This window comes from Poromitra crassiceps (genome assembly GCF_964638095.1).
Source record: "Poromitra crassiceps genome assembly, chromosome: 29".
NCBI lineage: Eukaryota > Metazoa > Chordata > Actinopteri > Beryciformes > Melamphaidae > Poromitra > Poromitra crassiceps.
This window is the reverse complement of record NC_139641.1, coordinates 13,993,360-14,137,538: the sequence shown is the minus strand read 5'-3', so window position 1 is coordinate 14,137,538 and position 144,179 is coordinate 13,993,360. Positions and strand designations below refer to the sequence as shown.

Below are 144,179 nucleotides of genomic sequence, written 5' to 3'. Positions count from 1 at the left end.
CAAAAGGGGCTTTGGGTGAGTAAAAACCAAGTAAATACAGACTTGAAAAAAACAAAACTCATTTTAAACGTACTTTTAAAAATAGACTAAAGACTTTTATGTTTACCGTTGCTTTTAACTGCTGACAGCTGTTTCTCAATCACTATTATACAATTGGTTTTAAAACATAGACGACTGTAATTACTGCTAAAAGCTGCAGGTCGGGGGGATGGTTTCCCGTAATACGGATATACTCACAAGAGGGTGAGGTGATGCGTCAGGAGGGACGCACGCGTAAGGGGAGCTTACTAGAGCCGTACTCGTTTTAAGCAAGGTTTAGATAAAAAAAAACGGCCTGTTTGTCGACGGGCAACAGATGACGCAAGGTACAAGCGGGGGTATGCTTGGCATCCAAACTGCAGTATAGAGGAAAAGAGGACCCCGTACCCAGACCTGAGTTTTATGTGTGTGTCGTCATGTTTATAGTCATGATGTCGGGGGACTCAATATAGATACATTGATTTATTCTATTATGCAAACCCAATGAGTCCTCTATAAGTTTTTAGCTCTTTTTGCAACTGCTGCGCCTGTTGCTTAATGCACTTTTTATACTCTTTTTTTTTTAAAGTTTTGTGGTGATGCTTTTAAATTTCCATTTTATTCTCTTCTTTTATTTTCCTGTCATCCATTTTATGTGAAGCACTTTGAATTGCCTCTGTGTATGAAATGTGCTATACAAATAAACTTTCATGATGCTAATGAGCATTCCTGTGTTTTTGTGCAGGTATCATGGAGAGAAGTTGAACTCCGGCCCTGTAAAGAAGGCCAGACCAGGCTTTCATATAACCACAGTGTTCGATCAACCCAAAGACATAGATCGAGGCGATACCTTACTGAGACGCCAACCAAACACCAGTATGAAGTACAGAGGCTGGCAGCCAGGTGGCACCATTGGACCACGAAGATGACTTTTTGTAAACCTTTTTTAGTGTTTTATTTTAGTTATTTATACACCACTCTGCTCTATTAAAAACATGGTTGTCAAACGTTTCGTTCCAGTTGTCTTGACTTTGGCATTTTATGTTTTTACTGTTCTCCTTCATTTTATGCTCACTCACTTTATAACTCACTTTATTATAACAACTTATTATGCAATTGCAATAGATAGATTTATTGTAATAAGAATGTAATCACTACATAGTCATGTGTTGCTAGATTAAAGAAACATCAAGTACCTTGATAGAGATGTATCTTCACGTTATAACACTTCCATTCAACAAATGACATTCAACAAAAATGGGAAAAGGAGTCAAACATACAAATAACAGAAGAAGACTGGAATGAAATGTGTTTGTTGCAGGCTACTACAACAAATTCAAGAGCCTGGAGGGAGTTTGGTTGGAATTTGGTTTAGTCCGTTTCTTTATTACTCCTAAATTAACAGCACGGCAAACAGGCACACAGAAGAAAATACATTCATACTGGGGGAAGAGGTGGCAGCTGAGACCAAAAAGATAATGGGAGTTGAATTAGAACACTCATTCGTTACACTATGCCTGGGAAAAATGCCAGATGTTGTCCTACATAAAGATAAATATTGAATGAAGATCCTCTTAACAAGTAGTAGGAAAGCTATAACCCGTAAATGGTTACAAGCTGACCCTCCAACAAGGCACCAGTGGCTGGGAATTATAGGGGAAATATATAAGATGGAGTTACTCACCTTTAAAGTAAGGCTTAAGCCTGACAAATGTTTTGAATATTGGGGGAAATGGATCATGTATGCATGCATGCCCTTGACAAATGTGTGATGATGTGTATGAAAATGTACCAAATACCATGTAAAAAACAACAACTGTGATATGATATTGTAACGCCCATGACGAACCGTTAATATTCAATAAAAGAGTATAAAAAGAAGCCATCTGGCTGCCTTGACCGCCCCCCCCCCCCCCCCCCCAATTATAAACCCAAAAGTAACATCCCAACAAACTTACCACACACTAACAGGGTTTGTGTCTTAAGAATCAGATTTTGAATTCTAATTTTTCATTTGTATCCTCTGAGTCCCAAAAATGCTCAACAACACAACTGAATCTCAAAATGCTCGATGCTCTTAATCATAGACTAGGCCTACATATCCTTCCACGGGTCATGACAGGTTATGATTAATGCATAAAATGTGTTGAACAATGAGTGTGTAGTAAAGTGAGTGATGACAGGATCCAGAAGCCAGAAGTAATTGTGGCTGCACTCCTTCAGTTGTTCAATATGTGCAAAACCCTGGTAAAATCCACGTCTTAAGCAATGAGTCTGACACAAATGAATCTCCAGAGACCATAACTCCATTTAGAACGTTTAGTGAAAAAGCACAAAAAACATACAGGCTGAGATCCATCTATCATTTGTGTGCGGTCAAAAACTGTGTTGCTCCGTGGACTTTCTGAATCCAACTGAATCTAAAGACTATTCTAATGACGTGACGTCACTTAAAGGAGCATTTCACCACTTATTAATTGGTTAATTCTACATAAATTATAACAAATCCAAAGTTCCATATTAATCACCAAATATTATTATTATTAGTATAGTATTATTATAGCCATATAGTATTATAGTATTATTAGCCATTAACATTTCAAATAAACAAATTACAAACATCAAAATATATTTTCTCCTAGAATGGCTCTTACAGTAATTTTACTGCCTACTATCAAAACACGTTTTTTTTTTTTTTTTTTTTTCCCCCGGTTTTTTATCCCATTTTATCCCCCGTTAGTGCTCATTTGATTTCTCAATCCTGGTTGCTACTCCATCCTCTGCCGATCTGGGGAGAGCCGAAACTGATTCCATGCTTCCTCCGAGACATGGGCAGTTAGCCAGCCGCTTCTTTTCACCTGACAGAGGAACCTTCACCGGTAGGACATAGCACGTGGGAGGTTCACGCTATTCCAACCAGTTCCCCTCCCTCTGAACAGGCGCCCTTAACAACCAGAGGAGGAACCACACTAGCCTAGGTAAACCCAGCCACCACGTGACCTGCTCTCTCAGTTCCCAGTCACTATCTGAGAACAGGTCTGAGAGCAGGTCACGTGGGGGATGGGTTTACCCAGGCTAGAACCACACTAGCAACCAGGATATTGCATGTATCCTGGTTGCTGCCCGGGAGGCACGGGGAGAACATGCAAACCCCACACAGAAAGGCCCTTTTTGCCGACCCCACCCGGGCGGTGGGCACTCGAGGACATGCGGACGCCGGGCACGCATTCCTTCAGCGTTCACCTCGTCCCCAGGTGGGAATCGAAATCACGACCTTCGAGCTGTGAGGCGATAGTGCTTACCACTGCACCACCGTACCTCCCTGACTTCAACTTTTATTATACTAGGAATCTTGTGCGCCCGATTCCTAGGGTAGAGACTCTGGAGATGATGCGCCACTTGTCCTCATCTCCCTATTTATACTCCCACCATTGTTGTTCCTGTAGTGTAGCCAAATGCAAAAACCTAACCTAACTATGAAGAAGACATCAAAGTCCAGTAGGTGGCGGTAATGCACCATTTAAGGATGCCAACTGACAATCAAATCCGTAGAAGAAGAAGGAGAGAGAGAGAGAGAGAGAGAGAGAGAGAGACCAAATCATGTGCTGTGCGACCAACTGAAAGAGTTGTTTTTCTTTTATTGAAGAAAGACTATAAAAATACATTACAACCTATTAGTGAGGCATATTGTCACAAAGCACTTTGCAGAAATGATTGTATAATAAAAATTGAGTTTTCACAAATGACTGATGATGCCAAAAGAAAAGAATCAGCTGTTAACTGTTTACTTATTGATGCATATTTAAACATAGCCTCCCCTGAAAAGGATAGGGGGGGAGTCAAATGCTCCAGAAAAAGTCAAGAAGCCTGTAGGCCTTTGTTCAATGATACTGGTTATTACATTTGTTGATGATAATTATGGTATTTATTTAAATTATTATCTGTATGAGAATCGAAGCTTATTTTACCATTTTAATGTGTTGAATCAAGGTTGCAAGAGATGTGAGCCAATAAAGCATGAATACAATGAAATGGTTTGGTGTTGGTTGTTCTTGCTGGTTTTGGTTAGGCTATGTTACTGTGGTAGACTCTGCTGTAACAAAGGAGGAGGTGGTAGGGAAAAAAGTAGATTTAATTTATTTTGTCGAAAAATCAGCCTCCTCAGTGCTCCTGAACCCGACTACAGGCTGTATGACGCAAGTACAACACATCCAGGATGGTAGTAACTCTTCACTTTTGGCATGTTGATAGTGTCTGACAGACACTATCCTTTAGTTAGGACCTAAAGGATCCCCCCTCCCCCCCTTTCCTCTGCTCCACCTGTCTGCATTAGTGCACTCCCCAGCAGAGCCTGTATCAGGCTAGATGAGATTCTGGAGCATGGGATGTAGGGCTGTCAAAATAGCCCCAAAATCATATTCGAATATTCCCTCTAAACAAAACATATTCGCTTGAATATATTAAAATACTAAAATAAATAAAAATTGCATGCGTGGCAAATCATTACAACCAGAGAGCTTATATAACTACTTGGTATATTTATTTGAACATAAACTTTTTTTTTTTTCAACATAAACATTGTCCCCCCCCCCCATATTTATTGAGCCAGTAATACAGTAGTAGCCTACACTTTTGTACTGTTTTTAAATACCAGAAATGATTATTATAGACAAATAGACACAGCTTCTCCTTATATTGGTTTTTAGTGCGTTTACTGCATCATGGAAGCTATTGAACTAAAACAGGAATTTTCCACAAAAATATTAATATAAAATACAAGAAGCACTAAAATCGACAAACAAGTTAGAGCTACGTTACGTCAACAGCTACAGAGAATCAATTTGCCATTACCGTTATGTTACATTACATGGAAGGTTATACATGGGAAGATTACTGGAACAATTGCATTACACACAACAAAATGTCACAACTTTTCATAAACTTTCATGGGTTTGAACAATTCCATGAGTTTTACAGGCCTGGAAAACAAGATTTTGAAATCCCATGACTTTTCCAGGTTTTCCATGGCCGTAGGAAACCTGAGTTAAATGTTTCCCTCTTCAAGTCTCCTTTACAACCAAAACCTTTACCACAGACTGAGCAATTAAATTGTTTACTCTCCTGTGTGGACTATCATGTGTCTCTTCAAGGATTCTTTACGACCAAAACCTTTACCACAGACTGAGCAATTAAATTGTTTATCTCCTGTGTGGACTATCATGTGTGTCTTCAAGTTTCCTTTCTGACTAAAACTTTTACCACAGAGTGAACAATGAAATTGTTTATCTTCTGTGTGGACTACCATGTGTGTCTTCAAGGATCCTTTACAACCAAAACCTTTACCACAGACTGAGCAAATACATTGTTTATCTCCTGTGTGGACTACCATGTGTGTCTTCAAGGATCCTTTGTGACTAAAACCTTTACCACAGAGTGAGCAATTAAATTGTTTATCTCCTGTGTGGACTATCATGTGTCTCTTCAAGACCCATTTATGGCCAAAACCTTTACCACAGACTGAGCAATTATATTGTTTATCTCCTGTGTGGACTATCATGTGTCTCTTCAAGTGTGCTTCATTAGCAAATATTTTACCACAAACTAAGCAGCTGAAGTGTTTCTTCTTTGGAACGTCACTGTTTTTCTGTGAGCCTAAACCTGACTGAAGTTCACTAGTTTCCACCCATTCACCATCATTGTCTTCAGTCTCAGAAGAGTCTGAAGTCTTGTCATCACTAGTTGGTTGTGAATTACTAGCTAGATGTAAGTATATAAAGTTCCTGGCTGGTTCTGATACTCCACAGTCCTCTTCATCAGCTTCTGTTTTCATCTGTTCAGTTGAGCAGGTGGCTACAGGCTCTGCCTCTCTGTTCTCTTCAGTTTGGCTTTGATGAAGCTGTGAGGACTGAGGTTTCTCTTCCTCCTCTTCACTCTTCACAGGGACAACAGAGAATGGGAACATGGTGATATCAGCCTCCTCCAGCTGTTGAAGCTGCTCTCCCTCCCTCCTGATCCAGAGTTCCTCCTGTTCCTCTTTAAGGTCTGGGGGCTCTGGTCCCTCCTGAAGCTGCTCTCCCTCCCTCCTGATCCAGAGTTCCTCCTGTTCCTCATTAATGTCTAGGGGCTCTGGTCCCTCCTGAAGCTGCTCTCCCTCACCCCTGATCCAGAGTCCCTCCTGTTCCTCTTTAATGTCTGGGGGCTCTGGTCCCTCCTGAAGCTGCTCTCCCTCCCCCCTGATCCAGAGTTCCTCCTGTTCCTCTTTAAGGTGTGGGGGCTCTGGTCCCTCCTGAAGCTGCTCTCCCTCCCGCCTGATCCACAGTTCCTCCTGTTCCTCTTTAATATTTGGGGGCTCTGGTCCCTCCTGAAGCTGCTCTCCCTCCCTCCTGATCCAGAGTTCCTCCTGTTCCTCTTTAATGTCTGGGGGCTCTGGTCCCTCCTGAAGCTGCTCTCCCTCCCTCCTGATCCAGAGTTCCTCCTGTTCCTCTTTAATGTCTGGGGGCTCTGGTCCCTCCTGAAGCTGCTCCCCCTCCCTCCTGATCCAGAGTTCCTCCTGTTCCTCTTTAATGTCTGGGGGCTCTGGTCCCTCCTGAAGCTGCTCTCCCTCCTGACTGATCCAGAGTTCCTCCTGTACCTCTTTAATGTCTGGTGGCTCTGGTCCCTCCTGAAGCTGCTCCCCCTCCCTCCTGATCCAGAGTTCCTCCTGTTCCTCTTTAATGTCTGGGGGCTCTGGTCCCTCCTGAAGCTGCTCTCCCTCCTGACTGATCCAGAGTTCCTCCTGTTCCTCTTTAATGTCTGGGGGCTCTGGTCCCTCCTGAAGCTGCTCTCCCTCCTGACTGATCCAGAGTTCCTCCTGTTCCTCTTTAATGTCTGGGGGCTCTGGTCCCTCCTGAAGCTGCTCTCCCTCCTGACTCGTCCGGGGTTCCTCTTTAATGTGTGGGGGCTCTGGGTCCTCCTGGTCGGGACTGGGGCTCCACTCCTGCTGCTCAGCAGGAACTAACAGCTGCTGGAGGTCTGGAGGCAAGGCTTCTCTGTGTAACCGCACAGCGTCCAGCAGTTTATCTTCATCAGCCGCAGTTAGGTGCTGCTTCACCACAGCTCTCAGCTTCTGGACTTTAGACATTTTAATTTTCACACAGTGACAGGAACTTTTCCTCCTGAACTTTACTGACAAACTTCCTTCAAAGCTCCAATAGCTTCGCAGCTAACGTTAGCTTCACAGCTAAACCATTCATCTGAGTCCAGTGAGTCTTCTTCCTCTGATCAACGGAGCCCTGGTTCCACTTCATATATTCGTGATAATATCGTCCGCACATACGAGTCTTCTGTTTGTAAATTAAACTTCTTAAAGTATTATAAATGGGAAATAGGCTAGTATGCTACTGCTAGTGCTAACGTTACTCTTGGACATAACATACACACACTTCCTGGTTGCTGCTGGGACGTACCATTACAACATGACTCTAGAGGGGGGTTTAACTGGACCTGGATGAGAGCACGTTGGACAGCTCGATCTCCTCCTCGAAGGAGACCACAAAACAAGACTATTCCTCCTCCACTTTCCCTAGAAAAGTTCATAAAATGAACAGGGGAGTGTATATAAAAAGAACAGTCTGGTTTAATCCTGAATGTAGATTTAAAAGGCAGATGTACCTCAAAGCAAAGAAGAGACACAACAAACTTAAAAATGCTGAAAGCTGGGAAAACCTAAAAACTAGAAGTAAAGAATACAAAAAAGAAATGGCCAGGGCACGGAGAGCGCATAGCAAGCGTTTCAATAAGGAACTCAGGGAAATGAAGGATAAAAACCCCAAGCAATACTGGAAATTACTGGCAGATGGAAATAAGGATAGAGGTGTTCAGTCAGTCCAGCTGTCAGATTTCTATGAGCACTTTAAAAGTCTGGCAGATAGCGAATTCAAAAACAGACCAGCCAGTGCCATCAGTGGTTATTAGTGTCCCTGCCCAAGATACTGGTACTTTAAACTCTGATTTCACAGAAGGAGAAATCGCAGAAGGTATCGCTAGTCTCAAAAGCAGCAAGGCTGCTGGTGTAGACCGGGTGTTAAATGAGTATATTGTAGCGAATCAGTGTTACACATACAGTGGTGAGCAATGGTAGTGTCTCGACTACAGATAGGAACTGATGTGTGGGAGTGTTACTGGGGGGAACACTATGCTTGTGGGAGACTTCCGGGGGAGACTGGGCATGCGCGGGCAGTCTCCGGATACCGCCTAGAGAGAAGCTGCTAGCTTTGAGCGTGACAACCGCCAAGAGTTGTAAATATGACTGACTGAGAATAAAGAACCCTGTACCAGCAAGAAGCCTCTGCCTCTTCAATACCAGGAACGCTACATTGGCGTCAGAAGTTTAAACGGTGAATATTGCCTCCAGAATCGGCGAGATGATGAAAAAGTTCCTGAAGAAAGAGCGGAGAAGAATCAAACGGGAGGCGGGAAAAGAGAGAGCCGGGGCAGACAGCCAGGCGTCCGAAGAGGAGGATGACTGGGTGGATGCAGCCGCTACTACAGAGACTCAAGCGGGGCAGACAGTAGGAAGCCGGGTGCTGGTGAGGATGAAATCCGAGCTAGACGGCGCTGTCACCGTAGCCACGGAAGCTATCCCACGGCCCAGGGAAGCTAGCCCGCGGGTCAGCGAAGCGGGAGAGGGAGCGGAAAACCTGGGGCTGGTGAGAGTGAAGACCGAGCCTGTTGACGTTGCCGCCGTAGCCATGGAGGCTGTGCCACAGCCCTGCGAGGCTAGCCTGCGAGCCAGTGACAAAGACGGGGCATGAATCGAGGCGACAAAGGACGGCGGGCGCCGGGGAAAGAAGGAAGTGACGCCGCCAAAATACAACGGTAAAGGCGAGTGGGAGCCATATTGCACGATGTTTAACGTAGCAGCTGACATGAATGGCTGGTCGAGAGAGGAGAGAGCCAGTCACCTGGTGATGTCCCTCGAAGGCGAAGCTATAACGTGTGTGGCGGCAATGGCAGATACAAAAGACTTAGACGTGGTGATGGCGGCCCTGAGGAGGCGTTTCGGACAGTGCAAAGAAGAAGGCATCGTGGTTGCGGAACTGTGTAACAGGCGTAGACGACCAGGGGAGTCGCTGCGGGCGCTGGCAACAGACATTGAGATCCTCAGCCGGCGCGTATACAGCCGGCTGCCGCCAGAATCACTGGATGAGTTAGCTCGAAATTACTTCATCCAGGCTATCGCGCCGCGAGGCCTAAGAGATCAAGTAATGCTGCAACGACCAAAGACACTAGGAGTAGCGCTGGAGCTGGCGTTTGAAAGAGAGACAGTGGAGGGCTGGGCCATGGACAGCGACGCGGGGAGAGCTGTCCCCGTGGCGAGAATGGCAGCGGAGAGCCCGTTACAAGAAGAGCCAGCGTGGAAGATGGCGTTGGCAGAGCAAGGCAACATGGTGAAAGAACTGTCCGAGTCAGTACGGCAGCTAAAAGAACAACTGCTCCGCAGAGCGACCCTGCAGCCCAACCCCGCTCGGCAGCCCACCCCGCGGAACAACAGCTGGGCCAGAGGGAGCATGATCTGCTGGGGATGTGGGCGCCCCGGACATCGGGAAGCAGAGTGCCGCCGGAGAACGTGAAACCAGGGAAACGGCACAGGGCCCGTCCAGATGGGGCGAGACGGGTCTACGATGTCACAGTCCCCGTAGCCACGTCGTCGCAGGAGGGAGCCCACCGACATCAACGGGGAGGTGGGGCTCCGTCTTCCCCTGAAGTATACAACATCGCTGGAGCTGTCAGCATGCAGAGGGGAGCTACTGTGTCGCCCTGGTGGACACAGGGTGTACGGCAATGCTGGTGAACGTCAACATGATGCCCGAGGGGACGCGTCTGGAGCAGCCAGCAGCACAGCTGCTGAGGACAGTATCCGGTGAGTTGATGCCAATGAGGGGGAGGGGGCACGTAATGATAACAGTGGGGGGACAGACAGTGAACTTTCCCGTGTGGGTGGTAGAAATGGCGGGGCCCTGCATCCTGGGGGAGGACTACTTGACGCTAAACCAATGCACAGTAGACCTAGGGAAGAGCACATTGACATTTGCAGGGGGGCCAGTAGTCCAGATGGGCCACCCTCCCACCGTTCCAGGGGAGCGGCCTAACGTTAACAACATCACTGTATACCGCGTCACCGTAGAGCACGAGCCCCACCCAGCAACCCAAGCCCCTCCCCCAACCCAGACCCCTGTCCTGCACCAAGCCCCGCCCCAAAACCACGCCCCTAGCCCACCTCCGAACACTTGCCCTCAGCCAGCGCAACAGGCAGAGGGAGAGACCGAGAGGTTAGAGATGCTCAGGGGATTGCACCAACGCCAGAGTGAAGGGTTAGAACCCCAGCAGAGCGATGAACTGTGGCGAGTACTAGAGGAATATAAGGACATTTTCGCGATGTCGGACGATGAGCTAGGCTGTACCCACCTGGTGCAACACCAAATAGACACTGAGGGGGCGCAGCCCATCAGGTCGTATCCCCGTCGAGTCCCAGCAGCAAGGAGGGATATAGCGAACAAAGCTGTAGAGAACATGCTGCGGGCAGGGATCATCGAGCCGTCAGAGAGCCCATGGGCGTCGGGGGTAGTGTTGGTGAAGAAGAAAAATAGCGCGAAGATGCGGTTTTGTGTAGACTATAGGGGGCTGAACAAAGTGACAAAAAAGGACGCGTACCCGCTGCCCATCATCGAGGAGCTGTTAGACGTGGTGGGGGAGTCATCCTGGTTCTCATCCCTAGACCTCCGCAGCGGGTACTGGCAGGTGCCCCTCTGCGACGATGCCAAACCTAAGACCGCCTTCCGCACCGAGAGAGGGCTGTGGCAGTTTCGAGTACTCAGTTTCGGCCTGTGCAACGCACCCGCAACGTTCGAGAGGTTAATGGAGAAACTGCTGGGAGACATTCCCCAAACCGAATGCGTTGTATACTTAGATGACATCTTGACACACGGGGGCTCGTTTCAGGCAGCGGTGGGGGCGTTACGAAAGGTCCTACAGAAGATAGCAGAGGCGGGTCTGAAGTTACACCCAGATAAGTGCCACTTCCTGAAGAGGAGGGTGGAGTTCTTAGGGCATGGCATCGGCGCGGGGGGCATTCGCACCCTGGAAGAAAAGACACGGGCACTCGTAGAGTGGCCCACCCCCAGAGACAAAAGAGAACTCGAGAGCTTCGTAGGGTTAGCATCCTACTATAGGAAATTCGTAAAAGGATTTTCTAACATTGCAGAGCCACTGTTCCGGCTAAAAGAAAAGAACACAGACTTCAACTGGACGACAGAATGCCACCTAGCTTTCGAAGCCCTCAAGAAAGCGCTGACCGAGTCTCCGGTGCTTAGAGCACCAGACCCCACACTGCCGTTTCTACTGGACACTGACGCAAGCAATGGGGGTATGGGGGCCGTGCTGTCCCAGGCGGGGCCAGAAGGGGAGCGGGTGGTGGCGTACTTCACATTTGATAAGACAGAACGAAACTACTGCGTCACACGCCGGGAGCTCCTCGCCGTCGTAGAAGCACTAAGACACTTTAGATACTACCTCCTGGGACAGCCTCGGTTCACCATACGGACCGATCACTCGGCGCTGCAGTGGCTGTGGTCCTTCCGAGAGCCGGAGGGGCAGGTGTGCCGCTGGTTAGAGAGAATGGCAGACTACAACTTCACCATAGAGCACAGAGCAGGGGCACACCACGTCAACGCAGACGCCCTGTCACGACGACCCTGCGCAGAAAGGGGGTGTGTGTACTGCGAGAAGAGAGAGGGGAGAGAGAGAGAGCTCCAGGAAGAAACAAGGATATGCCCTAACCATACGGGGGATGGACCAGTGTGCAAGGCGCTGCGGATGGCAGAAGCAGCAGATTGGAGGGCCCATCAAGAAAACGACAGGGAGCTGTCGCCAGTACTGCAATGGGTAGAAGAGGGCCAGAAGCCGCCATGGGAAGAGGTGGCAGGGGCCACCGACACAACCAAAGGGCTGTGGTCAGGGTTCGACACCCTGAGATTGAGCAGCGGGGTGCTGATGAAGTCCTGGAAGGAGCCAGCGACGGGAGAGAGCAAGTGGCGGAAAGTAGTGCCGACGACGCTGAGAGAGGAGGTGTGCAGGAGCTGCCATGCAACTGTAGGGGCCGGGCACTTTGGGGTAAGCAAAACCCTCCGTCGCATTAGGCAGGGTTTTTATTGGGGGAGGATGAGGAGAGACGTGCAGGATTTTTGTCGACGCTGCGACCTCTGCGCAGCGTACAAGCGTCGGTTAGACCAGTCTCGCGCCCCGCTCCAACAGCTAGCAGCAGGAGCTCCCATGGAGAGGGTGGCAGTGGACGTGATGGGACCGTTCCCGCGCACAGACAGCGGAAATCGATACGTCCTGGCCGCCATGGACTATTTCACAAAATGGCCAGAGGCATACGCACTGCCCGACCAGGAGGCGGGAACGGTGGTCGACGCACTGGTGACAGGCATGTTCAGTAGGTTCGGAGCACCAGAGACCCTACACAGTGACCAAGGGAGAAACCTTGAGTCACGAGTGTTCGCCACCATGTGCGAGAAACTGAACATCAAAAAAACACGGACCACGGCATTGCACCCCCAGAGCGATGGCCTGGTGGAGAGATTCAATCGGACGCTGAAAAAGCAGTTGGCCATCCTCACCGAGGAGCACCAGAAAGACTGGGACACGCACCTGCCTCTCATCCTCATGGCCTACAGATCTGCCACCCAAGAGTCCACCTCCTGCACACCCGCCCTGCTCATGCTGGGCCGAGAACTGCTGATGCCAGCAGAAATGGCGTTCGGCAAACCACCAGATGCACTGGATGCGCCCCCGGGGCGAGAGTACGCCAGGAGGCTGCAAGATCGATTAGAGTCCGCTCACAACTTCGCTCGGGAGCAGCTGGAGAAAGCGAGCATGAGACAGAAAAGGAACTATGACGTGAGGGCAAAGGGAAACCATTTCCAGGGGGGGGAGTTGGTCTGGGTGTACACACCCCGGAGAAAGAAAGGGCGTAGCCCTAAACTGGACTGTCACTGGACAGGCCCATGCAGGGTCATGGAGAGAATGGGGGAGGTGGTATACCGAGTGCAGATGCCACTTGGTGGCAAGAAGGTACTCCACCGAGACAGGTTGGCCCCGTACCGGGGGGGTGCACCCTTCCCCCAGATCTCGGCCGCCCAGCGGTTTCACCTAGACATGCTGGGAGAAGGAATCTGTTTCCACAGAGAGGGGCGTCCGGCCATGACCGGACGGCCACCACCCAGGGACTTGAAGTCTCAGAGACACTGCAGGTGGGATCAGCCCCACAGGCAGATTCACAGAGACTAACACGGCCACGGAGAGAGCCACGGGCTCCAGGACACTTGGAGAACTTTGAACTGTATTAAAAAAAAAAAAAAAAAGGAGGAGATGGTGGTTGGAAATGTTGTAACAGAAAAGAAAATGATGTACATGGCATGAGATATTGTGGGGGAGGAAAGATGTGGGAGAAGCTAGAGATCGAAACTTAAAATGTGGTTAAAAAACAAAGAAGTGCTAAAAAGAAAGAAAAGATGTTGGGTGTGTTTTGGTACAGGGGGATGTGTGGGTGTGGTATCAACGTGGGCGTTGACCTTATTGTTGGGCGGGGAGTATGTAGCGAATCAGTGTTACACATACAGTGGTGAGCAATGGTAGTGTCTCGACTACAGATAGGAACTGATGTGTGGGAGTGTTACTGGGGGGAACACTATGCTTGTGGGAGACTTCCGGGGGAGACTGAGCATGCGCGGGCAGTCTCCGGATACCGCCTAGAGAGAAGCTGCTAGCTTTGAGCGTGACAACCGCCAAGAGTTGTAAATATGACTGACTGAGAATAAAGAACCCTGTACCAGCAAGAAGCCTCTGCCTCTTCAATACCAGGAACGCTACAATATTAAGAGCACTGCCGGAATTTTTCTACCTGTCTATGTGAGGTTGTTTAACCAAATACTGTGCACAGGGATTATCCCTAAAAGCTGGATTGTTGGCCTCATTGTCCCAATCTACAAGGGGAAAGGTGGGAAAGAGGACTGTAATAACTATAGGGGTATTACTCTTCTGAGCTGTTTAGGCAAACTCTTTACTAACGTATTGAATGTTAGGTTACACAAATTTTGTGAAGACAATACCATATTGAATGAAAACCAGGCTGGTTTCCGAAATGGGTATTCTACAACTGACCATATTTTTGTACTTAAACATTTTATAGACCTGTTTATTTTCAAGAAAAAAAGATTGTTCTGTGCCTTTATAGATTATAGTAAAGCTTTTGACCTAGTATGGAGAGATGCACTTTGGTTTAAACTACAAAAAGTTGGCATTTCGGGGAGATTACATAATGTGATCGTGAACATGTATAATCATATTAAGTCCTGTGTCTTCCTTGATGGAGTTAAATCAGATTTTTTTGCCAGCCTGTCTGGAGTGAGACAAGGAGAAAATCTCTCCCCAGTATTATTTGCACTGTTTATAAATGACCTAGAAGAATACCTGGTCCGAAACCAATGTGAGCCAGCTAGGTGTGACGACGAAGTGATTGATAGTTACATTAAATTATTGGTTCTAATGTACGCGGATGATACCATAGTCATGGCTAGTTCAAAAAGAGGTCTGCAAAAAGCCATCGACCAAATGTGTCTTTTTTTGTAAGAAATGGAAATTGAAAATTAATAGTGATAAAACAAAGGTCACAATATTTGGCCATCATAAAATTGATGTTAAAAAATATATTTTTCACTGTGATGGACAGGAATTAGAAGCCATCCATAGCTTCAAATATCTTGGTGTCGTGTTCAATCACAACGGTTCTTTTAAAAAAGCCATTGAAGATCTTTATAAAAGGGCGTCCAAAGCTATGTTTGCCCTAATGTGCAAATGTAGAAAGTTTGACCTGTCAATAGACATTAGACTAGAACTCTTTGACAGACTTGTCACACCGGTCATGTTGTATGCCTGTGAAGTGTGGGGTTCTGACAAAGTAGCTGTTTTGGAAAAGCTACACTTGAAATTCCTCAAGTACACTCTGAAGGTCAAAATGTCAACCTGCTCTAACATGGTCTACGGTGAATTGGGAAGATACCCACTGTACATTGACATTAAAAAAAGAATGATTGGTTATTGGGGGAGCCTCCAAATGGTAAAGAAACCAAACTTAGTAGGAGTATGTACAATTGTGTATTTAATCTGTCTGTTTCGGGCAAGTATAGTGCACCATGGATAACATCTGTGCAACAAACACTACATGATTGCGGTCTCTCCTACATCTGGTTGGAACAGAAGTGTGATAATATTAAATGGCTTAAGACGCTTGTCGAGCAACTTGTCGACGGGCAACAGATGACGCAAGGTACAAGCGGGGGTATGCTTGGCGTCCAAACTGCAGTATAGAGGAAAAGAGGACACCGTACCCAGACCTGAGTTTTATGTGTGTGTAGTCATGGTTATAGTCATGATGTCGGGGGACTCAATATAGATAAATTGATTTATTCTATTATGCAAACCCAATGAGTCCTCTATAAGTGTTTAGCTCTTTTTGCAACTGCTGCGCCTGTTGCTTAATGCACTTTTTATGAGCGCTGAGAGGACATGGTCATTTCAGAATGCGTTCATGATGCTAATGAGCATTCCTGTGTTTTTGTGCAGGTATCATGGAGAGAAGTTGAACTCCGGCCCTGTAAAGAAGGCCAGACCAGGCTTTCATATAACCACAGTGTTCGATCAACCCAAAGACATAGATCGAGGCGATACCTTACTGAGACGCCAACCAAACACCAGTATGAAGTACAGAGGCTGGCAGCCAGGTGGCACCATTGGACCACGAAGATGACTTTTTGTAAACCTTTTTTAGTGTTTTATTTGAGTTATTTATACACAACTCTGCTCTATTAAAAACATGGTTGTCAAACGTTTCGTTCCAGTTGTCTTGACTTTGTCATTTTACGTTTTTACTGTTCTCCTTAATTTTATGCTCACTCACTTTATAACTCACTTTATTATAACAACTTATTATGCAATTGCAATAGATAGATGTATTGTAATAAGAATGTAATCACTACATATGTAGTCATGCGTTGCTAGATTAAAGAACATCAAGTACCTTGATAGAGATGTATCTTCACGTTATAAGCTTTATTTGTATAGCACCTTTCATACATCAAATGCAGCTCAAAGTGCTGGACATGCAAGAAAAAGACATTTAAAACGGGAGCAATCAAACCATAGCAAAAGAGAATACATTAAAACCAATTTGTAGACATGGAAATAAGTAAACACAATAAGAATGATAACGTAATTAAAATAGAAGTAAAAAAAATAAAAGATAAAATAAAATAGACAATTTATAGACATGAAAATAAGTTAACACAATAAAAATGATAAAATAGAGGTAAAAAAAATAAAGAAATAAAAAATAGTTATAAGACTTCACAAAGGTTTATTTTATTTTGATACTTCGGTGACGTAACCCGGAAGTACTTCAGAGTGAACCTGAGCCTTTCAGCAGTTAGTAGCAACAACAACGCGTGTGCACACGAATGTAAAGGCGGCATATATGTTCAGGTCAGTACGTAGTCCACTTGGGGGTTCCTTTGCCTTTCCGACATGCTGCCACTCCGAACGTTAACTTCCATCATTCGGACTGGCGGTCGTTCACCTTAGAAGCCGCAATGCCGACCTTAGGTTTAGGCGTGGGGGTGGGAGAGGTTAGGTTTTGGGTTAGGGTCTGGGGGAGGTTAGGTTTGGCGTGGGGGTTGGGAGAGGTTAGTGAAAAACGGGGAATATAGACCCCCTTTCGGAGTGCCGATATTTCGGAGTGGCAGAACGTCGGAGTGGCAGCACGTCGGAGTGGCAGCATGTAACCGTCTACTTGCATTGTATTGTCGGGTACCGTTAACTTTGCTGAGCTAAGTCCACAACGGTAAGATTGACATATGACTGGTTACTTTTGTCACAATACCCTTAGCTAACTAGTTAGCTAACTAGCTGAGTTAGCACAGGGTGACCATTCCAAGACAGTTGCCTTGTTTAGCGTAGTCTCTTTCTGGCCAGCGTTAACTTATCAGTTTTAATACGTTTCAGTAGCTTTGGGGAGTGTATCAGTTTAGTAGTTTTTTTTATTCCATAGTGAACAAAGTAAACGCTGAACTTTCTTACTGTGATGTAATGGGCTTTTGTACCTCATGAGTATCCGTAGTTGTACAAAACACGGAAGCAAACAGAACGTTGTAGTGTGATACTGAGCGGAAACTGCATGAGCTGTATACTGCACGAGTAGCTACTAAAGTTATGCTGATATATAAAGTCGTTGTCGAGCCTCATTAATATTACACTTACAGCTCCTTAAATGCGTTCATCTGACTCTGCCAGGTAACCAGCTGGAGTCTGTTGTTGTCCTACCCCAACCATGTCCGCTGGCCAGCCTACAGCAACACCCCCGTCACTATGCTTCGGCCAGGTGGTTATCGGCCCCCCCGGGTCGGGCAAAACCACCTACTGCCAAGGAATGCACGACTTCCTGGGTCAGCTGGGACGCAAGGCGGTGGTGGTGAACATGGACCCTGCCAACGAGGGGCTGCCCTATCCTTGTGCTGTGGATATCGCAGAGCTCGTCACCCTGGACGACGTGATGGACGGCCTGAAGCTCGGACCCAACGGCGGGCTGCTGTACTGTATGGAGTATCTCGAGAAGAATCTGGACTGGTTGGAAAACAAACTGAAACAGCACAGCGACTGTTACTTTCTGTTTGACTGTCCTGGACAGACGGAACTTTACACCCACCAGAGCTCAGTGAAGAACATCTTCTCACAACTCGCCAAGTGGAATTTCAGGGTGAGCTCCAAGGTTTAGAGTAGCCCCATAACGTGACGCCGCTCACTGTACTTACTGTACAGCAGTCGGCGCCACACAGCGTTAGAATCCTCAATAGGTGGGCAAGGCTGTTCAAAAAGCTCTCCTACCCGTATCCCACCTCTGATTGCAGACCCGAAGATATGATCGCCAGCCTAGTGAAGCCAGTAATTTGACCGGCGCTGTTAAAATGATACTGCTGCGTGAAACAACCGTTTAGAAGCAGTCTTTCCACAGCCTGCACTGAATTTACAGCAGGGTGTGTTTGATCTCACTATCACGGTGCACCGCTTGCACGCGGCGAGCAAAACAACACATGCGGCTGTCAGTGATCAACGCAAATCCAGCGCACCTGGGAAGCAAAACATGTCATGACATGCTCAAACTCCCAAGGTTCCTGTCGGCACTAGGAAGCTTCTCCTGTCCTCAATATGGCACAGGCTGTGCAAAGACTGCTTCTAAACGGTTGTTTCACGCAGCAGTATCATTTAACCGCCCCGGCGAACTTACTGGCTTCACTAGGCTGGCGATCATATCTTCGGATCTGCAATCGGAGGTCGGATACGGGTAGGAGAGCTTTTTGAACGGCCTTGTCCACCTATTGAGGATTCTAACGCTGTGTGGCGCCGACTGCTGTACAGTAAGCACAGTAAGTGGCGTCACGTTATGGGGCTAGGTTTAGAGATGAAATGGACATTGTCCTCCCGAGTATTGAACTGATGCTCAGTATGCACCGCCTCATTCATATCTTATATCGCACAGCTAAGCATTCTTGCTGTGTTGATTCATGTGCAGTGTATGCTCTCCCCTCCCCCCCGTTTCGATCTCAAGGATCTCTGAAAGCACAAGCAGAACCTGATAGAATATGGCCATTTGGTGAAAAAGAAAAAAGAGTTAAGCTATGTAAAATGAGTTAATTGAAAAAATATTTTCGCCACTCTACGTTCACACCGCAAACCTTAGTGCTTGAATCTGATTTGTTGCTCACATCTGATTTTTTGTGTGGCTGACTGTTCAGACAGACTTTTTAAAAGTGGCCCACATCAGACTCCAGTGTGAACAGGTCACGGCCCTGAAGTGACCCGCATGCACAGAAGAACAACAATAACGTCACACGCAGCACACTGCTGTTCTACATAAACCCAGAAGAAGACAGCAGTAAACATGGTGGTAGCTGACGATGTTGTTTCATCTGTTGTTTACGGTTTAATTTACAAGTTACTGTGCAGTGGAAGCCAGCGAATACGGGAGCAGATGATAGCGAGGAGGAGGAGAAAGAGAGCCAAAATTTTAATGATGGCTTTCTGTGGAGCAATAGCTGCTACTTCTTGCTAATACTTATAAGGTCTAAAACCTCACTAACTGGGTTTCCATCCACCTCTGGATATTCGCATTTACCCAAAATGCGAATATAAACTTGAATGGAAACACCAGAAATTCGAATAAAGGTCGAAATATCGCATAAATGTTTTTACGCTTGGAGGGGGTGGATTTATCAGCGTATCGACAGTAGGAAGATGCAAACTTTTGCAATAGAAACAGATTTTGCGAATTAACGATGACGTACCAGATGTGACTTCACTTCCGCTTTATGCTACTCCAGGGGGAAATGGTGGCGATTAGCGCCAGGCAGTCTGAATGAAATTGAATGTAACGTTCCCAATTCTATGTATTAAATTCTAAAAAACGACCCTCAACATTTGGGAAGGCTAAGCCACACAACTACGGTAGTTCGTTATAATCTAACATCATGCTTTGAAGGCGACTTTACGACGATGACGGTGACGGTGATGACTCAATCAAAGCAGGTCTCCGCTGATAGAGATCTCTTACAGGCACACAGGCACGTTACGCCTCCTCCTGACGAGAAGCGCCACCGACTGCTCAACCTGCCGACTCCCAAAACTCGCTAAACAAAACTGAATGGAAACATGCATAAATTCGCATTTTATTTTGCGGATTTTCACAAAATTTGCTTGAATTATGCGATACATTTGGATGGAAACCCAGTTAGTGTCCCTCCACTGATTAGCTCCCTCACAGCTGTCCTCCATGTTTGTAATCACAATCTGCCTGCTTGGTCCTCCCTCCTCCCGCCAGCCCAGAATAGTGATGAATGTCGCTCTGGAATGACGTAAAAGTCACATTGAAGCATTAAGTCAGATATGGGCCAGATGTCTCTTCACACCGGAGTCACATTCCAAAACATCAGATTTCGAATCTGATGTTTTTCCACATTTGAAAGTAGCCCAGGTCATCTTTAAAAAAAGTCACTTTCAATGTGACTTGTACTGTTCACACAGTCATGAAAAAGACTGACCTGATTCACTTAGGGGGGGAAAAGATTAGATTCAAGCACTAAGGATGGCTGTGTGAACGTAGCCTCTGGGGCTCTTTGCTGGTTCCTCCCTGGTGCTGGCAGCAGCAGGTGTCATCTACACTACAGGATCGGGGATTCAAAAGCAGGTACGTAGACGTCTGTTCAGATGTGACGTTCACTGCGGGGGTTGAATCCCCGATCCTGTCTGCCGGGGCTGGGCTAGCAGCTTAAATGCTAACTCTGCTGCGTTGGAAGAACGGGAGGATTTACCCCACGCTGATGATCCATTGAACAGGCGTCTATGATGAGACACTGACTGAATCTTATTGCTCGACAAAGATCCTTGAGCTCGAAACGTTGCAAATCAAGAACCACTGATGGACCTTCTCTCTTTGTTATACCGTAGTTACCTTTTGTCCTCCAGCAGAACGTACCATCATAAAGAAAACAAATGGTACTGTTCCGATGAAATGCAATGTGTTTGTTGTTGGTTCTGATCGTTCACCCGCTCTTCCTTCTGTCAGCTGACTGCAGTGCACCTGGTGGACTCTCATTACTGCGCGGACCCAGCCAAGTTCATCTCTGTGCTGTGCACCTCCCTGTCCACCATGCTGCACGTGGAGCTTCCCCACGTCAACGTCCTCTCCAAGATGGACCTGATCGAGCAATACGGCAAACTGGGTGAGACGTGATGAGGTGTTGTTGGATGGATTGAATAAAAACAAGATGTTACAAATGAAGGCTGAGAATTCTTACCTGTATTTTTCAGGTATACACTAGTCTCGGTTTCCAGACGTTTGGTGAGCGGCGCCACCTAACCACCAAACGTCTGGGAATTTCATTGTCAAAATCTGTCTCTTCGAGCCCGGCGAGAACGCCCGGCAGCAGACACGCCTACATTTATTATTAGAAATTTATTTGGTAGCGACAATGCAATGTTTCATAGTTCCAATATAGAGCAAGACACTGATGTGCTGCAAAGAGAGTTTATACCTGTTGTTTATTTTACAATAATTTTTCCTCCCCGGAAGTGGTCCGCTTGCTACTGTGAAGTCATCAGCAGGCTCTGTAACGTTTAGCCTCGGGAGTCGGGCTTATCGCTGGGGAAAAGACCTCTAGCCGCCGGGGCCGGATGAAACACGTCCTATTAACAGGTTATATTTGTTTCTAAGTGATTCATATGTTTCTCCGCAAACGCGACAGCACCGGTTCTGCATGAGCGTCACTGCTCCCAGAAAGCAGGCCCGCCCACAACACTCATGATCGGTTCGCCGATGCAAGGCTTCCAACAGCACCACCTAACGTTATGAAAAGATTTAAATAATAATATTCTCAGTCTTAAGGTAGTGAAACGGATTAAGGCTGAGTCTAGGTAGACACTAGTAATTTCACAACTAACATCTGTACAAAGTATTGAGGCATTTTTATTTTTCCCCCCGTCTCTTCTGCGACAGCCTTCAACCTGGACTTCTACACAGAGGTGATGGACCTGACCTATCTCGTGGATCACCTGGCTGCTGACCCCTTCTTTAAGAAGTTCCACCGTCTAAATGAGAAACTGGCTGAGGTCATACAAGATTACAGCCTTGTCTCCTTTGTGCCTCTCAACGTACAGGTATCACTGCAACTTTGCTGTCTTTCAACCATTTATTGTTGTACATCACAATACCTATGGTGGCCCACAGTGTTATATACTCAGTGATTATAGTGTATTCCAGCCATGAGGACTATACGCCGAAGCAACGCTCAACCTAAGCTCAACCTACGCTAAACCCACAAGTTTCATTTAGGCATCCTTTTTAACAGGCGAAGCCGTACACACCACCCGCGTGCGTGTCACGCTGAAGCCACGCTCACGCCTTGCTCAAGCGATCGTTCAGGATTCACGTCTATTTTTCAAGCGTGACGCGTGAAGCTTGAAGCTGCCAGGCATGAAGTCAATGGGAGTTGTGGGCGGGTTCAAGGCGTGCCGAGGAGGCGCTGAGAGGAAAAGAGAAGGCTTCTTGTGTGAACGGTTAGGCGTCAGCTCAGCTTGTGCCTGCTTCAAGCTTCAGTTCTACTTACGGTCGGCGTCCTGTGTGAACAAGGGCTAAGTATTCTATATTATAGAAGTTTGTCCGTTCAACTACAATCTGTTTCAGTTGATAAAGCGGTTGCGGTGGATTTCCTGATCCAGAAAAGGGTTTAGGTGCTACAGACTGCATCTTAAGCACTTGTGAACTGACGCCTAACCGTTCACACAAGAAGCCTTCTCTTTTCCTCTCGGCGCGCCTTGAACCCGTCCAGAACAACTCCTATTGACTTCATGCCTGGCAGCTTCAAGCTTCACGCGTCACGCCTGGAAAATAGGAGTGAATCCTGAACGATCGCTCCGGCGTGGCTTCAGCGTGGCGTGGCCCGGGGCTGGTGTGAACGGTCTCACCTGCTAACAAGGACGCCGAAATGAAACTGCGTGGCTCCGGCATGGCTTTGGCGTTGCTTCGGCGTATATTGTGAATGGCCACTTAGAATGTCTTAAGGCCAGTTGTACACCGCTATCATCAACCTTGTTATGAACTTAAATTAATGTACCCTACTTGAATTAATGCAGGCCGGTATACTATCATAGTTGTAATTGATATGTCTCGACTAGGGATGTTCATCAATTGTCAAAAATCGATAATTGATCGTTAAGGAATGGAATCGATCCTGTGGAATTTGGATCGATTTTTTTTTTTTTTTTTTTTTTTATCAAATCAAATGGCTGAAACTATCAAATTTGATTTTCACTACGTGGTTGCAACCAGGAGAGGGTGCAATTGGACAGACAGAGAACAATGAACAGAACACCTCTGTGGGTGGGGCTATGGGTGTGGTCTAATTGAGCTGCAGCCGAGAACTGAAGTGAGACGAACACAGCAGACAGAGGAAATGAAGCGTGCGAGGCAAAGTTTTGTGTGGGACCATTTCGAGTTAAAAGACGACGTCGTATATTGCAAGAACTGTGATGCAGTTTATAAGTACAACACGACTACGACGCCAATGATTCACCACTTGAACAGCGTACAGCCGAGCCTGGTTAACCAGGGAGATGACGCCGCCGCCTCAGCCCACCATCACTGCGGCATAAACTGGCTATCTGTTCCGTGCTTTGCGCATACGCTGCAGTTGGCCATTAACGATGGATTTGCGCTATACCTGCACCGTGTCATCTTGGCTGCTGGCAAACTCGTTAGCCACTTCAATCACAGCGCTGTAGCAAGCAACGCGCTGCTGGCCAAATAGCAACAGATGAACCCGAATAAAAAGGAGCATCACAAGCTTGTTCAATCATGTAAAACCAGGTGGAACTCCGTCTGCGCCATGTTCAACCGGCTGGTGATCGAGCGGTGGGCGGTTGTCGCTGTCTTGTCGGATCGGACGGTGACCAAGATGCCAGGGTGCTGGAGCTCATTTTGTAAAAAAAATAAAATAAAAAATATATAAGTATTAACTCATTGAGTGCCAGCCACTTTTGGAAGACGGATGCTCCCAGTGCCAGCCCTTTCAGAGCGTTTTCAGTGATTTCTCGAGGCCCACAGAATATTGTGTGATATTACTATGTAAACACCGAACACGCCCAAAGAACGATGATACTCTATTGTATCATCAGCAAAAAAAAGTTTATTGATATCATTTTCCGTTCTTTAGTTATCAGCCGGAGAAGATAGGTTGTTTTCACCAAAAACAGACGTTTCAAATTAGAAGCTGAGATAATCAGCCTTTTGTGAAATGAAGCATTTCAAGCACATCACTGACTCTGAAGCTAATATTTTCTGATGTAGTGACACCTCAAAAATAATTTCCTTCAATAAAACAGCGAAAACAAAGGAATTTTGTTTGACAAAATAATATTTTTTAGCTGCAACCAGCAGCGCTGGCCCCTGCGTGCGCAGACCCTACACTTTCTTGCTGGTCTTGATTTACTGCTGGTGGGCATCAGATATTCTAGCTTGCCAATCTGTCCATCGAGCCTGCTGTCTGGGTCTGTCTGGGTCGGTGTGGAATGCTGCCCTGCGTGCCCCACCCCCCCCCTCAACTGCAAACCCCTCCTCCGTGGGTGTGTCTCTGGTGGCTCTCTGCTGCGTTTGCTCTGCACTGAAAACCCAGCTTTTTCACAGCGTTCCGCGTGTATTTGTCACCGGCTCCCAGCGCTTCCAACTGAGAATAATAACAACTCCACAACTAATCATGTGGAGGGGCTATCGCAGCGGACACGGGGGGGCTCAATTGTGGGAGCAGATTGGCTGCTGCAGGCACAGCTAACGTTATGCTTCATGCATATCGATGCATACCGATGCGGTTTCCGTTTCATCACGGGGCTTGTTCTTCTGCTGTTTTTCCTCACCTTTCTCTAATCTGGAGAGCACTGTCGCCACCTAATGGGTCCGTAAAATAGGTTATACACATTCAACATGCCCCAAATTTTTACAGGAGATGTATCAGGCTTTGATCCACGTCCCACCGTCAAAAAACGCAATTGACGACAATCGTCGTCATTGGCACTCTACGTTACTATTTGAATTGACGACGATTGACATATTAACTCAATGAGTTAATATGATCGATAATCGATAATTGATCGTTAATTTTCACCGATTATCGATTATGGAAAATTTTCAAAATGAACATCCCTAGTCTCGACAGCTCTGTTCAATCATCCTAAAGCTTAATTTATGCTTCGTTGCCCAACACTTTTGAAACTGTGTCTCAAGACTTTTTTTCTGTCTCTTTCTGAAGTCATATCTGTCGAGACTTAACTCTCCTGTCTCCAAAAGAATTACATTTCTTCATTATAGATCACCAGATACAGTAATAATAATAATAATAATAATACATTAGATTTATATAGCGCTTTTCTAAATACTCAAAGTCGCTGTACACCCAATAAAATAATTTAATAGATACAAAACATAAAAGAACATAGCGATAGTAATAACAATAAAACAGAGTACCGTATGTGATTTAAAGATGGATGAGTTGTGATGATGGAGGGGAGGATGATTTAGCAGGTGATGGGGAGTTTGAAGAGGTGGATCTTGAGGGCCTGTTGGAAGGATGGTAGTAGAGTGGTTGCCTGACGGATGTGGATGGGGAGGGTGTTCCAGAGGGAGGGTGCAGCAACTGAAAAGGCCCTGTCGCCCCAGGTGATTGGTCCTCGGGGTTATCAAGCTGTTAGTGTCAGCGGACCTGGCGGTAGGGGTGTGGCGGAGGAGGAGGTAGGGAGGGGGCGGGGCCAGGTTGTTGAGGGCTTTGTAGGTGGTGAGTAGTATTTTGAAGTCTATCCGGTGTTTGACATTGGGACAGTAAGAAGTAAGAACTCCCAGTTGAGCGTGTATAGGCGCGTACAGACAATTCTGTGCTTTAATACATTCATAGGGTTTCAGGTAACATTATTTCTCGTTCCTGTGTTTTGACCCGGTGTTTTAATGTAACTCGATAATGTCTAAATCAGGAAGAAAAGTAAGGACGCTACAGCAGATGGCCGTATGGCCATGTAGTGGCACTCGATACGGATTTTCAGTTAGATCAAGTTTATTTTGACAATAACAGTCCAGTGGAGAGCGAGACGAGCAACCGCCATGTTCTGTGAGATGTTAACAGCGTTTTATTGCAGCACTGGGACACACTACAAGGCTGTCGTTTTAGACTAGGTTACAGCTCACTGACTACAAAATGTGAGTTCTGCTCAATCTGGTTATTGGATCTGCTAAATCCCCAAAATCTCCAAAAACCTCTCTCTCATATGGGGAACTGGAGGTTTGTACGCCCAGTTGTTGGGTATAAGCAGCAGGATGAAAAGATGTAAATGTCCCAGCGTCATAGTTTTTGTCCCAATGATAACACACTTATTGACTGAAAACAAACGTGCCCAATAGAGAGCCGCAGGGATGACATATTTTTGTAGTCAGAACGCGGAAGTCCCGGACTTCCTGGTTCTTCACTGTTTCTGTCTATGGGATTTTTGAATGGGTTTTTGCCGCAATGCTTCAAATACGGTCTCTGGGCAACGCAAGATTAATCAAACGTGAACCAGAGTTCAGTCGGATAATCTTCACACATGAAGGACCACTTTCATGAGTTTTGTAGCGTAAATGCAAGCCCTAGAAGTAAAAAGCTCGAGCTAAGCTAATCCAGAACTACACACTGTCGCATAGGCTTCCCCCGTCACGTCACCACTCAACCTGGACTGTTGTTGATGTGTGCACTGATTACCCCGGGCTGAACGGGCTGAACCAGGTGAGGGAAAGAGAATTTCCGTGTTCGTCCTTTGAAGTGATGACGTTATTGACGTATATATCCCCATCGACTCAACAGTGTAGTCTCATTTAGCCGTTTGCTAGCTAGCCGCCCTTTTAACGGCACGTAAAAGCTTCAAAACTCGTAAAAGTGGTCCTCATGTGTGAAGATGATGTTACTAAACACTGGTTCGCGTTTGATTAAGCCAGCGTTGCCCAGAGAGATTATTAGAAGCATCGCGCCAAAAACCCATTCAAAACTCCCATAGGCGAAAACAGTGAAGAACCAGGACTGTTAGCATCGATGATTTCCGGACTCGTTTCTGCAGCTCTCGATTGTAGGCTCACTAAAATTACTGTCTGGTGTGTTTTTTTTCTGTTTTTTATATAAAATATGCTGCTACTGTCGTGTAAATCTATCTATTACTGTCATGTCATCACAGCAAAGTGGAATCTTGATGTCAGCATTCACTTCCTACTAGACAATGGAGCTGGATTCAACATCACTGGACAATACAATGTCAATCTTAGCAATTTATCCAATCACAACCAATTTGGTTGAATACATTAATTGATTGGTAGTGATTGGTGAGGGCTGTTGAGGCTTCACTGTTCCCTGTGAATTGCATGTGTTTTTCAGCCAATCGGAAATGAACTGTACAAAGGGGTAATGTTATTGTAGTGTACCCCTGAGGGCATGACCGACAGACCCACTGCACTGGCACAGACTCTGTCTGCATGCCGCTCCATCAGTGCCCTACAGGTGTCTTTGTTCAACCATTTTAAGAATATCGTGACAGATGTGACACGACGTGCGCAGACACACACACGCACAAACGCACACACATACTCTCACTCTATAGCCTAGTTCCTCATTGCACGGCTCGCGAGACGCTGGCGGCTCTCAAAGCTTTAGTTGGCGGCTTTAAGAAATTGCAATTTTTTTTAATTTCCCCCCCCCCCCCTGCTCTCCCCAAAATTTCAATAAACCTTTATGGCATATTATTACAATACAACAATACTGGTGTCGACAGTAATAGAAGGTGCCAAATCATTCAAAACAATAAGCATTTTGCTTTTAGGAGTATTGTGCTAGCGCTGTTCCAAAACGTGTCAACGTGTTCAAGATTCAAGATTTTTTATTGTCACTCCGTAGTACAAGTATCACATGTGAAATTCTTGTGCTGTGTGCTCCGTTACAACATAGTGTTCAGGTGAGAGCCAGGTTTCAGTCAAACACAGAACGTTACAGCTCGCTATGTCCGTTTGGAATTGTGCCCGTGCTCTCAGTTCGCACATTTTATTTTCTAGTGCCTGAACATTGGCCAGCAGAACGCTGGGCAGAGGTGGCTTGTTTGCGCGTCTTCTCAGGCGGGCGATTAATCCTCCTCGCGTCCCTCTTTTCCGTTGCTGTTGTTTAAGTTCAGGAAATTCAGAGAGGACGGGAGCCAACCAGTCCTGGTTGGGTTGATTTCGTGCAATCCTGATGTTTATTAGCGTGTCCCTGCTGTATCTGTGCGTGGTGGCGTTGGCGAAGCCGGTGCCGCTGTTGCTGTGGCTACGGCCACTGCTGCTGTTGTTGTGGCTGGCGGTGTCCTCCATGTTGTGCATGTTGCGTCGAGAACAACGGTCCACTAATCCGCGCTACTGTGCACTTTCTTTCTTGCAAAAGTGCAAATACGCTACTATGTACACTATATAGACAATAGGTGTTTACAAAGCGAATAGAAGCAATGAAATGATAAACAAAACTAAATTACTCTTAAGAAAAGCCTATATCTTACGGAGCTCTGCAGCTGGTCGCCCTCTCTCTCCCGGCGCCCTCTCGTGTGTCGCTGCCTGCGAAACGCACATCCCATAATACAACTGTTTGCATCGCATCCCATAATAGTATGATGATACTTGGGATGCCATTGCGAACATAGATGTGAACAGGTTAGCTAAAACTTTAGCGTCGCCAGCGACGGCCCCCACCGACGGCCCCCACCGTTGCGGTCGGGGTACGTTTCAAAATCCCTCCAGGCCTGAAAGATTTTCTAGGGGAACACTGGTATATATATATATATATATATATATATATATATATATATATATACACATGTATATACAGTATATATGTGTTTGTGTGTGTGTGTGTGGAAAACAATAAAACACAAAAAAATGGTAGGCAGATGTGCTTGGTTGGGGTGGCTTTTGGTGTTTTGCGGTAAAAGTGGCTCTCCTATTGGCTTTGTCCTGCCAGTGCGGCTCTCATCGAGGAAATAGTGAGGATCACTGCTATATAGTGTATAACTGAGACTTGCGTTACCGACAAACGCGCTCTCTCTTTCTCTCTCAGAGCACTTCTCATTATCATTATTATTATTACTTCTCATTATCATTATCATCCCATCCTTTGCTCAATGGACACCCAACCCCCCCCCCCCCCCCCCCCCCCCCCAACTGCATAACCAGAGCACTCAGCCTAGCTGCACTCATAACACAGCTACTTTAGCATCATCATACTATAAATCAAGGAATATCTGTCTGCATCATAGACATAAATAATATGGGTGTATATATATCCCATTAAATGTTGTTTTCCTGGCCGAGTTCAAACGGTGGGTGTCACCATCTTGATTTTTCGTCAGCAGAGTGGGAGGGAATGGGTTGAGGCCTTCCACACCTGCCGCAGCTCCACCTGCTATTGGTCCGTGATCGGCAAGCTGCACGATCACTGGACACGCGACCTGTCAATCACCCCCTTTTCTATCATGTATTTTACTCCAAACCAGCGATTATAATATTAATAAAATATTAATAAAAAATGACCCCCCTACAGTTGTTATGAAAAGGTGAAATTAGCTATATAGACCAAATCCGTGTTTTGCCCCTCACTGGAAAGATGTTTAATCCCGTTACAAAGTCAGGTATTTTAACATGGGGGGGGGGGGTGCCTACTGCCCCGAGACCTAGTGGCCATTTGAGGAACTACAGCTTTTCACTTCCGCATCATCAGAGGGAAGGGGGTGGGCTTGCCGATCACATGTGGCGGGCGTGTTGCCGGGGAGGGGTACCTGAAGACGTCGGATGTGGTGCCATTCGGACACGCGACACGTTCAATAGCCTATTAATAAACGTTGACTAAACAAGCAAGCAACACTTTGTGCAGCAGTGGGGGGGCGAACGGGCATAGAAACAAACAAGTTGAATTCACGTGAACGCGTACGCCACAGGATCGGAAAATAGAAAGAATTTTTTCGTTTCTTCTTTCTCGACATTTTCACAACACAACCTGGCAGCTCCGCGACTCAGAGTAGCCTACCGTCTGTGTGCTTGGCGTTTGAATGTGTATTTGTTTAAAGGCAGCCGGCGCCCCGATTGAGCAATTTGGCTCGTGATGCCCTCGGCTGCGCCGCGCCGTGGGAAAAAAGCCTGTCCTGCAGCTTTGCTCCGTTTTCTCTGCCTCTTAACTTCAGCAACCCTGGTTACCATGGCAGTTAACCCAGCAAATTTAAAGGCAGGAACACACAAACACACCCGTGACCTTGAGCAAGAAAGGACACTAAACTGAGCAGCGGAGGTCAGTTAAAGTTGGGGCTTTTCTAGTTAAAGGTTAGTTTGCACGCATGCATTATGCATACTGTAGCTGATCTCAGAACAACAACATGTTAATGAACGGAACTTGTGACCTAGGCTCAAGGCTGCAGTACTACAAATGTGCAGTGTTGGGCAAGTTACTTTCAAAATGTAATATACTACATATTACTAGTTACTTTCATTTGAAAGTAATAAGTTACTTTACAATATTACTTTCTGTGTAGAGTAACTCATTACTTATTACACTACTTTTGCATTGCTTTTACCAAAACAACAGCAGCAGCAGAATGACATTGCTACCCCGGAACCATCCCAAAGTTTTTTTTCAACCACCTTGAAGTCAGTGTAAACAATCCAAAATTCTAAATGTTATTATTTTCCTTTGTTATTGTCATCTATAGTGGTTATTTGCATAAAACACACAGTTTGATTAGTTAATGATTGTATCTATTTGATATGTGCTTTGATTTAATCAAATGTAACTCAATTTGTAACTTGAGTTACTTGACAAAGTAACTGGTATAATATTACTGAAATCCTATAAGTAATAAGTTATATTACTGAGTTACTGCTAAAAGTAATATATTCCATGTAATATGTTACTTTTGTAATGAGTTACCCCCAACCAGTGTTGGGCAAGTTACTTTCAAAATGTAATATACTACATATTACTAGTTACTTTCATTTGAAAGTAATAAGTTACTTTACAATATTACTTTGTGTAGTAACTCATTACTTATTACACTACTTTTGCATTATTTTCACCAAAATAACAGCAACAGCAGAATGACATTGCCGCCCCGGAACCATCCCGAAAAATAATTTCAACCACCTTGAAATCAGTGTAAACAGTCCAAAATTCTAAATGTTATTATTTTCCTTTCTTATTGTCATCTATAGTGGTTATTTGCATAAAAACACACAGTTTGATTAGGAAATGATTGTATCTGTTTGAAATATGTGCTTTGATTTAATCAAATGTAACTCAATTTGTAACTTGAGTTACTTGACAAAGTAACTGGTATAATATTACTGAAATCCTATAAGTAATAAGTTATATTACGGAGTTACTGCTAAAAGTAATATATTACATGCAGTGTTGGGCAAGTTACTTTCAAAATGTAATATACTACATATTACTAGTTACTTTCATTTGAAAGTAATAAGTTACTTTACAATATTACACTCTGTGTAGTGTAACTCATCACTTATTACACTACTTTTGCATTACTTTCACCAAAATAACAGCAGTAGCAGAATGACATCACCGCCCCAGAACCATCCCGAAAAATAATTTCAACCGTCTTGATATCAGTGTAACCCGTCCAAAATTCTAAATGGTATCCTTTTCCTTTGTTATTGTCATCTACAGTTGTTATTTGCATAAAAACACACAATTTGAATAGGAAATGATTGTATCTTTGTGCTTTGATAAAAATAAAAATAAACTAAATGTGTAACTTGTGTTACTTGACAAAGTAACTGGTATAATATTACTGAAATCCTATTGGTAATAAGTTATATTACTGAGTTACTGCTAAAAGTAATATATTACATGTAATATGTTACTTTTGTAATGAGTTACTCCCAACACTGCAAATGTGCCTGTATGTTGCTATCAGTAGTGCGAACTGAGAGGCAGGCAAAGCTGCAGAACAGCGGAAGATTGGCATCATCTCTCATGACGCAAAAAGGAATATCAGTGACCAGAACAGAGTTTGTATCTAATGTTTCTATATAGAAAAACATCTAATCCTGCACTACTGCTTTCTACCTCTAGGACAAAGAGAGCATGACTCAGGTCTTACGCACAGTGGACAAGGCCAACGGCTACTGCTTTGGCGACCTGGAGGAGAGGAATCTGCAGGCCATGATGTCAGCTGCTGTGGGGGCAGACTTCCAGTTCAACTTGTATCCTTTCCCATTCTTTCTAGTGACTCATTTGTGACTCATCTGGCTTAAAATCAAAACCTGGAGATTTGACAGGAGGTGAACGAAAAACTGAAACGCTCTCCTGTATTTTTAGAATGACAACACTAATACACTATAGGCCAGGGATACTCAACTTGCTTTGCCCGGGAGCCACTTTCGTGAAATGATAGAAGGCCAGGGGCCAGTTAATAAACAATCAATATACATTTTTCTGGAGCGGATTGTAGGTTTTTGGGGTGTCAGCCGGAGTTTAGTCTGACAATGTTGTGCACACCGGATAGTTTGTTAGGTTAAGTTAGTTAGGTTAAGTACATACTGTACATAAGTGCCTGGGTAGCGAGCAGACAGCAGTATTTGACAATGTAGCAGCTAAATCATAGATTATTGAAAGATATTCCATATTCCAGACTGAAATGCTATAACAGAAGTGGAGTATTGGTCAGAATGACATGAACATTTGCACACTTATTCAGCAGGTATCTTGCATGTTGTGTTCAGGTGCACTGCATATATATATATATATATATATATATATATATATATATTGCAATTCCATCGCGGGCCACACAGCAGGCCGCATGTTGAGTATCACTGCACTATGCCATCTGAAACTTGGGTCTGACAATATTATTGTTCGATTGTTGTATTTTCTTTAACCTTTGACCCCTCCAGAGCTCACGGAGTGCAAGAGAGGTATGTCGAGAGCAGTGAAAAGACTGTGGAAGAGGCCATGATGGACCTGTAAATGGCAAAACCCCAAATAAAAGGACACAAGCGACGGCCCTTTTAGCACAAGTTTACCAGCGGAGTCGTGGCAACGTCCATCTCACTCGGCTTGAATTCTAAAAGCCTTTCCACAAAAAAAAAGCATCGGGGAGACGAGAACCAAATTCCGGCACTGTAGATCAGGGGTGCCCAACCAGTCGATCGCGGTCTACTGGTCGACCGCGGACTGACCCCAGGTCGATCGCGAGGGGTGTCAAAAATCGATTATATATATATATTTTTTTTTATATATAATCAAATAAAATATAATGGAACTACATGCAGTTGTTTATTTTAATTATGGATCATAATACAATGCAATTCCAAATGCACTTTTATTTTAAAAGTAGCCACACAGTGAGAAAAAAGAAAGTGAGAAAAAATAAATCATGTATTGGGGGAAAAAAGTGATGCATCGATTTGAGATGCATCGAGATGCATCGATAATCGTAATCGAATCGTAGCCCTCTGAATCGTAATCGAATCGTGAGGCCAGTGAAGATTCACAGCCCTAATGTCAAGTGGTTGTGGGACAACGAGAAAGTGTTGTGAGCTGTTAGTTACTGCAGGCTGGAAACGATGTGTGTGCGTTTGGCGATGTTGAAACTGGACTGGTAGATCCTCGGGAGGCTGGCTACTTGAAAAGTAGATCTTGGGTCAAAAAAGGTTGGGCACCCCTGCTGTAGATCCTTCAAGGTTACACCACAACCTCGTGAAAATCACACCCACGGAAGACTGAAGGGAAAGTCAATGCTCTTCTTTTCTTCTGACCAAATAGTCCAAACAGTGAAAGTGTTTACAAATGAGAACCGAAATGCTCCATAAATGTCAATACCTTATTCTGAAATGAGTTTATGGTTGATAACGTTTTGCTTTTTTTGTTTTAATCTATTACATTGTTTAGTCAGGGCTCCTATTTTCAAGCGTTTCCATGGCAAACAACCAAGATAAAAGTTCTATATAATCATATTCATTCTGAAAAATAAAGTGGGGTGATATCCTCTGTGAAAATAGATTCCGGTACTGTTGTTTGTCATGTCTGGCTCATGTTTACACAAATTAACCAGCTGAAAATACAATATTTATTTTTAAGACACCGATGGCACACTACCCCCCCCCCCCCCCCCCCCTTCAGTTTGTATGTCTACTCGTACGGTTTGCTATACTATTGAAATGTTTACATCATTTGCATACTTCCCTTCAAATCTGCATGGGGCCACTAGATCCTGAATATTATAGAACAAACTAGGACAGATCGAAAAGTAGGGCTGGGCAATATAAGCGATACGGCAATATATATATATATATTTTATTTCCCGATACTGTATCGATACTTGGACGCCAAGTATCGATATAAAAAAATAAATAATTGCAGGCCATGCCAGGCCTCTGCATCTGGTGATTCCCACCCCTAATCGATACTGTATCGATATTTCCTATATCGATGTGTTCAGTAACACTCAACACTCAGTAGTTTTGACTAAATCTGTCCACTAACTTATCAGTATAAAGTGATGTACATATTATTACACTACCTGGGTGGTACACAGTGTGTTGTATCTTTAGCTCTATTATTTAATTTTGAGTAAATTGTCTATAATAATATGCAATATATCGCAATATGTATTGTATCGCAATGTATCGTGATACAATCGTATCGCGACCCATGTATCGTGATACGTATCGTATCGGGAGGTCCTTGCCAATACCCAGCCCTATCGAATAGCAATCCATTTAATTTACAAAACCAACAAATCTACTGAAAAGTTTTTTCACTGTCAAAACCCTCGTGAAATATGTCTGACGAAAAAGTGCCATACATACTGTGCTGCCATACATGCTATACGTGCTATACCAGTTATTTCATTAAAAGGGAACCACAAATTTGCAGCAACCTACAACACATTAGTGTTCACTCTCTTAATTAAAGGATGTCTATTTACAGCACGAATGGAAACAAAAATATTTGCTCTATGATTTTTTTTACTGTCTACATGTGCAACTAGCAAAAGATGTGCGATCCAATTATCCCAATACAATCACAGGCTACTTTGTAAAAAAAATATATAATTGCATAGTTGTGTTGACGGAGCGGTTTATCACGTGGGCGCAAAATGAATACATTGTTAACACCAAACACATCAACAACAGCACTTCAGAAGAAGTAACGACTTTGGCAAAAATACAGAGTCCTCATGTCTTATTTTTTCTATCCAGCAGATGGCACATGCGCCTCCAAATCCGGCCTCGCGGATCCGTTGAAACTCCACCCCGGCTTTTCTCGGCAACCGGGGCAGAAAAATTAAGTCAGGCGGGGAGAGGAAGCCACATTAAATCTGTGTTTCTGCACAACTGGCCCTGTGTCTGGTCTCTCTATGGAAGAGCCGTCTCTCGCAACTCAAACTCTTGTTTTTTGGAGAATAGAGATTATTCTTTTTGCTCTCACTCCGTCTTGTTTTCTCTATCGTCGAACCCCAGATTAGAGATTTGAATCCTAACATAGTCACATTATAAAATACAAAGTCTAGACATCCCCCTCATTCACAGACATTGAACATGAGCCTTCATAGCCGTGCTGCATTGTTACAGACTAAATGTGTGGTACACCATAAGCTCTCACTGCTGTGGGAAATCATGACTAGCCCTGCCTCAGTGTGCATTAACATGGCTGTGAAGCGTTGAGAAACGTGGACAGCTTTGCCTCCTGCCTGCAAACCTCTCTGTGTGCATCGGGGGGGTGTGTCAGGCAGAATGTTAAATTGTGTTCCGATGTTTGTACATGTGATCAAGTATGCCTCCTCACTGGCACTTCCTGCCTTTTTTCTTCCTTTAAAGCCCCCTAGAGGTGTGTGTGTGTGTGTGTGTGTGTGTGTATGTGTGTGAGAGAGAGGGAGAGAGTGAGTAAGAGCCTCAAAATTCAACTACTCATTTGTTTCACTAAATCAGTCTCACACGAGGACCCCGTGTTTTCACTGCGGGCTCCATTTGCAAATAGGCCCTACTCTTTCATACATGTAGCAATCACAATAAAACTGTACTCGGGCAGGGGCGGACTGGGATCATAATTCAGGCCAGGAATCAGAATCGGAATCAGAATCACTTTTATTGCCACAGTATGCAAGTTACATACGAGGAATTTGTCTTAGTGTCTGTATGCAGCGTAGCGGTCACATCAATATACAGAGATAAGAAGTAGGAAGATAACTAAAGACAATCACAAAGTTGCAAGTGCAATCAAATCCGAGTAAATATATACAATATGTACATGAGTGGTGAAGTGTTCTGTGGATGATAAATATGAATTTACGTTGCATTAGATAACATGCAGGCCAGGCCAACACACGTGGAAAACAAAAGGTCGCCCGGGAAAAATTTGGACCGCTTGAAGCGAGATTTGGTGAATCTAATGCTAACGTGATGTTACATGTTACCTATTTGTTCACTAATAGAATTCAACATTGCCTAGATAACTGCAAGTATAATATGAAGATGTAAAAACAAAAACATGCCTCTGTACAAAAGCTTCACAGCAAACTTAATTTAAGGAAGAGTGCAGTGTCCTGTCTTGTCTTGTTTGAGGTTAAATGCAAATACAAAAAAATCTAACTGCTTCATCTCCACTTTAAACTGTATTGTGCAGTCCTACTGATAATCCCATAAAGCACATTAATGTAAGCATATAGCCTACATGTTTCACTTTATGCTCTGAAATTGTAGTCTATGAAGGTTCCTGATTCTGATCAGTTCAACACCACCTCCAGCTCTGCAGGAGCACCTGCTGCAGTGCTAGTGCTGCTTCTGCCTCCTTCTCCACTTTTGTGAAGAAAACCCCAAAAGCAATCCAACCCATACTCTCAGTTTAGCCACTAGTGTTTACATTTGACCAATGGGATTTTTATATAGCCTAATATATATAAATAAATACAGTCTTAATTTAATTTCTCTCGAATATTCTAGAGGCAATAGACAATTGTCTATGACTGATATTGTAGTTTAGGCCAAGACACAACATAGGCTCCTTGCTTTCCACCTCTCTCTTCTCCATTTTGGCACCATTGAACAGCAAGCCCCGCCCACCCGTGCTGGGGTCTCAGCAGCTTCTGACTGAAAAGTTAACTCATTCCTCCCTGCCTGGCTGCCTGCAGCCTGCCTGCCTGCAATCTGCCCAACTAGGAACACTTGGCCTGGCCTGCAATTTTTTTTTTTTTTTTTCAGGCCAGGCCACCGGGCATCTGCCCGAAGCGCCCGATTAGCCAGTCCACCCCTGGTACTCGCCTTTAAACAAAAGGTTGTTATCTGCTTAACCGGACTATTTGTTTTCTTAAAGGTCCCACATCAAGCTATTTTTAACTGTATAAAACGTGGGTCTTTAAAACAAGGTTATGAATTCTGTTGCAAAAAGACAAACTCAAATCCAGCCTCTGTGGGACTTCTCTATGTGCTCTGTCTCTCCCCTCATTAACTCATTGAGTGCCAGCCACTTTTGGAAAACGGATGCTCCCAGTGCCAGCCCTTTCAGAGCGTTTTCAGTGATATCTCGAGGCCCACAGAATATTGTGTGATATTACTATGTAAACACTGAACACGCACAAAGAACGAGGAGACTCTATTGTATCATCATCAGCAAAAAAAAGTTTATTGATACCATTTTCCGTTCTTTAGTTATCAGCCGGAGAAGATAGGTTGTTTTCAGCAAAAACAGACGTTTCAAATTAGAAGCTGAGATAATCAGCCTTTTGTGAAATGAAGCATTTCAAGCACATTCACTATTTTCTGATGTAGTGACGTGGTGTAGTTGTGTGGCGCCCTGCGTGCCCCACCCGCCTCTCCCCCCCCTCAGCTGCAAACTCCTCCCCACACTAACACACAGCCTCACGCACCCAGTCTATTTTCGGAGCGCTCCGTTTTTGTGCGCCGGCTCCCAGCGCGACACCGAAAAGCCAAACCGGACTGCTGAGAATGGTTTGGCCCTTCGGCGTCGGGTGCTGCTTTTCTGGCGGCTAATCGTGTGGAGAAACTATGCAGCAGAGACAGAGGGGCTCAGTTGTGGGAGCGGATTGACTGCTGTTCGCAGCTAACGTTAGCTCCAGCCAGAGCAATCTATACGGCTCTGGCTCCAGCATCGGTTTCCGTTTCATCACAGGGCTTCTTCTGCTTCTTCCTCGCCTTTCTCTAATCTGGAGAGCACTGTCGCCACCTAATGGGTCCGTAAAATAGGTTATACACCTTCAATAGCTACAATATTTTTACAGGAGATGCATGAGGCTTTGATCCACGTCCCACCGTCAAAAAACGCATTTGACACCGATCGACGTCATTGGCACTCTACGTTACTATTTGATTTGACGCCGATCGACGTCATTGGCACTCAATGAGTTAACTATGCGCTGTTTCGATAAGATAAGATCTGTTGGGATAGACCTGTCTTTAGGGCAGTTGATTGTTTTCTGTAAATTCTTCCAATCTACACAACTATGCAACAGAGTCAGACAACAAGGTTTGGTCTTCCACATTCAGTTGGTGGCCGGGGTAGCGCTGTAAAGCTGTGTTCACACCGAGATATTTATTTTTCTCTTTGTCGCTCGATTCAACCCTTTGGAATCGCTCTGTTTAAATCACTCGTCAACAGGCACACGAATTGACGGACATCTGGGTGCTATACATAACGTTATGCAATGTCATGATGTTTGTCCACTACGAGCCACCGTAGTTGTTTACAAGCTAAGCCTATCAGGCTGTCAATGAGCTGTCAATGCGGTTTGTTGCCACACAATAAACCAGCGGTTTGTTCCAAGCCAGTGTGATCCTTGACTCACTCTCACACGGCAGCCAATCAGCGTTGAACAGCGAGCGACTGATGCCAGCGTAATTTCGCTCGAGTTGGGATATTTCATCTCGGGCGACGAGCGTATTTTCGCCCTATCGCTGTCTCTGTCGCTCAGATACCCAGCGATTTTTCTCCTGGGCGAATATACGCTCAATCGCTCGTTTGCATTGACTTTGTATGTAAACTCAATGCCAGCGAAAAACTTTAATAGGTCGGGGTGAACGCAGCCTAAGCGGGCAAATTAAATGAGTGTTACTTTGTGATGTCACAAAATAAGTCAAAATGGCTCGTTTGGAGGCACTTTGTCCTTGCATGGCTGGTGTGGCTTCATCTGAGGACCTTGTGTTTTGAGACTTCCACGATGTTTCTATAGCTCGCCCAAGTCCTTTATAATCAAAGAAGCAAGGAAATAGTGTGGGATCTTTAAATATTGCGTAGTTTTCCAATTCCACAATTCCAAATCGTTTTTTTGTCATGCCAGAACCTGTCTTGGCCCATCTTTTCCATTGAAAATGACCAATGTTGTTCTTCTGCTTCCCAGCGGGGAAACAGCGCCCTCTCTGGCGTGGCTATGGGTGGAAACCTGTAATTACACCTCCAGAAGAACAGAAATGACAGGCTCTGGCATGACAAAAACAGCTTGGAATTAGAAACGACACAATATTTAAGACCACGAATAGCCCGGTTCGACAGACAACAACCTTGTGTTTATCAATATAATATCATCACTTTATTAACAGACACAAGGTCCAGTATAAAAACAGACAATACATAAAATCATAACATATACATACCCCAATACATTACATTAAAGAGTTGTACCAATGTGCCCAAATGCTGGACTGGTACTTAATAGTACTCAGTGGCGCTGGAAGTAGGTAGGGGGTGCTATAAGGAAGGGACTCTCGCTGAAGAAAATTTGACGTTTTTTGGACTTTTAGCCATATTTAGAGGAATATTTAATTTTAAATTAACATTAGGATTATACTGTTATATGTCATTATTCAGTATCTTCCCCTTTTCTCACTGTAACCACCTGCTGTCCCTTTAGTTGTTTTACACTACAACAGACAGCAACACAGGCATAAACACTGAACTTATTATTATTATTATGATGGAAAACCAGATTATGATGAAAATCAAACACTTTTGAAGAGAGCGCGGATGAAATAAGATTAGAGCTGGGAAGCACAAACTGTTTTTAATGCATTTTGTTGGTGGTATAAACACACAAGACAGCCAAATCCAACAATTTCGAAAATCCCATCTCTTGCCACCAGGGGGTGCTGCAGCACCCTCAGCACCCACCTTCCCGCTCCCTTAATAGCACTGAGACCAGGTTGAGTGTTTATTAAGGAAAGTCGTGTTTGATTGTGATTGCTATACTACATGTATGAAAAAGTGGGCCCTTTGCAACCATAGCCCCGCAGTAAAAATACAGGCTCCTTGTGTGAGACTGTGATTGAGTGAAACGAAATAGTCGAATTCTGAGGCTACCAAAACCCGGAATCCACTCTTAATCTCAATCAATACCCTTGGCAAATACCTACCCAATAAGCGTTAAACTCCTCATAAACAGAGCCATCTATTTGCATGTCCCTTTTTATAGCTACAGTCCCCTCAGCCTGCTGCAAACACTTTCTCATTACCATTTGCTTCTGAATGCTGTGTTCTCTCTCTGTGTTTTGTGGATGAACAAAATCAAATATATATATCTGCTTCTTCTCGGGTGGTAGTGGTGGGAAAGCAGGGGAAAAACTAACATTTCCCCAATTTGTTTGAGACTTTGAGGCTGTCTGTGCATCCTCCTATCGACCAGATAAGGTTTGCTTTGCAGGGTGTAGTTCAATGTTATAGCGGTTGTGGAGAGAGAGAGCTGAGTCTGTGCCTGCCCATCCCCCCACACTCAGTAGAGGAGTGTTTCTGCTGCCGGAGTGAGAGACAGACAGAGAGGGGGTGGGTAGGAGAGAGGAGGCAGGCAGGCTAGGCAGGCAGGCAGGGGAGGGAATTATAGAGGGAATGTACATTGGTAGTCTCGTTTGCTGCAAGGCTTCCTAGTGCTCTGGAAAAACCTGTGTTTCCTTGCTTGCCTTCTTCCACTATACAGGATCTGGGTAGAAACAAAAAATAAACACACATTTAGGTGGCTTTTAATTAGGGCTTGTTATTTCATTTATAGGGGTTTTGGTTTGTTTCTCAATTTTTTTTTAATTTCCCCAGTGAGAACAATGCGTACTAATAAGCAGGGATCATAACTGTGTTATAACTGCAAGCCAGGTTTAATGAAGATATACAGCAAATACTTTCCACTATTACTTGTATTTCCACACTGCAGTGAGAAATACATCATGTTTAATCTGATGCACACACCACAGCATCTAAGCACACAAATAGCCTCACTAAGACATAATGAAAATGTATATTATATTTTATTGAATCATTCTTTCCCACAGTATAATCACTCACAAATTGTACCAGCAGTCAGTGCTATAATTCAGAATTTTTCCTATTACACACCGATTCATGGGGTGGTGTATTTAAACCCGTATGTATTTTCCATGTTAGTATGCTATAAGTATACAACATAAATGAGTTATGTGAACGTTAGACTCCTTCATGCTGCTGGAGAAAATATTCAACCAAGGGGGAAAGAAGACAATGTGTGAGAGAGAGGGGGGAAGAATCCACTCCGCTAACTCCGCTGATCCGATCTCCGTGTTTTGCAGCCGTCCGTGCGGCTCGGTAAAATGGCTGTATCTCTGCGAGCCTCGTGTTGGTTGGGCTCGCTCCCTGCCTCTGCCCGGGCTCAGTAACACAACTCCCACAACAATTTTCTGTCGCTTTTTTACGCATTGTATGGAGCCTCCGCATCATTTCTCTCACCCATTTACGGCAACGGAATCGGGGGAATGGCGGCCGGATTCGGTCCGGTGTGAGGGGCGGCAATGAATCGGCACAAGGATAAATGGTTCTAAACGATTATTTATATTCAATGCTAGCTTTTGATTGTGACTGACTTCGCCGAGAGAGGAGGGAGAGAGAGAGAGGTGGAGGGGGGTATCATGGCCGCTCAGGTCGCCAGCGCCGCCACTACTCTCAACACTAGCCCGCCTTCCGAACTCAAGAAGCCGGATCGAGACCCCAAGGAAGAGTCGGCGGCACCGGGGGAGAAGAAGCAGCCGGAGAAAAGCAGCAAGCCCGGGCTGGAGAGCGGCTCGCCGGGCCGGGGGGAGCCGCAGCAGGACGGGGCCGAAGGAGGTGGAAATGCAGGGGGAGGAGGGGAACCCGAGATGAAGAACGGGAACGGGAACCCGCCCAGGGCTAATAATAATAACAACCAGAATGACTCGGTGGTCGGACCGGAGGGAAACAACAACCACCCGGGTATGGTACACCACCACGGGCCCGCGTTCCCTCCACCCTCGTACGGATACAGTCAGCACTACGGTCGGGCCCCTTTTCATCAACATGGCGGACAACAAAGCCCTGGCATGGCAGCTGCTGCGGCGGGTCCGGTGATGGACCCGTATCAGCCCAACTCACACAACGACCATGGCTTCTCCAACCACCAGTTTAATAACAACTACAACCCGTTCCCGAACAGGACTCCCTATAATCCCGGTGTCCAAGGGTACGCCATGAGCTCCCCTCGCAGTACCCAGGCAGCGCCGACAGCTGGGGGACAGCCAGCTAAGCAGCAGCAGCAGCAGCAGCAACCAGCAGGAGGACCCACAGCAGCGATCATGGCTGGATCGTACAATAATCAGAGATATAGCATGGGCAACCCTCAGCCCACGTCCACCCCAACACTCAACAAGCTCCTAACGTCCCCCAGCTCCACACGGGGGTACCCGAACTACCCGGCTAGCGGCGACTATAGTAGCCAAGAAGGCGCTAGTAAGGGACCAGCAGACATGGGCAGTAGCGGTCAGTATGGAGGCAGCAATCCGGGTGGTTGGCAGCCACAACGAGGCCATCACCCGTCGCCTATGAGCCCGGGAAGTGCAGGGCAGCCGCTAGGTAGAAACCAGGTAAAAAGCACATTATTATAGGGGACATTGTGTGGGTTATGATATCATCTCTCCTCGTTAGCTAGTTCACAACGTAGCAGGCCAGCCATTGTCTGTTACTACTAGTTCTCGCAAAGACTCTAAAATGGCTGCCTCTCGTGTTTTTTTCCCCTGACACCAGACCGTTAAATAATTGCTATTTTAATGTGTTTGTAAAGGCGCACGGCGATACGAGAAGTGCCGCTCGAAGAAGATCGTAAGCTGGTAAAATTGATCTAAGAAGGACATTCAGGGGTAGACAACACAAGGCCCCGACTTTGAAAAGGGGCGAAAATACAGTGTAGGGCAATGGGCTCGTTTGCCCCTCTCCGATCGCTCTCGTCTGCACGTCGCACAACATGTTGAATTTATCTTATTCTTATTGTACGCGTGATTATAATAAGCAAATGTGTCAAAATCAACTTATATTTCTCGATTGAAGTCTGCTATACATTTCACGTTTGGTGTTGTTTTCCTGTCTTATCTTAGCTTTTAATTATGAAGGGGGGGAATGAATCAGCCTTTCATGGTTAGTAAAATAGCGGTGCCGTTTAAATGGCTTACATGTCCTAATAGGATATCCCCCAAATTATGTATAATATTGCACTTTTAACATAATATATTGATCTAATGATATTTCCCTGAGCTGAAACTGCTTGGCTCTCCATGCATGCTGCCTGTAAACAGTGGGCCACACCGGCCCATATGAGTGAGTGAGTGAGTGACTGCAGCCTGCTGCAGATTAGCTTTGCTCTGGGATTTGAATTGTGGAGGTAAAAAATCGTGCTGTCAAAGCCAGGAGATCGTTGGTCTTGGGTTGACATGCTAGCAGAGATCTGATTGGCTCCTCATCCGGCTGCTGCTCATGGCCATTTATAATTACATGTGATACAAGGCAACAGTTGCTGATAAGAACACGGCGTTAACTCATCACAGGGTCCCTCAGCGGTATTAACTGATTCAGCCCTGTTTCTGAAGTCTGCTACTACACCTCTCCCTGCAAAACACAGCATGCAGTAAAGGGAGAAACTGAGATATGGCTTTTCCTTTGGCAAGTTTTTCCCTATATGTAGTGTAGAATATAACTGATCCTCAATTGCCTGTTCACACATTGATGCAATATGGTTAAACATGGCCTTACTTGAACTGAATTAGTTCCAGTACATAGTTTGTAACCTTACAAGAATAAACTCCCGCACACTTGTCTCCACATGCAATCAAAAGTTTAATAAGAAAAATAACGTTTCGGTCGCGAGACCTTCATCAAGATTCTTCTAGTTTGTCACCTGAAATGTCCTAAAATTGCAGCATAATGGCAACAGTCTGCATCAGTGTATTATGACCATTGACCACTATGTAATATATGACGACACTATGGTGTATATTTGCAGCCACAAAATCAGAACGTGTTATGAGCACAGCGTTACAACAGTAATTACACTTCTATAACAATAGTTTATTACAAGGACTACGGTTATATTACTAGTATCTTCTCTTTGTATTCATGATTTACATAATTAGCCCTCTTGTCCTTGATGGTTCTTCATAGATAAACAAATTATGGATTGGTGTGTCCTATTGTCCGTTTCATGTTCTGACAGCTTGATTTGTATGGTGGGCTCTGCACAGTAACCCAAGGAGAGCTCTGTGTGTGTGTGTGTTGCTGCTGTGTCTGGCATGCCACAAGTTTCACTGTGACTGCAAAGAATTCCCCCTACCCTCCCCCCAAGCCAATCAGAAGGCAGTCCACCATCTCTCACCCACCAAGGGAGTTTCCTCTCTGTCTTATGCAGATTAGCCATGTGCTGTTTCTTATTTGTTTCATTTCATTACATCTGCGGAAATGTCACGCAAAGGCATTTTGCATACAGTTTGTAAGGGCCGTCGTTAACGCCAAGAAGCCTCTTCTCATGTGCCTGCACACGTGGGAATTAAATTGATGCTAGGCAAGAGGTTGATTTTTGTTTTTCAGGTCTTGTTTGTTGAAATGAGTTTACATTGTTTATACATACACACATACATACACACACACACACATACATACACACATACATACACACACACACACACACACACACACACATTCAATCAGGAAATTCCTGGCCAATTAGAGCTAAACTGGCTTGGTGGAGGTGATGGAATAATTGGGTCCTTATTTTAAGCCACTAGCCTAGTGCCCCAGGTTAGTTGAAGAAGTGACTGATATAGAGATAGAGCCCAGTTTTTATCTGAGGTCAAGGTATGTGTATAACCAACCATGTTATGGTTGGTGGATAGGTAAGGTCAAGGTATGTGTTTAACCATGTTATGGATGTTTGATGGGTAAGGTCAAGGTATGTTTATAACCATGTTATGGACGTTTGATAGGTAAGGTCAAGGTATGTTTATAACCATGTTATGGACATTTGATGGGTAAGGTCAAGGTATGTTTATAACCATGTTATGGTTGATAGGTAAGGTCAAGGTATGTGCTTAACCATGTTATGGATGTTTGATGGGTAAGGTCAAGGTATGTTTATAAACATGTTATGGTTGATAGGTACGGTCAAGGTATGTTTATAACCATGTTATGGTTGATAGGTAAGGTCAAGGTATGTGCTTAACCATGTTATGGATGTTTGATGGGTAAGGTCAAGGTATGTTTATAAACATGTTATGGACGTTTGATAGGTAAGGACAAGGTATGTGTATAACCATGTTATGGTTGTTTGATAGGTACGGTCAAGGTATGTGTATAACCATGTTATGGTTGATAGGTAAGGTCAAGGTATGTGTATAACCAACCATGTTATGGTTGATAGCTGAGGTCAAGGTATGTGTATAACCATGTTATGGACGTTTGATAGGTAAGGTAAAGGTAAGTGTATAACCAACCATGTTATGGTTGTTTGATAGGTAAGGTGAAGGTATGTGTATAACCATGTTATGGTTGTTTGATAGGTAAGGTGAAGGTATGTGTATAACCATTAGGGCTGTGGCGATTCACTTATCTCCCGATTCGATACTATCACGATTCTTGGGTGCCGATTCGATTTATATTGCGATTCTTAAGTATTGCGATTCTACGATTATTGCGATTCGATATTACGATTTATTGCGATTTTTGTTTATTTTTTTCTTTTATATTTTCAGTTTGTTTGCTTTTTTACACTAGATTAGAACATGGGAAAAGTTGAATCATACACTAGAGACTGTATATTATATATCATGAGTAGGGCTGGGCGATATAGTTAAAAACAGGGGCGGACTGGGATCATAATTCAGGCCGGGCATTAGATACCAAGCAGGCCAGGCCGATATGGGCCAACGCGCGTGAAATTTGGGCCGTTTGAAGCCAGATTTGGGCCGTTTGAAGTCCAATTTTACAATGAGATGCACCCACTTTAACCCTGAAGTGTAATTATTACTTCAGACTAACTAATAAAGTAATAAAACCACTAGTAAACCAGTAGGCGGCGCCTAGCCTGCTGTTCAGTGAGTGGCCTGACTGCAAGCACCAAATTTTTTTTTTTTTTTTTTAAATTTGCGATTATCGATTCTGGAATAAAAGATCGATCCAAAAAATCGTGACATTAAAAATCGCGATACTTAGGTGAATCGATTTTTTCCCCCACCCCTAATAACCATGTTATGGCTGTTTGATAGGTAAGGTCAAGGTATGTGTTTAACCATGTTATGGATGTTTGATGGGTAAGGTCAAGGTATGTTTATAACCATGTTATGGACGTTTGATAGGTAAGGTCAAGGTATGTGTATAACCATGTTATGGTTGTTTGATAGGTATGGTCAAGGTATGTGTATAACCATGTTATGGTTGATAGGTAAGGTCAAGGTATGTGTATAACCAACCATGTTATGGTTGATATCTGAGGTCAAGGTATGTATAACCATGTTATGGACGTTTGATAGGTAAGGTCAAGGTATGTGTATAACCATGTTATGGACGTTTGATAGGTAAGGTCAAGGTATGTGTATAACCATGTTATGGACGTTTGATAGGTAAGGTCAAGGTATGTGTATAACCATGTTATGGACATTTGATAGGTAAGGTAAAGGTATGTGTATAACCAACCATGTTATGGTTGTTTGATAGGTAAGGTCAAGGTATGTGTATAACCATGTTATGGGTGTTTGATAGGTAAGGTGAAGGTATGTGTATAACCATGTTATGGCTGTTTGATAGGTAAGGTCAAGGTATGTGTTTAACCATGTTATGGCTGTTTGATAGGTAAGGTCAAGGTATGTGTTTAACCATGATATGGTTGATGGGTAAGGTCAAGGTATGTTTATAACATGTTATGGACGTTTGATAGGTAAGGTCAAGGTATGTGTATAACCATGTTATGGTTGTTTGATAGGTAAACTCAAGGTATGTGTATAACCATGTTATGGATGTTTCATAGGTAAGGTCAAGGTATGTGTATAACCATGTTATGGCTGTTTGATAGGTAAAGTCAAGGTATGTGTATAACCATGTTATGGATGATAGGTAAGGTCAAGGTATGTGTATAACCATGATATGGATGTTTTGATAGGTCAGGTCAAGGTATGTGTATAACCATGTTATGGTTGTTTGATAGGTAAGGTCAAGGTATGTTTAACATGTTATGGACGTTTGATAGGTAAGGTCAAGGTATGTGTATAACCATGTTATGGTGGATAAGTAAGGTCAAGGTATGTGTATAACCATGATATGGATGTTTGATAGGTAAGGTCAAGGTATGTGTATAACCATGTTATGGTTGATAGGTAAGGTCAAGGTATGTGTATAACCATGATATGCATGTTTGATAGGTAAGGTCAAGGTATGTTTAACATGTTATGGACGTTTGATAGGTAAGGTCAAGGTATGTTTATAACCATGTTATGGTTGATAGGTAAGGTCAAGGTATGTGTATAACCATGCTACGCATGTTTGATAGGTAAGGTCAAGGTATGTTTAACATGTTATGGACGTTTGATAGGTAAGGTCAAGGTATGTGTATAACCATGTTATGGTGGATAAGTAAGGTCAAGGTATGTGTATAACCATGATATGGATGTTTGATAGGTAAGGTCAAGGTATGTGTATAACCATGTTATGCATGTTTGATAGGTAAGGTCAAGGTATGTGTATAACCATGTTATGGTTGATAGGTAAGGTCAAGGTATGTGTATAACCATGTTATGGTTGATAGGTAAGGTCAAGGTATGTGTATAACCATGTTATGGTTGATAGGTAAGGTCAAGGTATGTGTATAACCATGTTATGGTTGATAGGTAAGGTCAAGGTATGTGTATAACCATGTTATGGTTGATAGGTAAGGTCAAGTTATGTGTATAACCATGTTATGGTTGATAGGTAAGGTCAAGTTATGTGTATAACCATGTTATGCATGTTTGATGGGTAAGGTCAAGGTATGTGTATAACCATGTTATGGTTGTTCGATAGGTAAGGTCAAGGTATGTGTATAACCATGTTATGGTTGATAGGTAAGGTCAAGGTATGTGTATAACCATGTTATGCATGTTTGATAGGTAAGGTCAAGGTATGTGTATAACCATGTTATGGTTGTTCGATAGGTAAGGTCAAGGTATGTGTATAACCATGTTATGGTTGATAGGTAAGGTCAAGGTATGTGTATAACCATGTTATGGTTGATAGGTAAGGTCAAGGTATGTGTATAACCATGTTATGGTTGATAGGTAAGGTCAAGTTATGTGTATAACCATGTTATGGTTGATAGGTAAGGTCAAGGTATGTGTATAACCATGTTATGGTTGTTTGATAGGTCAGGTCAAGGTATGTGTATAACCATGTTATGGATGTTTGATAGGTAAGGTCAAGTTATGTGTATAACCATGTTATGCATGTTTGATGGGTAAGGTCAAGGTATGTGTATAACCATGTTATGGTTGTTCGATAGGTAAGGTCAAGGTATGTGTATAACCATGTTATGGTTGTTCGATAGGTAAGGTCAAGGTATGTGTATAACCAACCATGTTATGGTTGATAGGTAAGGTCAAGGTATGTGTATAACCATGTTATGGTTGATAGGTAAGGTCAAGGTATGTGTATAACCATGTTATGGTTGATAGGTAAGGTCAAGGTATGTGTATAACCATGTTATGGTTGTTCGATAGGTTGAGGATGCTTTTTTGCTTCTCGCACTCTCTCAGGCCGTTGTGGAGGTACTTCCTACATTTCTGGTGTCATTCATTCCGAGCCAAAACTGCCTTCTCGGGGGGGGGGGGGGGGGGGGCGAGGAGGGAAAGCAAACTTGGACCAGACTCAAAACAGGAGCACAGCTGGGATATGTTTAAGATTGGGCAGACTGCCCTCCATTCGAAAGTAGATATATATAGCTCTGTTGACTTCCCAAACTATGGGTAAAGTGAGGTGGGGGGAAAAAATCAGGTTAATGGCCGTGGGAAATATGGGAAAAGGAGAAAAAAAAACTTCCTCATTCCTTGAGCTTTGCTTAGGCTGTTTTAGTTCTATGAAAGTGCAACACTGCAAGCTGTCAATTTTTTTTAGACACTTTGAAGAAAGTTGATATTTCTCCAATCCTCTGTGCTTGATTTGATTGACTGACTGTGTTCCTGCCATGCCACAGCCGCCCAGTCCCATGGACCCCATGGTGAAGATGAGAGGGCAGCCGTACGGAGCGGGCGGTCCCTACGCTCAGCAGCCACAGCAGGGGCCTCCCACCGGTCCGCAGCAGGGGGGCCCTGGTTACCCCGGCCAGGGTTACGGCCCTCCAGGGCCCCAGAGGTACCCGGTGGGAATGCAAGGACGTTCCCCCGGAGCCATGGGAGGCATGCCTTACGGGCCGCAGGTACGTCGCCATTCATCTTTGACCACAAACCCTCCCATTTCTATGTCCTCCTCTGTGCACCGGTATTTGTTCGGTTGTGTTCTAAAGTCGCTGTGTGGATCTTCTGATCTTCAGATGGGATCCTACGGACAGCAGGGACCAGGAGGAGTCTACGGCTCTCCGGGGCAGCCGCCGTACTACGGCCAGCCCGGCCAAGCTCCTCACCCCAGCCAGCAGCAGCAGCAGCAGCAGCAGCAGCAGCAGCAAGCGCTGGGGCAGCAGACACCTTACCCGGGGCAACAACCCACCCACGCTCCGCCCACTTCTGCTCCACACAGCCAGGGCGCACCGCCCTATCAGCAGCAGCCCACCCACATGCCGCCTCAGTCCCAGCAGGGACCACTGCCGGGAGGACCGTCCCAGGGGGGGCCCCCGCCACAGCAGTCTCAGCAGCCACCTTATTCGCAAGCTTCGGCACCGCCACAGTCTGGCCAGTCTCCTTACCCCCAGCAGCAGCAGCAGCAGGGTGGTCCTCCCAGCCAGCCCCCACAGCCCAGTTCCCAAGCTCCCCCCGGGGGGCCACCACCGGCCCCGTCCAGCTACCCTGGACCCACGCAGGGGCCCCCTCCGCAGCAGCAGCAGCAGCCGCCCTCACAGCAACAACCCACGCCTGCTCAGCCTCCACAGCAGCCGCCAGGACACAGCCAACAACACCCACAGGCCCAGCCTGCAGCCTACCCCCAGAACCCTCCGCAGCAGCAGCAGCAGCAGCAAGCACAACAGTCACCTTACCAACGCTTTCCTCCTCCTCCACCCCAGCAGGTACGACCCGGTGTGTTCAGATGCATGTAAGGGCATGCATGCAGATTAGAGATGTAACGGTATGAAAATTTCACATCACGATTAGGGGTGCACCGATCACGTTTTTTGCCCCCGAATGCCGATCGCCTATGGGAAATATCTGCCCAACCGATCATCCACCGATCACCGATCACCGATATATAAACTCCTCAAAGAAAGTTGGGAAATGTTATTTTAGGTCGATTATTTCTCCCCTTTAATAATACCAATTGGCATTGTATTTTATATCATTGGAAAGCCTGATTAGTGATAGGTCTTTTTTTAATAAAAAAAAATATATAAAAAGTTTGCCGATCACCGATCGCATATTTGAGGTCAAAATCGGCCGATACAGATTGCTTGGCGATCGATCGGTGCACCCCTAATCACGATTATCGTGACCAAAATTATCACGGTTATCAGTATTATCACGGTATCCGTAAAGAAAATGTTCAAAAAGTACAGAGAGACTCACTGAAATCATTTTACGACGTTTTATATTGAAAACTTTCAGACCCCAAAAAGGATTGATACACTCACTGAAACCATTCATCCAAGGCTGCACGTTTGCATCTGGGAGACGGTTGCCAACTTTGGTTGATGATGGACAGTATTTACCATGTTTTTTTCAAAGCACCGTAATCACGGTACCACGGTTTTAACGATAATGACAATTTGAAACGGTACGGTTATCGTAAGGAATTTGATCACGGTTATCATTCAAACCGGTTATCGTTACATCCCTAATGCAGATGCATTTCTGCCTCTTCTTCTTCTGTGGTGTCTTTTTAGGAGGTATCCCAGGACTCATTTCAGTCCAGCGCCCCTCCATCCGCTCAGCCCAAACCTGCCTCTGAGGACTCTCAAGGCCGCCCCTCCAGCCTGCCGGTCAGTTCAGCTAAAGTCCGTTTGTCCCTTTTTTGTTGCATTTGAACCAGAATTGATTCGAATTTTTATTAATATTACTCACGGAAATATATCGAGGCTTGTTTACATTTCGAGATCTCTTTATGTTAATTTGGATGGGGGGGCAGGGGGGGGGTGTTTTATTACTGAACAGAGGGAAATCCGCGCTTCAGCTGACGAACTGCGCCCATCAGAAAAGGGACTGAGTGAACACATGAGAAAGAAACAATCTGGGGCACACGGTCAAAGTTAAGGCAGTTTAATAAGTGCAAGCAGACTAACGTTTTCGACACACTGTGAGGCCATTTACACCTGGCGTTAACACATGTGTTTTCTGTGATCAGATTGCAATCAGATTGTGTTTTATCACTTGAAATGCCAGGTGTAAACACCCCCCAAAACGCATCGAAGAAGGATCGCGATCTGATCGGCCAAACCACCTCCGGAGGTGGTCAGGGATGCATTGTGTACACATTGAACACAAAGTGTAAACGCAATGTGTCCTCTCAATCTGGATACAGCAACTTTATGCGGATTGAGAGGACAACCATTTCTGCAATCCGATTGCAATCAGATTGCAGAAAATGCATGTTAACGCCAGGTGTAAATGGAATCGGGCTGAAGTGATCAAACGCAATCTGATTGAAATCTGATCGTGGCAGAAACCACATGCTAACGCCAGGTGTAAATGGCCTCAAAAAGACTCTGAAGAAGACAATTTGTGTGTGGAAACGTTAGTCTGCTTGCACTTATTATTAAATTGCCCTAATTAATTTGACCGTGTGCTCCAGATAGTTTCTTTCTCACGTGTTTTATTACCGTTTTTAAAGTCTTTTTACGCTTTGTCACTCGCCCGCCTCGTAGCAGCTTTAATTCGCCCGGTGATGTGATTCTTACTGTGCCGTATGTCAGCGGTCGTTGAGAGAGAGAGACAGCGATGTGTCTTGAGCCCCGGGGGGAAAGGTAAAATGGTAAAATGGTAAATGGCCTGCATTTATATAGCGCTTTTATCCAAAGCGCTTTACAATCAGTAGGTAGTCTACATTCACCCATTCATACACTGATGGCGGCAGGCTGCCACGCAGGGTGCCTACACACCATTGGGAGCAAGGAGGGTTAAGTGGACACAACGACAGCAGCTGGGAGGGAGCGGGGATCGAGCCGCCAACCCTTGCGTCATTGGCGGACCCGCTCTACCTCCTGAGCTAAAGCCGCCCCAAAAGGTGCTGTGTAAATGAGGAATACAAAAGGGAGTGTGTTGAGATAACATGCTCCATCACGCTGACTCACCTCAGCATCCTACAAACCTCGGTAACCATGACAACCCCCAGCGCTAATGTGCACTTTCTCTCTCTCTCTCTCTTTGAAAAGAGAAATAAGGACAGACGCCTCTGGGTCTGCGTGTGCATAGTATTAGTATGATGATGTGCCACTCGTGTCTAAAACCACAGTGAAGGAATAGCCGCTATGCTAAATGCTAAAGCATAGCAGGGATCAGGGATCATGACGTATTTTTGTAGTCGGAACGCGGAAGTCCCAGACCTCCTGGTTCTTCACTGTTTCTGTCTATGGGATTTTTGAATGGGTTTTTGCCGCGATGCTTCAAATAAGGTCTCTGGGCAACGCGAGCTTAATCAAACGCGAACCAGTGTTCAGCGGGATAATCTTCACACATGAGGACCACTTTCATGGTAAAATGGTAAATGGCCTGCATTTATATAGCGCTTTTATCCAAAGCGCTTTACAATCAGTAGGTACATTCACCCATTCATACACCGATGGCGGCAGGCTACCACGCAGGGTGCTGGCACACCATCGGGAGCAATTTGGGGTTCAGTATCTTGCCCAAGGACACTTCGACATGCAGACTGGAGGAGGCGGGAATCGAACCACCGACCTCTTTCATCCAAAGCGATTAGTGACGACCCGCTCGACCTCCTGAGCTACAGCCGCCCCAATGAGTTTTGAAGCGTAAATGCGAGCCCTAGAAGTAAAAAGCTTGTGCTAAGCTAATCCAGAACTACACACAGTGTCGCATAGGCTTCCCCGTCACGTCAGCACTCAACCTGGACTGTTGTTGATGTGTGCGCTGCTGTGCACTGATTACCCCGGGCTGAACGGGCTGCACTAGGTGAGGGAAAGAGAATTTCCGTGTTCGTCCTTTGAACTGGTGACGTTATTGACGTATAATATCCCCGTCGACTCAACAGTGTAGTCTCATTTAGCCGTTTGCTAGCTAGCCGCCCGTTTAACGGCACGTAAAAGCTTCAAAACTCATAAAAGTGGTCCTCATGTGTGAAGATGATATTACTAAACACTGGTTCGCGTTTGATTAAGCCAGCGTTGCTCAGAGACCTTATTAGAAGCATCGCGCCCAAAAACCCATTCAAAAATCCCATAGGCGAAAACAGTGAAGAACCCGGAAGTGTTAGCATCGATGTTTTCCGGACTCGTTCCTAGGGGTGTGCCACCTTAGGCACCTCACGATTCGATTCGATTACGATTAAGGGTGCTACGATTCGATTATTAAACGATTACGATTAATCACGATTTTCGATGCATCTTTTTCACCAAACAGGATTTTTTTTAAGCAAGGTATATTTGTCAGTATCCATTAATTAAAGTAAACAAACAAATGTACCTCCATTATCTTCAGTTGCGACTGAAGTCCACGCATCACATGTTACAGCCACCCTGCATGCTTTCTTCAGTGATTCCACTTTCCAGTACTTCGGTTTTGGTCTCGTTTTACAGTTAAGGAACTGCTTTCCGGGCGAAATACCGTATTTTTTGCAAATAAAGCAAAAAAAAATTGCCCCCCAAATTTTTATTTTTTATTTTTTGCAAATCGATAATCGAACATTGTGAATCGATTTTAATCGTCACGTGACTAATCGCGATGCATCGATTATACGATTAATCGGCACACCCCTACTCTCTATTACGTCTGTGTCGAAATGATACAGAGTTAAATGTCCAGTAATGGCTGCAGAAACCACCAGAGCCTGTTTAGTTTGGACAGTCTGTGCTTGACGATGCCTTTGCTCTTCCTGTTTTGTGTTTTCTTCAGGACCTCTCTGGGTCCATCGACGACCTGCCCACGGGCGCGGAGGTGGCCCTGAGTCCCGGCGTGAGCACCTCGGGCGTGTCGAGCAGCCAGGGCGAGCAGAGCAACCCGGCCCAGTCGCCCTTCTCGCCGCACACCTCTCCCCACCTGCCGGGCATCCGCGGCCCGTCGCCCTCGCCGGCCGGCTCCCCCGCCGGCGCCAGCACGCCCCGCACGGGACCGCTCTCCCCCGCCAACATCCCAGGTGGTGCTGATCCAATAGTCTCATCATCTAGAGCAGGGATACTCAACTTGCTTTGCCCGGGGGCCACTTTCGTGAAATGATAGAAGGCCAGGGGCCAGTTGATCAACAAACAATATACATTTTTCTGTAGCGGATTGTAGGTTTTTGGGGTGTCAGCCGGAGTTTAGTCTGACAATGTTGTGCACACCGGATAGTTAGTTAAGTACATACATAAGTGCCTGGGTAGCGAGCAGACGGCGGTATTTGACAATTTAGCAGCTAAATCATAGATTATTGAAAGATATTCCATATTCCAGACTGAAATGCTATAACAGAAGTGGAGTATTGGCCAGAATGACATGAACATTTGGACACTTATTCAGCGGGTATCTTGCATGTTGCCTTCAGGTGCACTGTAAAAAAAAAAAAAAAAAAGAATTGCAATTCCATCCGGGACCACAGGCCCCGCAAGTTGAGTATCACTGATCTAGAGTCAGTAGTGTCCAGTGTGATCTAATAGTCTCATCATCTAGAGTCAGTAGTGTCCAGCGTGTAACTTGAACCACTGGACGTTTTGTTGACGCTTGTGTTTTGCCAAAGTACCGGTACTTTTGACCTCTCGACAGCTGCGTTGCTATGATTCTCAGTTACAGGGCAAATAATCTTCACGTCACTTTTATGAACTCTCTCCCTGCCATCGATGTGTTTTTACGTCATTTATGAGACGCGATATCACGTCAATGTGTTTTTTTACCGTCAAGTGATGTAGATGGTTGTCCACCAAAAGCAGGAAGCAGAGAAAGGGCCTGTGTCCACCTAGCGTCTTTTTCCGAACGTTAACCGCTGGGAGTGCGCTGGGGAGCGCTGATCTCAGCGCACAATATACAAGGAAGCAGTCTGAAATTAACGTTAGTTCAGTGCGGTAGTAGCTTGATAGCTGACAGCTAACATTAGCAAACAACACACATACAGTGATTTAGCTCAACACTCACTAGAAATATTAAGTGTCTAGCCAATCTGCTCCCACAATTGAGCCGTTCTGTCTCTGTTGCGATAGTTTCTCCATATGATTAGTTGCCAGAAAAGGAGCACTCGACACCAGCGTCTTTCTGAAAAGTTAAAATATTTTCAGCTGGAAGCTCTGGGAGTCGGGCGCACAAAAAACGCTGGAGCGCTGTGAAAATAGACGCTGGGCACAGCGCACTTTCTCTAGACGTCCGTGTGCGGCCGCATACGCTCTCCCCCCATTGGAAACAACTGAAAATGGACGCCGGAGCTGATGAAAAGACGCTAGGTGGACACAGGCCCAAAAGCAACAATCTCTCGTCGGCTCCATAAAACAGCTCCAGGCTTGCTGCTCAGAGCCCTGGTGGTCCGGCAAGCTTTTTAGAGAGCCACAGACTCCATGACCGCAGGGCAGCCAGTCACTCAAAGCTGAAGGATTCTCTTTTCACCAGGCGCTGACAAACATATACAAAGTCACTTTGTCCTCAGGTAGTTTTGTAATCCAGTTCCTAAAACTCTCACACCGTGTTACATTTCAGCCAGTAGATTAGCTCCTGGGGCCGGTTGCACCAACTGGTCTTAACTACGCCTGGTCGTAACTCCTACGTCGGTCTTAGTTAAGACCAGTCTTTAGAGTGGACTTACGCCTGTTGCACCAACAGGGCTTATACGTCTGGTCTTAACTACGCCGGTCGTAGCGATGCGCGTCCATGTGAAAGCACGGGAATGCCCACCGGAATGCGGCACGCGACCTGTTTAGAAGAGTGTGCTGACATCAAATGACGCTCTGCTGATGGGTAATCGGCTGTAATAGTGTGGCTAATGTTAGCGGCTAACTGTTACTTGTCGTTACTTTACATGGCAGTAAAACGCCACTGAATGACCAAATTGATTTAACTTTTAACCATTTCGATTTCCACTTTCCATACGGACCCCCAGCATTGGTTAGTTGTTTATAGCGTGACTATATTTATAACGTTTATAACGTACTCCGGTTTGCGGTTTATAATTGAGGGCTGAATACAGCCGTGCTGAGGGGTTGTAGCTATTGCGCAACACACAGGTGAAAAGCGTCTATACTGCACCTTACGCCTGCTCTGGACTAGGCGTAATATTTACGAACGGTCTTAGTGAGAAAAAGGCTTACGACCAGGTGAAATACAAATAGTCCAGGTGCAACCGGCGTAGCTGTTAGGTCGTAAAGTTACGACCGACTTAGCTTAAGACCAGTCGTAACACCAGTTGGTGCAACTGACCCCTGATCTCCAGACATGGACAACGACTCGTCCCGCCCGGGCAGGATGAGAACGTGAACTCCCCGAGAGCGAGGTGAATCTCTCTCTCTCGCACCGGTGTTACGGTCAAAGCTGTGACCACGCCGTGTGAAAGGGAAACCAAAACATTATGGAGTTCATAGTTGAGCGTAACACCAACCAGTATCCGCCATCATCACAGACATTTATTCGGTTCAGGACCCCGTGAAGATGGCTTTTTGGGGACAGACTGATGTTTTCAGTAAACGCTGCCTACATTCAGGTGTCAATAACTAAAGAATGGATGAAGGTAGAATCCAACTTTGTTTTCCTATGAAAGTAGAGGCTCCCTTCTTTATTTCGGGATATTCGGTGTTTACATCATAGTCATAGAAGAACATATTCTGTGGGTCTTTGAAAATGAGTGAAAATGATCCGAAACCCTGGCGGTGGCTGGCGACTTTTCTTTTGAAACTCTGGCGAGTTAAATCTCCTTAAAGAAACACTCCGCCCATTATCAATGGCAAAGTATTTTGCACATAATCTCACACATATCCGAAAAATGTCAACAGTTTTGCAGACATTCATTTAGTTTGACAGTTATTGAGAATTTATTTGAGTTCAGTTGTGGACCAGTGATGTCATTTGTGCGTGAATGGCATGGAAACTAAATGAATGTCTGCAAAACTGTTGACATTTTTCGGATATGTGTGAGATTATGTGCAAAATCACCATTTCAAAATCGGCGGCGTGTTCCTTTAAGTTTTTTTCAGGCATTTGCCTACAACTTCCATGGTGACAATGAGCCAGAACAAACATTGTACCTTTTGAGAGTGGTTGGAGGTTCACTTGCTGGTTGCTCGTTTGACCAAAGAGAGTGGGCATTTCAGTCATCATTGAGGCAAACGCACACACAGATACTCAACGATACACCACAGCGCCACAATCTGCTGAGGCACAAATCAATGCAGTCGAGGAACTTGGATGTGATTAGCTTCCATATATGATTGAGCAAAACCAAAGTCAAATCGTTTATCGCGACCTCAAACTAATGCTCTAGGGTTCTTGTTAAGCTGTGTTCACACCGAGATATTTATCTTTCTCTCTGTCGCTCGATTCAACCCTTTGGAATCGCTCTGTCGCTCTGTTTAAATCGCTCATCAACAGGCTAGGGATGGGCATTTTAAGCAATTTAAATACTCGAGTACTCTCCTTCTATTATGAACGAGTACTCGAGTACTCGTGCGCGCGTGGGGGGGGGGGGGGGGTCTGTGTGATTACTATGGTAATGACGGAGCAGGGGTAATCTGCTGTCTGTGGGGCTGTTCACACATAACGTTTGCATTTTTGCATGGAGAAAGCGTTACCTGGAGCATGTGAGGAGAGGGACTGACTGACTGTGATATTAGGTGAGGTGACGCTAAGCTAACGTCTAAAGCCTACCTCAGACAGCATCTCCGATGGTTGGATGGATGGCATTAGCGCTTCGGAGCGGACAATATTGTTGTGAAACAAGCGAAGGCTCAATTCCAATACATGTCCATTGTCCAGTATCATCCATTTTACTTCATGATCACTGTTACACTAACGTAAATCCACGGATTACAAGGTCCGGTGTTCTGCCAAAAAGTGAAAACTGACCACTGACCAGTGTGATTAACGTTGCAGCTGCAGCTAAATAGTGATCACCATGAAACGATTGTCTCCCAAAAAGCGATTCTTTCTTCACATTTCTTGTGACTAACGTTATGGGAAACGACAGTGTAGTCAGTAAACTACTGCAAAGTTTTGAATGAGTTTTATCGGGCGTGCGCTATGAAGAAGCGTGCATCTGTCTCCTTCGGGAGCATATCTTCAGCCACCATTTTCGGGATGAGCTGGAAAACTTCCGGTTAAAACTTTCAAAATAATGTTACTTAAACAAAAGTAAATAGCTTATTTATGCACGTTGGAGGAGAAAAGGGTATTTCAACGAACGAAGCAGCAAACCTTGTATCAAAATACTCGTTGTGATGTTATATGGCGTGAAACTATGGCTGTAATGCATTACTCAAAATAAATAAGTTTACAACTTATGTTACAATAAGCCTTTTATTTTGAAATCAACAAAGCGTACTGTACTTGTACATTGTGGCTGACTTGACGCCCGTGCAGTTCATGCTGCCAGATCCACATAACGATGCATGCGTAGATTTAGACCATTTTTAAAGGGGTGGGGAGTGGGGCGAGTACCCGGACAGCGGAAACGTTACTCGAGTACTGACGTTATGAACGAGTACTCGAGTACCCGAGTACTCGCGCTAGGGCTGCACGATATATCGTTTACACATCGTCATCGCGATGTGCGCATGCGCAATAGTCACATCGCAGGGCGTGCGATGTTAAAAGTAAATTAACTCGTCATTTTGCTTGATAAACTCTCACTTTAGGGGTAGCCTACTGAGTGAAATGCAGTCTCTCTCAAAGGTGAGAGATGCCCTACTACTGTACTCACTCATTTAGTGCTTAGCTTCAACACAACAAAATGGACAGAGAGCTAAATTGAATTATTTTTGCTTATGTTGCGTTGCTGACAGTAGCCCGTCGGATGTAAACGATGTGATTGCGTAGGCGGATGTGTCCACAGGTTGCAGTGCACTAGCAGGCTGGCTGCTGTAACTCAAACATGTCTGTGGAGTGGAGATATTTACTCTTGAAACACCAACAAGCAAGACAGCAACATAATGACAAGAAGGCTAAAGTGATTATTACTGAGAAGTTGTCCGTGTATCACCGCAGCTCTCTCTCCCCCTCAGGCTCTGATGATGCCAGGTCCTACACATCGGGAGCGTTTTTTTCGTGCGATTAATTCGCACGTCAATAATATTATCCGAACCTATATCAGTCAATGCAACCGTGCATACCAACGGCGAAGTTTCGCCGAGCGTTATTGCGGTGTTTATTTTTTCGAACCACGGTCGATTTTTCAGTAGTTCGCTTCCGACGTGTACACATCTGTGGCTGTGATTGACAGGTGGGTCAAAACTCGCATCGCAATTTCGTGCCATATATTCGCTCTTGATGTGTAAGGACCTGGGTTGAGTTAATCATACATAGCGACTCATTTACACAAACATTTCAGTGAAAATAAAAAGACAAGAGACATATCTTGGCAATTAAATGTATATTTATTACTTTTCACGAATGAATTGTTTGTCACCAGTGCTGCTACATGTGAATCGTCGTCTCTGTCTGTACTGCGGTGCGCTCCAAAACCGGAACTCCAGAGATGCGGAGTGTACCACTTGGTAGTTTCTGGAGGGGGTTTCCGGGGGGTCAGACCAAGTGTGTAAAGTGGCAGGGGTGTTTCATTGTTGATTTATTGAAACGGTAGATTCTGGCACTCAATATTAGGGGTGGGCAATATATCAATTGTATATCAATATTGTGATATGAGACTATATGGTCTTAGATGTTGGATATGGTAAAATATGGTGATGATACGGCATACATGTTGTCTTTCCCTGGCTTTAAAAGCTGCAGTACACTAAGTGAAATGTAGGCTAGTGACATTTTTAAAGTAGAATGTCATAACTCACTCACTTTTTCATGTATGTAAGTCATGGAAATCTATTGGTCAAAATGTGTATGAACCCTGATAGATGGTGCTCTGAGGCCTACCAGTAGGCCACAGCCCAGTGGTTGAGAAACATTAAAATACATAATTTCCCCTCCAATATCAGATGGACTCCTCTACAAAATCACCCAAATCAATCTAGAAGTATTATTTTCTTTAAAATAGAGCTATTCTGGTAATCTGGTGAAAATCTCTATTTTTTCATATCGCAATATATATCGCAGGGGTGGGGAATATCGCAATGTCAGTTTTTTCCAATATCGTGCAGCCCTAACTCGCGCCCATCCCTACAACAGGCACAATAATTGACGGACATCTGGGGGCTATAACGTTACGCAATGTCATGATATTTGTCCACTACGAGCCACCGTAGTTGTTTACAAGCTAAGCCTATCAGCGTGCTCCTAACGCGAGCTCTCTACCGGTAGTACAGACTTCACTTCATGTCAGCTGTCAGCCTGTCAATCAGCTGTCAATGCGGTTTGTTGCCACACAATAAACCAGCGGTTTGTTCCAAGCCAGTGTGATCCTTGACTCACTCTCAACACGGCAGCCAATCAGCGTTGAGCAGCGAGCGACCGATGCCAGCGTAATTTCGCTCGAGTTGGGATATTTAATCTCGGGCGACGAGCAAATTTTCTCCCTATCGCTCTGTCTCTGTCGCTCGGACGCCCAGCGATTTTTCTCCCGGGGCGAATATACGCTCAATCGCTCGTTTGCATTGACTTTGTATGTAAACTCGATGTCAGCGAAAAACTTTAATAGGTCGGTGTGAACGCAGCTTTTGTGTGAAAGGACTTCCTCAGGCGATATCTTGCAAACCGCTTTGATATTGTAAGATGCTTCCAAGCTGGGGGGAGGAATTTTTTTTGGTCCGCTGACCAAAGTAGCTGAAAAAACACAAACTTGACCAGACACTTTTCACCCGTTTTTTCTTTCCAGCCAACCACCTTTTCGGAATCGAGTAGGACTTTTTACAACCTTTCTTTTGAGCCGGTCGACAATATTTCGAGCTCACGCTAACTTTCTCCATCAACACTCTCGTTTTAGGGACCCAGATGCCCCCCAGGCCGTCGAGCGTGCAGTCGGATGGGAGCCTACACCCCGCTATGAGCCAGTCTCCTATGACCCAGGAGAGAGGTATGCTGCAGGTCCTTCCTCTCAACTGTTTTCAGGGCTCAAGATGTTATGTCAAAGGGGGGTACGGTGGTGCAGTGGTAAGCGCTGTCGCCTCACAGCTCGAAGGTCCTGGGTTTGATTCCCACCTGGGACGCTGTGAACGCTGAAGGAACGCGTGCCCGTCCGCATGTCCTCGAGTGCCCACCGCCCGGGTGGCGTCGTCAAAAGGGCCTTTCTGTGTGGAGTTTGCATGTTCTCCCCGTGCCTCCCGGGGGGTTTTCTTCATATAGGAACCCCCTTCACCAAAACATGCAATATCCTGGTTGCTAATGTGGTTCCTCCTCTGGTTGTTAAGGGCGCCTGTTCAGAGGGAGGGGAACCGGTTGGAATAGCGTGAACCTCCCACGTGCTATGTCCTACCGGTGAAGCTTCCCCCTGTCAGGTGAAAAGAAGCGGCTGGCTAACTGCCCATGTCTCGGAGGAAGCATGGAGCCAGTTTTCGGCTCTCCCCAGATCGGCAGAGGGTGGAGCAGCAACCAGGATAAATAAATTAAAATTAGCACTAATGGGGGATACAAATGGTATAAAAAATATTTAAATAAAGATGTTATGTCAAAGAGTTTTGACTGTACTGTCGTGTGTCTCTCTGTGCCAGCAGGGTTTATGCAGAGAAACCCTCAGATGCCTCCGTACGGCTCCCCCCAGTCAGCCTCGGCGCTGTCGCCCCGCCAGTCCTCAGGGGGACAGATGCATCCTGCGATGGGCCCCTATCAGCAGAACAACTCCATGGGTGCCTATGGGCCTCAGGGTGGACAATATGGCCCCCAAGGTGTGTGTGTGTGTGTGTGTGTGTGTGTGTGTGTGTGTGTGTGTATTGGTGCCAGAATTGTTCTGGGCACTACCACAATCAGGGGGTTTGACTTGAAGAGAGACCTGTGTTTTGTGTTTAAGTTCAGTTCTGTGGTTATCTCGTATATGTGCAAAGATCGACTCTTTGAAAATCACTTCCCGCATATAGAATCTTTAAAGTCTAGGTGAACCGGAACGGAACGCACCAGCGCGAGCGTCGAAGACTGAAAACAAATTGAGAGGCGGACCATATACGGTGTCGATGATTTGATTTGACAATTCTGTCGACTGGCTTTGGCATTGGTCAATCATGGCGTGTTCCTCCACCCCCAAATCCAGGGGGATTCAGCGTGTTGTCGTGCTACGCGAGTGGGATCTGCGGATCGTGCGGAGCGAGTGGACAATCCGAAGCATGGGTGCTGCCCGCCCGCCTGGAGTCTCCGACGGGCGACCCCTGACTACCACGCTCTCGAGCGCGCGCCTTTTACGCTATTTCTGTAAATACGGTATTCCTGGAATGCGCGTTTTAATGAGCCAGTTACATTTCTTTGCATTCTTAGAGATTATAGTTTTTGTTTTTGTTCATGTTTCTAACAATTGGCCAAGTTAGTACGTAGTTAGTTTATGGGATAGGAATTCTGCCAGATGACAGGCACTAGGCGCCATTTTCTCCTTCATTTGGAAGAGAAAATGATCCTGAAGTGAAGATTTGATTGACAGCTGCATGTCGTGAAATGATTGGTTGAAATGGGGTAGAAATGTGATAGTACTAGGTGACGTCAGCAAACTGCACATTACTGTTATCAATGACATCTTGAAAAACTTCTGATGTGAAAAAGTGTGAAAAACTAAAGAAATTCGATTTTTGTGATTTTTCTTTTGGCATAAATTATTAAATAGGTGCACTGCATACCCAGGTATTTGAACTAAAAGAAAAGAAAAGTCATTTTTGGGTTCAGCTCGACTATAAGACTTGTTTGTATTAAGCTTGAATTATAAACGGCTTTCCTCTTCATTTCCCATCTACCTGTGAAGTGATCTCCCGTGCTTTTATTAGCCAGACCTATGGAATATATCTCTTTGGCTCATGCTATTAAGTCCCTCCCTCTGGCTGTGGTGCGGCTATTAATAGCTGTGAAGCAGAGAGTCAGCTGACGTAGCAGCAGCACAGCCTCCTGTCAGTAGAGTCAGGCTGCATAGCTCTCACTGTAGAGGGGAAAGTCTGCCTCACACAACACCTTGAACAAAGATACACCTTCGCACTTATACTTATGAACACAAATGGGCTTCTGTATTTGCAGTCACCTCACCATGCGGATGGGTCTCGCAACCGATCGGTTATTTTTTCCGGTAGCACTTTATTTGGATAGTGGCGCCTACACAGTCTAGTATTTCTAACATTTCAACAGGCCTTGGCCACACTGATCCATGGCGTCTGTCCGTGTGCGTTCATTTCTCTGTTCGCTTCCATTCATTTTCAATGACAGCTGTCCGACTGTCCGTGGAGCACTCGGAAGCGTACGTATCCAGAAAATTTGCAAACGTTTTGATGGACAGAAAGTTGAAGAGGGATGAACTTTTTCTGGATGGACGTATCGCATGGTCGGATGGTCGGATGGTCACTGTCCGTTTAGCCAATCAGAGTCGAGGTCTCGAGAGGAGGCGTTTCCCGAGATTTGTTTCAACTTTTCAAAGAAGATGGCGGCCGAGGAGGTGAAGGAGGCTATAATGAATGCTGTGTACACCATCCCGCTGTTGTACAACGTGACGGTCGGTGTCACCGTCTGATTTCACCATCTACTCTGGTCATTCGGTGGCATTTTATTGCCATATAAGTAACGTAGCGCACAGAGCTAACAGCTAGCCGACGCCAGCTTTCTTCTTCTCTCGGTTTATAGGCGGGTCGCTGACACCTTCAAGGTGCTTACCGCCACCTGCTGTACAAGTAGGTTACTTGTACATGCAACGGACATGAATCTATCCGTCTATCCGTTCTGTCCATTTTCTGACAGATCAGTGTGCCCAAGGCCTATTAGTTGACATTCAACAATTCAGCTGTTTAACAGATATTCATCTGATTATCGAGTCTATGTGAGGCAGGGCAGATTATTCAAATAAGGTGTTACCATTTTTCTGACCAATCTATTTTATTTTTGTTTATGTATCGTCATCCTCAGGTTACCCCCGGCAACCTGGCTATGGCAACATGCCCAACGCCAACTACCCCGGGCCTGGCATGGGACCAATGAACCCCATGGCGGGTCAGGGTGGAGGGCCGCCGTACGCCGGCATGCCTCCTGGTAGGATGCCTCCAGGCCAGATGGGGGCGCGCCCTCCCTACGGCCCCAATATGGCGCCCAACATGGGCCCCAACATGGGCCCCAACATGAGCAACATGCCGCCTCCAGGCATGAACAGAAAGCCCCAGGACGCTGTAGCCCTGCAGCACGCTGCAACCAACTCCATGCACAACAGGTAGGTTCCATAACTCACCTCACAGGTAGGTTACAGAACTCACCTCACGCAACATTGTGAGTTTAATTAGGAGATAAACTACCTCACTTTTTGTCCGATTTTTGTGTGGATATACAGTAATTCACTCAGTAGAAAGGACTAAAGGACAAGACAGTCTGATGAGGTGGAACATCTCCGCATGCTCCTTGTGGATGTAAAAATACTCGCTAGCTGTTTAAAGCAGCTACGAGCAAGATTCTCGATTGTTATTACGGTAAACAGTCTAAATTGAATATCGATGCCTCACATCTTACCTCTAATAGTAGACGAGACCAACGCAGAGTAGTCTCGCTTGAACCCCGAGTGAATCGGCCAGTGTTGTCTTGACGATTAGTCTGTCTGCGGCCAGGGCAGATCAGGAAGTGAAATGAAACAGCAGCCACTTCGGCCATAACCACAAAATAACAAAATGACTTCCAAACGAACTGTTAGAATATAATGAGAGATGTTCGCAAGAGTAGCAAGCCCCTGCATGGCGGTCTCCGTGTTTATGGTCTGTTGCTAGGCAGAGCGAAACGGTTGAAGGCAGGCAGCTGCCGTAAACTGTTTCGTTTCACTTCCGGGTTTATCCGGCCGCCGGTAGACAGACACAGACTCTATAATCATCAAGAAAGCAATCTCAGGTTCACACGGCTTTGGTCTCAGCTACTATTATAGGTAAGATGTGATGCATCAATATTATAATTATACTGTTTAATAACAATCGAAAATCTAGCTCGTAGCTGCTTTAGATTCATTCTCACATCTGTAAAGGAACATGCTTTTGGCTTTAGACAGACGGATTTTTTTTAATCTCATCTAATCACACTAGGGATGTCGACTGTTAACCATTAACCACCACCGAGAACGTCTTTGGTCGGTTAAGCATGTCGGTCAAACAGTTAATTTGCATATTAAATTGGCATACATACAATGTGTTTGCCAACGTGGTGATTTTTTTCCCTCCTTCGTGGGTTCATATTAACGTAAGTATATTCAAACTAGCATTATATAGGAAGTAAAAGCTCATAATAACATTCATTTATTTTGGAGAAAGGCTTTTTTCAAGCGTTTGAGTGTAGCACCGCATGCGATCCTGTCTCTCTCTATTTCTCACTATATCTGCCCACCTGCAACTCCACCTGCTCTGAATGTGTGAGCGACACAGCTCAGGTGTGCTCTGTGTGAGCGACACAGCTCAGGTGTGCTCTGTGTGAGTCACACAGCTCAGGTGTGCTCTGTGTGAGCGACACAGCTCAGGTGTGCTCTGTGTGAGCGACACAGCTCAGGTGTGCTCTGTGTGAGCGACACAGCTCAGGTGTGCTCTGTGTGAGCGACACAGCTCAGGTGTGCTCTGTGTGAGCTCACACAGCTCAGGTGTGCTCTGTGTGAGCGACACAGCTCAGGTGTGCTCTGTGTGAGCGACACAGCTCAGGTGTGCTCTGTGTGAGCTCACACAGCTCAGGTGTGCTCTGTGTGAGCGACACAGCTCAGGTGTGCTCTGTGTGAGCGACACAGCTCAGGTGTGCTCTGTGTGAGCGACACAGCTCAGGTGTGCTCTGTGTGAGCGACACAGCTCAGGTGTGCTCTGTGTGAGCGACACAGCTCAGGTGTGCTCTGTGTGAGTGACACAGCTCAGGTGTGCTCTGTGTGAGCGACACAGCTCAGGTGTGCTCTGTGTGAGCGACACAGCTCAGGTGTGCTCTGTGTGAGCGACACAGCTCAGGTGTGCTCTGTGTGAGCGACACAGCTCAGGTGTGCTCTGTGTGAGCGACACAGCTCAGGTGTGCTCTGTGTGAGCGACACAGCTCAGGTGTGCTCTGTGTGAGCGACACAGCTCAGGTGTGCTCTGTGTGAGCGACACAGCTCAGGTGTGCTCTGTGTGAGCGACACAGCTCAGGTGTGCTCTGTGTGAGCGACACAGCTCAGGTGTGCTCTGTGTGAGCGACACAGCTCAGGTGTGCTCTGTGTGAGCGACACAGCTCAGGTGTGCTCTGTGTGAGCTCACACAGCTCAGGTGTGCTCTGTGTGAGCGACACAGCTCAGGTGTGCTCTGTGTGAGCGACACAGCTCAGGTGTGCTCTGTGTGAGCGACACAGCTCAGGTGTGCTCTGTGTGAGCGACACAGCTCAGGTGTGCTCTGTGTGAGCGACACAGCTCAGGTGTGCTCTGTGTGAGCGACACAGCTCAGGTGTGCTCTGTGTGAGCGACACAGCTCAGGTGTGCTCTGTGTGAGTCACACAGCTCAGGTGTGCTCTGTGTGAGCGACACAGCTCAGGTGTGCTCTGTGTGAGCGACACAGCTCAGGTGTGCTCTGTGTGAGTCACACAGCTCAGGTGTGCTCTGTGTGAGCTCACACAGCTCAGGTGTGCTCTGTGTGAGCGACACAGCTCAGGTGTGCTCTGTGTGAGCGACACAGCTCAGGTGTGCTCTGTGTGAGCGACACAGCTCAGGTGTGCTCTGTGTGAGCGACACAGCTCAGGTGTGCTCTGTGTGAGCGACACAGCTCAGGTGTGCTCTGTGTGAGCGACACAGCTCAGGTGTGCTCTGTGTGAGCGACACAGCTCAGGTGTGCTCTGTGTGAGCGACACAGCTCAGGTGTGCTCTGTGTGAGCGACACAGCTCAGGTGTGCTCTGTGTGAGCGACACAGCTCAGGTGTGCTCTGTGTGAGCTCACACAGCTCAGGTGTGCTCTGTGTGAGCGACACAGCTCAGGTGTGCTCTGTGTGAGTGACACAGCTCAGGTGTGCTCTGTGTGAGCGACACAGCTCAGGAGCTCTGTGACCATTTCAGAATGATTAACACACCCGGCGAAACAATCGGCTCATTAACACGTTCTATAATTTTGTTAACACCGTGTGTGCTGTGTGGGACTGTGCTGCGGGTTGAATATAACGTTAGCGACTTAGCGTTACCCGACGAGCCAGACGGTGTGGGGAAAACTGCATTTCTCCACCGAGGTTCTTACTTTCACTTTGACGTTCGCTCAGTGTTTAGAGACAGATCGCTCGTCATGTTTGAAGCAACAACCGTACAGCAATAACCAACAACCATTTCAGTCTTCCACATGGGCGCTTGTGTTGCGGGGCTGTCGGCTGAACGTTAACATTACAGCCAGGCAGTGGAACATTTGCATTGAATTTCTCCACCTCACACCCGTGCTAGGGGGGTACGGTGGCGCAGTGGTAAGCGCTGTCGCCTCACAGCTCGAAGGTCCTGGGTTTGATTCCCACCTGGGACGCTGTGAACGCTGAAGCAATGCGTGCCCATCCGCATGTCCTCGATTGCCCACCGCCCGGGTGGGGGTCGTCAAAAGGGCCTTTCTGTGTGGAGTTTGCATGTTCTCCCCGTGCCTCCCGGGGGTTTCCTTCATATAGGAACCCCCTTCACCAAAACATGCAATATCCTGGTTGCTAATGTGGTTCCTCCTCTGGTCGTTAAGGGCGCCTGTTCAGAGGGAGGGGAACTGGTTGGAATAGCGTGAACCTCCCACGTGCTATGTCCTACCGGTGAAGCTTCCTCTGTCAGGTGAAAAGAAGCGGCTGGCTAACTGCTTATGTCTCAGGAAGCATGGAGCCAGTTTGCAGCTCTCCCCAGATCGACAGAGGGTGGAGTAACAGCCAGGGCAAATAAATTAAAATTAGCACTAATGGGGGATAAAAATTGGATAGAAAATCGGGAAATAAAATGAAAAGTGACACCCGCGCTGACAAACGTTGCTCTAGTCTGCAAGCATGGGGCAACTGGGGCATGATGAGGTTGCTACTTTCACTTACGTCGGCGTTTAGAGATCGCACGATTTCAAGAACAAAGCAACAAACTGCGTCTTCCACATGGATTCTACTGAAGAATATCCATCACGTAAGTTATCTCCCGCATCAGGTCTGTGTCCCGTAATAATCCCACAACAATCACGGCTTAAAATGCGAAACGTGCGGTGGAAACAGTTTAAGCGATATTCCGTTGTCTCTCCATTCAAAAACAACACAGTTTGCCTTGATCACTGCAAAACATGACATGCCGTGTAGCCTCCACACAATAGGGCTGCACACGGTAAATCATGGTACGCGCAGCACAATACCCACCATAGCAAACAGAAGAAGACTGGGATATTAACTTTAAGGCGACTCACTTCTAGACTTGAATGAAATTGTATTCACTTACTATCTGCTCCGTGGATTATAAATTCTAAATTATGCACCTGGTAATCCAGAAATGGCGTTTGTCTAGCCTACTTGTAGATCATCAAGAAACTTTAAATGAATAATGTTAGATGTGTTTAACAGAGCTGTATATCAGGTCTAGACAGCCTCAAACACCAGGTGATTGACAGCTCTATAATTCGCAAAATAGCAGTGGATGGAAACGTGCATTATTTTGCATTTTATTTTGCCGACTTTCTGAAAATTCGATTAAAAGTTGCGATACATTTGGATAGAAAGTAGAAACCCAGCTACTGTGTGCCCGTGGAGCCCGAGTCGGATGCAAAATTAAATATCACTATTACATTATTAGTCTATAAGACATAAGATTAATGTCAAATTCAAACAGATTTGCTAGTCTAGGAAGCAATGCAGTACCAGACTCGCACACTAAAACAATGGTCGCAAAAATGCATTCTGAAACCCTATGGAGCGCTGGAATGAAAGGCACGCGCCACTGTCTTAATATTTCATGTCTTTTTTTTTTTAATTAACCGATGGTTAACCGATTTAAGGGTGTCGGTTAGTCAAGAGTAAAATCAACCGAAAATCCACATCCCTAAATCACACGTTGTTGATGTGAAATCTAGGGGTGTTGGAAAAAATCGATTCACCTAAGTATCGCGATTTTTAATGTCACGATTTTTTGAATCGATCTTTTATTCCAGAATCGATAATCGCAATTTCTTTTTTTTTTCTTTTTTTGGGTGCCTGCAGTCAGGCCACTCACTGAACAGCAGGCCAGGCGCCGCCTACTGGTTTACTAGTGGTTTTATTACTTTATTAGTTAGTCTGAAGTAATAATTACACTTCAGGGTTAAAGTGGGTGCATCTCATTGTAAAATTGGACTTCAAACGGCCCAAATTTCACGCCCATATCGGCCTGGCCTGCTTGGTATCTAATGCCCGGCCTAAATTATGATCCCAATCCGCCCCTGTTTTTAACTATATCGCCCAGCCCTACTCATGATATAATATACAGTCTCTAGTGTATGATTCAACTTTTCCCATGTTCTAATCTAGTGTAAAAAAGCAAACAAACTGAAAAAAGAAAAGAAAAAAAGAAACAAAAATCGCAATAAATCGTAATATCGAATCGCAATAATCGTAGAATCGCAATACTTAAGAATCACAATATAAATCGAATCGGCACCCAAGAATCGTGATAGTATCGAATCGGGCGATAAGTGAATCGCCACAGCCCTAGTGAAATCTGTGCTCCAGTGTTGCCATCTCCATTGATCTAGTGTTTAGATGTATCCCTGAAGCAGCATGATGAATGTGCTCGGCTCTCCATGACGAAAAATGCTCTTCTATCTTCTCTCCCGCACCACCAGGATGCCTGGTTACCCCAACATGTCTCCCGGCATGATGGGCTCCGGCCCTCCCTACGGCCCTCCCATGAACAACATGCCCGGCATGATGAACACCCAAGGTGGCTCGCCTTATCCTATGGGGCCAAACATGGCCAACAACTCCAGTGGTGAGTTTCACTTTCATTCATTTGATAAACGTTCAGGTCAAAAAGAGGCCCAAACTGTTGAAAAGCAGGTTCCAGCAAGTGAAAGACAGACATTTGGTCAACACCAGAGCAGCAAGCACAAGTGATTATGTACTACCTAAGATTAGGCTAGAAACTGGGGAAGAAAAATGGTTTCTTATCGTGCTGTTAAACTGTGGAATGGTTTACCTGAGCCCATTAGGAACTTAACAAAAAGATTATTTAAACAAAACATAAAAGGCATTTTCAAAGAACACTGGAAGTCAATCTCTGTATCTCTGATATGCTCAGTTTGATTATGTACACTGTCACTTTTAAATGTGGGTATAGGTAATGTCTATGTTCTAGGTATTTGTTTTTGTATATTAGGATTAGGACATTTTGTTGTAATTTTTTAAATATTTTGTATTTGCATTGAGTGTACTGTTATGTAGCTTTAAACTTCAGATTTTTGTATTGTATTATTGTATTATGTTTCTGTTAATTGTATTACATGTTATGCTATGGACTCTTGGAAGAATAGTCCAATTGGGCTAAAAGAGATTCAAATAAACAAACAAACAAACTGAAAAGACAGCAGCTAGTTCACGGCTGTTTACTAATGTGTCAAATCCAAACCTATCAAACACATTTTTATTCCCAACTCTCTCACATGTGTGTCAAAGGTATGGCCCCCAGTCCAGAGATGAACAATAAGATGAATAACAAAGTAGATGGAAGTGTAACGCCCAAACCAGAACCTAAATCTAAGGTAACTGTTTTACTTGTATGCAGTATAACAACATTGACAAAATCTTAACACTGTTCCCCAAAAGTCCACTAAGCTCGGTTCTTCTCATTTCTCTTATATGAAAACTAGAAGTCCAATTCTTCCACCACGACCAACGAGAAGATCACACGTCTGTACGAGCTGGGACCGGAGCCGGAGAGGAAGATGTGGGTGGACCGTTATCTGGCCTTCATCGAAGAGAAAGCCATGCCCATGAACAACCTGCCCGCTGTCGGACGCAAACCCCTCGACCTGTTCCGACTCTATATGTCGGTCAAAGAGATCGGAGGATTTGCGCAGGTAGATAGCCTTTTTATACACAAACGCGTTCCAACTAATGCAGTGTTTCCACTGGTGGCCTGCGGGCGCCCCCTAGTGGTCCGCGAGTAGATTTATATTTTTTTCCTCTTTTTTTTACCTCCCACTATCCAATCAGAGAAATGTTTACATTTCCTGGGAAACTCAAGGTCAGATCACGATGCCTATAATGGACTATATGTATTTTTTCATCCCGAATCCAACGCCACCGCCCTTGACTCTCTACGACTTGCGGTTGCGGAGATACGTCCACTCTGCCTGCAGGGCTACAGGAGAGAGACAGAGTACAGCGGGTGGTTGGGAGTTCCAAGTTACTGACCAAACACACTATTTCAGTGATTGCTGTCAGAATATAGAGCCATTTAACACTTATTTGAACACAAAAACATCACTGAATGCAACTTGAAGATGGCAACAGATAGCCTATTTGACTTTGGCAACATTGTGCATTTATTGAACTTGAAAAAACTTTCTTTGAACTTTGAAAATATTTGAACTGAACAGGGGAAATAAATGTAAAAAAAAAAAAAAAAAAGTAAATGGACTAACTAAAATAAATTACATATATTTTTTATATCGGTTATCTTGTTTTCATAATTGTTGGAAGCCAAAAATTTGATTAATTGTACTGCTATTTGTCATTTAATTAGCCTGTAATTTGTAATTTACAGTTGAAGTAGTAGGCCTATTGTTTTTGGGGATGTTTTGGGAGTTAGGTGATCCCAGAGGTTTTTTTCATTGGTTTAAGTGGCCCTTGGTCTGAAAAAGTTTGAGAAACACTGAACTAATGTAATGGTTTGCTGATGTCTCTATCCTAATGATGTATGTGTGTGTGTGTGTGTGTGTGTGTCTCTCAGGTGAACAAGAACAAGAAATGGCGAGAGCTTGCCACCTCGCTGAACGTGGGTACGTCCAGCAGCGCTGCCAGCTCTCTGAAGAAACAGTACATCCAGTGTCTGTACGCCTTTGAGTGCAAGATCGAGCGCGGTGAAGATCCTCCTCCTGAGATCTTCACGGACAACAAGAAGAACCAGCCCGCTAAGGTCCAGCCACCCTCTCCAGGTGAGAGCCATGCGAAGCCCTGCCCCCTTGCTAAGCCGTGCCCCCTCGCTAAGCCCCGCCCCCTTAGCGACCTGCCGCTCACTTGGGACAGACGGCACGCCGACCAGAATAAATGGCGGCCGTCAACTGTCAAAGCTATATCTATACCTCTAAGAGGCTCTTCACAACCTTTTGAGACCTGATATTGCCTAGAAGCTAGGACTGGGTATCGCCACTGACTTTCCGATACGATACGATTCCGATACACAAGGTCCCAAGTCGATACGATTTCCGATACGATACGATTCGATATCGGTATTTTAGTTACAATACCAGTTTTGCTTTGATAATGGAAGAGATTCTCAAAGAACTAATGCTGTAAATTGTACAAGGAACCCTCTAACCTGGTGCATTATTAAAAAATATTAATATTTACATTAAGAATTGACCATAAAGCAAGCAATTACATGATGTAATTATTTTTTATTTAAACATGACCAACATAGTCATTCAACATCTTATCTTTCTTTACAGTCTTCTGTCTCTTTCTTTACAGTCTTCTGTGAGAAGCCAAACAAATTTAGATTTCCAACAGAATCATTGAACAGCAGCATGTTGTAAACAGTGTTTCATAAAGTATAAATGCTTTGTAAAATTAAAAATTAAATTAAATACAGCTCATGAACATTTCCAGTTCACAAACATTATAGTGCAAACAGATTGAGGTCTGTACATCTGGCTCATGGTGCATGCACAATGCACATGTAGCCTACAGTATTTATGTTTTTGTTTCAACTACAAACATAAATAAACGTCAACTTGAAACTATGTTTTAACTACCACACACAGCCTATAATATTATAGCCTATGTTTATTTTTTTATTTTTTTGTAAAATGCATTTTAAAAGATCGATACTGGGATTTATGTATCGATACTTTCACTTTCACATGAATATCGATTAAATATCGAAATATCGATTTTTTTTAACCCAGCCCTACTAGAAGCCATCACGGCCTTTTTGTGATCCTGTTGTTGTTTTTGGTTCATAATTTTTGTGTGTGTGTGTGTGTGTGCGTGTGTGTGTGTGCGTGTGTGTGTGTGTGTGTGTGTGTGCACGCGGTGCTACAATGAATGATCTTATCACGTCATAAGATTTAATCGAATCACACACATGCACGCACGTGCACACACACACACACAGTAGCGATGTGCACTCGCAGCGGCAGTCTCTCTTCCTCTCTGTCAGTATGCGCCGAGCCACGAGCGAACACACACTCCATCTCTCTTTCCTTCTCTCTTTCTCTCTCTGTTTCCCTCCCTCTCTCTCTCGCTCTCTCTCTCTCTCGTGTGTGCACGCACACACGGGACACGCCCACACAGTCCGCGGGAGAAAAGACACTCTAAAATCGAATTGATTCTCATGACTTTTGTCATGACTGTCAAACCTAAATTTATATACTTTGCGACGTTCATCATCGTTCAACTTTGGCTGGCGGCTTATTAACATAGGTTCCTGTGATGTGATGAACTCAAAATGCTAAATAATCAAAAATTATTTCTGGTTTCCAGGGACTTTAAAACCAAACTGAATACAATACCTTTGCTATGCTTCGATGTCATTAAAGTCATGTACTGTATCTGTCTGCCCCCCTCTCTCTTTATTCCAAACTGAAGCGTCCCTCTGCTCCACAGCTGGGTCAGGCTCTCTGCAGGGTCCTCAGACACCCCAGTCCACCAGCAGCTCCATGGCCGAGGGGGGAGACCTGAAACCTCCCACGCCGGCCTCCACCCCTCACACGCAGATGGCCCCCATGCCACCCGGGGCCAGGTGAGTCTCGTTTGACACCTGTGCAAGATGTTACCGTTAAACAGTGTTGGGGGTAACTCATTACAAAAGTAACAAATTACATGTAATATATTACTTTTAGCAGTAACTCAGTAATACAACTTATTACTTATAGGATTTCAGTAATATTATACCAGTTACTTTCTCAAGTAACTCAAGTTACAAATTGAGTTACATTTTATTAATTCAAAGCACATATTAAAAAATTATACAATCATTTCCTAATCAAAATGTGTGTTTTTATGCAAATAACCCCTATAGATGACAATAACAAAGGAAAAGAATAACATTTAGAATTTTGGATTGTTTACACTGACTTCAAGGCGGTTGAAATTATTTTTCGGGATGGTTCCAGGGCGGCGATGTCATTCTGCTGCTGCTGTTGTTTTGGTGAAAGTAATGCAAAAGTAGTGTAATATGTAACGAGTTACTCTACTCAGTAATATTGTAAAGTAACTTATTACTTTCAAATGAAAGTAACTAGTAACATGTAGTATATTACATTTTGAAAGTAACTTGCCCAACACTGCCGTTAAATATCGCCATTTTATTCCAGCTTTGAAAAAGACAGTAGTAGAAGTAGAGAAACTAATTTCTCTCTCTTTCTGTCAATCTCTCTCCCCGCTTTTCTGTCGCTCCCATTCATCCACGTCATCCCCCCTTTCCTTCCCACCTCTGCTTCCCTCCTAGGAGCAGTGTTAACCTGCAGGACCCCTTCTCTGAAGGTAGTGACCCCGCGTTCCCCAGGAGGAACATGACTCCCAACTCTGGCTATCAGTCTGGCATGAGCACCCCGGAGATGCAGGGGCGCATGGGCCCCTATGAGCCCAACAAGGACCCCTTCGGCGCCATGCGAAAAGGTGGGGCACAATAGAGACACTGCATGAAATAGGCCACGCCCATCACGGGGGAAAAGCTCCGTTCATTTCCACACACCAGCGTCATTTTCCTTGAATGAAACATAGCTAAAAGCTGTTATGTGGTGGGGCTGCGCAGACAACAAATGTAAAAAATTGCCAGTTAGTTTTTTTGTGCTCCTGAGCAAAACAAGGAAGCCATTGAGAATTGGCGAGAAGAAAAATGTGGATCTAGCATATGTGGATCTCTTCCGTATATACGATCTTTTTGTGCAACACGCAACCATGCACGCGACATAGGAGAACGCCAGGATTGGAGGGGGGGCTTTCTGTTTTCCCCCGTCTTGGGCGTGGTTTCTGAATGATGACGCGTTATGCAGTAGAGATGCAGCGGTATGAGTTTTTGACGGTATGATAACCTTGGACAAAAATACCACGGTTTCACGGTATCACGGTATCGCGGACCTTTATGTGTTATTGTGAAATCTGGCAACAAAAAAATAGCCTACATTTTTTTGTTTGTTATTGAACTATTTATTTCATCTAATTAACGTATGTAAAACTAAAACACACATGCTTATCTTTTGTCAAATCGGATTGGACACTGGACATAAATGTTTCAATGTTAATGTGCACACACACACACACACACACACACACACACACACACACACACACACACTTTTATTTGTATCCAAAAGTACTGTAGGGCAAATATTAGAGATCCAGATATTTTGGAAGAAAGTAGCAGTGCAGACACTGGATGCATGTGCTGTAAGCACGGGATAAATAGTGTAGCGCATTGCTAGCTTATAATGGATCCAAGCAGACATAATGTAAACACACACACACACTTCTGCCTCTCCGTGCGTCACACACACACACACACACACACACACACACACACCTCTGCCTCTTATTTAATGACTGTTGTTACTTCTCTTCAGTGCAATACGCCGGCATAAGACGTTCGCTCACTCAGTCAAGTAACGTTATCGTTAGTTAGACCAAAGACAGCTGAGTGCTAATTAGCCATGTTATGTTATCGATAACGTTAGCCTATGACAGTGTTTATTTTACGTTCATCCTCCTGCCGGTGGAAATGGTTTATGTCCGACACGATGTATGATGACGCAAGACGTTTAACGTACCTTGAATTTGGCAAATAAGGAAGGACGGGTGTTGTTCCTGCAGATGTGCTGATTCATGTTTGAGGTATTTCCCCCTCTAATCCTCCATGGCCATCCCTGCTTTTACCAAAAATATTCCCACACACCGCGGAGTTTGTCTTTTTCGACGGGGCCGCGGCCCACCGCCCGGGGGAACGTTCTGGGGATTCTCCTTCAGCAGCCATTATCACGTTGAATTACAATAGGCTACGCACGGGAGTAAACGATTGACTTGATGACTTCTTGACGATCACAGCTACACTGATTGCTGAGACTGGGCAGCTGGGGGGAGGGGCCGCGTAACTGCACTCTGTCTGGGCACTTTCTCTCTCAGGGGGAAACAGGTGATACCGTGGGGAAGGTATGACGGCAAAACTTAGTGGTTTTGATACCGTGACTTTTTGAAACCGAGGTATACCTTCAAACCGGAAACCGCTGCATCCCTATTATGCAGTGTCTCTATAGCTGAATGGTTCACCCTGGAAGAAAGACGCAGACCGGCTTTGCTTCAAATGTTTTCATGTACCGGTACCCTATCTGCTTCTTTCTTTTTTTGTGATCGATTTTTTATTGACACCATTCAATACAAGGACATGACGTTACTGATGATTAGAGATTAAACGATATGAACATTTTACATCACGATTATAGTGACCAAAATGATCACGGTTATCAGTGTTATCACGGTATTGTTAAAATGTGCTGAAAATGTTCGAAAAGTACTAATACACTCACTGAAATCATTTCTCCAAGGCTGTGCGTCTGCATCTCGGAGACGGTTGCCAACTTTGGTTGACGATGGACAGTATTTACCATGTTTTTCCAAGTTTGCGGTTATCGCAAGGAGTTTTATCACGGTTATTGTAAGGAATTTTATCAGGGTTATCATTAAAAACCGGTTATCGTTTCATCCCTATTACTGAATGATACAGGGTAACTAGCCAGGATGTGTGAGATCTAGCGATGTCACAATATATCGTCCCACAATATATCGCAATATCAAAACGTGACAATATGTATCGTTGAGATGAAATCTCATATCGCGAGAAAAAGAAGCTGAACAGGGTGGCACTGATCTGCATCTGATTGCATGCTCGCTCTCCTTTTCATTGCTTTGTTTGAACAGACGAGGGACGTTACAGACACACGGAGGATGAAAATGGTGAAATGACTCAAATTAGCGTGGAGGATACCCCCTCAACTTACAAATTGACAGCAAAAAAATATTGTTAAAATATCGTATCGTTATCGTGAACCCAATATCGTGTATCGTATCGTGAACTGAGTGTATCGTGACACCCCTAGTGAGATCTCTTCCCACCCCACATACTGTACTACATACAGGGATGCAAACTAGTCACCTTTAGGATCCCAAAATAGGGTACTTAATTGAATAGGGTACTTAATTGAATAGGGTACTTAATTGAATGATTTTGAGTGGTTTTGTGTCTGCCTTGGTATCTGTCACCTTTTTCACTCTGGTGACTTTGCATCCCTGTACATACCCACCCACCTATTACCCTTCAGAACACAAGACGGAAGATGTCTGTTTTTGTTGACCACAAAATGAAAATAAAATCCAAAAAGGAAAAGAGCGGAGAACACCCTTTCGTAGCCCATCTACTTCAGTGTTTCTCAAAATCTATCCGCGGACCACTAGGGGGCGCCCGCGGACCACTGGTGGTCCGCGGGCGCCCCCTAGTGGTCCGCAAATAGATTTTTCTTTTTTTCCCCTCCCACTATCCAATCAGAGAAATGTTACGTTCTCTGGGAAAGGGAAGGTCAGATCGTGATGAATATTAAGAACTATGTATTTTTTCACCCCGAATCCAACGCCACCAGCCCCGAGTCTCTATGACTTACGGTTGCAGAGATCATAGGTCCACTCATGCAGGGCTACAGGAGAGAGACAGAGTACAGCGGGGGGTTGGGAGTTCCAAGTTACTGACCAAACACTCTATTTCAGTCGTTGCTGTCAGAATATAGAGCCATTTAACACTTATTTGAACACAAAAACATCACTGAATGCAACTTGAAGATGGCAACAGATAGCCTATTTGACTTTGGCAACATTGTGCATTTATTGAACTTGAAAAAACTTTCTTTGAACTTTGAATATGAAACTGAAAAGGAGAAATAAATGTAAAAAAAAAAAAAAAAAGGTAAATGGACTAAAATAAATTATATATATTTTTTATATCGGTTATCTTGTTTTCATAATTGTGGCAAGCCAGAAATTTGATTAATTGTACAGCCTTAATGCTATTTGTCATTTAATTAGCCTGTAATTTGTAATTTACAGTTGAAGTACCGGTAGTAGGCCTATTGTTTTTGGGGATGTTTTGGGAGTTAGGTGGTCCCCGAGTTTTTTTTTATTGGTTAAGTGGTCCTTGGGTCTGAAAGAGTTTGAGAAACACTGATCTACTTCAATGAATCATCATGTCATTAATGGGCTTCTGAACATGTGCTTCCAGTCGGGGAACAGTTTCTGCCTGCGAGCCAAGGCCCGAGCAGCGGTGTGGCTGAACAGCAGCAACAGCCACAATCACAGCCGCCCCCGCCACAACAACAACAACAACAACAACAGCAGCAGCAGCAGCAGCAGCCGCCGTTTAACAGAGGGCCACCGGGGCCCATGGCCACCATGCCTCTGGGGCCCAGACAGCAGTATCCTTATGGACCAGGCTACGACAGGAGGTAAGCATGGCAACCAGGAAGTGCCTGGGAAGATGGCATGTTGAAGGTCCAGGACACTGCTGATTTAACTAATGCCCATACATGTGGTCAATACATGGGGGCCAGGCAAACCTCTGGGTTTCTATGCAGGTCAGGGGTAGGGGTGTCAAAAATAATCGATTATAAGATGCATCGCGATGCGGACGTGCACGATTCTGCATCGATTCACAAATCTATTATTAAAATAATAATAATAATAATAGATTATAATCAAATAAAATACAATGGAAGTACATGCAGTTGTTTATTTTAATTATGGATCATAATACAATGCAATTCCAAATGGACTTTTATTTTAAAAGTAGCCACACAGTGAGAAAAAAGAAAGTGAGAAAAAATAAATCATGTATTGCGGAAAAAAGTGATGCATCGATTTAAGATGCATCGAGATGCATCAATAATCGTAATCGAATCGAATCGTAGCCCTCTGAATCGTAATCGAATCGAATCGTGAGGCCAGTGAAGATTCACAGCCCTAGTCAGGGGTCAGGAAGAGTATGACAAATTAGACCATTTCCAGGTCTTGAAAAGGCTTAAAAGTTGACCAAATATCTGGAAATGTGTGGGGGTTTTGCTGGTATTCACCCCCAATACACACATGTTTTGAGTTGTATGTCATGTCAGACTTCGTCAGATTTGTTGCTGCAAAAATTGGGGGGAAAAATCCGGTCAAATTGTGATCTGAAAAAAGTAGGGCGTTTAAAAATGGAAGTTGTGTAGCAACAGTGGCACATGTTTGTATCGGAGTTCTAGAATAATAAATTCATATCGCAATCTCTGATCTGTTTAATTGCAAGACACTGAACCCCAAATTGCTCCCGTTGGTGTGCCAGCACCCTGCGTGGTAACCTGCCGCCATCGGTGTGTGAATGGGTGAATGTACCTACCGTAAATTCCGGACTATAAGACGCACCGGTGTATAAGCCGCGGGACCAAAATTGACTATTTTTTTCTTCTATAAGCCGCACCGGACTATAAGCCGCGGGTGTTTTGATGTTTAATTACCATATGAAAGGGTTCGTGCACAGAGAGGAATGTCGGGAAAGAGATCGCTGTTTGGGGAAGCTCCCATTTATTAACATTTCAACAAAACAAAACAAAAGTCAGGTCACTAATCCCCAGACAAAATCACACAACAATAGGCTACCGTATATGTGCAGCAAACCTGTAACCAGAGAAGTCAAGTCACTAATCCTCGTCTTCCTCTTCTTCCTGCGTACTGAAACCACCAAAGTCCTCATCTTCAGTGTCGGAAACGAACAGGTTCAGGGTGGCTTCGTCAACCACTCTCCTCTCTCCTTCAGGTGCCATGGCACGAGTCCGATACCTCACGAGTCCGACACCTCACGAGTCCGAAAAAAGAGGCTAACTTCCCCCAGACCCTAACCCAAAACCTAACCTCTCCCACCCCCACGCCTAAACCTAACATCCCCCAGACCCTAACCCAAAACCTAACCTCTCCCACCCCCACGCCTAAACCTAACCTCCCCCAGACCCTAACCCAAAACCATGAGGTGTCGGACTCGTGAGGTATCGGACTCGTGAGGTATCGGACTAGGGGGCAGTCCCCGTGGCGTCATCCTCTTCATCCCGCAGCAGTCCAGCGTTTTGGAACCCGTTGGTAATTGTGGATGTTTTCACACTCCTATAATATTCCGTGATCTTCCTTTGTGTGAATTCGCCGAAGTTTGTGATTTTCTCCTGATAGTCGGGAGGGAGTTGTTCAGTAGTTCTCCCCCGGACGGACAGTCCCTTTTGCCCAGGTTACGCGCGGCTGCTCTGTTTGATCGGCGGCTGCTCTCTTTTAATGCGAGATTGACTGCTTTCAACTTGAAAGCTGCCTCGTGTGAATTTCTGCGTACCTTCCCCATGGTAAGTGAGAGTGTTGCTTCTACTGCTCGTCTTGTTGTGAATATTCCTTGATCTTCCTTTGTGTGAATTCGCCGAAGTTTGTGATTTTCTCCTGGTAGTCGGGGGAGGGAGTTGTTGCCCGAGTGGCCGTTTGCTTACCGTAATTACCATATGTAAGTGGTCACGCACAGAGGGGATTGTCGGGAAGAGATGGCTGTTTGAGGAAGCTCCCATTTACCGTATTACAACATTTCAACAAAACAACATAACACAACACCACCGTTGTTTATTTTTACAGTGCACACAGTGTCCGCGGTGTGGTGAAAAGAGGGCAAGAGAGGAAATTAAAACAGAAGTGGATTTATAGTTAGAAAGAGTGCTAAAAAAGAGAGATTTTTTTTTTTTTTTTTTTTTTTTTCTGAAAAAATCCATAGATAAGACGCACCGTTATATAAGCCGCAGGGGCCAAAAAACGGGAAAAAAGCCGCGGCTTATAGTCCGGAATTTACGGTACTGACTGTAAAGCGCTTTGGATAAAAGCGCTATATAAATGCAGGCCATTTACCATGTTTTCCGCCGAGAAACTCTGCAGTTGCGGCGATACTCCTGTACTCGTTTAATTGTTGTTATTGAGTCTATTTCTGCAATAACTGCACTTTATGGCTGTTTAAACTAGACAAACGCTGACATGACTCCTCGAGACGATCAGGCAAGGAGGCGGCCATTATTGTTTTGTTAGTGCAGTGCTAGTGGCGTTCCCGATTGGGCAACTTGCGCCGTCAATCACAGCGCAGTCGCTGATTGACACCCTCCCAGTGCCTTGGGGTCAGACCGTCACGCAGAAAACCAAATGAAATGTGAGTTCACGTGACGGGGCTGGTTTACCAGGCTAGGCACACCTCCTCCTCAATAGGCTGCACGTTCTGAGGTCCCACATGTCTATGTAGTGTGAAAACTGTAGGAGAAAGAGCGTGCACGACTTCAGTTGTGTCAGACGGTAACACACACATAATACAAATATGACATCAATATTTACAATCATAAGAAAATTGTATTTCCTCTCGTTCTTTCACAATTCTCGCACAAGCAATACCAACACTTGAATTGTTGTCCATTAGAGCCGGGGTTTTCTCTTAGGAAGTGCTTATAATGACAAAGTTGAAGAACATCGTCGTTATTTCTAATATATGTCTTAGTGTGTGGGGAATGGGAATTGTTTGTCTGTAGGACAAATTGGTAGATTAGTTTCTTAATGAAGTGGCTGGTGTCATCGTTTTGCAGGATAACTATCGCTCCACCACCCCGCTCAATATTTTTGTTAAGCTGCTGGAAGCGTCAATGAGTCCAAACTGAAAAGGGAGGATTCCACACACTTAAATCTATGCTAAAAGTTCACTTTACTGAATGAGAAAGTGAACTTTTGGCATAGATTTAAGTGTGCGGAATCCTTCCTTTTGAGTTTTTGGTGTCATTATTTCACCATCAAACTGAAATGTAAGAATAGAATATAGGCCCTCCAAAGAATGGTTGGTTAGCTGTTGAAGTGACTTGACTGGTCGTGTCGACAAACAGAGCGAGATTTCCCACCCTGGTATACCCTGGGTCTAGTCTCAAATGTATTGTCTTATTGCTTGGTTTTGATGATCTCTTTGTTTGATGTCTGTGGAGCAAAATATGAAAAAAAAAACATACCCCCGTTATTGTTGTGGTGTTTGTCACCAGATCGGAGCAAGGAATGGGCCCAGAGGGCAACATGGGATCGGGCGCTCCTCAGCCAAACCCTATGATGCCTGCCAACGCCGACGCGGGGATGTACTCGCCAAACCGCTTCCCACCACAGCAGCCACGGTCAGTTCACAACATGGCCACTTGTTGGTCCAGCTGTTGTAGATTTAAATCCTTTTGCCACTGGAAACCAAACCGATCATCCCCTTATGATATCGAACAAATATTGTTTTTGTGGTTTATGTTTATTGTTTATGTACAGGGTTCCTACACAAGTCTGGAAAATGATCAGTTCCAGGACTCTTAAAGGTTTTTTAGAATTGCCCTAAAAGTCTGTCTGGGTTTTGTATGACTATGGTAGTTCTAGACCAGGGATGGGCAACTTTGATGATAGAGAGGGCCACAAAAAAAAAATCCTCGCTACCAGGGGGCCAGATTGTGACCGTGCACTTCCACCAGTAGCCTACTGTAACACCATCACTCCCAATTATAGTTACTAATTTGATGAAAAGGACTGGTAATCAAAGTTTATTATACCAACAGTTATATTTTTCATATTCAAATTTTGCTCTGGCTTTAAAACAGCCCGCTACAGCAATTTGATGGGGTACATCACCCAAATATGTGATATTAACCCATTGATACCTGATACAGCATTTGTGTGTACCGGTATATCCCTCATTTGTGTGTGTATCCCTTTAAGACCGTGAACCGGTCTTAAAGGGATACACACAAATGCTGCATCAGGTATCAATGGGTTAATCAGATTAATAATGTTGCATGTGCAATGTGCATCCTGGATAATAGTTTGTTACAATAGCGTTAGCTCAAATGATAACATTAAACAGTATGTGGAGGGACAATGCTAACGCCATTAGCGCAATGTTCTGGGTTGTACAGTAAAATAAAAAGACTGATTTTGGTGGTCTAACCTAACCAAAAACGTCCGCCTTGTAATTTTTTATTAAAAAATTATAATAATTATTGACCCAGGGGCCACACTGAGTGAGGTCGGGGGCCGCATGCGGGGCAACTGTTCTAGACCCACTAATGTTCAGCTTTAAAGGGCTCGTTGGGTTTGTTTGAAGTGGGGTCCTATCAGCTAGTTTGATACACTAAAGCCGTTTTCCCACATGCGTACCGGAAAATTACCTGTAAGTCAATATCGGACATTTCCCTTCACATTCGGCTCGCGCATGTGGGAATCTATCAGCGAATTTGCCAGTATGTTGGGGGGGGGGGGGGGCGGGGGGAGGGGGGAGCTTATTTGGGGGGTCGGCAAAACTCGAAATAAGTTCGCTTGTCAGTTGTCACACAATAAATCACACTCGTTTGACTTAAGAGCAGCGTCAAGCCGCCAGCGTAATAAACACAGCCGATTTCCCCCTCCCCTCTCTGCTCGAGAGCAGCAGCCACGGACAGACACAGCGAGAAAGGCTTGCAAGCTGCTCAACGCTTGTATGTATGTAGAGAAAGCAAAATGCACAAGCGAAATCTGGAAGTAGTTTGCTTTGATGTGCGCGAATGATTAGATGATGCACTTTGAAGAAGTTGGGATCCGTGTCTGAGAGAAATAGTTGCTGGTTCGATGTTTATCCGTTCACCTGCGTCGCGTTGAAGCACTTTTTACAGACTGGCTTCGTTTGATGTGTCCGGGGTTGCCTTCGGAAATCAGCAAGCTGACATACTGCTCTTATTAGGCTATCACAAGATCATTTCGCCAGTTTGCTTTAATGTGCGCGAATGATTAGATTATGCCCGCTGGAACATTAAGCAACGTGTGTAGGCTACTCCTCGCCCATGATTGAAGGACCGCTGTCGCGGAAAATGACTGGACCCGTTTCCACTTGCGTCCCCTTAAGAGCATACCGCTCTTCTGACTGGCTCGAAACTGGTGAAATGTCGGGGACGACGGGGTCGCGCTTATACCGGCACGGCGCCTTTCCCACTTGCAGGCATTAGACCACGTTCCGGTCATTTAGCGGTACAAAGCGCATGTGGGAAAAGGGCTTAACTGAAATAGGTACAGTGATCTGGGCGCTGAGCGCACCGTCTATCGAGACCCAGCACTCTGAAGCAACAGCCTCCACAGCTCTGTCTCTCTAGTACAGGGGTCCAAAAACTAAAACGTAATTTAGCCACCTAAAACAACGCCCACCTAAACAAATCAATATCAGTGTACATGCACGCTCTATTTTGACAATTTTCAGCGCTTTACCGTCAAACTGCCCTCTCATTCGGCACTATTTCCTCCCAACCGTACAACTACCGTATTCCTCCGCTAAACGCCTCCGCGGACCCCCATTTGAGAACCACTGGTTTAGCCTACTGTGAGATTTTCATCTGACTAATAGCCTACCTGACCTGTCCTGTAGATGTTTTCACCGAAGTTTGCAGTCCAGCATACTGATATACAGAGATAATAATATAATATACTACTATATACTGATATACAGGGATAATAATATAATATACTACTATATACTGATATACAGGGAATCTCTTTCCTCGACCTAATGCCATCTGTGTGCATCATTGAATTCACTGCTCTGCCAGACTTGACTCGAAACCCTATTTGGTATGACCTAACCTTTACAATTAAACAAGGATAAGAAATTTACACAGCAAAATATCAATAAAGACGTTCAGTTCAGTGAAAATCATTCTGATATCAAAATGCAATAGTGGATATCTGAAATTGAAAGCTTCGTGCACACGATTGGCAAAAGTGAAATAATTTGTCCTAGGTGGAAGGTTGTGGATATAAATGACAATAGCAAACAATTTACTTGAATGATAAGACGTTTATGTTTAACATGTACTTTGAGCACTTTCTAAATGAAAAAGGAGTTCATATTTATTTGCCTGCTCGTAGCAATCGATGAAAAAGTAGCCGTGTGCGTTAATATAGAAAATTGAGGATGTGATAAATTGAGATGTATCATGATGATGCAGCGTGGAATTGAGTCGTTGACGGGTGAATCTTAATCGAATTGTGATGCCAGTGAAGATGCACAGTCCTACTCTATGCCGCTCTATGCCCATATGCATGGGTGGCAGAGCTCAGTCCCTGACCACGCCATGGTGAATGGATACAATGGGGGAATTTACCCCACCCTGACCACGCCCCCAGCCAGGCTGAGCCAGCTAACCCAGCGTCTATGACGAGACATCGCCTCAACCTATATACACTGATTGTATGCGTCTGTAACATTTGTCCATGAGTTAATTGACTAATGAGTAGACGGTCATGCATCATATTTTGATGGTGAAGCTGACGGGAACTAATGTTTGCAGGCATGATTCCTATGGTAATCCGTATCCTGGCCAGGGAACGCCCCCTAGTGGCTCCTACCCCAATCAGCAACCTGGAATGTACCCACAGCAACAACAGGTAAATGATCCTCCCTCCCCGACACACTCTCACACTACCCACAATACACTGGAATCAGTTGTTGTTGTTGTGTCCTGATATTATTTATTTATTTCTGACCATCTCCTCATTTACCACTAAGTGATCTTAGGGGATTGCTATCTACCTCTGTGTTCTATTTTACTGTTGTTGTTGTTGTTGTAGTACTGTTGTACCTTGCTAATAGTAAGTATCATCATTTTTGTACCATGTATCTTGATTGTTTAGACACTAGGATTTTCTTGTATTTCTGTATTTGATATGTACTGTGTGCGCACAAGACTCTGTGTGCCCAGGGACTACAGATGCAAATGAGCTTTTAGCTATTTCTGGTGCAATATATTTATTGTGTACTGTCCCTGCTCAAATAAACAATAAAGATAAAGATGTCAAAAGTTTTGCTTTTCAGTGTTAAAGTATAGATTTGGTTCAGGAAGTAATCTCATATTTAAGAATCACGTTTTATGTCATTTCTGGGTGAAATGATCTGCCTCACTCTGAACCCTTTTGATGTCCAGAGCTACAAGCGTCCTGTGGAAGGGGGTTACCCTCCAGCAAAACGCCATGAAGCAGAGTACAGCGGGCCCTTCCCCGGTGGACAACAACCACCGCAGCAGCAGCAGCCACAACAGCAACAACCGGGAGGCACCTCTGCGCCCCCTACAGGACAGCAGGAGTCGTACAATCAGTACAGCGGCAGCGGGCCTTACCCCGGCCCCGATCGCCGGCCTCCCGGCCCCCCCGGCAATCAGTTCCCCTTCCCCTTCGGCCGGGAGCGGATGCAGGGCGCGCCGGGGCCCAACGCTCCGCCCAGCATGCCCCCTCAGATGATGCAGCCGGGCGGCCCCGAGGGGCCTCCGGCGGGCATGTGGCCGGGACGAGGCGGCGACATGAACTATCAGAACTACCCCAACCGGCCGGGCGGCGGCCCCGGGGGCCCGGCGCAGGGGCCCGGCGGCTACCCCGGCATGAACCGCCCCGAGGAGCTGATGTCGTCGGAGCAGCGCATGAACCACGACGGCGGCGGCCAGTGGGGCGGTCAGATGGGCCCGCGGCAGCCTCCCTTTGGTCCCGGGGGACCGGGCCAGCCCATGTCCCGTTCCGTACAGTCCGTAAACTACCAGTCCCCGCAGGGCGTGCAGAACCACATTCCGCAGGTTTCCAGTCCCGCCTCCATGCCCCGCCCCCTGGAGAGCAGGACGTCGCCCAGTAAATCGCCCTACATGTCCGGAGGGATGAAGATGCAGAAGGCGGGCCCCCCGGTGCCTGCGTCTCACATAGCGCCCCCTTCAGTGCAGTCGCCTCTGATGAGGCGAGACATGCCTTTCCCCCCGGGCTCCATAGAGGCTACCCATCCTCTCCTGAAACCACGCCGGCGACTCACCATGAAAGATATCGGTATGACTATATCAGGGGTGGCCAAACTTTTTTGGTTTGTGGGGCCGCATACAGAAATATATAAGGAGTCGCGGGCCAAACAATATTAAGCGTGGCAGTTTTCGCGGCAAAAAAAATTGGACCAGAAAACCCTTGTGCCATCAAAAATTTAATTTCTACCTAAATAAATATATGACACATAGTTTATTGATGTGCTCCACCTATTACAATGGGTATTTATGTATGTTTTCAAATGTTCTTTTCCTGTGCCAACAGGTTAAGACAGAGATAATTTAACATAACATTAGTATTAAACATTCATTCAGTATTAAAAATGTCTAAAAATAAATAGACCAGGTCAGGGTGCTCAAGTATAACCCATTTTCAATGGTTTTAAATTGAAAAAACGAAATGGGGGGGGAATCAGTTTTTTTTGTTTTTGTTTTTCCGTTTCTTTTTCTTAATTTTCTGGTTTTTCCGTTGTTTTTCCTTTTTCGTTTTCGTTTTCCGTTTTACACTTTAAAACGGAAAAATGTTTTTAGCTTTTTCTTTCCCTTTTTTGTGTGTGTGGCTAAATTCATGGCGGTTCCGACGCACATCACCTTGTGCCCAAGAGCTTACACCGATAAGAACCGAAGCCTCATAGTTTGTTTCACTCATGTTCCACTGCAGCATGACTGCAGGTGTAAAGCAGAAGAGCGTCTTCTCTTGTCTTCAGTATAATCTTTGTCTGCGATAACACGGAAGTGGCGGCCATACTGTTTCTCTGTGAAAACCATTACTTTAGAAGACAAAAATATCGCTTATTGTCAACAAACAGACTGACAGATGTAAACGCTGATGGACTTTATGGAAAGAGCGTGACTTGAAACTGGTTAAAAGTGACTATCGCGGCGTTTTGAAGCCTGGTGAACACACAGTTAGCAGATGTAGCTAACAGCTAGCTAAATCCAGAGGGTATCTATTGTAAATATTGTATTATCAGTCTATCATACGTCACTCGTTGACAACCATAATGTCTGACGTCATCACCCGTTTTTTACCAACGGCTTATTATTCGGACTTTGAGCCCCAAATCAGGTTATTTGTCAACGAAATAGGGAAAAACACGTGAAATCTCTTCTAAATACACTGGAGGGGGGCTTTAAGTGTCGCTCAGTCAATTTAGCTTGTCCACATTTCTTCAAAGTTTTTGCTTGGGAATTAGTCAATATTATTATTATTATTATTAATATTTAGTATTTGTGTTTTTTCTCTCACGTCACGCAGGAACCCCAGAGGCCTGGAGAGTCATGATGTCATTAAAGTCCGGCTTATTGGCCGAGAGCACGTGGGCCTTAGATACCATCAACATTCTCCTGTACGACGACGGCAGTATTTCCACCTTCAATCTCAACACGGTGAGTCTATATGAGGCCATTTACACCTGGCGCTAACATGCGTTTTCTGTGATCAGATTGCAATCAGATTGTGTTTTATCACTTGAAAATGCCAGGTGTAAACACCCCCCAAAACGCATTGAAGAAGGATGGCAATCTGATCGGCCAAACCACCTCCGGAGGTGGTCAGGGATGCATTGTGTACACATTGAACACAAGTGTAAATGCAATGTGTCCTCTCAATCTGGATACAGCAACTTTATGCGGATTGAGAGGACAACCATTTTTGCAATCTGATTGCAATCAGATTGCAGAAAATGCATGTTAACGCCAGGTGTAAATGGAATCAGGCTGAAGTGATCAAATACAATCTCAGAATCAGAATCAGAATCAGAAAGACTTTAATGATCCCCGGGGGGAAATTGGGACAAGTTACAGTAGCTCGCTCACAGAACACACATAGCATAAATAAAATAAAAATAAAAATAAACCGTAGTAATGCAATATTAAGCAGTAAGCAGAAAAACACAACATAGCATAGAATAACTAGTAATGCGATAGAAGCAAAAGCACAAAATAAGTAGAATGTCTAAGTAGCAAAATACCAATACGTAGAGTAAGTATAGTATACATTCCGTGTCAATTAACATTATTGCCTGTGACATATTGCACATATTGCACGTGATTTATATTAAGTCGGCTTGCCCTATACGTTACACGTGGCTCAGCCAGGCACAGTTAACCTATCGGCTGGCTCAGTCCCAGGGAGACTGAGTGTCTCCGAGGTGCTCTTTAAGAGAGGCATTAAATAGACCAATGGCCACAGGCAGGAATGATTTCCTGTGCCTCTCCGTCTTGCATCTAGGTGGAATCAGTCTTTCACTGAACGTGCTCCTGTGTTTGACTAGCACGTCATGGAGTGGATGCGAGTCATTGTTCATGATGGAGCGTAGCCTGGACAACGTTCTCTTCTCTGACACCGCAGTCAGAGATGTCAAAATGTCCGTAGGCTATTATTAAATTATTTATTAATATTTGATTCCTGACAGGACAGGTGTTCATATAGCCTACGTGTAGGCTAATCTCAAGTCTCCGTGATATAGCAGATCGAAGTTGCGAGGGTCTTTGATCTGCTATCTCCAAATTCCCGATAGCCTAAATAGGCTAAATAAATACATAGGCTACATAGCCTACATAAATAAATAAATAACTTTCTCCATCTCTCTCCCGATCCCTCCCTCAACATCAAGTTACAGACACACAGCAACATAAGTCGTGTTTCCATTACCCTCAGAAATGCGCAAAATCTAAATATCGCAATAGAAATTGGGTAATGGAAACACGTAAATTTCGAAAAACCTCCCAAATATCGCAAAAAGTTTTTGCACTCTCATGAGGTGGTTTTTCAGACGTGTCGATATAGCAGTTTATCGCAAAAGTTTAATGGAAACGCATTTTTCGCATTTGCATGTCATGTGACCCATCTTCTCCTTTGGAAAAGGAGCGGAAAATGAAAGGAAAATGAGGGAGAAAGGGTTCGCCGTGGCAAAACCTCCGCAGCAAGTGGAAAACTTTTAAGCAACGCTACCTAGCAGAAAGACGAGTGTTGTGCAAAAGCGGAGCTGGGGAAAATAGATCATGTTTAATGACAGAAACGGTCCATGGTGACAGGCTGCCTGTCTGTGTGCGCGCAGTTGTAGGCTACCTTTTTTCCTCTGCCTCTCGCGCTCACTGCATTCACTGCAGCCAGCAATATGTTGACACTCATTTTCTTTTGAATTGATAATCAGGCTCGTTTATATGCGTTGTAACTTCATGTGGTGATTTGCATTGACCATTGGTTGGATTTGAGCATGCAGGGGACGGGATATGGGGCAGATCCCCGTGCGTAATCACTGTGGCAGCTGCTGCAACGGGGAATTGCGTTCAGGTGTGCGCGCCGTCACTCAAACTCAACTTCAATGGAAACGCCTACAAGTCGCAATTGTACATTGTCGAAGTTGTAGAAATATCGCAATTATTTTGCGAAAAACTGTAATAAAAACACAGCTATAGATGGGACTAAAACAAAACTTTTGTAACAATTGTATCAATGAAGTACCTGAATCGGAACAAAGCAAACGACCTACAGGTGTGAATACACCCTAATATATATATAAATATATATAATAAATATATATATAAAATATATGTTTAATATTTTCACCGTTTCCCTCTGCAGTTGCCTGGCCTGCTGGAGTTGGTGGTTGAGTATTACTGACCATAATGTTTAATATGTTTCCCTCTACCACACCAGCTCAGTGGCCTTGTGGTCTGAGTGTCCGCCCTGAGACTGGGAGGTCGTGAGTTCGATCCCCGGCCGAGTCATACCAAAGACTATAAAAATGGGACCCATTTGCCTCCCTGCTTGGCACTCAGCATCAAAGGGTTGGAATTGGGGGGTTAGATCACCATATGATTCCCGAGCGCGGCGCTGCTGCCGCTCACCGCTCCTCCAGGGGATGGGTCAAATGCGGAGAACAAATTTCACACATTGTGTGACAATCAGTGGGACTTTACCTTTACTTTATCTACAGTTGCCTGGCCTGCTGGAGTTGGTGGTTGAGTATTACTGACCATAATGTTTCATATGTTTCTCTCTACAGTTGCCTGGCCTGCTGGAGTTGGTGGTTGAGTATTTCCGACGCTGCCTCATTGAAATCTTTGGCATCCTGCGGGAGTACGAGGTGGGCGACCCCGGCCAGAGGACACTACTCGATCCCGACGCCTTGAACCGAGACTGGGACAGCGTGGAAGACGAGGAGCCGCGGGTCGACGACATGGAGCAGGACGAGGAGGATGAGGACGAAGAGGAGGAGGAGGAGGAGAAGGAGGAAGGGGCAACAGAGGGGCCGGCTCGTGTGAAGGAGGAGGCAGAGCAGCGGCAGTGCTCGTCGGAGTCTCGGGGTCAAGACGAGAAGGCGGCGGAGGACGACGAGAAGAAGGGGAAGGCTTCGTCGTCTTCGTCCGGGCAGCCCGACTCGTCGCAGTCGGCGCCCGCCGCCCACGAGAGGCCCAAGCAGGCCAGCAAGTTCGACAAGCTTCCCCTCAAGGTGGTACGAAAGAAAGACCCGTTTGGGCCCGGCCGCTCCGGCGCTCACGGCAAAGTGCAGGAGTTCGACAGCGGCCTGCTGCACTGGAGCGCCGGAGGCGGAGACTCCACCGAGCACATCCAGACACACTTTGAGCCGCGCAAAGACTTCCTGGAGTCGCGCCCGCGAGTCCCCGTCCCCGCGGTGGCCACGAGGAGGAAAGTCCCCGACGAATACCTGCGGGACTTTTTTTTCGCGATGGAAGAGGAGAAAAGGAAGAGTCGGGACGAAGAGGACGGGCCGAAACAAACGACTCCCTCGGAGAAAGCGTCGGTGTCGGAAAAGGCCGGCTCCTCGGTCAGCGGCGGCGAGGAGAAGACGGCGGCCGATGAGATCAAGACATTTGAGAAAGAGGGAGTTAAAGTTCACCAGGAGAATAACCGATCCGTCCCTTCCAGCAGCAGTGATTTGTCCCAGCTGGTCCAGCGTGTCGGCACCATCCTGGAAGATGAGCCTCACAGCAAAGACGAGGGCCCGCTCATCACACTGGCTAACTGGCAGGACTCTTTAGCCCGCCGCTGCATCTGTATCTCCAACATCGTCCGCAGCCTCTCCTTCGTTCCGGGCAACGACGACGAGATGTCCAAACACCCGGGGCTGCTCCTGCTCCTGGGACGCCTCATCCTGCTCCACCACAGGCACCCGGAGCGCAAACAGGCCCCGCTCACCTACGAGAAGGACGAGGAGACCGACGAGGGAGTGGGTCAGCGGGACGAGTGGTGGTGGGACTGTCTGGAGCTCCTGCGGGAGAACACGCTGGTCACTTTGGCCAACATCTCGGGCCAGCTGGACCTCTCCGTCTACCCCGAGAGCATCTGCCTGCCGCTGCTGGACGGCCTCCTCCACTGGGCCGTGTGCCCCTCGGCCGAGGCCCAGGACCCCTTCCCCACCCTGGGCCCCCTCAGCGCCCTGTCCCCTCAGAGACTGGTCCTGGAGACGCTGAGCAAGCTGAGCATCCAGGACAACAACGTGGACCTGGTCCTGGCCACGCCGCCGTTCGCCCGGCTGGAGAAGCTGTACGGCATCCTGGTGCGGCTCATCGGCGACCGGAAGGTGCCGGTGTGCCGGGAGATGGCGGTGGTCCTGCTGGCCAACCTGGCGCAGGGCGACAGCCTGGCGGCGCGCGCCATCGCCGTCCAGAAGGGCAGCGTGGGCAACCTGCTGGGCTTCCTGGAGGACAGCCTGGCGGCCACGCAGCTGCAGCAGAGCCAGAGCTCTCTGCTGCACCTGCAGGGGGCGCACTTCGAGCCGACCAGCCCGGACATGATGCGGCGGGCGGCCCGCGCGCTGCACGCCCTAGCCAAGGTGGAGGAGAACCACTCCGAGTTCACGCTATACGAGTCTCGGCTCCTGGACCTCTCGGTGTCGCCCCTCATGAACTCGCTGGTGTCGCACGTCGTCTGCGATGTACTCTTTCTGATCGGCCAGTCATGACAGCTGTTAGGGAGCCGTGGCTCCGCCTCTTTCAGGGTGTTGTCCCTGCCCCCCTCTCTTCTTCCCTGGTAACCTGGCTTGTGTGTGTGTGTAAAAAGGGGCGGGGAAAAGCTCAACGTTGACTGTTTTAATTTATGCAAACCCTTCAGATTCCATTCTCGGAGCCCCTCCCCCCCCCCCCCCCCCCCCCCCACCAGGCCGTCCCGCTTCAACGCGGGGGAACTTCTCACAGAGCTGCGGTGGATTTACAAAACCAGAGAGACGCCCCACAAAGTAGTGACACTAACTTACAAAAACCAGAGAGGGACGCCCCAACAAAGACACTAAACTCGCCACGCGAATGCCAACTTCGACGACACGGAGCAGAAGCGACCAAGGTGTCTGTTCTGCTGCACTTGGGGGAAGGGGGGAAAGTACTTTTTAATAAAAAAAAGATAAATGAATAAATAAATAGCTGAAAAACAAAAACTGTAACCAAAGTTGCCGTCTCGTTTACAGTGAGTTTGGGAGACGACGCGGTGCCCCGAGCTCCTCCCCCTCGAGGGGCACGATGAGTCTGTTAACTGGTTTGTTGTTTCTGAGGTGAACCAGACTCGACAAAAGTGGCCTCTCTACTGGTTATAGTTGCTGTATAATTGGAGTCTCACCAGTCGGCCATGACAGTAGACAAACATGCCGTCTGTCCCGTAGACCACGTTCACCGGGGAGGCCTGTGCAGTGTGCAGTAGATTGTAGGAGACTTTCTGTACCGTACTGCTCTTTGAGTGTTAAGCATTCTGTAAACACACGTCTCAACACAACAAGAGAGAAGCTGGCAAACGCAGCTCTTCTAGAGTTTTTGAGGTCATTTTTAGTTTGATGTTGAAAAGAGAAAAATGGCTTTCTTCCCCAAAGTTATCAAGAAACCTACAACACCCTTACCTCCTCTTTATCCCCATCGATTGTATGAAATACCCCATATGAAAAGAAATCACCCTCTTAGGACTGGTTTTCAACTTCAAAATACAGCTTTGCTGTGGTGTATATATAATGTTGTACATTACACTTCCTTTGTGTCTGTCTCTGTCTGTGTCACTATTCTCACACTTAACTGGCAAAGCGGATGGAGGCGTGGCCCCCGACTCCGGGTCCTCCCCCACACTGATTAGCCCCGCCCCCCTCTGGTTCTCTCCACAGCTCTGTAGTAACTACAGACACACCTGGCTCACAACCTGTTATCTCCTGGTACAACAAAAATAAAACTCTAGATGAAGTTACACATTTGACAACTTTTCTCCAGTAATATGGATTCTGCATATTTGTATTTCAGACTATGTAGCTACGACGACATGTAAATTCCTACCCTTTCCCCTTTTTTGGCTCAATGAATATCATTTATTCAGTATGAAATCTTTATACTATATGTTCCACGTGGTAAGAATAAATGTACATTAAATCTTCGTACGCTGTTTGATGGTTTTGTTCCTCTGGACTTCGCAGGTCTTTACGGAATGCAGATGTAGAAGTATATATGAAGAGTTCATTTGCAAAAACAGGTAAACACCATTCTTAAAATGAACAAACATCTGTTTGATACTCCCTGGAGTGCACATAGAAAACATTGAGGTGATTTATGTGAAGATCAACAGTTTCATATGTTTTAGTTATGATTGATAATAGAAATTTCCCAAAAATAAATTAATTACAGTATAAATACATCAATATATAAAATATGATAAAAAAATCCAAACGGAGATACCTGTTTTTGCAAATTAACTCTTCATATGTTTTTGTGATAAACCAGCTACAACATATGTAGAAAATAAGTATGTTTACCTAAAGGTTGGCTCAAAAGAATATATCACCTTGATACTCACTGGACCTAAGGAGTGTTCTTGCATAACCACTTGTTTCATCCAAAGATAACCGCACACTAGTGATGGTATTGAGTAGGGCTGGGTATCGCCACTGACATCCCGATACGATTCCGATACACAAGGTCCCAAGTCGATACTATTGCCGATACGATTCGATATCGATATTTTAGTTACAATACCAGTTTTGCTTTGATAATGGAAGAGATTCTCAAAGAACTAATGATGTAAATTGTACAAGGAACCCTCTAACCTGGTGCATTATTAAAAAATATTAATATTTACATTAAGAATTGACCATAAAGCAAGCAGTTACATCATGTAATTATTTTTTATTTTAACATGACCAACATAGTCAATCAACATCTTATCTTTCTTTACAGTCTTCTGTCTCTTTCTTTACAGTCTTCTGTGAGAAGCCAAACACATTTAGATTTCCACTATACAACAATCATTGAACAGCAGCATGTTGTAAACAGTGTTTCATAAAGTATAAATGCTTTGTAAATTAAATGAAATTAAATACAGCTCATGAACATTTCCAGTTCACAAACATTATAGTGCAAACAGATTTGAGGTCTGCACATCTGGCTCATGGTGCATGCACAATGCACATGTAGCCTACAGTATTTATGTTTTTGTTTCAACTACAAGCATAAATAAACATCAACTTGAAACTATGTTTTAACTACCACACACAGCCTATAATATAGCCTATGTTTATTTAAAACAAAAATTGTGTGTAAAATATCGATACTGGAATTTATGTATCGATACTTGTTCCTTCACATGAATATCGATTCAATATCGATATATCGATTTTTTTTTAACCCAAAACTGACATACTGTAAAGTGAAGTGAAGGGTTATAGTGCATAAAAGCTATTTGTAACTGAAGCTGTGCATCACTGGATTACCGAGGAGACGCCATCCACTCCTCAAATCTACACGTAGCTATGAACTAAAGCACTGAACACAAATATGAAACATGTTTGTTTTTGCTCCCGTTTCTCATCAGTTGAAACAGATCCAAGACTTTACTATGCACACAAAAGGCTTATTTCAATCATGAGAGACCAGAGGGTAAGGTTAATCAGCAAGCTTTATTACGAGTATGGCATGGCGATAAGATTCATGGCCTGAAGCGGTATGGCATTAATTCTGATGGCGTGGCAGCATGGCAACTGATTCTTTGGCGTAGTGACTCCGTGGCAAGATGCCTCTCTTCTTGAGGCCGGAGGGCATCTGCTCGGAGAACCCCCCCCCGTGGTGCGCCCGGCGTGGCTATAAATACTGCCACGTCATGGCCTCGGCACTGACGACATTAACGCCGTCACCTAGGCAAGTGCGTCACTACTGCACTGACGACATTAACGACGTCACTCTGGGATTACTGCACTTGTCGTCACGCTAGGATTACATGTGATGCTGAGGTCGCTATGTCTCTAGATCACGTGTGGCGTGAGGCAGCGTGACTGGTCTTCATCTTGAAACTAGGTCGAGACCATCATTTCTCTCCAATTGTCTTCACAGATTTGTTGAAATCGGTGTTCATGTGTTCACTCCTCCTTTGCCATGATAATACATCCACCTGACTGGCATATCAAAAGAAAACACTGGTCACAATCGGTCGAATCGGCGTGACGTCACAACTAGGGGTGTCAAAAATAATCGATTATAAGATGCATCGCGATGCGGACGTGCACGATTCTGCATCGATTCACAAATGTCAAAAATCGATTATTTAAAAAAAAAACGTTTTTTAAATAATCAAATAAAATATAATGGAAGTACATGCAGTTGTTTATTTGGATCATAATACAATGCAATTCCAAATGCATTTTTATTTTAAAAGTAGCCACACAGTGAGAAAAAAGAGAGTGAGAAAAAAAAATCATGTATTGGGGGGAAAAAAGGGATGCATCGATAATCGTAATCGAATCGTAGCCCTCTGAATCGTAATCGAATCGAATCGGGAGGCCAGTGAAGATTCACAGCCCTAGTCACAACGACAAATCCCCCAGAAATGCGGAAGCCCGCGGCAGTTAACTAGTATGAGTTGTGCCAAACAAACATTAATATCTCAACAATTATACATCACATCATCGCTTATATTTTGACATTCTGAGCGAGAGCAGAAGTAGCTCAAGAGTTTGATGTATAATATAATGCATGTCGTGTTAAAGTTGGGTGAACTGTGGCAGTTTTTAAAATGTAAGCCGCACAGCTGGGGCTAGAGAGAACACTCAAGGCTGGCTCCATAGGGTCCCATTGCCATTTCCCCCCAGTTGACCAAAATGCTGCTCGGCTGATCCCTCATATAAAAGGCCACTCTAAAATGTGCAGTTTTATCTTGGAAAAAAAAAACTTTTATCGGCCACTGAACTATGAATCTCATGAAGAGGGCTACAGATAGCGTTTCAATAATGAGAGACTAGAGACAGGTAGAAGGTACAGATACACTTTTAATGATAGTAATTAGATTTGGCGAATGGCTCCATGATATGATGACGTATCTCCTGAGATGAGCGGAGGACGTCAGTGATTTATACGATAGAGAATTCCCCCCATAGGGAATTCATCAGGAGCCACGACAATGGTGGTGATCAGGGGAGGAGGTGGGGCGAAACACTGCTTCGATGAGGTTCAGCAACTGAGAGGGGACAGCACATAGGTGAGTTACAGCACAGTGAGATTACATGGGCATTTTTATACAACTCACTCAGTTGATTGGCCAGCAGAAAAACGAGGGAAATGAGCTGATTGGGTATAGTCCAGAGAGAGGGAAACCGTGGGAGACAGTGATTGGACGGGGAATGAGCGGGGCGTGTATATCAATGACTGAATGACGTAACTGCTAGGGGTGAGGCTGCAAGAGGGGGAGAGAGAAATAAAGGGGGCATGCAATTTAATGAATGGATGATACAATATGGGATGATAACCTGGATTGCTAATGTAGTCTTCATTATTGAAAATAGTCCAAGACAACATTAATTATGTTTTTTTTCCACAGTATCTGTGATAAAAATGAGAGAGACTGAATGATCTGAGCCTGAGGGTCTCTAGCGCAATGAGTGCACTGGGCCCAGGTGCACCCAATCAGCCCAACGACCCCAACCTCCAGGCTCCTCCTGCAAGACAGGACCAGGAGAGTGGGGAGGCTCGTCACACTTTGAGATGTTTCATTACAGAGTGTATGAAACCCATGACCAAAGTCATACATGATGTCATTGTGTTTACATTATGGTTGGAATTCTAGTGAAAATAAATGACCTATTTTTGCTCGGGGACAACCTGGAACACCCCTCAAGGACCCTTTGGGGTCCGCGGACCCCACTTTGAGAACCACTGTAATAGACACATGATCGGTGCGTGAAGATGTTGAAGTGAATTGTGTCTGTCTATGTGTTGTAGGCTATGGGGGGGAGATGGTAAAGGAGAATGTTTTAGATTCAAACAAAACAGTGCTCAATTCTTAGATCAGTCTGGCTAGCGCCCCACATTGACATGCATTCGCTGGTGTTTGTAGGCAATAAGCTCAGAGGAGATCTGTCCTACCACACACACAAAAAAACTTTTTTTTGAAAAATAGCGCCGGCCCCCAGATCTATTCATCTGTCATTGATGTTTTAAAGCCCTCATAAATAACATGATATATGACAGTTGATCAGAAATGCTTCCTCTCTGTGTGCTATAGAAGGAAGAGACATAACTCACCACAACATTTAGATTTTGCATTGGGGCTAGATTGGGGCTAGACTTATTGGGGACAGTTCTATTGAAGTGAATGGGTAAGTAACTCCCCTGTAAGTGATGTTTGTGTAGATGGGCCATTGTATTTAATTGAGCAGTATTCTGCCATGTGACCTGTATGCAGAATATAAATTATATTATATGGGGGGACATTTATTTTTTGTATCATTTTAAAGCAACAGCACAGTAAAGAGGATATTAATCTAACATGATGTCTGTAGTTCTTTATAGATCTAGCCTCTAAATTTGGCTCTCAAAGTGCACCAAATTAAAGCATTTTACTTTAAAATGGACAATATTTTATAACCGGGTGGGCACAGCCCCCCCTGGGCCCCCCTCGTCGCGCTAAAATGACCTCGGTATTTCTCAAATCCTGGCTACGGGCCTGCTGGCCCTATACATCATGTCCTTCAGAGGAGATATGTCCTACTGGCCCACTATACATCATGTCCTTCACTCATTTGATAAGTACATGGACTCTTTGGGTTCCTTCGACAGGAGCTTGTAGACTTGATTTGCAACAGCCTCTGCCATCACTGTGACAAGTTCCTGCCTTCGTAGCCCTGCAGGACCTTCTCAAACGCCTGAGAGCAGCCAGTCTGCTTCACCTACATTCTCTTGCTTCAATAGGGAGGTTTGGCACGGTGGCTCAGTGGTAGAGCTGTCGCCTCACAGTCAGAAGGTCCTGAGTTCGATTCTCGCCTGGGACACTGTGGGCGCTGTGGTTGTGTTCCCCCCCATATCTTCAGTGCCTACTGCCCAGGTGGGGTATCTCGTCGTAAGGGCCTTTCTGTCTGTGTGGAGTTTGCATGTTCTCCCCGTGCTCCCCCAGGGGGGTTCCTCCGTATATAACCCCCCCCACTAAAAACATGCAGAAGATCAGATCGTCATCGTCATCCGACCAGTGACGACAACACCCGAAGTTGGTCCCCGGGCGCTGTACGAGAAAGCGACCACTGCTCCTGGCCTGCCCCCCGGAGGAAAGGACAAGCCAGGATGGGTTAAATGCAGAGGACAAATTTCACCGGCCACCGTCAGCATGAGTGTGTTTGTGGCCATGCATGTGTTGATGTGTGATCGTGTGACAATAAAAGACGGGCTTGTCCGTCTGAAATCGTGGTGCCTCTGCTCAGCATGAAGCTCTGCCATGACAGCATCCATGACTTTGGCACTTTTTGGTAAACTAGGCATCTTGCGCGCTCGATTCCTAGGCTGCGCGGGCTCGCCCGCTGGCCCTGTGCAGCTCACATTCGCAGCTCGGCTGCTGCGTGGCCTCACCTGCCCTATTGGTGTGTGTGTGTGTGTGCCCCTTAAGTTTACATCAGTGCCTATGACATCACGACACGATTAAAAAACACGATTTCAGACGGCAGCCCGTCTTTATTGTCACACGAACACTTCAACACATGCATGCGGCCACAACACACTCATGCCGACGGTGGCCGGTGAAATATGTCCTCTGCATTTGACCCATCCAGGCTTGTCCTTTCCTCCGGGGGGGCAGGCCAGGAGCAGTGCTCGCTTTTTCTTTCCAGCGCCCGGGGACCAACTTCAGATGTTGTCGTCACTGGTCGGATGACGATCTTCTGCATGTTTTTAGTGGGGTGTTATGTACGGAGGAACCCCCTGGGGGGTACGGGGAGAACATGCAAACTCCACACAGAAAGGCCCTTTCGACGAGATAGCCCACCTGGGCAGTGGGCACTGAGGAGGGGGGTCACAACTCCAGCGCCCACAGCGTCCCAGGCGTGAATCGAACTCAGGACCTTCTAGCTGTGAGGCGACAGCGCTACCAACTGTGCCACCGTACCCCGTAAAATATGTGGAGATGCCAGGGATTGAACGCGAAGCATGCGCTCTACCACTGAGCTACATCCCCATCATTGATATCATAAGATTATTTTGCTCTTATGACATCACAGATGACATCATCAATCTTCTGACATCACCGATGACATCATCAGTGGGACTAGACATTTAAACAAACAGAGAACATTGCCCACTTGCTCCATTTTATAATAGATTCTGGCCATATCATCTGAGCCTGGGAACAGTGTCCTTCTGAAGTCTGATCAGAAGGTATGAAGTTCAGGCTCCTATATGACATCACCGATGACATTGTGATTGATTGATTGAAGTGTTTATTTCGAATATGAAAGCAAAATAATAAAATAAAAGCCATTTCAGAAACAAAGAAATCATCATCATCATCATCATCAAGACATCATCAGTCTTATGACATCACCGATGACATCATCAGTGATGTCACTATGCCTCCTATGACATCATCAGTGGGACAAGACATTCAAAAAAACGGAGAATGTTGCCCACTTGCACCATTTTATAATAGATTCTGGCCATATCATCTGAGCCTGGGAACAGTGTCCTTCTGAAGTCTGATCAGAAGGTATGAAGTTCAGGATCCTATATGACATGACCGATGACATCATCAGTCTTATGACATCCCCGATGACATCATCAGTGATGTCACAATGCCTCCTATGACATCAGTTGGACAAGAAATGTGCGTGCGTGGCGTGCGTGTGTCAGCAGTGACCATGTGCAGTAGCCTAGTAGTGTGCAAAGGTTTTGTTTTTAGTTCTAAGCCTAAATAATATCGTGCCATTAAATGTTCGTTTTGATTAATCTTTCATTCAGTCGTTTCCTCATTCAGGCCGAAAGACGAGGGGTTGTAGGAGGATATAGAATAAATGATGAAAACACAGATAAACAGCAATCTTGACATGATGTAGCTTCCTACCCTACATCACAACTGAGTGTGTTTGTGTGTGGAACAGTCCACTACCACTGTAGACTAGTGTGTTTGTGTGTGGGGGGATGACTCAAGATTTAAATATGTTTCATTGTATCAAGGAGTACAAACTCTATTCTTGTCTTTTGGCGCCCTCTAGTGGCCACTCTATGGCATTCAATTTCCTTTGCCTTAATGGTGACCCTAGCTGCAATGCAGCCTATGAACAATTGAGCTTATCTGACACATTAGCCAATAGAACTAGCTAGCTTTAACCCTTGACTATTGGCTAATGCTTAAATCCATCTTTTATCAAATTATATTTGGTTTAATTTGAACTCGAAGGCTAACCTACGCTTTGGGAAGAAATCGCCTTTACTACAAAACGCAAAACTAGCAAGCCATTCCCTCAAGTTATTACGATTTCCTTCGTTTACATGTAAAGATCAAATATTTTTGGTGAAATTGAGGCACCTGAGACAGTATCAAAATTCCCATATCCCATTTTTTATTCATTCACGTTGAAAATTCCCAAACTATTCTTCCAATCATGCAGTGCAGTGTTGAATAAAGTCAACATTTGAATGTTCTTAATGAAAAACAATGTATTTTCTAGTGCAGTGGTTCTCAAACATGTTTGGCTTCAGTGCCCACTTTCCCTGATTTCTGAATCCAAGTACCGGTACACCCTTTACCCAACTACAACATTTTACAAAATAAGAGTTAAAGAGTTGCATCCTGAGCAGATTTGTTTCAACATTCAATTTATTTTCATGATTTATTCTTACAGTTTTGCATTTTCCCCTTTGTCTCAAGTACCCCCTCCCTATAAGTAGGCTACCTCCACGTACCCGTTTGGGAACCACTGTTCTAGTACAATCATACAACCAAAGCTTTACCACCCTCCTAAGATTTACCAACACAGTCATCACCGAAATTTCAGGTATGGTTTTTTACATTTGAGTTTGTTCTCAAACAATTGTAAATGTTTTACTAAGATGTGCAAATCAAATAGCCTGTTGACCGGCTGGTTTACCAGGCTACAAATCAAATGCATTGGCTATTGCATCAATAAATTAGCATTTACATTGAAGATGCGTTAAATCTCAAGTGTTAGAAAAATGTACAATGGCTTTTATTGGTATTTTGTGCGGGTAGGACTGGGCGATATAGCCAGAATATCATCATGATACAATATCTTTCTTAGTTTAAATGGTATAACAATTTGTATTTTCCAATAGAAATTACAGTAATGTGGTAGCATTTGTCTTCCCATCCCAATAAAATTCTCAGTGCAGCTAAAATATATATATTTATGCATTTACATGACAAATTCTTTGTAATTATATTGCAATGTCACGTTTATTGATTTTTTTATTGGATAAAAAAAGGCATATTGTAAAAACACACCTTTGTGTGGATTAAAAGCTTTTGCACACCAAGTCTGTATTTTCGTACGAAATTGACGCACGAAAAAAAAAAAAAAAAAAATTGTTGACACACCGAGTCCGACAATTACGTCCATCATTTAAGTTTTCGGACGAGGTTCGATTTTCTGCGCTTTTCGCATCAGTCAATAGATTTTTGCGAGCTGGGACCCGTCTGTGTTTTCAGATGACAGATTAAAAAACACGCATACGAAAACAATCGGACTGTGTGTGCAAAGACCTTGATTCTGGTATAATTGTAATCATGGCATATAGCCCAGCCCTGTATGAAAATATTGCATCGGAACTCAGAGGGATGTATCGAGTCAAGTCCATGGCAGGAAGTTGCAATGCAGAGCCAGGCCCAGTAGCCAGTAGGAGATGAAGTATCCCAGTATGCACTGCGTGGTCGCGGAGCAGCTTCTCCAGTGGGGCAGCAGTGCTGTGATGGGGTTAAAGGTCGCGTGCTGGGGGCATCCGTGTCTGGAGGAGAGCTGTGTGCCCAGCTGGACGTTGGGCTCCGTCGACGTTGCCCTGCGATGGAGGAGCGGCTCGTTGAGTAACAGCAGGTGGGCGCTGATCCAGAAGGGGACCGGGGTGGAGGAGGCCATGAACCTGGTCAGAACCTGCAGACGGAAGACAAAGAAAAAGGCAATAAGTGAAATCAATAGTTGTTCCCTGTATATATTTATTTGCAGATGATAAGCCGACACTTTCCCACGAGACATGATGTGACTAGAGCCCGAACATATCGGTATCGGCCGATATGTTGGCCGATATTTTTTTATTTTGTATTTTTTAAGTCATAGACAACATGTTGTGTATATTTTATATTTGTTCCATTTGTGTTTTTGTATTTCTAGTTATTTATAATGATTAAATCCCCAGGTAAGTATACTGTTTCATTACATTGATGTCATTTTGGACAATAAAGTTTTGATAAGCTGTAAAATATCCTCCCTACATTACATATCTCAAGTCTTTGTCAAGTGTTTGATATTTGAGGGATCATTGCAAAAACATTGTGTAATATAATGTGTATATTTAATATAAGAATATCGGCCGATATATCGATATCGGAATTTTTTCTCTCTCTAATATCGGTATCGGCATCGGCCTCAAAAATCCAGTATCGGTCTCTAGATGTGACCAGATGTGAGCACAGGACGTCCTTACCTGCACGTGCATGCACAGCGCTCCAAACAGCAGGAGCGCCGTGGAATGGACGACATACACAAACACTCTGGGGTTGTAAAGTCCAGGCGTGGGTTTGTCCAGCCGCTTATTCGCGCCCGTGTCCCAAAGCCCGAGTCTCAGACACAGGCCCGGGTTCGCCTGATAGTACGCGTAAGCCGCCATGATGCCGAGCGTGGCCATGGGCAGAGCCAGCAGGAAGTTGGGGATCTGCTTCAGCTGAAAGTAGCGCAGGAAGCCCACGTCCCAGTACACGTCCTGGATGTGGGAGTAGAGCAGGGGGAGGGGCCTCAGGCACCAGAGGGGCGGCGGGCCGTTTTCGTCCGGAACCCGGTAGCCCTTCTTTTGGGCCAGCGACAGGAGAGCGGGGGGGATCCGCTCCAAGGAGACCGACGGCGTGCAGAAGGTCCGATACCCGTAGTACTGGAACGCACAGAAGGGAAGGGCGATAATCGCGGTTCCTAGTAGAGAGGTGAACAGCAGACGGATGATGACCCAGGCGTAGCGGAAGACTTTCCTGTGACCTTTCGTAGTCGTACGATATACACGGATCTGGGAGAGGGCGTGCAGCGACGGGAGATACAGCAGAAATCCTATATTCACGAGTCCGTTGGAGCGCGCCGCCGTGGCTATGCCGAGGGCCAGGCAGGCCCTGAAGGTGAATCCCTTCTCCAGGAGGAAGAGCCCGCCGAAGGTGAGCGCGGCGAACAGGCTCTCGGCGTAGCCGGCGGTCATGAACACGTTGGCGGGCGTCAGGCAGTAGAGCAGGCTGGACAGCAGCGCCAGCCGGCGGTCGCGCAGCACCAGTCGGCCGAGCGCGTACAGGGCCACCGCGCTCAGCAGGAAGAGGGCGCTGTTGCCCAGGGCCACGGCCAGCAGGAGGCGGCCGCGCACCGCCAGCCGCCCGCTCAGGGGCCACAGCAGCGTGTCGGCCAGGCCCCGCAGCAGCACGGGCAGCAGGGGGAAGAAGGCGAAGTTGTGCTCGTACAGGTAGCCGCGCTCGGCGATGAACAGGTAGTGCTCCGCGTCCCAGCGGGAGAGGCCGCCCAGCAGCCACTCCACGGCGCAGTCCAGGTCCAGACCCTCCTCTGTCCGCGGGGGGCTGAACGCGTCGGCTTCATGGTCAGGGATGGCGGCGTTCAGGACAGCCTGAAAAGGAGACGACGCTTACATGAAATAAGTCCTGCCATACATGACGTACACATACGCTAACATGCGTTTTCTGTGATCAGATTGCAATCAGATTGTGTTTTATCACTTGAAATGCCAGGTGTAAACACCCCCAAAACGCATTGAAGAAGGATGGCAATCTGATCGGCCAAACCACCTCCGGAGGTGTTCAGGGATGCATTGTGTACACATTGAACACAAGTGTAAATGCAATGTGTCCTCTCAATCTGGATACAGCAACTTTATGCGGATTGAGAGGACAACCATTTCTGCAATCTGATTGCAATCAGATTGCAGAAAATGCATGTTAACGCCAGGTGTAAATGGAATCAGGCTGAAGTGATAAAAACACAATCTGATTGCAATCTGATGGCAGAAACCACATGTTAACGCCAGGTGTAAATGGCCTCAATGTCATCAACAGATTTGACCCTATTCACCTTATGCAGCCCCGCCCCCACTTGACCCATTGTATCATGACTTCTTGTTCAACAGGCCAGCTTGTTTTACCTGCTCAAACTAGTCTGACTCACCCGGTCAAACCTAGTTTGACTCACATTATTGAGTAGGTTTATGAGTCACAGGAAGTGTAAATACAATCAGAACTTCCGATTGTATTTAGACTTGCTGTTAAGTCTCAAGCCAGAAGGTCTCTTCTGCATAAGGTGAATAGCCATGCATTTCCTTCCTGCACTTTGACCATGCACTGCACTGTGGTCTCCAAAGTGGGGTCTGGGGACCCCCGGGGGTCCTTGAGGGGGTTCCAGGGGGCCTCCAGCAAAGAAGGGAATAATCTTTTGGGCCTGGTTTTCATACTTTATGGAAGAAGCTAAACGCTTATCAGATGGGGCGAGGGCACAACATCTTCAAAATGAGGGTCTGTGGTTTACCCTCAGGCTCTTCTCAATTTCGTGTCAACACTACAGTTGGAAGAGCCCTCTCATCGACCATAGGATTTTCGTTACACAATCTGCGTTGGGCATTAAACTCACCTTATTTCTGCACTTTGAGTAGGGTCGGGTGGGGCAAACTAATTATATCGGAAGCCTGGCTGCCGCGGTGGTGGTCTGTCTAAATGCATTGTAGAATGCATGTACAAGACAAAATGATGCCAGTGCGCATGCGTCTGGACTGTTTCCAAGCAACTCGGTGATTCTCGTCAAACTTTGTCTTAAAAAAAGAACGGCTCACTTTTTTCCGCAACTAGGCTTCCGATATAATTAGTTTGCCCCACCCGTAGTCCAGTAAAAATGTCACTTGACCTCACACTAATTGCAACAAAACCAAACTCAACTGATTTTGTATCCTCAATATGTCCTCAATGAAGGAAAAAAAATGTTAAGGAAATGTATGAAGGGAAGGTTTTGAAAATGACCCATATGATGCTACCAAAAACGTTTTTTTATTTATTTTTTAACATTTATTATTATTATTATTTTCCTCCTTGAAGCAAAAAACACATACAGGATATAAGTGATGAGATTTATGGCACATTAAAAAAAAAAGAAAAGGCTTCCATAGGCTTCCATCATATTTAGGTCATTTTCAAAACTTTCCCTTCATACATTTCCTTAACACTTTTTTTCCTTCATTGAGGACATATTGAGGATACAAAATCAGTTGAGTTTGGTTTTGTTGCAGTTAGTGTGAGGTTGACCCAGATATTTGCGTAAAATGCCTGGACTACCGACCCTACCTGTGACTTCAAAGTGCAGAAATAAGGTGAGTTTAATGGCCAACACAGATTGTCTAACGAAAAGCCTATGGTCGATGAGAGGGCTCTTCAAACTGCAGTGTTGACACGACATTTAGAAGAGCCTGAGGGTAAGAGTCTGTGGTCTAATTTGTGTCAGCTTAGGGGTCCTTGATGTGAAAAAGCTTGACCATACTGCGCTAACATGGTGATTCAAATGTCTAGGGAAATCTAGGTTGCTTTCCAGATTTTCACATTGATTTCACCATTCTTGCAACAACCACAAAAGAACTGACCTGCAACATTAACGAGAGACCCCTGGTAATGGTGGCGAACTGCACAACTGCTCTGACATCCATGGTCATTGATGTGACTGAGAGGATCTTCTTGGTAAAGCACTGGTTGTGATGATGGGCCTGTACATTGTCGCTAGTAGCTCACACGCTAGTAGCTCACAAGCGGCCGGTATTAGCTCTAGAATTGCCACAGTTATCCAAGTAACGTTAGAGCGACACTGTACCGACGCCCTACGAGAGAGTCGTTGCTGCTGCTGGACCCGTCATCTTTCCCGGCGCTAACATATATATAGCTCAATTATCTTTACATTCATCAACACAGCAGTGTGCACATGCGCCTACTTTCATTCCATACATTACTGCGTCGGTGAGCATTGATGATGCTAACATTTGCTAACGCTAGCAGTCCATCTTCAAGCATCGTTTGTTTTCGCTCAGGTGCAATCTTTGTCCTACATCCTGATCCTGCAGCAGGCAGGCGTGGCTTCCGTTCGAACTGCACTTTCCACATCCGGTGCAACGCAAAATTGGAATTTCAAAATAAAAGTTCTACCGTGACTTCATTACTGTGTGTGTGTGTGTGTGTGTGTGTGTGTGTGTGTGTGTGTGTGTGTGTGTGTGTGTGTGTGTGTGTGTGTGTGTGTGTGTGTGTGTGTGTGTGTGTGTGTGTGTGTGTGTGTGTGTGTGTGTGTGTGTGTGTGTGTGTGTGTGTGTGTGTGTGTCCAATTATGATATCACCGATGACATCATCTCTGTGTGTGTGTGTGTGTGTGTGTGTGTGTGTGTGTGTGTGTGTGTGTGTGTGTGTGTGTGTGTGTGTTGTGAGTGAGTGACCAAATCATGTGCTGTGCGACCAAATGAAAAAGTTGTTTTTCTTTTATTGAAGAAAGACTATAAAAATACATTACAACCTATTTGTGAGGCATATTGTCACAAAGCACTTTGCAGAAATGATTGTATAATACAAATTGAGTTTTCACAAATGACTGTAATGATGCCAAAAGAAAATAATCAGCTGTTAACTGTTTACTTATTGATGCATATTTAAACATGGCCTCCCCTGAAAAGGATAGGGGAGGGGGGGGGGGGGGGGGGGGGGTCAAATGCTCCAGAAAAAGTCAAGAAGCCTGTAGGCCTTTGTTCAATGATACTGGTTATCACATTTGTTGATGATAATTATGGTATTTATTTAAATTATTATCTGTATGAGAATCAAAGCTTATTTTACCATTTTAATGTGTTGAATCAAGGTTGCAAGAGATGTGAGTCAATAAAGCATGAATACAATGAAATGGTTTGGTAATGGTTGTTCTTGCTGGTTTTGGTTAGGCTATGTTACTGTGGTAGACTCTGCTGTAACAAAGGAGGAGGTGGTAGGGAAAAAAGTAGATTTAATTTATTTTGTCCAAAAATCAGCCTCCTCAGTGCTCCTGAACCCGACTACAGGCTGTATGAAGCAAGTACAACACATCCAGGATGGTAGTAACTCTTAACTTTTGGCATGTTGATAGTGTCTGACACACTATCCTTTAGTTAGGACCTAAAGCCCCCCCCCTTTCCTCTGCTCCACCTGTCTGCATTAGTGCACTCCCCAGAAGAGCCCGTATCAGGCTAGATGAGATTCTGGAGCGTGGGATGTAGGGCTGTCAAAATAGCCCCAAAACCATATTCGAATATACCCTCTAAACAAAACATATTTGTTTGAATATATTAAAATACTAAAATAAATTAAAATTGTGTGTGTGGCAAACCAATACAACCAGAGAGCTTATATAACTACTTGGTATATTTATTTGAACATAAAGTTTTTTTTATTTCAACATAAACATTGTCCCCCCCCCCCCCCCCCCCATATTTATTGAGTCAGTAATACAGTAGTAGCCTACACTTTTGTACTGTTTTTAAATACCAGAAATTATTATTATTGACAAATAGACACAGCTTCTCCTTATATTGGTTTACTGTTTACTGCATCATGGAAGCTATTGAACTAAAACAGGAATTTTCCACAAAAATATTAATATAAAATACAAGAAGCACTAAAATCGACATACAAGTTAGAGCTACGTTAGTCAATAGCTACAGAGAATACATTTGCCGTTTCCGTTATGTTACATTACATGGCAGGTTATACACGGGAAGATTACTGGAACAATTTCATTACACACAACAAACTGTCACAACTTTTCATCAACTTTCAAGGATTTGAACAATCCCATGAGTTTTACAGGCCTGGAAAACAAGATTTTGAAACCCCATGACTTTTCCAGGTTTTCCATGGCCGTGGGAACCCTGAGTTAAATGTTTCTCTCTTCAAGTCTCCTTTACAACTAAAACCTTTACCACAGACTGAGCAATTAAATTGTTTACTCTCCTGTGTGGACTACCATGTGTCTCTTCAAGTTTCCTTTCTGACCAAAACTTTTACCACAGAGTGAACAATTAAATTGTTTATCTCCTGTGTGGACTACCATGTGTGTCTTCAAGTATCCTTTATGACTAAAACCTTTACCACGGACGAGCAATTAAATTGTTTATCTCCTGTGTGGACTACCATGTGTGTCTTCAAGTTTCCTTTCTGACCAAAACCTTTACCACAGACTGAGCAATTAAATTGTTTATCTCCTGTGTGGACTACCATGTGTGTCTTCAAGTTTGCTTTCTGACTAAAACCTTTACCACAGACTGAGCAATTATATTGTTTATCTCCTGTGTGGACTACCATGTGTGTCTTCAAGTCTCCTTTCTGACCAAAACCTTTACCACAGACTGAGCAATTAAATTGTGTATCTCCTGTGTGGACTATCATGTGTAACTTCAAGGTGTGTTTATAACCAAAACCTTTACCACAGACTGAGCAATTAAATTGTTTATCTCCTGTGTGGACTATCATGTGTGTCTTCAAGGATCCTTTATGACCAAAACTTTTACCACAGAGTGAGCAATTAAATTGTTTATCTCCTGTGTGGACTACCATGTGTGTCTTCAAGTATCCTTTCTGACAAAAACCTTTACCACAGACTGAGCAATTCAATTGTTTATCTCCTGTGTGGACTACCATGTGTGTCTTCAAGTATCCTTTCTGACTAAAACCTTTACCACAGACTGAGCAATTAAATTGTTTATCTCCTGTGTGGACTATCATGTGTGTCTTCAAGTTTCCTTTATGACTAAAACCTTTACCACAGACTGAGCAATTAAATTGTTTATCTCCTGTGTGGACTACCATGTGTGTCTTCAAGTATCCTTTCTGACTAAAACCTTTACCACAGACTGAGCAATTAAATTGTTTATCTCCTGTGTGGACTACCATGTGTGTCTTCAAGTTTGCTTTCTGACTAAAACCTTTACCACAGACTGAGCAATTAAATTGTTTATCTCCTGTGTGGACTATCATGTGTGTCTTCAAGTTTCCTTTCTGACTAAAACTTTTACCACAGAGTGAGCAATTAAATTGTTTATCTCCTGTGTGGACTATCATGTGTTTCTTCAAGCCTCCTTTACGACCAAAACCTTTACCACAGAGTGAGCAAATACATTGTTTGTCACCTGTGTGGACTATCATGTGTTTCTTCAAGGATCCTTTACGACCAAAACCTTTACCACAGAGTGAGCAATTAAATTGTTTATCTCCTGTGTGGACCACCATGTGTGTCTTCAAGTATGCTTCATTAGCAAATATTTTACCACAGACTGAGCAATTAAATTGTTTATCTCCTGTGTGGACTATCATGTGTGTCTTCAAGTGTCCTTTCTGACGAAAACTTTTACCACAGAGTGAGCAATTAAATTGTTTATCTCCTGTGTGGACTATCATGTGTGTCTTTAAGTTTGCTTTATGACCAAAACCTTTACCACAGACTGAGCAATTAAATTGTTTATCTCCTCTGTGGACTACCATGTGTCTCTTCAAGTGTGCTTCATTAGCAAATCTTTTACCACAAACTGAGCAGCTGAAGTGTTTCTTCCTTGGAATGTCACTGTTTTTCTGTGAGCCTAAACCTGACTGAAGTTCACTAGTTTCCACCCATTCATCATCATTGTCTTCAGTCTCAGAAGAGTCTGAAGTCTTGTCATCACTAGTTGGTTGTGAATTACTAGCTAGATGTAAGTATATAAAGTTCCTGGCTGGTTCTGATACTCCACAGTCCTCTTCATCAGCTTCTGTTTTCATCTGCTCAGTTGAGCAGGTGGCTACAGGCTCTGCCTCTCTGTTCTCTTCAGTTTGGCTTTGATGAAGCTGTGAGGACTGAGGTTTCTCTTCCTCTTCTTCACTCTTCACAGGGACAACAGAGAATGGGAACATGGTGATATCAGCCTCCTCCAGCCGTTGAAGCTGCTCTCCCTCCCTCCTGATCCAGAGTTCCTCCTGTTCCTCTTTAATGTCTGGGGACTCTGGTCCCTCCTGAAGCTGCTCTCCCTCCCTCCTGATCCAGAGTTCCTCCTGTTCCTCTTTAATGTCTGGGGGCTCTGGTCCCTCCTGAAGCTGCTCTCCCTCCCTCCCGATCCAGAGTTCCTCCTGTTCCTCTTTAATGTCTTGGGGCTCTGGTCCCTCCTGAAGCTGCTCTCCCTCCCTCCTGATCCAGAGTTCCTCCTGTTCCTCTTTAATGTCTGGGGGCTCTGGGTCCTCCTGAAGCTGCTCTCCCTCCCTCCTGATCCAGAGTTCCTCCTGTTCCTCTTTCATGTCTGGGGGCTCTGGTCCCTCCTGAAGCTGCTCTCCCTCCCTCCTGATCCAGAGTTCCTCCTGTTCCTCTTTCATGTCTGGGGGCTCTGGTCCCTCCTGAAGCTGCTCTCCCTCCCTCCTGATCCAGAGTTCCTCCTGTTCCTCTTTAATGTCTGGGGGCTCTGGTCCCTCCTGAAGCTGCTCTCCCTCCCTCCTGATCCAGAGTTCCTCCTGTTCCTCTTTAATGTCTGGGGGCTCTGGTCCCTCCTGAAGCTGCTCTCCCTCCCTCCTGATCCAGAGTTCCTCCTGTTCCTCTTTAATGTCTGGGGGCTCTGGTCCCTCCTGAAGCTGCTCTCCCTCCTGACTGATCCAGAGTTCCTCCTGTTCCTCTTTAATGTCTGGGGGCTCTGGTCCCTCCTGAAGCTGCTCTCCCTCCTGACTGATCCAGAGTTCCTCCTGTTCCTCTTTAATGTCTGGAGGCTCTGGTCCCTCCTGAAGCTGCTCTCCCTCCTGACTGGTCCGGGGTTCCTCTTTAATGTGTTGGGGCTCTGGGTCCTCCTGGTCGAGACTGGGGCTCCACTCCTGCTGCTCAGCGGGAACTAACAGCTGCTGGAGGTCTGGAGGCAAGGCTTCTCTGTGTAACCGCACAGCGTCCAGCAGTTTATCTTCATCACCCGCAGTTAGGTGCTGCTTCACCACAGCTCTCAGCTTCTGGACTTTAGACATTTTAATTTTCACACAGTGACAGGAACTTTTCCTCCTGAACTTTACTGACAAACTTCCTTCAAAGCTCCAATAGCTTCACAGCTAACGTTAGCTTCACAGCTAAACCATTCATCTGAGTCCAGTCTGAGTCTTCTTCCTCTGATCAACGGAGCCCTGGTTCCACTTCATATATTCGTGATAATATCGTCCGCACATACGAGTCTTCTGTTTGTAAATTAAACTTCTAAAAGTATTATAAACGGGAAATAGGCTAGTATGCTACTGCTAGTGCTAACGTTACTCTGTGTTGTTACAAGAACGTTTGCATGATGGCCGCTTCAACACGTCAACACGTCAAACCTTCAGACTGGAAGGAAGTTCGACAAAATTCGACCAATCACGACACGTGTGTCCACGAAAAAAAATTCTGATTGGACTAATGAGCGGAAGACCCGCCTTAAAAAAAAATCTGATTGGACTAATGAGCGGAAGACCCGCCTTTCTGCTTCCCATTCCGGTTGGTGCATGATTCTCCATAGATATATATAAAGGCTAGATAGCTTACGCGTGATTTCTAACCCCACATAGGATAAGCAATAACCACGCCCTGTGGCGCCGGGATTGGCCAGGAGCATTGAAGCTTGGGACTAAAGCACCTGGGGTTTTTCATCTTTTAAAATAAAGATGTTTAAAAACTATTGCTTGTTACATTTTCAGTGCTGTAGCCTACCTTTTCTCTGGGTAAGAATTGAGCTTGAAATTAACGATATGATACATTATATTATATGAGCTATGAACGTGAACACAACACCGTTTATATTATTGCATGTTTTTGTAGATTGTGTACATTGTGTAGATTACAATTATTATACTTATTATTATTATTATTACTATGCTAAGGAAGGTAGGTGACCATAATTCATTTCAATGTCCGCTCTCAATGTCCGCTCTCGAAATCGCTGTCCGTTCTCAGGGGACCGCCTTCCATTCCGAAACACCACCGTTCCGACACCCCCCCAAATCAGAAACCCCCCCACTCCGAAATGGATTTTCAAGTCCATATTTCTCCGAGTTTCCTGCATTCCTGGAGCTTGAAATAAACGTTTCAACTCATTGTTTTTTTTATTATATGTCACTGTCTTCATATAATTCCGCTATAGCAGCAAACACGAGCCTGCTGCATTCAGATAGATACAGGAATGTGAACGTTGGATACATCCTAAAATCAGCTGTGGATCACAGACATGTTTGCACTCTGTGTTGTTCAGAATCGCGCGAGCCGCTGCTCAGGGACTGGGCACAGCTGTCCCGCTTGCTTTCTCCCCCACTCCGCAAAGAAATAGGCTACACCTTGACAACGCACACAGTTAAGCGCGTATCGGGCCCGGAGCAGTGTTTTTATTTTTATTTTTTGGCACACAGACTTGCCACTCTGCTGGTCTAAATACCAGGTGTGGTCTTGCTGGCTCGCAGTTTTCTGCAGGTGCACAGAGATATCTCTACAATCACTTGCGACACAGTTTGTTAACAGTGATCTCTGCACATGACTACAAACAACTGTTTTCACACATACCTCTGAAAAGAACTAAACTACTACTGAGGACCTACACAGGACAGAGAGTGCGTCCCAAAGGTAAAATTAAGGTGACGGTGACGTAGAAAGACGAAACAAAGCAATTGAACCTCTATGTGCTGAAAAATGGAGGACCACCGTTGCTGGGGCGTGAGTGGCTCAGAAAAATCCACTTGGATTGGCACACCATCAAGAAGCTGTTTGTGTCAACAAAGGAGGATGGCGAGGCCAGACCTGAGAGACTGTCAAAAATACTTGCTAGTGCTGAGGAAGTGTTCATGAAAGGAATAGGAACACTTAAGGGCATAAAGGCAAATATTATACTTGAAAAGATGCACGTCCAAAATTTCACAAAGCCAGGCCAGTGCAATGGTATGCAATTGGTCCCATAGTAGAAGCCGAACTGAAAAATCTGGAGCAGATGGGGGTCCTGTCAAAGGTGGATTGGAGTGAATGGGCCACACCCATCGTCCCAGTGATGAAGAAAACCTCCAGCACAAAAGCAGGAAAACCCAACAAGGTGCGCATATGTGGAGACTTTAAAGTGACTGTCAACCCAGTTCTCCACACAGTACAGTACCCTCTACCTCGCATTGAGGACATCTTTGCTTCCCTGTCAGGAGGGGAACGCTTCACAAAAATCGATCTGGCTCAGGCTTATCTCCAAATGGAAATGGATGAAGCATCTAAGAAATACCTGATGATAAATACACACCAAGGACTTTACCAGTAGAACAGGTTAGTGTTTGGAATAGCGTCAGCTCCTGCAATCTGGCAAAGAGCAATGGACCAGGTCCTGCAGGGGATTCCAGGGACTCAGTGTTACCTCGATGACATCATTGTCACTGGCAAAGATGACAACGAACATCTTTCTAACCTTGAACAAGTGCTCACCAGGTTGCGAGAATATGGGCTCAGAGCTAACCAACAGAAATGTGAGTTCTTTAAAAACAAAATCTCATACTGTGGAGATGTGATCAACAAAGATGGCTTACACATGTCTCAAGACAAGATAGACGCAGTGCTTAAGGCAGTGGTTCTCAAATGGGGGTCCGCGGACCCCCAGGGGTCCGTGGCACTTTGCCAGGGGGTCCGTGAAAAGTTTTCAGGTAAAAAAAAAAAAAAATGCTACTTGTTACTTATTCCTTCTCAAACTACTTCCTACGTGGTGCTAGTCTATCAAAATATCTTGGCTGTCATTGATTGTGTTGCATAGTGGTTTTCTGTAGCCCCTACTGTTGACAAATTGTGATATTGCAAGTCGCTTTGGACAAAACAAAAGCGTCTGCTAAATGACGTAATGTAAATGTAATGTAATAAAAAAAAAATATAGATATATATTTTTTTGCAAAATCTTCATAGTTCAACGAAAATAGTTTATGCTTTAAATCTAAAATGGTTCATGGATTACATTCTAATAACAAACCTATCAAATTAAAAGTCAAGCACGTTACCGTGGAAACAATTAAGCTTAGCCCAAAATCACAAATCAGAATGAGGGGGTCCCCGGTATATTTTCTATCTTTTAAGGGGTCCTTGGCTGAAAAACATTTGAGAACCTCTGGCTTAAGGCACCACCACCTGAAAATGTGCCTCAGTTGAAGGCATATCTTGGATTGGTGAACTATTACCACAAGTTCTTGCCTAACCTGTCAACAGTCCTTCACCCACTACATGAGCTGCAAAGGACAGGGACAGAATGGGAGTGGACGGAGAGCTGCGAGACAGCATTTCAAGAAAGTAAAAGGCTCATAACTTCAGAAGAAGTGCTCACACACTTTGACCCATCTTTACCGATCCGATTGGCATGTGAAGCCTCACCCCATGGAATTGGAGCGGTGTTATCACACAAATTTCCAGAGGGCTCAGAAAGACCAATAGCTTTCGCCTCACGAACACTGGCTCCAGCTGAACGCAACTATGCACAGACTGACAGAGAGGCCCTAAGCCTCGTGTGGGGGGTCAAGAAATTCAATCACTATCTATATGGTCAAAAATTCACATTGTTAACTGACCACCAGCCTCTTGTGTCAATCTTCAACCCAAGAAAAGGTGTTCCAGTGATGTCAGCACAAAGGCTGCAGCGGTGGTCTCTTTTCTTAGGAGGTCACATGTATGTCATTGAACACAAGGGGACCAAGCAGCATGGCAACGCAGATGGTTTGTCACGCTTACCACTGCCGACTGCAGAGATAACAACAAAGATGGATTCAGCAGAGGTGTTTCACGCAGCAATAGTTGAACAACTACCAGTGACAAACAGCCTCATTGAAAGAGAAACACGCAATGACCCCATGTTGTCAAAAGTGTATGATCTCACGATAAAGGGATGGCCTGCATATGGTGACAGGCTGTTTCCAGCTTTCTCAGCAAGAAGGGAGCAGCTGTCAGTGTGTCGGGGAACACTAATGTGTGGTTCACGAGTAGTGATTCCTCCCACGCTACGCACCAGAGTGCTGGAAGAACTGCACAAAGGGCACCTGGGTACTGTGAAGATGAAAAGTCTGGCACGTGCCTATGTGTGGTGGCCTGGAATCGATAAACAGATTGAGGACTTGACCAAAACCTGCTCTGGATGTCAAAGGATCCAGAATGCACCACCGCAAGCCCCGCTTCATCCATGGGAGTGGCCCTCATCTGCATGGCAACGAGTGCACATTGACTTTGCGGGACCATTCATGGACGCAATGTTTCTAATCGCCGTCGATGCACACTCCAAATGGCCGGAGGTCATCAAGGTGAAAACGACTACATCTGAAAAGACCATTACAGTCCTGAAGACCATGTTTGCCAGGAATGGCATACCAGAACAAATCTGCACAGATAATGGACGACAATTTGTATCGGAAGAGTTCAAAAATTTTGTGAAGAGCAATGGAATTAAGCACTTTACATCTGCCCCCTACCATCCATCCACAAATGGCTTGGCGGAAAGATTTGTGCAGACATTCAAGAAGGCCATTAAAGCAATTAACGATGAAAAACGACCAATACAACACAAGATAGACAACTTCCTCCTTGCCTATCGTAATGCAGTACATGCAACCACTAATCAAACTCCAGCAATGATGTTTCTAAACAGGAACCTGAGGTCCCACATGGATCTTCTCAAACCAGATGTGCGACGTGATGTGGAGAACAGACAGTTCAAACACGTGAATGGCAAGTCAACACGGAGCTTCAGTGTCGGACAGTCAGTTCTTGCACGGGATTACCGGACTGACAACAAGTGGCAGCCAGGTACAATCTCCACCATAGACGGGCCGCTTATGTATAGGGTGGAGGTGGGAGATGGGTGTGGAGACGTCATGTGGACCAAATCCCGGATGCTCGATCAGGTGTAAAGCATGACCGCACCGACGGCACCCTGCCCGGACTCGCCTGACGCAGAACCAAGCACTCCTGGTGTGGCCACACCAGTCTCATCTACAGATGTGCCTGTCATCAATGTTGACGACCCACTTGATGTACATGTAGAGACTCGTTCCCCAAAGCAAATGTTTCAGGACAGACGTTATCCGGTGAGGGAAAGGAAACCTCCCTAGAGACTTGACATCTAAACGGGCCTTAAACTAAACTTAAAAAAAAAAAAAAGGCGGCCTTGTTAATGTGATAATTTGTTGACTCACTAAGGAAAACTGTGAGGTGTTCTATGTAAAAAAAAAGGGGGGTTGATGCACTGTTAAAATAAGGAGGGAGGAGTGTAGTGTCTAGCCTACATAATAAGGGACTACTTTATGTTGTGTAGTAACATCCTGTTGTATGCGCAATGAGGCGCGGATGGATCTCTCTCTGCCTGTTCACCCTGAGTATCGACCATTAAAACATCGTTAAACTGAGAGCCCTTCTCAAGTCTTTTGATTAATGTCTAGTTGTGTAGTTAGGCCACATACACAACAGAGGTGATGGGGGAGGGGCGCAGTGAGAACCTGGTGAGAACACAACAAAACTGCTGCCTACGCACAGTAGGGCTACGTTGATGTAGAAAAATAAAATAAAAATAAAATATTTTTTTAAGGAAGTAGGTAATCATTACTTGTTCGTTAACATGGTAACTAATGGTCAGTTCTTAAGTAACTACCATTAAGGAACTACCTATTAACTATTCATGAACTAATGATTAGTTCCTGACTAGTTCCTCAATAACTACCCATTTTTTGTGTTACAGTATTGTAAAGTGTTACCGACTGACGTAGGAAAAATGTGATCCTGTATTGCATACTCCGGTACAGTAGGTGGCGGTATGCTCCTTTACAATTGGATTGCAATCTGCCAAAAAACGCAAAGAAGAAGAAGAAATCAGCCAAATCAACTTCCGGGTGGCTACATCAACATCCACACCGTCGTGACTTCGATATACAAAATAGTGTAAGAAAAGAGCATTGTTATTTAGGGAGTGAGAGAAGACACACAGTTGTGATGACTAGATTGAGACTGGGGCACTGTGGACTGGCATGGGACTTGTGCGACATGCAAAAAACAACAAACTGTGAAACATGTACTCATGGAATGTAACTGTTACACACAAGAAAGAGAAAGGCTGTATGCTGCTGTATTAAGCCTGGGCACAAAGACTGTATCAATGAAGAGCCTGCTGAATCCCACTGAGAATCAGGCAAGGACTGTGAAAGCAGTCCTTGAATTCATCGCTGCCACAGGAGTACTTCTGTGGAATTAGAAACACCATAAACAGTAATATTTCCAACCAGTGAGAGGCAGCAATCTGCCGTAAGGCATCTAGTCTGGCGGAAAGCTATCAGAAGAAGAAGAATCCACACCGTGACGTTTGTTGGCTGACGGTAAAAGTGAACTAGCAGCTCTGTTCCTGTTTTCTTTTTTGACAAAAAAGCGAGTTAATCGACTTCATGGGTCGTTTCCGTTTAACTAACAAATATGTTATAAAGTGAGTGAGCATAAAATTAACTCATTGAGTGCCAGCCACTTTTGGAGAACGGACGCTCCCAGTGCCAGAGTTTCAGAGCGTTTTCAGTAATTTCTCGAGGCCCACAGAATATTGTGTGATATTACTATGTAAACACCGAACACGCACAAAGAACGAGGAGACTCTTTTCTATCATCTGCAAAAAAAAGTTTATTGATCCCATTTTCCGTTCTTTAGTTATGAGCCGGAGAAGATAGCTTGATTTAGCCAAAAACAGCAATTTTTTTCTAGAAGCTGAGATAATGAGCCTTTTGTGAAATTAAACATTTCAAGCACATCATTGACTCTGAAGCTAATATTTTCTGATATAATGACACCTCAAAAATAATTTCCTTCAATAAAAGAGTGAAAACAAAGGAATTTTGTTTGGCCAAATAATATGTTTTAGTTTGGCCCCTGCGTGCGCAGACCCTACACCTTCTTGCTGGTCTTGATTTACTGCTGGTGGGCATCAGATAGCCTATTCTAGCTTGTTTGCTCTCTATGCATCGAGCCTGCTGCTGCCTGGGTGTGTGTGTACTGTCAATGGTTGTATGCTGTAGTGCCCTGCGTGCCCCACCCCCCTCCTCCTCCTCCTCCGTGGTGGGAGGAGTGTCTCTGCTGCGTTTGCTCTGAGTTTGATCTGCACTGAAAAGTCCGCTGCCTGCATCCCCCCGCTTTTTTACAGCGTGTCCCCAGCTCCCAGCTGAGAATAATGTAACTTTTCAGAAAGACGCTGGTGTCGCCGTGTCGGCAACTAAATCATATGGATGGACTATCGCAGCGGACACGGATGGGGCTCAATTGTGGCAGCAGATGACTGCTGTTCACAGGCACAGCTAACGTTATGCTTCAAGCATATCGATGCGATTTCCGTTTCCTCATGACTTCTTCTCTTTTCTCCTGGCCTTTGTCTAATCGGGAGGGCACTGTCGCCACCTAAGGGTTCTGTAAAATAGGTTAGACACATTCAATAGCTCCCATATTGTAAGAGGCGATGTAAGAGGCTTAGATCGACATCCCCCCGTCAAAAAACGCAATTGACGAACATGTTCGTCCTTGGCACTCTACGTTACTAAACGAAATGACAAACATGTTCGTCCATGGCACTCAATGAGTTAAGGAGAACAGTAAAAACGTAAAATGACAAAGTCAGGACAACTGGAACGAAACGTTTGACAACCATGTTTTAATAGAGCAGAGTGGTGTATAAATAACTAAAATGAAACAGGAAAAAGGTTTACAAAAAGTCATCTTCGTGGTCCAATGGTGCCACCTGGCTGCCAGCCTCTGTACTTCATACTGGTGTTTGGTTGGCGTCTCAGTAAGGTATCGCCTCGATCTATGTCTTTGGGTTGATCGAACACTGTGGTTATATGAAAGCCTGGTCTGGCCTTCTTTACAGGGCCGGAGTTCAACTTCTCTCCATGATACCTGCACAAAAACACAGGAATGCTCATTAGCATCATGAACGCATTCTGAAATGACCATGTCCTCTCAGCGCTCATATAGCGTGTTGGTATGTAATGTCATTTTTTATTCAGTCATTATAAATAACATAATCACAAAACAAAGTCAAAACAACCAGAGACTGAACAGGCTCAGGCAGAAGCAAAATGCTTATATTATGCCTGACCTCATTTCTACTCAGTTAAGCTCTCCTCCAAAATGAAAGAAAAAACAACAGAAAAGTAATTTGCAACAGTCAATGTTTACAACACAATTTATTTTTTTAACAGCATCAGAAACATTTATTCACACTTATAACGCTCAAAAATAGCTTCAGAAACCTTCTTTTTTTTTTAAACCAAAAGCGAATTACACATCTTCAAATTTATATGTGCATCATTCCAAAGTTTCACCCCAACAGTGGAAACACATCAAACACATCAAAAAAAGAGATTAAAAGGAGATGTTAGTTAGTTAAACTAACTAACTAACATCTCCTTTTAATCTCTTTTTTAGCTTTTTGCACATTAATCTTGCACACACCTCTTAGATCGTACTTGCTGTCCCGTATAGAAAATAACTTTTGCACAGAGAATGGGAGTGACTTTGATTTTGCTTTAAACATTATTTGCATTATCTTATAATAGAACAAGTCATTAAATTTCATGACACGGGAATTTAGAAACAGTGGATTTGTGACAGGACATCATTAGTTCTGTTTTGTCAAGTCTGTATTTACTTAGTTTTTACTCACCCAAAGCCCCTTTTGCACTTGGGATGTTGTCCGTCATTCTCAAGGGCGTCTGGGATCCCAGCCTGACTGTTCCCCAGCCCTTCACCGTCCTTCCAGCCCTGCATCTCCATCACACGCCGGCCAAAGCCCTAACCCAAGAGAAGAGATGTTGAAAACATGTCTAGTATAGAGACACTGCATGAAATAGGCCACGCCCATCACGGGGGAAAAGCTCTGTTCATTTCCACACACCAGCGTCATTTTTCTTGAATTAAACAGAGCTAAAAGCTGTTGTGTGGTGGGGCCGCGCAGACAACAAATGTAAAAAATCGCCAGTTCAAGTTTTTTTGTACTCCTGAGCAAAACAAGGAAGCCATTGGGAATTGACGAGAAGAAAAATGTGGATCTAGCTGTCAAGGAAGTAAGTTGGAGTGTTCATCTTCCGTATATACAATCTTTTTGTGCAACACGCAACCATGCACGCGACATAGGAGAACGCCAGGATTGGAGAGGGGGTTTCTGTTTCCCCCCGTCTTGGGCGTGGCTTCTGAATGATGACGTGTTACGCAGTGTCTCTATAGGCTCCATACACAGATTGGAGTCAAATCAACTGTTGTGGAGACCTCCTTACCTTAGTGAACTTCTCAAAGCTGCCGATCGTCTGGCTGTGTCCTGACCGATCTTCAAGGCCGTCCCTCAGCCTCTTTTCATAGCGCATGCGGACGTAGTCGCGGGAATCCATGTCTCCTCCATCTGTGGGAGGAAGATCTGAGTTCAAGGCAATCTGACTCCACATGAACAATTAAGGAGCATTCTCAGACCAGCCTGGTTCCTGATTTGCACCAAATGCAACATTGTTGAGTTTTTCAGCTGGTTTTGGTTCAGTTTCACACCGGGTCAAAAGCAAGCGGACCACATAACGCTGCCAACCGTCCTGGATTGGCCGGGAGAAAATGAAAAATTCCCACTTCCCAGAGATTTTGTTTTGACAGCTGAAATGATAAGAATGTGACTGTGCGCGCGTGCTTTAGCCTACTCCCTTTTATATACAGTCTATGGTCGAGACCGGTGTGCGTATTTGCCATTGGGTGATGGTGACAGAGTGTGTCTGTGTGTGTGTGTGTGTGTGTGTGTGTGTGTGAGAGAGAGAGAGAGAGACAGACAGACAGACAGACAGACAAGACAGACGGACAGACGGAGGAAGGGAGACGGCACGTGCCAACCACAGCAGTGAACCAGAATGTGCATGTGAACAGCCCTCTGTCTGAATCCCCAAATCTGAACCGATGTCTGTCATTCAACTCGCTCCGTATTCTCAAGGTCCCGCACGACATTTCCCCGTGTCAAGCATGCTTCTATCACCTGTCAATCAATGATCGCAACTTGAGACGCAAGAGTCGGGCTAAGGCGGCGTTCACACCCAAAGTGCTTTTTTCAGTCAGAACGCTATGAAAATCATGTGGAGAGCGCTTCCATTGTGCACAAAACACAGCGCACAGAGCGTTTTTTTTGTGCTCTGTTTGTTTTCCCCTGTAGTGGCGTGCAGTACAGATCAGAACACAACGACCACACGGATGGTAGCCAGCTGGTTTTGTCTGTTTGATGTTGTTCACTGTCAACATGAAAGCCAGATTATTGCTAATTCTGGCAGCAGCAGAGGTTAAAAATCCCTCAGGAGGAGAAAAAGTAGGAAGAGTGAAAAAGACGATCAGGGCGCTTTTCCTCAATGTTCAACTTTTTTCAGCTCAAAAACGCCCACAGCGCTCCTCCAAAAACAACAGATGCCACCAGCGCTGAAACGCCAGGTGCGTTCATTAAAAGAGGAGCACGTCTAGCGCGTCCTTACATAGAGAATTAATTGCAGAAAGACGCTGGCAGCTCCAAAAACGCGTTTGGTCTGAATGTAGCCTAATATGTGTCATTAACACGCGGCCATTTGGTAAAAATAAAACTAAAACCTTTGCAACTTCTGCCTAAAGTAGGCTACTATCATGGAGAATATGACCGCTGTCAAGAATAAAATAATAACTTAAAAAGATGCTGCAATCAGACAATCTTATCGCATAAGAAAGCAATCGTGCAAATAAAAATCCCCAAAGAATAATCCACAGTTTCTCCAGCCAACAAAACAGCATGTGAAGAATTAAGATGTTGTTTTTAACCATAAAATGCTCGTCCTCAGCCCGATTACCCACAATGCAGCTGGCTATGGCAGCTGTTGAATCAAAAATGTGCTTGGTCGGATCACCAAATGAGGTAGGTAGTGAAAACACCCTAACACTTTGTGCATTTTCTGTTTGGTTCCATTTGTCAATCGAGGGAATGACAGTTGAATAATAGTGCATTTTAATTACCTTTGTCATAATAAACGCTCATGTCAACATCCCAGTCGTCTGCTGTTTGTTCATCAAAATCTAAAGAAAGGGGAGTAAAGAGACATCATCAATATTTCATCAAGTAAACATAATTCATGTATGGCAGTGGTATTCAACCCTGGTCTTCTAAACCCAGAGTATTACTGGTTTTCTTTGATTTTAGATCTGGGACGTCAGGTGAACGCAGTTAACCAATAACCACCTAATAGGACAGAAAACCAGCGTTACTCTTTGTCCAGAGGACTGAAGTTGGGAACAATTGAGTTATGTCTTGATCCAAGAACAATTAAATAAACTCAGCGTATTCCTGTATCCTGTACATACGTTTGATAAGTTTGTAGAATTTAATTTCCATTTTAACTGAATATAGCACTTTGTGTAGATCATAGAAAAGCATTTGTTGGCATAATAATGTGCAAATGGTATTTTTTTCTTTTTATTTTACAACCGTTATGTTAATGTTAGTGTGTGTGTGAAGTGTCTGTATACCTCCTTCTTCCTCCTGCCAGTACTGGGCATCAGTGTAGAACACCAGGCCTGAACCACCCTTTTCCCATTTCAGCTTAATCTCCTCTTCATAGAGCCTCTCCTTGCTCCGCTCCTGGCTCGTTACGTCCTCGTGCAAAGCTTCATGGCGCTCCCACTCCTCACATCGGTCATCATCCTGCACCCGAGGAGGAGAAGAACAAATGATGATAGCAATTCTTCCAGCAAAATACCACAGCCTCCTAGACATCCTATCACTAATAACGTCAGCGTCTTTGAGTCCTTGAAAGGCGCTATAGCAGCCAGGGATACTGAACTTGCTTTGCCCGGGGGCCACTTTCGTGAAATGATAGAAGGCCAGGGGCCAAGTTAATAAACAATCAATATACATTTTTCTGTAGCGGATTGTAGGTGTCAGACGGAGTTTAATCTGACAATGTTGTGCACACCGGATAGTTACTTAGGTTAAGTAGGCTACATACATAAGTGCCTGGGTAGCGAGCAGACGGCGGTATTTGACAATTTAGCAGATAAATCATAGATTATTGAAAGATATTCCATATTCCAGACTGAAATGCTATATCAGAAGTGGAGTATTGGCCAGAATTACATGAACATTTGGACACTTATTCAGCGGGTATCTTGCATGTTGCATTCAGGTGCACTGTAAAAAATAACAAAAATAATAAAATAAATAAATAAAAATAAATAAATAAAAAGGCCCGTGGCCGCATGTGGGGGGCGCCAGTTGAGTATCACTGCGCTATAGAAAACACATGTTTATTATTATTATTATTATAACGTGCAAACAGATATAAAACCCACATCATTTGCATTTGACTGCACATCCTCCTCCTCTTCCGGGTCATCGGTGTCGTCTGTTGTTTCTCGGTGGTCACATAGCTGCTGCTTGGCTCCTGAAGATGAAGCAGCCACACCACCTGGCCCTGATATTTCATGTCCAGCAGCTGTGAAGATATTCTCTTCTGTGGCTGGTACTGTGTGGGCACAGTAGTACTGGAAAGGCACATTGCCATAGCGGCGGTTGGAGCTGGTCTTGGGGAAAGTGAGGCCCAACTTGCGGATGAGACGCGGAGGCAGACGGCACGACTGGATGAGCTGCAGGAATACTTTCACCGGTGTGCCCACGTTCCCATTGTGCATCAGGGAGGGTGGGTTTAACTCACATAAGCCTCGTAGGTCAGCCTCTGTGAAACGTTCTGTTAAGGACACGTGGTGCCGCTGCTCACACTTTGTCTTATAGGGGAAGCACTCCTCATCTGAAAACATAATAACAAGAGTTACAAAGTGCTTTATGTTAATATTAACATTAAAAAAAGACAAAAGATGTAAGGTGACAAACATAATATCGACGTGGAAAACACTGATCAACTTAAAAACAACAACCCTTGAGACAACCACTAAGCAGAGAGACTGATCTAATAATGTACTTTTCTTCAACCCAACATCCTCAGACAACAACTCATATAGGGTGGGTAATGAGGCCATTTACACCTGGCGCTAACATGCGTTTTCTGTGATCAGATTGCAATCAGATTGTGTTTTATCACTTGAAATGCCAGGTGTAAACACCCCCAAAACACATTGAAGAAGGATTGCAATCTGATCGGCCAAACCACCTCAGGAGGTGGTCAGGGATGCATTGTGTACACATTGAACACAAGTGTAAATGCAATGTGTCCTCTCAATCTGGATACAGCAACTTTATGCGGATTGAGAGGACAACCATTTCTGCAATCAGATTGCAATCAGATTGCAGGAAATGCATGTTAACGCCAGGTGTAAATGGAATCAGGCTGAAGTGATCAAATACAATCTGATTGCAATCTGATCACAGAAAACGCATGTTAGCGCCAGGTGTAAATGGCCTCAGTGAATTGCACAACAGAAACATACGGGCCAAACAAACACAAGGTTGGTTGACCCGACGTCTACTAACTAACCTGTGTCATATGAAACTTTGACTCTCTTGATAACACAGCATCTCGCCCAGGGCTGTAGTGGTGGCTAAACGCACGTAAACGGCGTTTACGTACCTTTTTCAATGCTCTGCAGCGTTTAGGCACCTTTTAAGATCGTTTACTCACATGATTAAATCGTTTATGCACACTTATTATTGCACGAGTTTTAACACGTTCGCGTAAACTCCGTTGATGCGGAGACCACGCCAAGCACGTCACACACCAAAAGAAAAGAAAAAAGATTACTCATGGGCATGGCACTGACCAGGATCTCCGTGAACCGTAGCCTATTTTTGTGGAGCGCTCCGCGGGAAAGGTACACGGCCCCGGTCACGTTGGTGCCTTTATCGAGCTGTGCTTGCCTGCCCAGACAGCGCTCCCTTCAAACAACTTAACGGTGCCATTGTGCCAGCGATGCGCAATGCGCATTTGGAGAGCTGAACATAGGTAAGGTTGGTTAAAAATGTGTGTCCGGAGTGGGGAAAATCATATAGGCTCACCGTTTTACAACTGAAGAGTGAATCACTGGTGTAAGAAACATGATTGATTTCCCTCTGATCAAGTAAAGTTTGTAACATTAGGTGCGTGCGAGTCGACTTGAATAGTCCAGGTGCTACTGTATAAAGCCAATATAATACGACCATGTTGAAAACTATCGAGAAACATACTGGTGTTTGTTGTGCCGAGATCTGTATAAATAAATATTGGCTGACTAAAATTTAGTGGCCAGAGTGGCAGAACCACTTTTATTTCCATGTACAGTATGTTGTCTACCTATCCTTGCCCAATGTGTTTGTGGACAGTTTGAATTATATATTGGTATTCAAGAATCACAGATTCAATCTGTCTACATACTTTTAGCTATAAAGCTGAAGCTGACAATCACAGGTACAGTGTGTGTGAGAGAGAGAACTATATTACTCTTCAAACTGTATATACTAGGTTCATACAAGGTCCTTTAAAGTAGGCTACCTACTGTATAATTTAACTTTTCATACCTGGAGAAATTCAACAAATGTTCATTAAATACATTTTATATTGATTGTTTAGGCCTAATTATTTGTAAAGTCACAACACATTAGAGATGTGTGTAGTTCATTTTGCTCTCAAATGCACCAGGTTGATGAATTTTACTTTAAAATGTTAAAAAAAAAATCTTCCGGGGGAGAATCCCCCCGGACCCCCCTTGAGGGGCAAGGCCCATCCCATAGCCAGCTACTTTTTCTATCTGGCTGGCTACTCAGAAATGTGGGGGAACCCCCTGATATACCTTATAGGGCTATATGATTCAGATTAAGTTGTAATATATACTCTCATATTTTGTCTTGTATATCGGTCACGGAAGCTTATTTATCCGCCGTTATAACACTGCCGGTGCCGCGTGAGAAAGCTGCCTCGAGTCAAAAGTATAGTTTACCCACCTTTTTTTTTACCACTACAGCACTGGTGGTCTCGCCAGCCAGCTTCCTTTCGAGTCAATCCACTGGTTCCCTGAGTACATCTTGATCAATCTGTCCGCTTCCTTGGCATCGTGGACTGAGACTATACAGCAACAGGATTTCACGCGTGGCTTCGACGAGGAGGAATAGTCTTGTTTTGTGTTTTTCTCCGAGGAGGAGATCGAGCTGTCCACCGTGCTCTCATCCGACGGGCCACCAGGTCCTCCAGCTCCTCCGTGTGTCGGCTCGTCGGACTCCTGCTTTGAGCCCTCCTCCTCCTCCTCCTCCTCCTCCTCCTCCTCCTCCTCCTCCTCCTCCTCCTCCTCCTCCTCCTCCTCCTCCTCCTCCTCCTCCTCCTCCTCCTCCTCCTCCTCCTCCTCCTCCTCCTCCTCCTCCTCCTCCTCCCTCCTCTTCGAGAACCTCTGGTCGGTGTCGGTAGTGGAAACACTGGAACCCACCGCTTTCTATCAACTGGCTGAAGTAATTTCTGAGGTCCGCTGAACGAAAGGCGACAGGAATGTTGCTAATTGCGAGATACACAAGTGGTACGGAGTCCGCCATGATTGTTTGTTTCTGTGAGCTGTGAGCTGTAGCTGTAGTATCGTCAAAGAGCGTGGAAGGAAAGAGTCGACACGCCGGCCATTTTTGGAAACAGAATGCGCCTCACAGTGGTCAGCTGCGGTAGCGCTGGCCCCTATAATCAGCCTCTCTAAACAGTAACTCAACGGGAGTTGAACCTCGGGTCCTTTTCATTAGGTATTTTTATATTATATATATTATATTTTTATTATAGGCTGCTGGGCGCTGATGTTGCAATGGGGCAATATGGAGCTGTCATTTCTTTCCATAAAAGTTCTTTGGTATCGTCCTACGTCATTGGAACGACGTGCCAAGCGTGCGTCAGATCACGTGAGCACTGGGTGTCGTGTGGAAGCGGCCATCATGCAAACGTTCTTGTAACAACAAAGAGTAACGTTAGCACTAGCAGTAGCATACTAGCCTATTTCCCGTTTATAATACTTTAAGAAGTTTAATTTACAAACAGAAGACTCGTATGTGCGGACGATATTATCAGGAATATATGAAGTGGAACCAGGGCTCCGTTGATCAGAGGAAGAAGACTCACTGGACTCAGATGAATGGTTTAGCTGGGAAGCTAACGTTAGCTGTGAAGCTATTGGAGCTTTGAAGGAAGTTTGTCAGTAAAGTTCAGGAGGAAAAGTTCCTGTCACTGTGTGAAAATTAAAATGTCTAAAGTCCAGAAGCTGAGAGCTGTGGTGAAGCAGCACCTAACTGCGGGCGATGAAGATAAACTGCTGGACGCTGTGCGGATACACAGAGAAGCCTTGCCTCCAGACCTCCATCAGCTGTTAGTTCCCGCTGAGCAGCAGGAGTGGAGCCCCAGTCTCGACCAGGAGGACCCAGAGCCCCCACACATTATAGAGGAACCCCGGACCAGTCAGGAGGGAGAGCAGCTTCAGGAGGGACCAGAGCCCCCAGACATCAAAGAGGAACAGGAGGAACTCTGGATCAGGAAGGAGGGACCAGAGCCCCCAGACATTAAAGAGGAACAGGAGGAACTCTGGATCAGGATGGAGGGAGAGCAGCTTCAGGAGGGACCAGAGCCCCCAGACATTAAAGAGGAACAGGAGGAACTCTGGATCAGTCAGGAGGGAGAGCAGCTTCAGGAGGGACCAGAGCCCCTAGACATTAAAGAGGAACAGGAGGAACTCTGGATCAGGAGGGAGGGAGAGCAGCTTCAGGAGGGACCAGAGCCCCCAGACATTGAAGAGGAACAGGAGGAACTCTGGATCAGGATGGAGGGAGAGCAGCTTCAGGAGGGACCAGAGCCCCCAGACATTAAAGAGGAACAGGAGGAACTCTGGATCAGGAGGGAGAGAGAGCAGCTTCAGGAGGGACCAGAGCCCCCAGACATTAAAGAGGAACAGGAGGAACTGTGGATCAGGGGTGAGGGAGAGCAGCTTCAGGAGGGACCAGAGCCCCCACACCTTAAAGAGGAACAGGAGGAACTCTGGATCAGTCAGAAGGGAGAGCAGCTTCAGGAGGCCCCAGAGCCCCCAGACATTAAAGAGGAACAGGAGGAACTCTGGATCAGGGGGGAGGGAGAGCAGCTTCAGGAGGACCCAGAGCCCCCAGACATTAAAGAGGAACCCCGGACCAGTCAGGAGGGACCAGAGCCCCCAGACATTAAAGAGGAACAGGAGGAACTCTGGATCAGGAGGGAGGGAGAGCAGCTTCAGGAGGGCCCAGAGCCCCCAGACATTAAAGAGGAACAGGAGGAACTCTGGATCAGGAGGGAGGGAGAGCAGCTTCAACGGCTGGAGGAGGCTGATATCACCATGTTCCCATTCTCTGTTGTCCCTGTGAAGAGTGAAGAGGAGGAAGAGAAACCTCAGTCCTCACAGCTTCATCAAAGCCAAACTGAAGAGAACAGAGAGGCAGAGCCTGTAGCCACCTGCTCAACTGAACAGATGAAAACAGAAGCTGATGAAGAGGACTGTGGAGTATCAGAACCAGCCAGGAACTTTATATACTTACATCTAGCTAGTAATTCACAACCAACTAGTGATGACAAGACTTCAGACTCTTCTGAGACTGAAGACAATGATGATGAATGGGTGGAAACTAGTGAACTTCAGTCAGGTTTAGGCTCACAGAAAAACAGTGACGTTCCAAGGAAGAAACACTTCAGCTGCTCAGTTTGTGGTAAAAGATTTGCTAATGAAGCACACTTGAAGAGACACATGATAGTCCACACAGGAGATAAACAATTTAATTGCTCAGTCTGTGGTAAAAGTTTTAGTCGTAAAGAACACTTGAAGACACACATGATAGTCCACACAGGAGATAAACAATTTAATTGCTCAGTCTGTGGTAAAAGTTTTGGTCAGAAAGGAAACTTGAAGACACACATGATAATCCACACAGGAGATAAACAATTTAATTGCTCAGTCTGTGGTAAAGGTTTTGGTCGTAAAGTAGACTTGAAGACACACATGGTAGTCCACACAGGAGATAAACAATTTAATTGCTCAGTCTGTGGTAAAAGTTTTGGTCGTAAAGTATACTTGAAGTCACACATGGTAGTCCACACAGGAGATAAACAATATAATTGCTCACTCTGTGGTAAAAGTTTTGCTAGTAAAGAACACTTGAAGACACACATGATAGTCCACACAGGAGATAAACAATTTAATTGCTCAGTCTGTGGTAAAAGTTTTGGTCAGAAAGGACACTTGAAGAGACACATGCTAGTCCACACAGGAGATACACAATTTAATTGCTCAGTCTGTGGTAAAGGTTTTGGTCAGAAAGGAGACTTGAAGAGACACATGATAGTCCACACAGGAGATACACAATTTAATTGCTCAGTCTGTGGTAAAAGTTTTGGTCGTAAAGACAGCTTGAAGACACACATGATAGTCCACACGGGAGATAAACAATTTAATTGCTCACTCTGTGGTAAAAGTTTTGGTCGTAAAGGTCAATTGAAGACACACATGGTAGTCCACACAGGAGATAAACAATTTAATTGCTCAGTCTGTGGTAAAGGTTTTGGTCAGAAAGAAGACTTGAAGAGACACATGATAGTCCACACAGGAGATAAACAATTTAATTGCTCAGTCTGTGGTAAAGGTTTCGGTTGTAAAGGAGACTTGAAGACTCAGGGTTCCCACGGCCATGGAAAACCTGGAAAAGTCATGGGATTTCAAAATCTTGTTTTCCAGGCCTGTAAAACTCATGGAATTGTTCAAACCCATGAAAGTGTATGAAAAGTTGTGACATTTTGTTGTGTTTAATGCAATTGTTCCAGTAATCTTCCCGTGTCTAACCTTCCATGTAATGTAACATAACGGTAACAGTAAATGTATTCTCTGTAGCTGTTGACGTAACGTAGCTCTAACTTGTTTGTCGATTTTAGTGCTTCTTGTATTTTATATTAATATTTTTGTGGAAAATTCCTGTTTTAGTTCAATAGCTTCCATGATGCAGTAAACGCACTAAAAACCAATATAAGGAGAAGCTGTGTCTATTTGTCTATAATCATTTCTGGTATTTAAAAACAGTACAAAAGTGTAGGCTACTGCTGTATTACTGACTCAATAAATATGGGGGGGGGGGGAAACAATGTTTATGTTGAAATAAAAAAAAGTTTATGTTCAAATAAATATACCAAGTAGTTATATAAGCTCTCTGGTTGTATTGCTTTGCCACGCACGCAATTTTTATTTATTTTAGTATTTTAATATATTCAAACAAATATGTTTTGTTTAGAGGGAATATTGGAATATGATTTTGGGGCTATTTTGACAGCCCTACATCCCACGCTCCAGAATCTCATCTAGCCTGATACGGGCTCTGCTGGGGAGTGCACTAATGCAGACAGGTGGAGCAGAGGAAAGGGGGGGAGGGGGGATCCTTTAGGTCCTAACTAAAGGATAGTGTCTGTCAGACACTATCAACATGTAGTGATTACATTCTTATTACAATCAATCTATCTATTGCAATTGCATAATAAGTTGTTATAATAAAGTGAGTTATAAAGTGAGTGCGCATGAAATTAAGGAGAACAGTAAAAACGTAAAATGACAAAGTCAAGACAACTGGAACGAAACGTTTGACAACCATGTTTTAATAGAGCAGAGGTGTATAAATAACTCAAATAAAACACTAAAAAAGGTTTACAAAAAGTCATCTTCGTGGTCCAATGGTGCCACCTGGCTGCCAGCCTCTGTACTTCATACTGGTGTTTGGTTGGCGTCTCAGTAAGGTATCGCCTTCATCTATGTCTTTGGGTTGATCGAACACTGTGGTTATATGAAAGCCTGGTCTGGCCTTCTTTACAGGGCCGGAGTTCAACTTCTCTCCATGATACCTGCACAAAAACACAGGAATGCTCATTAGCATCATGAAAGCATGCTGAAAGACCATGTCGTCTCAGCGCTCATATACGCGTGTAGCCCCATAACGTGACACCACTTTATACTGTACTCAGAGATATTCTCCTACAGTAAAGTGGCGCCACACAGCGTTAGAATCCTCAATAGGTGGACAAGGCTGTTCAAAAAGCTCTCCTACCTGTATCCCACCTCCGATTGCAGATCCGAAGATATGATCGTCCGCCTAGTGAAGCCAGTAATTTAGCCGGAACACCGGCGCTGTTAAAATGATACTGCTTGCGTGAAACAAGCGTTTAGAAGCAGTCTTTCCACAGCCTGTGCCATATTGAGGACAGGAGAAGTGCCGACAGGAACCTTGGGAGTTTGAGTATTTCATGACATGTTTTGCTTCCCAGGTGCGCTGGATTTGCGTTGATCACTGACAGCCGCATGTGTTGTTTGCTCGCCGCGTGCAAGCAGTGCACCATGTTAGTAAGATCAAACACACCCTGCTGTAAATTCAGCTGCGCAGGCTGTGGAAAGACTGCTTCTAAACGGTTGTTTCATGCAAGCAGTATTATTTTAACAGCGCCGGTGTTCCGGCTAAATTACTGGCTTCACTAGGCAGACGATCATATCTTCGGATCTGCAATCAGAGGTGGGATACGGGTAGGAGAGCTTTTTGAACAGCCTTGTCCACCTATTGAGGATTCTAACGCTGTGTGGCGCCGCTTTACTGTACGAGAATATCTCAGAGTACAGTATAAAGCGGTGTCACGGGGCTAATACGCGTGTTGGTATGTGACAGGACATCATTAGTTCTGTTTTGTCAAGTCTGTATTTACTTAGTTTTTACTCACCCAAAGCCCCTTTTGCACTTGGGATGTTGTCCGTCATTGTCAAGGGCGTCTGGGATCCCAGCCTGACTGTTCCCCAGACCTTCACCGTCCTTCCAGCCCTGCTTCTCCATCACACGACGGCCAAAGCCCTAACCCAAGAAAAGAGATGTTGAAAACATGTCTAGTATTATAGGCTCCATACAGATTGGAGTCAAATCAACTGTTGTGGAGACCTCCCTTACCTTAGTGAACTTCTCAAAGCTGCCGATCGTCTGGCTCTGTCCTGACCGATCTTCAAGGCCGTCCCTCAGCCTCTTTTCATAGCGCATGCGGACGTAGTCGCGGGAATCCATGTCTCCTCCATCTGTGGGAGGAAGATCTGAGTTCAAGGCAATCTGGCTCCACATGAACAATTGAGGGCATTCTCAGAACCAGCCTAGTTCCTGATTTGCACCAAATTTGCAACATTGTTGAGTTTTTCAGCTGGTTTTGGTTCAGTTTCACACCAGGTCAAAAGCAAGCGGACCACATAACGCTGCCAACCGTCCCGGATTGGCCGGGAGAAAATGTAAATTCCCACTTCCCAGAGATTTTGTTTTGACAGCTGAAATGATAAGAATGTGACTGTGCGCGCGTGCTTTAGCCTACTCCCTTTTATATACAGTCTATGGTCGAGACCGGTGTGCGTATTTGCCATTGGGTGATGGTGACAGAGTGTGTCTGTGTGTGTGTGTGTGTGTGTGTGTGTGTGTGTGAGAGAGAGAGAGAGAGACAGACAGACAGACAGACAGACAGACAGACATACAGACAGACAGACAGACAGACAGACAGACAGACAGACGGAGGAAGGGAGACGGCGCGTGCCAACCACAGCAGTGAACCAGAATGTGCATGTGAACAGCCCTCTGTCTGAATCCCCAAATCTGAACCGATGTCTGTCATTCAACTCGATCCATATTCTCAAGGTCCCGCACGACATTTCCCCGTGTCAAGCATGCTTCTATCACCTGTCAATCAATGATCGCAACGTGAGACGCAAGAGTCGGGCTAAGGCGGCGTTCACACCCAAAGCGCTTTTTTCAGTCAGAACGCTATGAAAATCATGTTGAGAGCGCTTCCATTGTGCACAAAACACAGCGCACGGAGCGTTTTTTTTTGTGCTCTGTTTGTTTTCCCCTGTAGTGGCGTGCAGTACAGATCAGAACACAACGACCACACGGATGGTAGCCAGCTTGTTTTGTCTGAAAGCCAGATTATTGCTAATTGTGGCAGCAGCAGAGGTTGAAAATCCCTCAGGAGGAGAAAAAGTAGGAAGAGTGAAAAAGACGATCAGGGCGCTTTTCCTCAATGTTCAACTTTTTTCAGCTTAAAAACGCCCACAGCGCTCCTCCAAAAACAACAGATGCCACCAGCGCTGAAACGCCAGGTGCGTTCATTAAAAGAGGAGCACGTCTAGCGCGTCCTTACATAGAGAATGAATTGCAGAAAGACGCTGGCAGCTCCAAGAACGTGTTTGGTCTGAATGTAGCCTAATATGTGTCATTAACACGCGGTCATTTGGTAAAAATAAAACTAAAACCCTTGCAACTTCTGCCTAAAGTAGTAGGCTACTATCATGGAGAATATGACCGCTGTCAAGAATAAAATAATAACTTAAAAAGATGCTGCAATCAGACAATCTTATCGCATAAGAAAGCAATCGTGCAAAAAAAAATCCTCAAAGAATAATCCAGTTTCTCCAGCCAACAAAACAGCATGTGAAGAATTAAGATGTTGTTTTTTTAACCATAAAATTGCTCGTCCTCAGCCCGATTACCCACAATGCAGCTGGCTATGGCAGCTGTTGAATCAAAAATGCGCTTGGTCGGATCACCAAATGAGGTAGGTAGTGAAAACGCCCTAACACTTTGTGCATTTTCTGTTTGGTTCCATTTGTCAATCGAGGGAATGACAGTTGAATAATAGTGCATTTTAATTACCTTTGTCATAATAAACACTCATGTCAACATCCCAGTCGTCTGCTGTTTGTTCATCAAAATCTAAAGAAAGGGGAGTAAAGAGACAGAATCAATATTTCATCAAGTAAACATAATTCATGTATGGCAGTGGTATTCAACCCTGGTCTTCTAAACCCAGAGTATTACTGGTTTTCTTGGATTTTAGATCTGGGACGTCAGGTGAACGCAGTTAACCAATAACCACCGAATAGGACAGAAAACCAGCGTCACTCTTTGTCCAGAGGACTGAAGTTGGGAACAATTGAGTTATGTCTCGATCCAAGAACAATTAAATAAACTCAGCGTATTCCTGTATCCTGTACATAAGTTTGTAGAATTTAATTTCCATTTTAACTGAATATGGCACTTTGTGTAGATCATAGAAAATAACCGTTATGTTAATGTTAGTTTGTGTGAAGTGTCTGTAATACCTCCTTCTTCCTCCTGCCAGTACTGGGCATCAGTGTAGAACACCAGGCCTGAACCACCCTTTTCCCATTTCAGCTCAATCTCCTCTTCATAGAGCCTCTCCTTGCTCCGCTCCTGGCTCGTTACGTCCTCGTGCAAAGCTTCATGGCGCTCCCACTCCTCACATCGGTCATCATCCTGCACCCGAGGAGGAGAAGAACAAATGATGATAGCAATTCTTCCAGCAAAATACCACAGCCCCCTAGACATCCTATCACTAATACACTATGATTTCCCCCCACATTGATTACTGCTTAACGAGCTGGTCGTTGGCATGTAAAACAGCTCTTAAGCCGATTAAATCTTTATTTAAAAAAGCCCTAAAGATCTTCGATAAAAAAACAATCTTTATCCATATCTGTAACATTATAAAGAAGCATGATTTCCTTGATTTTGACCATTTTAAAACCTTCAGACAGGCCTGTTTTGTTTTTAAGTGTCTCCATGGTCTCGCCCCACCCCCTCTGGGAGAGTTTTTTAAACGGAGGTCCGTGGAGGGCATGACCACCAGGGCGTGTCTAAGAGGAGACTGTGAGCTGGGCCACAGACGCACCGCTTTGGGGAAGAACGTCCTGTCCATTGTGGGCGGAAAGATATGGAACAGTCTCCCGGCTGCAGTGAGGGAATGTCCCACTTACCCTACTTTTAAAGTCAAAATCAAGGCATGGCTCAAAACGACACAACAGTGCACCCATATTCAATAGCCTTCTCTTGGACATTTTATTTTTCTATCATTTTATTATCTTATCTGTTTGTGTGTATTGCTTTTATTCTGTGTATGTATTGTTATCCCTTGTGTATGTTTTTTTTATCCCTTGTGCATTTTTATTATATTGCTTTTTTATTCCCGTATTCTGTATTTATCTTGTAGTTTTTAGTTGTTGATGTCCCGAGGACTGCGGGTGAAAATTAGCTTGGGCTAACCCCGGCACTTTTACCGTTGTCACGTATGGATGATTCTGTACATGTATAACTGTCTTATTAATGTGCACTGTCCTGTCCAAATAAACAATAAAGTAAAGTAAGTAAAGTAAGTAAGTAATAACGTGCAAACAGATATAAAACCCACATCATTTGCATTTGACTGCACATCCTCCTCCTCCTCCTCTGGGTCATCGGTGTGGTCTGTTGTTTCTCGGTGGTCACCTAGCTGCTGCTTGGGTCCTGAGGATGGAGCAGCCACACCACCTGGCCCTGATATTTCATGTCCAGCAGCTGTGAAGATATTCTCTTCTGTGGCTGGTACTGTGTGGGCACAGTAGTACTGTGTGGGTACAGTAGTACTGTGTGGGCACAGTAGTACTGGAAAGGCACGTTGCCGTAGCGGCGGTTGGAGCTGGTCTTGGGGAAAGTGAGACCCAACTTGCGGATGAGACGCGGAGGCAGACGGCACGACTGGATGAGCTGCAGGAATACTTTCACCGGTGTGCCCACGTTCCCATTGTGCATCAGGGAGGGTGGGTTTAACTCACATAAGCCTCGGAGGTCAGCCTCTGTGAAACGTTCTGTTAAGGACACGCGGTGCCGCTGCTCACACTTTGTCTTATAGGGGAAGCACTCCTCATCTGGAAACATAATAACAAGAGTTACAAAGTGCTTTATGTTAATATTAACATTAAAAAAAGACAAAAGATGTAAGGTGATAAACATAATATCGATGTGCAAAACACTGATCAACTTAAAGTCGTACTGAACCCGTTCGTCACGTGCATATGAGTCCGTTGCAGACTGAAAACATAGTTTGTCTGAGATGACAGGTTGAGAGGCGGGTCATAGTATCATGTCGATGATTTTATTTGACAATTCTGGGGACTGGATTGGGCTTTAGCCAATCCTGGCGTGTTCCGCCTCCAAATCGAGTGGGATTCAGTGTGTTGTGGCGCTCCCCTCGGGAAGAGCCTGGTGACGTGAGGTTAGTGTGGCTGAGTGGAGCTCAGCGAGCCGCAGGCAACCAGCTGCCTTCGTGTTGCCGAGCGGAGAGTGCAGCCCGTCGGCCTGGAATCTCCAAAGTGCAACCCCTGACAACCAAGCTCTCGGATGCGCGCGCCATTATCGCTGCTGTAATATCCCTGGAATGCGCGTTTTAACGAGCCAGTTACATTTCTTTGCATTCTTAGAGATTATAGTTTTTGTTTTTTGTTCATGTTTCTAACAATTGGCCAAGTTAGTAGTTAGTTTATGGGCTAGAAACTCTGCCAGATGACAGGCACTAGGCGCCATTTTCTACTTCATTTCAAAGAGAAAATTATCCTGAAATGAAGATTTGATTGACAGCTGCATGTCGTGATATGATTGGTTGAAATGGGGTAGAAATTTGATAGTACTAGGTGACGTCAGCAAACTGTAGGCTACATTACAGTTATCAATGAAATCTTGAAAAATGAACTTTTGATGTGAAAAAGTGTGAAAAACTAAAGAAATAAGATTGTTGTGATTTTTTTTGCATACATTATTAAATAGGTGCACTGCATACCCAGGTATTTGAACTAAAAGAAAAGAAAAGTCATTTTTGGGTTCAGCTCGACTTTAAAAACAACAAACCTTGAAGCAATGAAATACGAGCATAGTACCATACTGACACCACTAAGCAGAGAGGACTAATCTAATAATTTACTTTTCTTCAACCCAACATCCTCAGACAAGAAATCCTATAGGGTGGGTAATTAGGACACACTGAATTGCACAACAGAAACATACGGGCCAAACAAACACAAGTTTGGTTGACGTCTACTAACTAACCTGTGTCATATGAAACTTTGACTCTCTTGATAACACAGCGTCTCGCCAGCCAGCTTCCTTTCGAGTCAATCCACTGGTTCCCTGAGTACATCTTGATCAATCTGTCCGCTTCCTTGGCATCGTGGACTGAGACTATACAGCAACAGGATTTCACGCGTGGCTTCGACGAGGAGGAATAGTCTTGTTTTGTGTTTTTCTCCGAGGAGGAGATCGAGCTGTCCACCGTGCTCTCATCCGACGGGCCACCAGGTCCTCCAGCTCCTCCGTGTGTCGGCTCGTCGGACTCCTGCTTTGAACCCTCCTCCTCCTCCTCTTCCTCTTCCTCTTCCTCTTCCTCTTCCTCTTCCTCCTCCTCCTCCTCCTCCTCCTCCTCCTCCTCCTCCTCCTCCTCCTCTTCGGTCTCTCTGAGAACCTCTGGTCGGTGTCGGTAGTGGAAACACTGGAACCCACCGCTTTCTATCAACTGGCTGAAGTAATTTCTGAGGTCCGCTGAACGAAAGGCAACAGGAATGTTGCTAATTGCGAGATACACAAGTGGTACGGAGTCCGCCATGATTGTTTGTTTCTGAGCTGTGAGCTGTATCGTCCTACGTCATCAGTATCGTCCTACGTCATCGGAACGACGTGCCCAGCGTGCGTCAGATCACGTGAGCACTGGGTGTCGTGTGGAAGCGGCCATCATTGCAAACGTTCTTGTAACAACACAGAGTAACGTTAGCACTAGCAGTAGCATACTAGCCTATTTCCCGTTTATAATACTTTAAGAAGTATAATTTACAAACATAAGACTCGTATGTGCGGACGATATTATCCCGAATATATGAAGTAGAACCAGGCTCCGTTGATCAGAGGAAGAAGACTCACTGGACTCAGATGAATGGTTTAGCTGTGAAGCTAACGTTAGCTGTGAAGCTATTGGAGCTTTGAAGGAAGTTTGTCAGTAAAGTTCAGGAGGAAAAGTTCCTGTCACTGTGTGAAAATTAAAATGTCTAAAGTCCAGAAGCTGAGAGCTGTGGTGAAGCAGCACCTAACTGTGGGTGATGAAGATAAACTGCTGGACGCTGTGCGGTTACACAGAGAAGCCTTGCCTCCAGACCTCCAGCAGCTGTTAGTTCCCGCTGAGCAGCAGGAGTGGAGCCCCAGCCTCGACCAGGAGGACCCAGAGCCCCCACACATTAAAGAGGAACCCCGGACCAGTCAGGAGGGAGAGCAGCTTCAGGAGGGACCAGAGCCCCCAGACATTAAAGAGGAACAGGAGGAACTCTGGATCAGGAGGGAGGGAGAGCAGCTTCAGGAGGGACCAGAGCCCCCAGACATTAAAGAGGAACAGGAGGAACTCTGGATCAGGGGGGAGGGAGAGCAGCTTCAGGAGGGACCAGAGCCCCCAGACATTAAAGAGAAACAGGAGGAACTCTCGATCAGGGGGCAGGGAGAGCAGCTTCAGGAGGAACCAGAGCCCCCAGACATTAAAGAGGAACCCGGGACCAGTCAGGAGGGGCGAGAGCCCTCAGACATTAAAGAGGAACAGGAGGAACTCTGGATCAGGAGGGAGGGAGAGCAGCTTCAGGAGGGACCAGAGCCCCCACACCTTAAAGAGGAACAGGAGGAACTCTGGATCAGGGGGGAGGGAGCGCAGCTTCAGGAGGGACCAGAGCCCCCAGACATTAAAGAGGAACAGGAGGAACTCTGGATCAGGGGGGAGGGAGAGCAGCTTCAGGAGGACCCAGAGCCCCCAGACATTAAACAGGAACCCCGGACCAGTCAGGCGGGACCAGAGCCCCCAGACATTAAAGAGGAACAGGAGGAACTCTGGATCAGGGGGGAGGGAGAGCAGCTTCAGGAGGACCCAGAGCCCCTAGACATTAAAGAGGAACCCCGGACCAGTCAGGAGGGACGAGAGCCCTCAGACATTAAAGAGGAACAGGAGGAACTCTGGATCAGGAGGGAGGGAGAGCAGCTTCAGGAGGGACCAGAGCCCCCACACCTTAAAGAGGAACAGGAGGAACTCTGGATCAGGGGGGAGGGAGAGCAGCTTCAGGAGGGACCAGAGCCCCCAGACATTAAAGAGGAACAGGAGGAACTCTGGATCAGGGGGGAGGGAGAGCAGCTTCAGGAGGACCCAGAGGCCCCAGACATTAAAGAGGAACCCCGGACCAGTCAGGAGGGACCAGAGCCCCCAGACATTAAAGAGGAACAGGAGGAACTCTGGATCAGGAGGGAGGGAGAGCAGCTTCAACGGCTGGAGGAGGCTGATATCACCATGTTCCCATTCTCTGTTGTCCCTGTGAAGAGTGAAGAGGAGGAAGAGAAACCTCAGTCCTCACAGCTTCATCAAAGCCAAACTGAAGAGAACAGAGAGGCAGAGCCTGTAGCCACCTGCTCAACTGAACAGATGAAAACAGAAGCTGATGAAGAGGACTGTGGAGTATCAGAACCAGCCAGGAACTTTATATACTTACATCTAGCTAGTAATTCACAACCAACTAGTGATGACAAGACTTCAGACTCTTCTGAGACTGAAGACAATGATGGTGAATGGGTGGAAACTAGTGAACTTCAGTCAGGTTTAGGCTCACAGAAAAACAGTGACGTTCCAAGGAAGAAACACTTCAGCTGCTCAGTTTGTGGTAAAAGATTTGCTAATGAAGCACACTTGAAGAGACACATGATAGTCCACACAGTAGATAAACAATATAATTGCTCAGTCTGTGGTGAAGGTTTTGGTCGTAAAGGAGACTTGAAGACACACATGGTAGTCCACACAGGCGATAAACAATTTAATTGCTCACTCTGTGGTAAAGGTTTTGGTCGTAAAGCAAACTTGAAAAGACACATGGTAGTCCACACAGGAGATAAACAATGTATTTGCTCAGTCTGTGGTAAAGGTTTTAGTCATAAAGGATACTTGAAGACACACATGATAGTCCACACAGGAGATAAACAATTTAATTGCTCAGTCTGTGGTAAAGGTTTTGGTCAGAAAGGAGACTTGAAGACACACATGGTAGTCCACACAGGAGATAAAAAATTTAATTGCTCAGTCTGTGGTAAAGGTTTTGGTCATAAAGGATACTTGAAGACACACATGGTAGTCCACACAGGAGATAAAAAATTTAATTGCTCAGTCTGTGGTAAAGGTTTTGGTCATAAAGTTAACTTGAAGAGACACATGATAGTCCACACAGGAGAAGTCCACACAGGAGATAAACAATTTAATTGCTCAGTCTGTGGTAAAAGTTTTGGTTATAAAGGATCCTTGAAGATACACATGATAGTCCACACAGGAGATAAACAATTTAATTGTTCACTCTGTGGTAAAAGTTTTGGTTACAAAGGAGACTTGAAGAAACACATGGTAGTCCACACAGGAGTTTAACAATTTAATTGCTCAGTCTGTGGTAAAAGTTTTGGTCGTGAAGGATCCTTGAAGACACACATGATAGTCCACACAGGAGATAAACAATTGAATTGCTCAGTCTGTGGTAAAAGTTTTGGTCAGAAAGGACACTTGAAGAGACACATGCTAGTCCACACAGGAGATACACAATTTAATTGCTCAGTCTGTGGTAAAGGTTTTGGTCAGAAAGGAGACTTGAAGAGACACATGATAGTCCACACAGGAGATACACAATTTAATTGCTCAGTCTGTGGTAAAAGTTTTGGTCGTAAAGACAGCTTGAAGACACACATGATAGTCCACACGGGAGATAAACAATTTAATTGCTCACTCTGTGGTAAAAGTTTTGGTCGTAACGGTCAATTGAAGACACACATGGTAGTCCACACAGGAGATAAACAATTTAATTGCTCAGTCTGTGGTAAAGGTTTTGGTCAGAAAGAAGACTTGAAGAGACACATGGTAGTCCACACAGGAGAGTAAACAATTTAATTGCTCAGTCTGTGGTAAAGGTTTCGGTTGTAAAGGAGACTTGAAGAGAGAAACATTTAACTCAGGGTTCCCACGGCCATGGAAAACCTGGAAAAGTCATGGGATTTCAAAATCTTGTTTTCCAGGCCTGTAAAACTCATGGAATTGTTCAAACCCATGAAAGTGTATGAAAAGTTGTGACATTTTGTTGTGTTTAATGCAATTGTTCCAGTAATCTTCCCGTGTATAACCTGCCATGTAATGTAACATAACGGTAACAGTAAATGTATTCTCTGTAGCTGTTGACGTAACGTAGCTCTAACTTGTTTGTCGATTTTAGTGCTTCTTGTATTTTATATTAATATTTTTGTGGAAAATTCCTGTTTTAGTTCAATAGCTTCCATGATGCAGTAAACGCACTAAAAACCAATATAAGGAGAAGCTGTGTCTATTTGTCTATAATCATTTCTGGTATTTAAAAACAGTACAAAAGTGTAGGCTACTACTGTATTACTGACTCAATAAATATGGGGGGGGGGGAAACAATGTTTATGTTGAAATAAAAAAAAGTTTATGTTCAAATAAATATACCAAGTAGTTATATAAGCTCTCTGGTTGTATTGCTTTGCCACGCACGCAATTTTTATTTATTTTAGTATTTTAATATATTCAAACAAATATGTTTTGTTTAGAGGGAATATTCAAATATGATTTTGGGGCTATTTTGACAGCCCTACATCCCACGCTCCAGAATCTCATCTAGCCTGATACGGGCTCTGCTGGGGAGTGCACTAATGCAGACAGGTGGAGCAGAGGAAAGGGGGGGAGGGGGGGTCCTTTAGGTCCTAACTAAAGGATAGTGTCTGTCAGACACTATCAACATGTAGTGATTACATTCTTATTACAATCAATCTATCTATTGCAATTGCATAATAAGTTGTTATTATAAAGTGAGTGCGCATAAAATTAAGGAGAACAGTAAAAACGTAAAATGACAAAGTCAAGACAACTGGAACGAAACGTTTGACAACCATGTTTTAATAGAGCAGAGTGGTGTATAAATAACTAAAATAAAACACTAAAAAAGGTTTAGAAAAAGTCATCTTCGTGGTCCAATGGTGCCACCTGGCTGCCAGCCTCTGTACTTCATACTGGTGTTTGGTTGGCGTCTCAGTAAGGTATCGCCTCGATCTATGACTTTGGGTTGATCGAACACTGTGGTTATATGAAAGCCTGGTCTGGCCTTCTTTACAGGGCCGGAGTTCAACTTCTCTCCATGATACCTGCACAAAAACACAGGAATGCTCATTAGCATCATGAACGCATGCTGAAAGACCATGTCCTCTCAGCGCTCATATACGCGTGTAGCCCCAT

At 45.0% G+C, this 144,179-nt stretch overlaps 6 protein-coding genes and 1 pseudogene across 15 annotated transcripts in view; 3 read left to right on the top strand and 4 right to left on the bottom strand.

Moving 5' to 3' along the window:
• The window catches only part of LOC310800139 (G patch domain-containing protein 3-like), a gene marked incomplete at both ends in the record, with an annotated part of 7,176 nt that extends 6,229 nt beyond the window's left edge, over positions 1-947 (top strand). The window contains 2 exons of the mRNA XM_083662720.1: positions 1-15; positions 764-947. The exon at positions 1-15 is cut by the window's left edge and continues 113 nt beyond it. Coding sequence (XP_083518846.1) covers positions 1-15; positions 764-947 — 199 coding nt within the window. The remainder of the gene's footprint in view (positions 16-763) is intronic.
• A 15,596-nt stretch (positions 948-16,543) lies between these two features.
• On the top strand, positions 16,544-33,726 carry gpn2 (GPN-loop GTPase 2). 2 transcript variants are annotated; one of them, XM_083662725.1, is made up of 6 exons: positions 16,544-16,596; positions 17,404-17,866; positions 20,729-20,885; positions 21,659-21,819; positions 31,821-31,951; positions 32,645-33,726. In XM_083662725.1, exons 2-6 carry the CDS (start codon positions 17,441-17,443, stop codon positions 32,715-32,717), a joined length of 948 nt encoding a protein of 315 aa, XP_083518851.1. In that variant the 5' UTR covers positions 16,544-16,596; positions 17,404-17,440; the 3' UTR covers positions 32,718-33,726. The 2 variants fall into 2 exon arrangements, with proteins under 2 accessions (XP_083518851.1, XP_083518852.1); XM_083662726.1 differs by lacking the exon at positions 16,544-16,596 and having other exon boundaries at positions 17,328-17,866.
• Positions 33,727-41,549: 7,823 nt separating this feature from the next.
• Positions 41,550-94,935, top strand: LOC310800137 (AT-rich interactive domain-containing protein 1A-like). Of its 8 annotated transcripts, none has more exons than XM_083662715.1 (20): positions 41,550-42,595; positions 49,210-49,431; positions 49,546-50,232; positions 51,043-51,138; positions 54,227-54,467; positions 61,371-61,460; positions 62,098-62,268; positions 64,466-64,763; positions 70,321-70,466; positions 71,150-71,235; positions 71,344-71,553; positions 72,429-72,633; positions 74,306-74,441; positions 75,150-75,319; positions 78,960-79,182; positions 82,795-82,920; positions 86,095-86,191; positions 86,728-87,607; positions 88,856-88,986; positions 91,611-94,935. In XM_083662715.1, the coding sequence occupies exons 1-20, from the start codon at positions 41,627-41,629 to the stop codon at positions 93,528-93,530; spliced, it is 7,104 nt and encodes a 2,367-aa protein (XP_083518841.1). In that variant the 5' UTR covers positions 41,550-41,626; the 3' UTR covers positions 93,531-94,935. The 8 variants fall into 8 exon arrangements, with proteins under 8 accessions (XP_083518841.1, XP_083518838.1, XP_083518842.1 ...); XM_083662712.1 differs by having other exon boundaries at positions 74,288-74,441; XM_083662716.1 differs by having other exon boundaries at positions 62,095-62,268; positions 75,156-75,319.
• Positions 94,936-103,394: 8,459 nt separating this feature from the next.
• Positions 103,395-107,909, bottom strand: pigv (phosphatidylinositol glycan anchor biosynthesis, class V). The gene is made up of 3 exons (XM_083662694.1): positions 107,668-107,909; positions 104,491-105,657; positions 103,395-103,940 (listed from the first exon to the last, which is right to left on the bottom strand). The coding sequence occupies exons 1-3, from the start codon at positions 107,734-107,736 to the stop codon at positions 103,641-103,643; spliced, it is 1,536 nt and encodes a 511-aa protein (XP_083518820.1). The 5' UTR covers positions 107,737-107,909; the 3' UTR covers positions 103,395-103,640.
• A 12,870-nt stretch (positions 107,910-120,779) lies between these two features.
• On the bottom strand, positions 120,780-128,554 carry LOC310800073 (G patch domain-containing protein 3-like; the record flags this gene model as incomplete). Its single annotated transcript, XM_083662658.1, has 9 exons — positions 120,780-120,963; positions 121,733-121,860; positions 122,343-122,464; positions 124,066-124,125; positions 124,576-124,750; positions 125,398-125,852; positions 126,537-126,582; positions 128,011-128,124; positions 128,414-128,554. The coding sequence occupies 9 exons, from the start codon at positions 128,552-128,554 to the stop codon at positions 120,780-120,782; spliced, it is 1,425 nt and encodes a 474-aa protein (XP_083518784.1).
• A 4,152-nt stretch (positions 128,555-132,706) lies between these two features.
• Positions 132,707-139,490, bottom strand: LOC310800072 (G patch domain-containing protein 3-like; annotated as a pseudogene). The gene is made up of 8 exons: positions 139,314-139,490; positions 138,938-139,097; positions 137,268-137,763; positions 136,162-136,336; positions 135,713-135,772; positions 133,976-134,097; positions 133,755-133,882; positions 132,707-132,890 (listed from the first exon to the last, which is right to left on the bottom strand). The product of its transcript is annotated as a G patch domain-containing protein 3-like (transcript).
• Positions 139,491-143,904: 4,414 nt separating this feature from the next.
• The window catches only part of LOC310800071 (G patch domain-containing protein 3-like), a gene marked incomplete at both ends in the record, with an annotated part of 11,152 nt that continues 10,877 nt past the window's right edge, over positions 143,905-144,179 (bottom strand). The window contains one exon of the mRNA XM_083662657.1: positions 143,905-144,088. Coding sequence (XP_083518783.1) covers positions 143,905-144,088 — 184 coding nt within the window. The remainder of the gene's footprint in view (positions 144,089-144,179) is intronic.

Bases quoted from the DNA above. Each gene is read 5' to 3' on its own strand.
- gpn2 (XM_083662725.1), top strand. From the start codon at position 17,441: ATGTCCGCTGGCCAGCCTACAGCAACACCCCCGTCACTATGCTTCGGC. The intron at 20,886-21,658 runs GTGAGACGTGAT...CTTCTGCGACAG, and splicing joins CGAGCAATACGGCAAACTGG to CCTTCAACCTGGACTTCTAC. The intron at 21,820-31,820 runs GTATCACTGCAA...TTCTACCTCTAG, and splicing joins TTGTGCCTCTCAACGTACAG to GACAAAGAGAGCATGACTCA.
- LOC310800137 (XM_083662711.1), top strand. From the start codon at position 41,627: ATGGCCGCTCAGGTCGCCAGCGCCGCCACTACTCTCAACACTAGCCCG. The intron at 50,233-51,042 runs GTACGACCCGGT...GTGTCTTTTTAG, and splicing joins CTCCTCCTCCACCCCAGCAG to GAGGTATCCCAGGACTCATT. The intron at 71,236-71,343 runs GTAACTGTTTTA...TATGAAAACTAG, and splicing joins AACCAGAACCTAAATCTAAG to AAGTCCAATTCTTCCACCAC.
- pigv (XM_083662694.1), bottom strand. From the start codon at position 107,736: ATGACCATGGATGTCAGAGCAGTTGTGCAGTTCGCCACCATTACCAGG. The intron at 105,658-107,667 runs GTCAGTTCTTTT...TCTCCTTTTCAG, and splicing joins GTCTCTCGTTAATGTTGCAG to GCTGTCCTGAACGCCGCCAT. The intron at 103,941-104,490 runs GTAAGGACGTCC...TTCCGTCTGCAG, and splicing joins CGCTGTGCATGCACGTGCAG to GTTCTGACCAGGTTCATGGC.